This window comes from Chionomys nivalis, chromosome 7 (genome assembly GCF_950005125.1).
Source record: "Chionomys nivalis chromosome 7, mChiNiv1.1, whole genome shotgun sequence".
Classification (NCBI taxonomy): Eukaryota; Metazoa; Chordata; class Mammalia; order Rodentia; family Cricetidae; genus Chionomys; species Chionomys nivalis.
In genome coordinates this window covers 12,649,261-12,769,682 of record NC_080092.1, presented here as the reverse complement: position 1 = coordinate 12,769,682, position 120,422 = coordinate 12,649,261, and the positions used below count along the sequence as shown (strand labels likewise).

Below are 120,422 nucleotides of genomic sequence, written 5' to 3'. Positions count from 1 at the left end.
GCTAGTGTCGGAGGGTGGGACGAGCTGTGGTCCAATGCCTACGCCTAAAGCCGTGAGAGGCGGATGCTGGGGCCAATCGGCTGTAAGCCCGATGCGGTACTCTCCAAGCCTGCCTCTCATTGGAGCAGGGGGAGGGGCGGGGTATGACTCTGCGATAGGCTGCAGAAGTGTGATTGGCGCGGGAGGCGTCCAACGGGCTTGGGCGGGTCAGGGTACCTGCGCGGGACCAAGCGGGAATCGCCGCGCGGCGGCTAGAGAGACGCGGGGCGGCGGCCGACATGTTCCAGGGCGCGGACGGCCAGCCTGGCGAGTCGGGCTCCAGGTGCGCAGGCCGGTGCTGGGGTCCGGGTGGGCGCGGAACTGCAGCCACGTGGCGGGCGGGAGACCCTACAGATGCGGTGGGTGTGGCTCGTGGCTCCCCTGAGGGTGCTGAGCGAGCTCTCCCGGGTTGCCTGAAGCCGGGCCTCGCAGGAAGGCTCGGGGTCGAGCGAGCGGAGTGGAGACCGGGCGGCGGGACGAAAACACGTGGCTCTCCTGAAGCGCTTGCCTATGCTAGACGCTAGTCGGGCACTGCCGAGCTCCATTTGCCGGCTCCTGAGTCTTTCCCGCGTCCACCAGCTTGCTTTGGTTGGTTACGACGACCCTTGAATGTAGCTGAGTGGCGGAAGCAATCTCTGACCCAACCCACGACCAGGTGTCCATCGGGTGCACGTCCTGGTCCTCCCTGGCCGGGGACCTTCCCAACGTAGTTCCATCTGGACTTTCCTTCTGTCTGATCTGCTTTGAGTGACAAAATGAAACTGGTGTTCATGACTTCCCGAGCTCCGGAAGTTAGTGGTGAAGTAGGCGTCCATGGATAGGATTTTAGCAAAAGGAAGAATTCTCCATATGATATTGGAGTGAGGGCCAAGGGAAGGAAACTGCCGAACTTGGATGATGAAGTCTCAGTTTGGGCCATGTTCAGTAGAAACAGTGCTTTGGGTGGCATTTGACCCCGGTTGGGAGGAAGCTAGCGCCTAGTCAGACTGATTGCTTCAAAGTCTTTGATTTTTGCCTGCAGCTACTGTAAGGTCTCCATTTCAGTTTTTCCTCTCTTCTAACCCTGTCTTTTGTCTCTTTGCTGAAGGATTTTCTTGTGCTGGGGATTTTTGAGCTGTAAAAGCATTATGCTATTGCCGTCATTCATCCATTAAATGGATAATGGTGAAGAATGTGCCCACATTTGTTTCTCGTGGCATTATCCCACACCTGACCAGTTTCTAAAAGTTTTTCTGAAGTTCAGCGTTGCGGGATGGTTCGGGGTCATTGACACTGTTGAGGCGTTTTCTCGTGCCATAGTCCACTTGAAGTGTGGCTTTTCATCTTAGTCTATATCTCTTTTATTCTCTTGTATAATTTGAATATTTATACTGAAAAAGTAATTGGAATGTACCCCCACATTGTGAGTTTGGCCCTAAAATCTGAGCTGGCTAATCTCTTGCTAGCCCCTTCCATTCCATTGGTGTTACTGTGATAATGGCTGCTAGGAGCTTCCAGAAGGCCACACTGTGCCATTGTTCTGAGCCCTGTTTATTGAAAGGCCTATTGAACTCTCAGTCCCATTTGTGAGACCCTGCTGGGGCAGCCTTAAGACTTGCATTGCTGTTGTAGGCTGTGCAACTTGTGCTTGCCATTGTCTTGGGGATGGAGGTGGACACTGCTTCGGCCCAACTGGCCCGTTATCTTTGTCAAAACTTTGTATAGCATCACTTTACCTTGCTTGTTGTCAGATTGAAATCCCGACAAGTAGACAAAGCGATACTAAATCCTTAGTTTCTAGACCCATATTAGCATTAATTTCAATAACTGCCTTTGTCTCCTGCATTCCCGCCGTGGACTCAGTTTGTCTCCTCCCGAGATGGCTTTGAGGTTCCAGGAACACGGTCCTTCTGTTGCATCATGCACATGGGACACAAGCCATTGACGCAGACCTGGCTATACTGTTAGCTCTAGAGGTCCAGGCCATACACTTGGTCACCCCGTGTTTTGCGTCTGGAAGTGGGTGCAGAATAACCACAGAGAGACTGGGAAGGTGAGAGTGTAGAGCCGAAGACAAACACACGACAGAACATTAGTGGCTTGGAAAACAACTGTCTTCAAATACACAGATATGAATAAAATAAAGCTAGGAATATTCATGCCTGCTATCCCAGCTCGTGGGACCTGGAGAAAAAGTCAGCATGAGTTCAGGGTTGGCGTCAGCTTTGTAGTGAATTTGAGGCCAGCGCGATTATGATCCTGACTCAGCTCTTTTCAACCCCCAAAAGAAAATGATGTAGGAATTTTAACTCATGCTCACATGCAACTTTATACTGAGTTTAGTTCGGTTTCAAAAGAGCTGACCATAGACCCAAAAGTATTAAAACTGACAATCCAAGAAAAGCCTGGGATGGTCACAACTGGTTTGTGTCAGTGGGCACTGGTGGCAGGCAGTCTAACTTACCCCTCAACGTGCATGGTCTAAATCTTTTTTTTTATTGCGCTATATATTTTTCTCCTCTCCCCTCCCCTTCAGCCCTCTCCCAAGGTCCCCATGCTCCCAATTTACTCAGGGGATCTTGTCTTTTCCTACTTCCTATGTAGATTAGATCCATGTAAGTCTTTTTTAGGGTCCTCATTGTTGTCTAGGTTCTCTGGGATTGTGATTTGTAGGCTGGTTTTCTTTGCTTTATGTTTAAAAGTCACTTAAGAGTGAGTACCTGTGATAATTGTCTTTCTGGGTCTGGGTTACCTCACTCAATATGTTTTCTAGCTCCATCCATTTGCCTGCAAATTTCAAGGTATCATTTTTTTCTGCTGTGTAGTACTCCGCTGTGTAAATGTAGCATGGTCTAAATCTTGTTGAGTCTTTTCTAATAGGCTTTTAGTTAAACTTTTCTTCCCCCTTTTCAGATGAACTTTTCGATCCTTTCCTAAGGCCCCACAAGAAATGCTAACTGTTGACGGGGCAGGTTTGGCACATCCTCTTTCCCTTTCCTCCCCAAGAAGACAGTGACCTGGCACTGGTTCAGAGTCCTGTCGGTACATGCCTGGCATCTGCGGCGTTGAGTGTCCAGCCTTGATTTTCTGTTGAAGCATGACTGGCACATTTTGTCAACCTGAGATCCTCACTTATACTACTCTGCCTTAGAGCAGGCAATCTGAGAACTTTGTTCACATTCCGCAGAAGTGGACCAACTGCCTTTTTACCTCTCTGGATGAAACAAACACATTTTAGATACTTTTGCTGTTGTTGTTAACTAACTCTAGAGTAGTTTCTGTTTGCATAGCTTTTCAGTCAGCCCTAACCTCTATTCTTGTCTTTTATGTGGCAACCATTCTTTGATTTTAAGTATTTTTCTAAATGTCTGAGGTCATCAATCTCAATGCTCAGAGCTAGTGGAAGAGGGTGGAACCCGGTGTGGTGCACACCTGTGCACAGCTGTGGGAGGCAGAGGCAAAAGGATATCTGGGAGTTTGGAGCTCTTACACAGAGTTCCAAGACAGCCACCACTGCATAGATAACCTGTCTTAAAACCAGAGAGATGTGGACCATTCGCTGGATTAAAATTTACTTCCAAGCGGCTGTGTATTGTTTTTAATTTTGAGATGGTCTTGGGTAGCCTTGGGTGGCATTACATTCTCTATATAGTGGAGGATAACTTATTTTGGTTTTGAGACAGGGTCTCTTTATGTAGGGTTCCCTGTCTGTCCTGGAACTTGCTATGTCACAGAGATCCACCTGCCTCTGCCTCCTGAGTGCTGGGATTAAAGGTGTACCCCCACTATGCCAGACTAAGGATGACTTGAATACTGATCTTTCTACCAAGTGCTGAGATTCCAGGTATTGGCTACCATGCCTGACTAAAAGGCATTTTAATAAGTCTAACCAGGTGTTTGAAATAGGCATACAAGAGGGCTGGAGAGATGGCTCAGTGGTTAAGAGCATTGCCTGCTCTTCCAAAGGTCATGAGTTCAATTCCCGGCAACCACATGGTGGCTCACAACCATCTGTAGCGAGGTCTGCTGCCCTCTTCTGGTCTGCAAATACACACAGACAGAATATTGTATACATAATAAATAAATATTTAAAAAAGAAAAAAAATATAAAAAAAAAGAAGTAGGCATACAAAATCTTCCACGTTGCAGTTGTGTATCTGCACTCTGGACTCGAGGGCCAAGCTTTACGGTAATTTCATAGGTTGTCAGCTGACAGTAAAAATTATCCACTTTCTAACTTCCCTGTAGTCCCTGAAGTTTCCTTCCCAAAGGTTGGGGCCTAAGGTAGGTGTTGCCGTTGGAAGCCACATTCTTTATGAGAGTTTGATTAAAGGCTGTGCTCGTAGAATATCAGTAGAGTTTAGAGGGGTGCTTGGTGTGCATGCCCTGAGCAGAAGTAGGTAATGCTGCCAGTGCGGTGGTTCTTTTCTAGTCTAGGCACTTCACTGCTTACACCAAACATCCTAGTATAGCAAGTCTTTACGTCAGGAATTATCAGAGATGATGAACCCAAGAAAAAGAGAAACATGGAACTTGTTAAAATAAGAAGGGGTGCCGGGCGGTGGTGGCGCACGCCTTTAATCCCAGCACTTGGGAGGCAGAGGCAGGCGGATCTCTGTGAGTTCGAGACCAGCCTGGTCTACAAGAGCTAGTTCCAGGACAGGCTCCAAAACCACAGAGAAACCCTGTCTCGAAAAACCATAAATAAATAAATAAATAAATAAATAAATAAATAAATAAATAAGAAGGGGTCTGTATTAAAACCCAGCAAAGGATCTAGGGTATAGGCTACACCCTAATGCCTTCCTAAAGGTGTCTGGGAAAAAGGGAAGAATACCTTTATCATATACTTATGGTCGGGCCAGACCCCAGATTAATACTTCTGAGTTCTAGCAGGGGAGTCCCTGGCTACCTTGGCTACTAAGCAGAAGGTTGGTAAAGATAGGGACGTGCTTACATGTAAACTATGTAGCAGAGTTGAGACAACATGGAAAAGAAAGCAAAATAGAACCCTTTTAATCATGACTTTTATCCTGATCAGAATCTAAAATGATATTGGCAGAGTATTAAAACTAATTTCTGGCTTGGCAGTGGTGGCCTTTAATCCCAGCACTCAGGGAGGCAGAGGCAGGTGAATCTCTGAGTTCCTGGCCAGCCTGGTCTACAAGAGCTAGTTCCAGGACAGCTAGGGCTGTTACACAGAGAAACCCTGACTTGAAAAAGCAAAAACAAAAAAGCTAATTTCTGATCCTCATTTCTGTATAATATGACTCTTAAAAAATGTAAAGTTCCATGTGTGGTTCACCTTACTCTACCCCTGTGTATGTGTCTTTCTGTGTAACCCAGCCTGAACTCTAAATCCTGCCTTCATCTCTCCCGAGTGCCGTCATACTGTCAGACCTTGTGATGAGCCTGCTTCTGTTCACATCATTGCCATAGGAAAGCGGCCATCGACGCCAATCCTAGTGAGGCCTGGGAGCCTGTGGGTCGGCTGTCATTCACTTGTGTTCTCTCTGTTCATAGATCCATGAAGCCCCCAGGAGGAGAATCGAGCAATCTTTTTGGAAGTCCAGAAGAAGGTGTTCCTTCAAGCAAACCTAATAGGATGGCATCTAATATTTTTGGACCAACTGAAGAACCTAAAAACATACCAAAGCGGACAAACCCTCCAGGTGTGGTCTCTGCACTTAGATCCCTTGGCCTTTGTTTTCTTCTGTTCTTCTAAAATACTGTCTTAGGGCTTCTGCTGCTGTGGTGAAACACCAGGACCAAAGCAAGTTGGGGAGGAAAGGGTTTATTTGGCTCACAGAATGCCTGATGGCTTGCCTGCAGCTCACTCTTAGCAAGCATTTTCTTAATTGAGGTTCCCCCCTTCCGAAGACTACAGCTTGTGTCAAGATGACATAAAGCATCGTTTTGTTTTGTCTTTTAAGACAGGGTCTCACTCTGTAGACCAGGCTGGCCTTGAACTTACAGACACCTGCCTGCCTCTGCCTCCCTCCTACTGTGACTAGAGACATGCCCTGCCATGCCCAGCTTGTTCTGGGTTTTTGTTTGCTTGCTTTTTGTTGTTTTGTTGTTATTTGAAGACAGAGTCTGTCTGTATAGCCCAGATTGTGAACTCAAAACCTTTCTGTTGTCTCCTGTGTGGACTACGTGCCTTGCTTTTTTGTTTGTTTGTTTTGTTTTGTTTTTTCGAGACAGGGTTTCTCTGTGTAACAGTCCTTGCTGTCCTAGAACTAGCTCTTGTAGACCAGGCTGGCCTCGAACTCACAGAGATCCACCTGCCTCAGCCTCCTTTAAGTGCTGGGATTAAAGGTGTGCTCCACCACTGCCTGGCTTGTTTGGTTTTCAACATTTTACCTTGAATTCTTAGTTTTCTGAGTTCTGTTCTTCGAGTTTGACCAAGCCAAATTTCCATAGCAAATAAAGTGAGCCTCTATGGACAGCACCAGGAATGAGCCTCCTAGTTTGATTTCCCTCATCACCACATGTATCGTTTATTTCCGTCTTACAGCTCAGAAGGTAGAGACGACACAGTTGATGACTAACTCGGCAGGGACTCTCTGACAGCTCTGCTATGGAGCCCTTTACTCACATTGTGTTGCCTTCTCCAGGCAAGAGTGCTCAGCACAGGACTGGTCCTCAGGAGGTGTATGGGCGAGGTTCATTCTACAGTTTTAGAAAGATGCAGCCCTTATATATCCACCCCTAAGTGTGTTATTTCTCCCTTAAAAAGACAGGCCCTCTTTCAGTCTCCACTTTGTTTGTTTATTTGGTTTTGGTTTTTCTAGACAGGGTTTCTTGTGTAACAGCCCTAGCTGTCCTGGAACTAGCTCTTCTAGACCATGCTGTCCTTGAACTCACAGAGATCGCCTTGAACTCACAGAGATCCACCTGCCTCCCCCCCTCCCCCCCATGCTGGGATTAAAGGTGTGCACCACCACCTGGCTCCAGGGACATATTTTTATGTAAATAAAGATTCAAAATAATCTTTATAGGACACAACTTTAATGTAAAAAGAGGGGGAAGTCTCATTCGTTTGAATATGGATAAAGAAAGTGACCACTTCACTCTCGGGTCCCTCTACACCAAGCAGTTATCTGAGAGCAAACAGAAGCAGAAGAAATCTAACACCTTCTTCTCCTTCTTCTCCTTCTTCTCCTTCTTCTCCTTCTTCTCCTTCTTCTCCTTCTTCTCCTTCTTCTTCTTCTTCTTCTTCCTCTTCTTTATTATTTTTTTTTTCGAGACAGGGTTTCTCTGTAGCTTTTGGTTCCTGTCCTGGAACTAGCTCTTGTAGACCAGGCTGGCCTCGAACTCCCAGAGATCCGCCTGCCTCTGCCTCCCGAGTGCTGGGATTAAAGGCGTGCGCCACCACCGCCCGGCCTTAACAAATTCTTTTAAAGAGTTTTGACCTTTTGTGTGCCCCCTGGGTAGCTACTGCACAGTTATTTCTTAACTGCCATAACCACATTGCCATCACATAACTCTCAAGAGCAACCTAAAGGAAAAGCAGGAATGCCAAAATCTTTTTTGAGGATTTTTTCCGCTAGCTAACACACCTAGGTGGATCTCTGAGTTCAAGGCCAACCTAATCCACAGAGGAGTTCCAGGATAGCAGAACTACACAGAGAAACCCTGTCTTGAAACCCCACCCCCACCCCCAAAAATGTCTGTGGAATGCTTTTTTAGTTTATGGTGGTTTGGCTTTTCCTGGGGAGATGTAAACAGACTTCTGTTCACCTTAGATAGCCCATCAGTAACAGACCAAATAAACAGTCCATCCAAGTCCAGCTGGTCAGCCGCTGAGTTTACTGGGGTTGTTTATGGAGCGTCAGGAAGGGTTACTTAGGGACTAGTGCCTCCAAAACAGCTGCAGCACTGAAAAGGCCTTTTTCAGCATGGATGGTGACCTCCTAAAGCATAGGTTTAATCCTCTCTTGAGGTCTGTACATTCTAACATTTCCTGAGGCCATGTGTATCTGGGTCATACAGCTAGATACAGTGGGGAGGGAGTGGCTAGAATTCCAGGTGAGGGTGTAGCGACCCATCACCTGTGAGAGCAGAAGTCCATAGGTCTCATGCAGATAGTCACAGCTACTCTGATTATGGCAATGGATGTTGTGCCTGGAAGACAGTGCTCCAAATCATATGGGAAGCATAGTTGGCATGTATTGATAATTCGCACTATAGATGTTGTCTCGAGCATTTATCCAAGGAGCTACAGCAACTTACAAAGTCCTCATACAACCCATTTGTTGTCCTTATCATTAAGTTGAGGGATTGGAGGCCTCAAGGCAAGGTATCTTAGAGCAACACGGGTAGTCATTGGGGTGTTTCTTCTATTATAGATTATAGCTCCTGCTGGTGTACTAAAGCCATGATTTGTCTGCCTCCATCTGGCGTAATGCTGTGGGGAAGGGGGTGCTTGGTATATACTAAGTGAAGACATCAGTTGGTGTTTTGTACCTTTCTGCCTAACGTAGGCATCTTTGTATAATGTCTAGGCCTCAGGCCATGAGATCCTTTTGAGATGCACTGTTTCTATCATAGCCTCGTAAACTCAAGGTGGGCAGCCAGGAGCACATCTCCCAACTTGTTGACATCTAGTCGTCATCCTACAAGTTCTGGCCAGGAGGAGGTCAATGACTAACCTTATTTTCCAGACTATAGATTCACCATGAATAGCAGTGAATTAAACATCCAGTTATTGCTTTTAATCTGCTAAGAACTCTTGCTGATTAACAAAGGAGACTTTCCACTGGAAAACTTGCCTTGTTCAGCATTAAGGGAACTCTGGGGAGAGGTGGTGTTTTATTCCTTCTGCCTCTTGGAGTCCAGCCCAAGGGCGGCCTGGCTGTGCACACGGAGGCTGCAGGCTGCGGCAGACCAGGTTAAGGATTAGTTGGGATGTAAGCCTTCAGGGACTTAAAGTAATTATTCCTCCCCTTTTGCCCTGGAATGCAGGAAGGCATTAAGTCTACTGATAGGCTGTCTCTCGAGGTAACACAGTTGGGTAAGGTCAGATGGTGTTCTGACGTTCACTGCTCTGTGATTGTTTCTGCAGGGGGCAAAGGAAGTGGTATCTTTGATGCATCAACTCCTGTGCAGACTCGACAGCGACTGAACCCACCTGGTGGGAAGACTAGTGACATATTTGGGTCCCCAGTCACTGCCACTGCACCCCTGGCACACCCAAACAAGCCCAAGGTATGGACAGCATTCAAATAGCAGACAGAAGAGGAAAAAGTTGTGCCAACTTAACTTTTCTAAAAGTGCCAACGCAGCTGTGACATATCGTTAGGAAGAGCCAGGCAGTATTGGTTTCCCAGCATGGCCATTCATCATTAGGTTTGGAGTCACCCAGAAAACATGTTTCAACCTCCTAACCCTGGGAGAAGTCATGTCCATCTCTCCGCACAGTAGCTGCCAAGCACCTGTCTGTGCTACCCGACTTTGTATACACAAGGTCTGGTGACTGAGCACATTGCGTGAGGGTTTGACTCTCATTGATTTTTGAAAGGAAAGATGTTGGGTTTGTTCTTTCTATAGTACTAGAGATTAAATCTGGGGCTTCATACACTCTAGACAAATGTTTTACCCGTGAACTCTCTCCGCAGCTTGACCTTGTATTATCTTTGAGGGTTTATGGTCCTTGGCAAACAGGGTTGCAGGCCTCTAAGCCAGTGAAGGCTCCCTTGATAACGTGAACTCTTGCCTGTACTCCAACTCAGGAGCTGCTGGGAAAACACTACCAGAGCAATGTGACTTTGGACTTGACATTTGGATGTACTGGTTAGATCTCTGAACACCCTGACCTGGGGCCTCTAGAGGCTTGGCCAAGGCCAGTCTTAGCTTCCCTGTGTCCCAGAGCTTATTGGAAATGAAACCCTGAACTATATTATTGTTATAATTGTTAGCAATATCTTTGTTTTAGTTACTATTTTTTATTTAAAATTTTCTTAGATTTTTAGATTTTGTGTGTACGAGTATTTTGCCTATGTGCATATTTGTGTGCATGTGTGCACCTGGTGTCTAATGAGGTCAGAGGGCATCAGATCCCCTTGTGGAGGCAAGGGTGACAGTGAGCTAACATCACTGTTGCAGTTCAGCAGGGTCCATGGGTCTCAGTCACAAATCTCTGTCTTGCAGTGTTGGAGATCAAACCCAGAGACGCTCTTGCATGCTAGAAACGCACCTAACCACTGAGCAGCACTCTAGCCTACAAAAAGTTTATTTATTGTAAAATTGTGTTATTTTTAATTAGTAGGTGTGGCAGCAAGAGGGTGTGTGCATGTGAGTATAGGTACCCTCGGAGGCATCTTATTCCCCTGGAACAGTAGTTACAGACAACTCTAGCTGGGAACCGATCTCAGATCCTGTGGAAGAACAGCAAGAGGTCTTAACCACTGAGCCATCTCTCTAGCCCATGTTTCAAAAGTTAAAAATAAAGCAGACCTAGCCTGATGGTGGGACACTTTAATCCTAGCAATCGGGAGACAGAGGCAGGCAGATCTCTGTGAGTTTGAGGCCAGTTTGGTCTACAGAGCAAGTTCCAGGACAGCCAGGGTTACACAGAGAAACCCTGTCTCAAAAAAGCAAATGAATGAATGAAGCAGACCCTATAGTGCAGGTCTATAACCCTAGCTGTTCAGGAACCTGGGGATCAATACCTGCCTACCTTCAGGGTGAGTTCAAGCCTAGACTGTGGAAATTTTAAATTTTAATGAGAGCCTGTCTCAAAAAGTTTAAAAAAAAAAAAAAAAAACTTGAGGATGTAGGCCTGGTGGTAGAATGCTTATCTAGCAGGCATGAGGTCCTAGGTTCAAGCCTTAGGTGGGTAGAAAGGTCATCCTCAGGTCTTTATTGTCTACCTGAATGAGCACTAACCTGATGACTCGTCTTGTTGTAGGATCATGTTTTGCTATGTGAAGGTGAAGACTCTAAATCAGACCTGAAAGGTGAGTATATTTCCTGCCTGTTATGATGGGAGAACTCCTAGTGGATTTGACAGACAAAAGGATAGCATCTCTGTGCTTTCCAAGACAGCTGACCAAAGTAAGCATAAGGCCGGGCGGTGGTGGCGCACGCCTTTAATCCCAGCACTTGGGAGGCAGAGGCATGCGGATCTCTGTGAGTTCGAGACCAGCCTGGTCTACAAGAGCTAGTTCCAGGACAGGCTCCAAAACCACAGAGAAACCTGTCTCGAAAAACCAAAAAAAAAAAAGTAAGCATAAGGCAACGGCTAGGGGCTGGCGAGATGGCTCAGTGGCTATTCTTCCAGAGGACCCAGGTTCAATTCTCAACCCCCACATGGCAGTTCATAGCTATCTATAACAAAGGTTTCAGGGGATCTGGCACCCTCACACGGACATACATGTAGGCAAAACACCAGTGCACATTAGATAGACAGATATATAGACAGACAGACAGAGTGGATAAGGGGTTTAGTGTTTAAAAAGGCTGGGGTCAGGGCTGGAGAGATGGCTCAGAAATTAAGAGCACCGACTGCTCTTTCAGAGGACCTGACTTCAGTTCCTAGCATGGTGGCTCACAGCCTTCTAAAATGAGATCTGGTGCCCTCTTCTGGCGTGCAGGCAAAACACTGTATACATAAATAACTCTTTAAAAATTAAAAAAAGAAAGCTGGGGTCATGAGCATAGTTACTTCTGTAATACTTTTAGGTTTTCTTTTCTGGAGCAGTGGTTCTCAGCCTTCCTAATGCTGCAACCTTTATAACACTTTACTACCAGTTCCTCATGTTGTGATGGCCCCACCATCAAGTTATTTTCATTGCTACTTCGTGATTGTAATTTTACTACTGTTAAGAATCATATTGTAAAAATCTGTGTTTTCTATTAGCCTTAAGTGACCCCGTGAAAGGGTCATTCAGCTCCCAAAGGAGTCGTGACTCACAGGTGGAGACAGGTGGAGAGCCACTGGTCCAGAAGCTCGTTGTGCCAGCAGGAAGGGTAGGGATCCAGAGTGCTTCATGAACTTGAGACCAAGTAGGAGCTAGTAGAATTGAGAGCTTACCTCTGTGCTGTGACACTTTCAGTTAGTATAATTGCTGCCTCTCACAGACAGATACTGGCTTTGTCCTACAGATACAACAAACTCACCCCGAGGAGAGCAGAGCGAGAAGGGAAGCTCAAAAGAAGCAGACCATGCCAAGATACCAGAGCCCACACCTACAGTTGACAGTCATGAGCCCAGACTGGGACCGCGGCCTCGGTCCCACAACAAGGTCCTGAACCCACCAGGAGGCAAATCCAGTATCTCCTTCTATTGAGAGGCTCCTCCTCTGCCTGTACTCAGACCGGAAACTCAGAGATAGGGTATTGAAATGTTAGTGCTTCCTTTGACCCAAATGAGTCGGGGTGGGAGAGGGGTTGTCATGCGTGTGGGGTTGCCTGCTCATAGGCCTGATGCCTTTGGAGGAGCTGCAGAAGGACTGTGCCTTCCAGACTGCCAAGATACACATCTGTGGGGATAAAGTGGGGCGCTCTTAAGCCTCCTCTGTAGTTGTTCTGTGTGGAACAGTAAGGTTCTGGGAAGGGCGAAAGAGATGGCACCCATTAGCAAAAGGCTCATTAGGGTCTGTCTCGTCCTTGTATCAACAGTCTGCTGGCTGTTGGGCATCTAAGAATGTTGGTTTGACTGGGAAAAAAAGAAAAGAAAAAGAAAGGAAAAAAAAACTACCTATCCCTCACTGTGGGATGGAGGAGAAACACATAGACAAAAGCTCTTAAAGACAGAATGAGGTCTACATAGCCTTTCCTTTCAGGGAATGCTTATCACCAAAATGTTTCCACCTCCGAGGTTACCTCTGAGCCGTAGTGTCTCCTTTTCCTTTTGTTCCCCTCAGTACGTCACCCTGTAGTGTTGGAATGTGACTGCTCTTTTTGGTAGCAGTCAACAGAAAATCAGTTATTCTCAGTCTTGTCCTGAGTGGAAGGTTTGGATACCCTGATCCTCTGAATTGTAGTCTCCTTCCTGCACCTAAAACCGTGGCCAGGTCTAGGTAGCAGCCTGTCTTCCTTTATGGTTGGTTTGGTTCCTGCCATGCCAGGTTTGCATATTGGTTGTTCCTTTTGTTTCTCTCATCAGCCTTGAGTCTAGCCTTAGTTCCTCACTGTGAGGGCTCTTGCTATCTGTGGTTCTTCCTGTACATAAGGCCTCAACCTCTGCAGGGTTTTAAAGACTACTCAAATATGTCCAGGTATTGGGTGAATTTTTGGTTTTCCCGTCTCTCTGTTCCTGTAGTTGGGAGGAAGACCTGCTGAAGAACACTGGGTTGGGCGGGTTTCTGTAGCCATCACAGAGGTGTTATTAGGATCAGCAGCTTATGAATACCCACAGACTGTGCTTCTAACACCTAGAAAACATCACTGTGTACACCAAAGCAGAGAGCGGCCTAAGCCACCTTTAGAAAGCTTCAGACTTCTTAACCTTGTTCATGAACAGTGCCCCTCAGGCCTGGATAGTAAGTATTTTGGCAATAAGGTTACGACTGTCATTTGACAGCAGAGATCCTGGGCTCCACAGCCATGCTGCCTGTTGCCCGGTATTTCATGTCAGGCACATCTCTGTCCTGTTCAGTCTTTAAGGGCTGCAGCCTTAGTTCCTTGGTTCCCGCTTGTGGTGGGTGTCTGTGAAAGGGCTCCTGAGTGGTGCTACAGAGCTTCATAGCAGATGCCAGAAATGTCCTCGTCAGAGTTTGGGGAAGCAACAGTTCTGCAGTCACGCTCATTGACCTAGATGCTCAAGTGCCTGCAGGAGCCCCTGCCGTGTTCTGCTTCCAGCACCTGGTTCATTGAGGGCTTTGACCATGGCTTTGTCAACCAAAGAGTTTATACCTTTCAGCTGCCCTGTTTCCTGAAGCCAAGAAACATGTATTACATGTATGTAATTCTGTAACAACTCAAATGGGTTGTGATTAAGTCATGAGGATGTCATTTGGAATTCAGAGTATTTTTTCCATTTAAGAAAATGTCATAAATGTTTGCTTTATTTAGCCCAGACTCTAACATCTTTAACTTATAAGGAAATGATACAATGATAGAAATAAACCTCCTTTTGTAACTGCTTTCTTAAGTAGAAAATGACTTGTGAATTCCAAATTGAACTGTCAAGAAAAAAATCTGACATCGCTGTGCTGGCCCTGCTGCTGGTCCAGCGAGAGAAGAGCTCCAAGACCACTTGCTGGCCTGGATGGGAACCTGAGGCAGTGACCCACAGCAGCTGCCTTACTCGACTCCCCTATCTTTCTCTGAAACTGGGCCCAGAACATGGCCAGTCTGCCGCCCAGGAAGAGGCCCTGCCCAGCTAAATCCAGTGGTATACAGTTCTCACACCTGCAGTAAGCCTTAACACTTTGTTTAAGTGCATTTGGTGCCAACATTTTTCTAGCGCTATGTCAGAGCAAGAAACCTGTCCTTGCATCATAATGCGATTTTATAGGAATGTTTTGTTATTTTTATGAGACAAAACTGGGTATAATGGTTGAATTAAACTTAGTAACCACATACTTAAAGCCTGTGTGTATTTGTGTAAACACGCTCCTCCATTTTGTGTGTGTGTGTGTGTGTGTTTGAGAGGGAACAATGCCTAAACTATGATCCTTTTTCATGGTTTTCTGCTTACAAAGATGACTCCTCCATTCCTTGGTCTTGATCCAGAAATGCCCAAGATAATCATCTCTAAGATTTGGGCAGAATTAATGGGCAATATGCTGTAATGTACTATCTAGTTTTCTGTAGTTGAAATGTATTCTTTAGGACAAATGATGTGGGCAAACTTAACCTGCTCCAGCTTGACTTTGAAATAACCCAGTAACAAGTCTTGCTATGACAAGGTGGGGTGTCCAACTATTGAGCTTTGTTGAGAAAATACTGGTTGGATGTCTTTCCTTTGTGTGTATCATCTGTTTTCATATGGTCGCCCAAACTCCATGTCCTTGTGTAAATTTTATGGATCATGGCAGAGTGACTGTCTGCTTGGTGAGTCTCTGAAGTTTCACATCATTCTGAATGAGGGATCAGTGTTTAAGATATGAACCAATGCTTCACAAGCCAGGAGTGATGGCACGCATCTTTATCCCAGCTCTTGGGAGGCAGAAGCACGCAGATCTTTGAGTTCAAGGACAGCCAGGGCTACACAGAGAAACCGTGTTTTAGGTAGGTAGGTAGTGTTAGGAATAATTTCAATCAGACCAAATAAAAAAATGCCCACGTTTAATAAATGCAATGCTCCCGGGTGGCCGGGAGCATTAGCTTGGGGTGGCGACCATCCAAAACCCGAAGACCACCCGTGGGCCATGATACCACAAGCAGGCCACGAAGGCAACCAGTCTCAGGCAGTGAGCCCCCAAAGTGGCCCATGGGCCATGAGGGCTAGCTGGTCTTAGGCAAGGAGCCATGTGGCAGGTGAGAGACTTAGATGGATAGGCATGCCATGCAGAGTGTGGTTGGATATTTAGTGGGTTAGGGAGGGAGAAAGGGGATGAGGAAAGAAACGGGAGGGGCATGGCAGCAGATACATCTTTGGGAGAGAGACAGAAAAGGAAAGGGGCTCAGGCTGCAAGCAGGGAGGATCTGCCTGCCTAGGTGGTGGGCAGGGGAGAGAGTGGGCGGGGCTTGTCTCCTAAAGGGACAGGACCTACCATTACAGGTAGACTGTCACTTCACAACGAAAATCAATGTGTGTTATCTGAAACAACTTGCTTGTCCACACATAATTAGAAATGTAGTGAGTTCCATGAACTAGGTTAGAAACGAGATACAGTATTGTGTTAGCAACTGTTCCATCCCTGGGCAGGCACTAAAAGATGTCAGTATTTGTCCAGAGGCTAGATAGCTGATTCCCCTTGGTTCTCCCTGTGCTGAATTAGGAAGTGAAAGTATCACAGTTGCCATCTCAAGTCTCGTTCTTAAGTAGAAATAGTACTGGAATCACATGGGTTTTGTGTTAACTCCTAAACTATATTCCTAATTTTTAGCATTCTGGTAGATCAATCATGAAATAGTATTTTCTTAGTTATAACCATGTAGTGCTATCTGAAATCCAATTCATGAAAGGGAGGCCAGGCAGTGGTAGTGTGTGCCATTAATCCCAACACTCAGGAGGCAGAGGCAGACAGGTCTCTGAATTCAAGGCCAGCCTGGTGTACAAAGTGAGTTCCATAGCTATTGTCTCAAAAAAAAAAAAAAAGTGAAAGGAACATAACAGAGATATTTGGGCTTTGGCAGACATTGGGTACAAGATTAAAGTAGGGTTTTTAGCCGGGCGGTGGTGGCGCACGCCTTTAATCCCAGCACTTGGGAGGCAGAGGCAGGCGGATCTCTGTGAGTTCGAGACCAGCCTGGTCTACAAGAGCTAGTTCCAGGACAGGCTCCAAAACCACAGAGAAACCCTGTCTCGAAAAAACAAAAAAAAAAAAAAAAAAAAAAAGAAAAGAAAAGAAAAGAAAGCTTACCCCACAGAGGAGATATAACTCCTCTCTACCTTGTTGTAACGGGGATGGAGATGAGTTCCAAACATGTTTGTATTATGCTGATTAAACCTTGCTTATTACAGTCTGGGCCTCTCTGGTGGTCTCTTTCTGGGGGTCGTGATCTGGGCACAATAGTTAGCCAAGGAGACCTAGAGCAGAAGACTGGTTATTTCCCCAACCATGGCAAGATTTTCTCTAATTACTCCTGATCAGTCCGCATTGAAACAACAGGTTTCTTCCAAAGCCACACACAGGCTTTTGGTGGTTCGTTTCTGTTTTTGTTTTTTTAATCACATGAGAGGTCTAAGCCTGTCCAATTTTGCAGGATCATTTATTTCTGCACGGGAATCTCACTGCTGTTTTAATGCCTCTAGGTTCTTGATCAACCTGTCTATTTAGTTTTGAGATCATCAGAAGAGGCATATTTATATTTAGTCAAACCATTGGTATATGCCTGCACAGTAGTCCTTGGGTCTCGGTAATGTTGCTGTTACCCAGATGAATTAACCCATAAGGCAGAAGAGCAGGCATCAGAATAAGGCAGAGCGCTAGATTAAAGTTTGGGATATTAGTTTCAGCCCCTCATAATCTCTAACCCTAATTTGGGCTTCCCCAGTCACAATGAGTTTTGTCAGTCAGCGGGCTGACAGTCTGCTTAGTTCCTATCCTATGTAGTACAGGGCCTGGGTGTCTAAGCATAACCGGCAGTCCTGGCAGATTTCTGGCTGAGAATGACTAACTCTAACTCCCTTCCTGTGACATAGAGTCTGATTCCCCTGTTTTTCCTGTTTTCTAAAGGCCAGAATCTTTTAAAGGAACTTTTCAAGAAGCCTCAGTTTTACAATCCCAGTTTTTGTAATGGAAACTCCCTTGTTTTTGGCAACTAAGGGACCCACCTGTAGGCCGTGTCTTAGTATAGTGATACTTTATATTTTAATAAAAGCTTGCCTGAAGATCAGAGGGTAAAATTAAACCACTACAGGCCAGGCAGTGGTGTCACACACCTTTAATCCCAGGATTTGGGAGATAGAGGCAGATGGATCTCTGTGAGTTCAAGGCCACCCTAGGGTACACAAGATCTGTGTAGAGGGCTGGAGAGATGGCTCAGTGGTTAAGAGCATTGCCTGCTCTTCCAGAGGTCCTGAGTTCAATTCCCAGCAACCACATGGTGGCTCACAACCATCTGTAATGAGATCTGGTGCCCTCTTCTGGCCTGCAGACATACACACAGACAGAATATTGTACACACAATAAATAAATAAATATTAAAAAAAAAAAAAGATCAGTGTAGAAACAGATCCAGGTGATGGTGGCTCACACCTTTAATTTCAGTACTAAGGGAGTCACAAGCCTTTAATCCCAGCACTTGAGAGAATATAAAATGGGAGGAGACAGGCTCAGTCTGCAGTCGCCAGGCCTTGGTAGAGGTAAGATTTTTCTAGTGGCTTGGCTGTCACGAAAAACCAAATAAATCAAAGTTCAAAATTCAAAGTCTCTTCTGAGATTCATGCACTTTCTTAACTATAATCTCCTGTAAAATCAAAAAGCAGATCACATACTTCCAACATATAATGGCATAGGACATAAATTACCATTCCAAAACGTAGGGATGAGAGCACAGTGAGGAAATATTGGACCAAAGCAAGACTGAAAACCAGTTGGGCAAACAACCGAATTCTGCATCTCCATGTCTGGTGTCAAAATGCTCTTCGGATCTCCAACTCCTTTCATCTTTGTTGACAGCAACACACTTCTTTCTCTTGGGCTGGTTCCACTCCCTGTTAGCAGTTTTCTGCAGCAGGTGTTCCACAGCTCCGGCACAGGGCGTTTCCATGCCCTAGGTTTGGGTTAAAACCCTTTTTATCATGCCTGTTGTGGACAAATAGCTGAAAAGGTTTTGAGATATCTGGAAATGTTAGGGCTGGAGCTGAAGTCAGCTGTTTTTAAAACATCAAATCCCTTTTGCTCAGTCAGTCCAGATTTGTGCTGATTGTATAGAAGCCTTGCTATTTCCACAAGCTAGTAACGATGCCTGGCTGCACCTAGGAACTCTCAAACCTGTCTCTTAGTCTTTGGAGTTTGGAATCCGAAGGATGGCAACAATCTTACTCAGAGAAAGGTTCTTTTTGCTTCCCCTCAGCTGGTAGCCAAGGTAGCCTCTGATATACAAAGTTGGTTTTCTTAGTGAACATTCTGTAGCCCAGGATCTGTAACTTTTGCAGTCATCCCTTAGTGGCCCCTTTACATCTGTTTCCCTGGGAGACCTGACAGCTCCTAGTGTCTCCTTAAATAGGGTTGGAGAATTTTTTTTAAATCCTTGGGATAACCCATACCCACTGTAACTTCATTCTGGGTCTGTCCATTTATAAGCAAAGATGGATTGACTCACTTCTGCCAGTGTGTGGCTGAAGAATGCCATATTTCAGGTCCAAGATAGTGTACACATGTTCCTTAAAAGAGTCGGAGATCTCAGATTTCTTCATAGGCATGAAAGGTGTATTCCAGGGTGATTGGCAGGGCACCAGGATGCCTCTCTCTCTCTAAGCTAGGCACTATGCACTGCAATTTCCCTTTCTTTCCGGGGTCATTGGGCACTGTTTAATCTGGAAGGGTTTAGCTGAACTGGTAGGAACTTGGTGTTGTGTTCCAATCGTGGGGGGGGGGGGGATGGTTCTGCCAGCAATTGCAACTCCAGTCATCGCCCTGCTTCTCTGGCAGTGGTCGGGGCCACTCGGACCACCTGGCAGAAATTCTGTTCCCTCAGGCACCGGCTTTGCTGCTGGCACTAAAGGTAGCTTTAACTAAATCTCAATCACTCTCTAAGACTTGAGATTCAAAGGCTGGAATGAAAATCTGCTAACTCAGAGAGGTTGGGTAGCAACTAACTAACCTCTCCTTTATCCACCAAACAAAAAAGCCGTGCCACTCTCTCCCTAGTCCTGGTGTGTCTGTCTCTTCCAGATGCCTTCTGATGCTCCATGGTTACTTTATGTCAACTAGTTGCTAACTCAGCATCCTGATCCAGGGTTAATTTTATTTAATTAATGCAAATGCAAAGTTTAGTTTCACAGTGTGATTGAATATTGCCTTTCTCACTGAGCCTTTCTCAGGATGAGCTTTTAAGCACAAAAACCATGTTCTGGGTTGACACACTTCAGTTAACAAGATCAGTTAGCCAGAAGCGGAGCTACAGAAGCCAGAGAGCAAGGTTAGTACATTTAGAGACTCTCCCAGACTATAGATTTTATGGACTAGCTCTTCGCTTTCATTTTTGGCAGGTGGTGCTGTCTACATTCTTAATTTTACAGCCTGAATGGCACTTCCATCATGCCGTCAGTTGTGCTAAGTTTTGGGGGCCCTATTACAAAACAGTTAATCTCTTAGGGTAGATATTTGTCTATATAGCAAATTATGTTGCCAAGTGTTGGTGGTGTAAGGCTTTAATCCCAGCACTGGGGAGGCAGAGGTCGGTGGATCTCTGAGTTCAAGATCAGTCTGTTCTACAAAGTGGGTTCCAGGACAGCATAGAGAAACCCTGTTATCGAAGAAACCAAAAGAAAAAAACAAAACAAAACCAAATTATGTTTCAAACGGGATTTATAGCTCCAGTGATGGTATGTGCACTTAATCCCAGCTAAATGGCAGAATCAGGCAGATCTATAAAAGTTTGAGGCCAGACATTGCAAGTTGTAGGTCAGCCAGTGCTACACAGTACACACGTGCGAAATTCTGAGCAATGCTTTACGTGTTCTGGATGTCAGCTACGGGACTCGTTGGCGTAGTTAAGAATAAGATCTGGTGGCTGAGAGATGGCTCAGCAGTCCAGAGCACTAGCTTTTACAGAGGTGGTCCTCTGTTCAATTCTAGAGCCATCCATATGGCTGCTCACAAAGGACTGTAACTCCAATTCAGACACCCTCTTCTGGGAGGAGGGAAATCTCCGTTAGCAGAAAGCAGTCAGTCTCCACGCGGCGCACAGTTCAAAGTCAGGCTCACGGTGTCCCCAGCAAATGAACACAGTTCGACCGGCTTCAAAGTTCTGCTACACATAAGGACCCTAGAGCCCCGGCGGGCGGTGCAGATGGATCACTGCTTGGAACTGAGCAACAGCAGAGTGTGAAACAGCCAGAAACAGGACACGCGACACACGTCGCATGGACGTCGAGGTCGGCTAGAGTGTATTACAAAAATCTGAAGACAAAGCGGACAGAGACACAGTACCAGCCAGGTCTCCCCAGCCTCAACAATCCCGCCTCGTCAAACACCACCCGCGACGCCCCGGAAACTTCCCAGCCGCGTTTCCTCTAGCGTCAGGGCGCACGACTCAGGGCGGGGCAGGATGGGGCTCCACCTCCGCGACTAGGCGGGACTTCCGTCAAGGGAGTGACGGGCGCGGCCTGGGCGGCGGCGGCGGAGCATCCTAAGGTGGCGGCTGTCTGAGGTGCTAGCTGCCCGTGGACTCGGGCACCGGAACGAGCCGCGCTGGCGGCGGCGGCGATAGCCGCGATGATGGAGATCCAGATGGACGAGGGCGGAGGTGTGGTGGTGTACCAAGACGACTACTGCTCGGGCTCGGTTATGTCGGAGCGTGTGTCGGGCCTGGCGGGCTCCATCTACCGCGAGTTCGAGCGCCTCATCCACTGCTATGACGAGGAGGTGGTCAAGGAGCTCATGCCGCTGGTGGTGAACGTGCTGGAGAACCTGGACTCGGTTTTGAGCGAGAACCAGGAGCACGAGGTGGAGCTGGAGCTCCTGCGTGAGGACAACGAGCAGCTGCTCACGCAATACGAGCGCGAGAAGGCGCTGCGCAAACAGGCCGAGGAGGTGCGTGGGCCCCGGCCGCCGCGGAGGGGGACGGGGTGGGGAGCGTGGTGCAGCCAGTCCGGGGCGGCTGGCAGAATCCTGCCGCTGCAAGTGCCGCTGTCTCCATCAATTTGGACGCAGAGTCCGGGAGACGAGGGCCCCGTTCCTGCTCTCCTCTGACCTTGGCTGCCGCCTGCTGGCTCCGGATTTTTCTTCCTTCAGTGCTTTGAGCAAGTTTTGTGATCTTCTAGCGCTAGATGATCGCAGAGCCCAGAGAGTCTACTATTCTGGAAGTCAGTGCTCTTCGGTTTATGATGGGAAGTGGCTCTTTATAAATTCCATTTCAGTGAAGTTGATACAGTCTCAGAGATTGAAAGCCCTTTTTGATATTTTGGCTTCTTAAATTAGTGGCCCCGTGCCCGGGTTAGGCTAAAGCTTGTTTATATTGAATCAGTTCTCCTTACTGTGACTTGCTTTGCTTTTGGCAGTTGAGATGCTGCTGTTCTGAATTGGGATGTACAGGCCCCACTCGACTGGCTTCCCCAAGTTCTCAGCGTAGGGGCATGCAAACGTTCTTAGGATGTGAGGAGGGCTCAGGGTGACCTCGGACCTTTTACTGAGGAGGGAACTGGCTCCAGAAAGTGTCGGGCTAGACCAAGGTCACACACTGACTACTGACAAAAGGACAGGCCAAAATAAAGGGTAGACCTTGGCACCAGCCTGAGCTTTATCTTTGGGGTCATTTTGCTGCATAGTGGGGCAGTTCCCCAGAAGCCTGCAGCTTTGATCCTTGCAGCCCAACCCTGGAGCTGTGACTTGTGCCTGATATCACTCTCCATTGTCTTGAACTCTCTGGGGACTTTTGCTACTTTGACAGAGAATTCGGGTATTTTTTTTTTTTCTCCCTTGCCTCTGTACCTACATAGTCGAGATCACTGATGTGGAGGAAAAGGAGAACATGAAGGTGAACAGCCTTAAGACTGATAAAAAACCTTTTAAGTTAAAAATGGGCTCCGCCTGGACCAGGCACCTGCCCTATGTGGTGTTGACACCGCTGCCAGGGAAGATGCCTCTGCCTTCCAGTTTAACCGCACGTTGATAAGCGGGGAGCGTACATGCGGCTTGCCTGGTAGCACTACCAGGACCAGCTCTTTAGAGAAGCTGATCAAAGCGCGAAGTGAACAGTTGCTCTGCCAGCGAGGTGGAAGCTGTTGTCAAATGCTGGTATAGTGTCCTTGGGGGACCTCCAATAAGGTTAACACCAAAGAGCGACTATATGCTGTGAACAGTTGGCATCCTAGCTATTTTGAGGTGCGTGATTATCTTCAGTTCTGTTAGAAACAAACAAACCTATACTACTGTGTGCTGCTGGCCAGCTTCGTCTAGACAGGGACTTGTGATCAGATGGGTGTGATAAACCCGGAGCTGTGCATCACTAGATGCCACTTTTCGTGGCGCAGAAGAGTGCTGTCCCGTCTTAGTCAGTGAATAGATAACCTGAGCTGCTAGCAGCCTTTGGAGAAGAATCTTCCAGGATTTTTGTTTGTTTGTATGTTTGTTTTTCTTTTTTTCCTTTCTTTCTTTTTTTTTTTTTTCTTTTTTTTTTTTTGATTTTCGAGACAGGGTTTCTCCGTAGCTTTTTGGTTCCTGTCCTGGAACTAGCTCTTGTAGACCAGGCTGGCCTCGAACTCCCAGAGATCTGCCTGCCTCTGCCTCCCGAGTGCTGGGATTACAGGTGTGTTCTACCATCGCCCTATAGGCTTTTAAAAATTCTTAAACAGAATAAACGTCTTAGTCCTCCACTTCTTACTCGATACCAGGTGGTTCATTCTCTAGAGCTCAGAACCTGGGAGGAGGGACTCATCTGTAGAGTTTGCAGATTCTAGTCTGGCCATCCCACCCTTAGGAAGCACTCACTTTCTCCAGCCTCTCTCAGACCTCCAGTTACAATTGTCTTTGCCAGCAGTAGTGAATCATTCCACTACAGTTCCACTGTTGGCCATTGGTGTCCCAGAAAGAAAACTGTGGCAAGGTGAATTTAGCAGTGAGGACAGAGTCCCTAATATAGTTTCACATCAGCCTTGAATGTCCTGGCTTGGGCCTTTTGATCTATCGAGTTGTTACTGATTAGTAAGATTCTAATAGAAAGTATTTTTTATTCCTCAGCCCTTTCCCACTGGAAGAGTAAAGGATTAGAAAGGTGCGGCTAACTGTGCCAGCCTTTTTCCTTGCAGTGGGCAAGCACTTCAATCATAGGAAGAAAATTATGTTAGTGTTCTTACTGCCTGTAAGTCGTCTTCACCCTAAAGAATGTGCTGGGGAGCACTCTTTAGCTCATCTCAAGCACCTGAGGTGGGCTCTTTGGACATTTACTGATAATGTGGCTGTGGTTGCTACAAAAAGAAAGACTCCAAATGGAAGAGTTTGAGCCAAGATTTATTCAAGTTAAACAAGAATAGCCACTATTAGAAAAACATTTGTATGAGGTTAAGTGGAGACTGGGGGATACCTTAACACCGAGCCTACTCAATGAATAGAACTTTTCATAAGTGAATTTGTGTTTTTATTTTTATATTACATGTAGTAAATTTACCACTGCTTGGATAAGATGTGTTTTCTTTTTTTCAAATATTTGATTTATTTTTATGTGCATTGGTGTTTTGTCTGCTTGTATGTCAGTATGAGGGTACCAGATTCCCTGGAACTGGAGTTACAGGCGTTTGTGAGCTGCCATGTGGATGCTAGGAATTGAACCCAGGTCCTTTGAAAGAGCAGCCAATGCTCTTAACTATTGAGCCTTCTTTTCAGCCCCAGAAACTGAAGTGGTTTCTTCAGTTACATTAAGAGCAGTTGTTTCCTAATGTACTAAAAGATTAAGCCCAGGTTCCCTTGAATGCCAAGCTACACTCCCAGCTCCTAGCATTGATTTTTATAAATGAAGCCGTGAAGCTTTGGTAGTCAGAGCTGCCTTTTCTTTTTGCCTCCATGAGTTGTTCCAGTATAGCAGTACTGGAGTCCAGGAGGAAAGCAGTCCTTTCCTCCCTGTGGGGCCCAGACGCTTGTACATGCTAGGCAAGGGCTCTTTCCCCTAAGTGACACCTTGTTCCGAGAAACTCTAAAAGGTGATAACAAATAGGTACAGAAACTCTGTGTAGCAAGCGAGAACACAGGACTGGCCAACTAGAGCCTTGAGCTCCTAGATGGACAGCTCTGTTATGTATTGTAATATCTTGCTGTGTCAGAAATCCAAGGTGCCTCCAGACCACTGTGGCAGCACAGATTACAGGGCTGAGGACCTACAATAGAGGTCAGTTCTTCCAAATTCTAGATTTAAGTAATCAGCTATTTAAAACTTTGTTTTGAAATAATGCACAGAAAACATGCAGAAATAATATTCTTCACCAGAGTCCCAAACATGAGCTTTCTTCCAGGTTGCCTTTTTTTCCGCTCTGTCAGCCTTCTAAGGCTCCTCCAAGGCTCCTGCAATGTCCCTGCAGTCTCCTGGGTCCTCATTTTCTGCTGTTTGCAACCTTGATATATGATGAACATGTAGATCTGTCACTTTTTAGGGGGTGCCTTGGTCTAGCTTTCATGTGACCTGGTAATCAGACCCGTCCTCAAGAAAGAAAGCCAGAGCTACTGCAGTTGCAGCATCCTGGTCATGTGAAAGATGGTGCCTTGAAGGGGAAGACCCAGGAGAACACCTTTCCTCAGATCACTTCTTTTTTTTTTTTTTTTTTTGTTTTGTTTTTTTGTTTTTTTGTTTTTCGAGACAGGGTTTCTCTGTGGTTTTGGAGCCTGTCCTGGAACTAGCTCTTGTAGACCAGGCTGGTCTCGAACTCACAGAGATCCGCCTGCCTCTGCCTCCCGAGTGCTGGGATTAAAGGCGTGCGCCACCACCGCCCGGCCTCAGATCACTTCTTGAAGTGGGAAGAGGCCTGTTCTTCTACCCTCATATGCCTTCCCACCTTCCCAAGTGCTGCTTCTACCACTCTACCCTGGGGAAGTTTATCAGGCCACTTCTGCCTCCCCTGCCCCTGATTTCTAGCATCTCACAGTGTACTGAAGAACATGAATATTCCCCATCATGTACCAGCTCAGAAGAGTTTAGTATTGTTTGGCTTGTTCCCCGGAGTTAATCTCTTTTCCCTAGCTGTACCCTCAGAGGGATACTAGTCCTGTGTGAAGGGAAAGAAAGCTAGTTTTTTGTTTCTGTGCATTTCTCTCCACACTGATCACTGATGGCTCATACTACTTCCTGTGACAGTGGCCTGCCCAGTTCTATACTATCCAGCTCAGGACCTACTGGGTATAGTGGCCTTTGAGCATTTTTACTGTGACCCATGGAGCTGTGAAGGTGGGCTTTATTTTCCTTTTTCTTTCTCTAGTGCTGAGAATGGAAAACAGGACCTCAGAGCATGGTAAGCAAGTTCTTTACCACTGAGCCACACACTCAGCCTCTGCTTTTCATTCCTTTTTTTTTTTTTTTTTTTTTTTTTTTGGTTTTTCAAGACAGGGTTTCTCTGTGGTTTTGGAGCCTGTCCTGGAACTAGCTCTGTAGACCAGGCTGGTCTCGAACTCACAGAGATCCGCCTGCCTCTGCCTCCCGAGTGCTGGGATTAAAGGCGTGCGCCACCACCGCCCGGCTTTTTTTTTTTTTTTTTGGTTTTTCGAGACAGGGTTTCTCTGTGGTTTTGGAGCCTGTCCTGGAACTAGCTCTTATAGACCAGGCTGGTCTCGAACTGCTTTTCATTCCTTTTAACTTGAATTGAGACAAACACATGTAGTCAGGACAAACATACCAGTATATCTATCTGTGTGAGTAGTCTGGCTGAATACTTCATATAAGAGCAGATGACCAGGGCTGGAGAGATGGCTCAGAGGTTAAGAGCATTGCCTGCTCTTCCAAAGGTCCTGAGTTCAATTCCCAGCAACCACATGGTGGCTCACAACCATCTGTAATGAGGTCTCATGCCCTCTTCTGGCCTGCAGACATACACACAGGCAGAATATTGTATACATAATAAATAAATAAATATTTAAAAAAAAAAAAAAGAGCAGGTGACCAATATTTTTAAGTTAACATCAGGCAAGAAAGGAAAGTGCTTAAAACATAGGTTTGTGGGGCTGGAGAGATGGCCCAGCAGTTAAGAGTACTGACTGATCTTCCACATTGTGGCTCACAACCATCTGTACTGAGATTTGGCGCCCTCCTCTGGCGTGTGGGCATACATCGAGGCAGAATGTTGTGTATACATAATAAATAAATCTTTAAAAAACAAAACAAACAAACAAAAAACAACATAGGTTTGTACCAGGCATGGTGACACACACCTCAAATACCAGCACTAGGGAGGCAGAGGTAGGCAGATTTCTGTGAGTTCGAGGCCAGCCTGGTCTGTAAAGTGAGTTCAAGGACAGCCAGTACTGTTTCACAGATTAAACCCTGTCTTGAAAAACAAAAAACAAACAAACAAAAAACGTAGGTTGATATTTTTCCGTGGACATTTTCCAGTTAGAGGACTCTATCTAAATCAGTTGTATAGGAGATCAGGTAGGAGAAAATACTGTGTTATGGTGGGGTGAGGGGTGCCAGCTGTCTAGGAAACAGCACAGGAGGTGATGAATTCTCACTGGGCTGGGAAGAGGACTGCTAAGGAAATCCCTAGTGCCCAGAAATAGCTGTGCTACTGGAAACAGGATTGAATCTCTGATACTGAGCTTCACTGTCCTTTAGTCTTTGGGGGTAGAGGTTAACTCACTTATCGAGGTCTCATTGACATATACTGACTGCATATGCTTAGTGTCGGTGTGACTCGTAACACTCATGTAAGCCTCTAAAGTCTTGGCCACTGTTCTAGTTCTCCCAGATCTCCTTCTCTGCTTTTCTCTGCCTCCTCACCCACAGGTGACTGATTGATTACCTGCTTTCTTTAACTTTCATCTTTACTCCAGTTAAAGTAGAACTTTAAGTGAACTTATGCAGGGTATACTCTTGCCTGGCTTTTCACTGAGCTTCATGATTTTGAGATTTGTTGAAGTTGTTGCCTGTGACACACTGAGTACCCTTCATAGACAGGGGGCATGATAACAAGTTAAATGTGACATAGCTCCATCCTTAAGGATGTTCCTCCATTTGGTGATGTTTCTTTGACAGATTCCTGAAATCAGTAGGGACAGATTCAAAGCTGTGCCTGTTATGAAAATGTTTGGAGCACCCTTTCTCAATAAACCTCTTAGGTCTCCTATGGATTTTAAGTGTCACTCCTTCCATTCTCTGCCTCATTTGGGCTCCTGTTCCATTTTGTCTTACCTAGCCTTTTTCTGACCCTTCTCTCTTTCAGCAAATACCCAGAAAAGCACACATTCCTGCAGACACACACTTAGCCGTAACTCTGTCTGGCTCAAATTTAGAATGCTGCCGTTTTTTAAAGTGTGTGTCTGTGTGTGTCTGTGTGTGAATGAGGCTTGTATGGAAGTAAGCAAGTGCATGCTACAAGCATGCATGTGGAGATCAGAGACAATTTTTCCAGAGATGCTTCTCTCTGTCTACCTTGTTGAGGAAGGGTCCCTCTTATTTCTGCTGCTGTCCTCCATATACAAGGCAGATTTTCCTGTCTTTGTCTCACATCTCGCCTAAGATGCATACCACAATATCCAACTTATTTGTGGATTACAGGGATCAAACTCAGGTTGTCAGGCTTTTGTGCCTAGAGGTTTTACCTTTGGAGCCATCTCCCTGGCGTTAAAATGCTTGTTTCTTGAAAGCAAGGACCTATCAACTGAGGCATTACAACATCTCCTTATTAGTCATCACAACAGATCGTGGGTAAAGCTGGGCCAGATTAGGAAGCCCAAACCAGCTGAAGAGACTGTAGAGATGGCTCAGTAGTTAAGACCATCTATTGGTTTTGCTTCGGACCCAAGTTCAATTCCCAGCACCCATATTGAATGGCTTACAACCACCTATAACTCTAGCTCCAGGTGCACTCTGTGGGCACCTGCCACATAAGTGCATGCATGCATATACTATACTAAACATAAAGGTTTTTGCCGGGCAGTGGTGCTCGCCTTTAATCCCAATACTTGGGAGGCTGAGGCAGGCAGATCTCAGTGAGTTCAAGGCCAGCCTGCTCTACAGAGCTAGTTCTAGGACAGCCAGGGCTGTTACACAGAGAAATCCTGATTTGAAAAAAATAAGTAAAAAAAATTTGGAAGAAACAAACCAGCTCAAACTGGGGCAGGGGCCACAGAAGATAAAAATTTCCTGAAAAAGGCACTCCCCCCAAACCTGACCTCGAGGAAGATTTTCATGAAGTAAAGACACTGAGATTTTAATTTTGTCTTCATTTTTCTTACCTCTCTTGAATCACCCTTTCTCCTCCCCGCCTCCTTTCTCTTTTGTTGTTATTAATTTGGTTGGTTTTTGGAGACAGGGTTTCACTGTTCGGCTCTGGCTGGGTTAGTATGCACTGGTTGACCTAGAACTCATTAGGTAGGCCAGGTTTGCCTGGAACTTAACAGAGATCTTCTTTCCTTTACCTCTAAAGTATTGAGTTTAGAGGCATGAGACACCACACTTAGCCCTCTTTCCCAGTGTTTTGAGACAGAGTCTTATTCTCTAGCCTAGTCTGACTTTGAATTTGCAGTAGTACTTACTGTCTTTGACATCCAAAGGCCTAGATTATAGGCATGAGCTGCCACACACATTTTTTTCTTGTTATTGTGGTGGGTTGGTTGGTTTGTTAAATTTATTCATTTTATGTGTCTTAGTGTTTCATCTGCATATGTGTCTGTGTAACTGTCAGTGTGCCTGGTAACCAGGGAGGCCAAAAAAGGACAAAGAATCCCCTGGGACTAGAGTTACAGATAGTTGTAAGCCATGGTGGTGCTGGGAATTGAACCCCAGATACTCTGCAAGAGTAACCAGTGTTTTAACCACCAAGCCATCTCTCTAACTCTGAGACAAGAGCTCATGTAGTCTAGGCTAGTCTCAAGGTTACTGTTTTGCTGAGGCTGGCCTCAAGCACCAGGTGTGATTATATTCTTTTTTCTTTTCCCTTCCAGTTTTTTGAGACAGGGTTTCTCTCTGTGTCCCTATCTGTCCTGGAACTCTGTAGACCAGGCTGGCCTTGAACTCAAAGATCCACCTATCTCTGCCTCCCAAGTGCTAGGATTAAAGGCATTTGCCACCACTTCTGTGCTGTGATTTTACTCTTTTCTTTGATTACTTGTCCTAAAAATCAGAGTGCATTAAATCAGTTGTTGTGGTGTTTCAGATGGATACTGGATGGATTTTTAGCATGAATATGAGAAACACTTGCTGCATTCCTGAACTATGGCCATACTACTAGCCCACATCTAATATTGAATGTAGAAATATCACTGTTCTTCCTCGTGTTGCCTAGTAGTTCTTGAAGATTGTGTCTGTAACTCCAGCCTCCCAGCTCAGGATCTGCACTCTTGTGTTTCAGACCTAGGTAGTTCTACAGTGTAGAAGATGTAAAGTTGGCCCTGAAGGAACATGTAATGTTAGTGTTGCTATCCCAATTGTCCCTGAATAAGTACTTGATGGATATAGGTGCCACTATTGGTACCAGAAAGTAGCTAGAGGTGATGGCACAGGCGCACCAGCCCATGTTGCCCAGAGCTCCTTGTCTGTGTGCTTCCTTAAGACAGAAGATCAATAAGGCACATTTTTTCTTTTGGAAATTAACTCCCTTTCTTTCCCCCTATGTAAAAGAACCTGATTTTTGATTCCTCTTGGCATTCACTTCTAACATGCTAGATGAGTTCCTATGGGTGTTCCTGGGCTACAGAACTGTGAGAGAGAAGAGGTTGACCTTCCCAGGAAAGCATGCACGGTTTAGGAAAGCTGTAACAGCTGCATGAGTCCCATTGTAAGAGATTGCATAGCCAGCACTCTACATCCTGAGAGTCCTGAATACTGACTCTTGTTGTCTCCTTTTATGTTTGACAGGGATATAAAGTTGATGTCTTCCTTTTATATTTTACATGTAAAATGAGAGCAATCCCATTTCATGGAATTCTTTTTTTAAAAAAGGCTGACTAGTATATGTGTGTTCTTCATATGGTAATTGTATCCAGTTGATTCACAGTCACTTGTTTTCATTGTTTGTATATCTGCATATACACACAAAGACACTTGCATTTTGCTGGCTATGGGGTATTCTTCCTTCAGCTTACTTGAGTGCAATGTCCCTAATCCTGAGTTGACTTCCTTCTGGCTGCATGCAGTCTCTTCCCTCCCAGCTCCTTCCTCCCCTCCTCTGGGGTTTTCCACTCTCACTGGCTATACAGGATGAGTCATCCTCCCATCCTTCCCTGGAGCTCAGTGCTCCTGTGCAGAGACCTTGGTCAGGTTGCAGCAGGAGAGACATCTGACTGATCAGACAGACAGTTGTGCAGTGGGCGTAGGTGGGTTATTACATGAAACTTGACCCTAGGCAGAAACCAACACCTGAAATTCAAGGTTCGCTTTATATTCATGTCCTTTGAGAAGCTTTTTATGCCTTTAAAGCCCACCAGGTATTTATGCTTCCTACAGATGGAATTTCTTGGACACATTACAGTTTTCTGTTCAGTACTTACACACACTTCCTTCTTCAATCCTTACTGCTGTAGGAGTCACACCAGGTATCCATCAGTGTTAGTTCCTTAGCTTGGCCCTCTGCAGAGGCAATGTCCATACCAAGGATCCATGCCATGGGTGGTGACTTCTCTTTGAGCCTGATTAGGTATCTTTTGTTTTGCAGAGTGGTTTCTTTTCACTTGGTTGATGATGGTCATTAGACTCAGAAACTCAACAGGATAAGCTTTTTCAAAGACTGAGTGAGTGGTGCTTTTTGTTTGTAGTTCAGAAATGATTGATCTTCAGCTAAGGGGTGATTAATGGGGTTGGAGAGATGGCTCAGGGGTTAAAAACACTGGCTACTCTTCCAGAGGAACCATGTTCTATTCCCAGCACCCATATGTCAGCTCACAACTGTCTGTAACTTCAGTTCTGGGGAATCTGATTCCCTAGGAGCCTGCCTGCATGTGGGACACATAACTCACACAACCACACACATATACTCATAAAAATAAGAGGTAAATAAATAATGATTGGAGATGAAAAGTTGCCTTTTCTTCATTTAGAAGTTTTGGGTTTTGTTTGTTTGTTGTTGTTGGGGTTTTATTTTGTTTGATTGGTTGATTTTTCATTCAAGAGAGAGTTTCTCTGTGTAGCCCTGACGATCTTGGACCAGGCTGGCTTCATTCATAGAGATTCACCTGTCTCTACCTTTTGAGTGCTGGGATTAAAGGTGTGTGCCACCACCACCCAGCCATTGAGAAGTTTAATACTGACAAGAATAATCTATTTGCCAGGTAGTTATGGCATACGCCTTTAATCCCAGGATTCAGGAGGCAGAGACAGGATCTATCTCTGTGAGTTCGAGGCCAGCCTGGTCTGCAAAGTGAGTTTCAGGACAGCTAGGGCTATTAGACAGAGAAACCGTCTCGAAAAACCAAAACAAACCAAAACAAAAAAAAACTATTCGATTGCAGACCAAGATGGGCCACATCATTTGTAGAGCCCAGTGTTCAGAACTTACTGAAAACTTCTGAACATTAGCTGATCATGGGCCTTACTACTGCTCATGCGGCCCTGGAAAGGTCTTTGAAAGCAGAAGTCATCAGGAATGGTATTAGCTGGCTATAGATTCTAGTCATTCTTTTTTTTTTTTTTTTTTTTTTTTTTAATTTTTCGAGACAGGGTTTCTCTGTAGCTTTGGAACCTGTCCTGGAACTCCCTTTGTAGACCAGGCTGGCCTCGAACTCACAGAGATCCGCCTGCCTCTGCCTCCCGAGTGCTGGGATTAAAGGCGTGCGCCACCACCGCCCGGCGTCACTCATTCTTGAAGTGTTCTCTTGCTTCTTGTCAGGGTTTATCTGTGATGTCTCTACAGATGGGGAAAGGCAGCATGAAGGGGTAGGGAACAGAAGCTAGTGGAAACCCACCACTGGTTAGCTGTGACCTCAAACTGTTTCTAGATTCTTGGGTTCTTGAACTTGGACTTTTTCATGTAAAGGGCGGCTGTCACCTTCTGATCTTTTGTCTTTCCCATGCATAGAAATTCATTGAATTTGAAGATGCCTTGGAGCAGGAGAAGAAAGAACTACAGATCCAGGTAGAACATTATGAGTTTCAGACACGTCAGCTGGAGCTAAAGGCCAAAAACTATGCAGATCAGAGTAAGTAGCTAGCAGGAGCCATTAGTTGGGACTGCATGTATATTCTAAGACTGATTGATCGTGGGAGGAATACACAAATTGTTGATTAAAGGGGGTGGGTGCCTAAGGTGAGTGGTTGGCTTTATTTTCATTTCACCCTGATTTTCAGCTATTTGCTCTGTCTCATCACACAACTGTATTTCCATAATCAGCCTCAATCCTTTGTGGAAATAAAGTCTTTGTGGCATAACACACTTGTTTTACTGTGTAATCTTACTATAAATAACAAAACACTCATACCCTAGGTCCTCCTGTGGTTCTGAGGAACAAAGCACTCTGGCCTTGGGCCCTGACTGCTGTTTGTAAAGCTAAAGATTAGTGTACTGATGGAGGCACTGTTTTAGTGACAATCACTACAGACCTTTAGCTTTGCTTCTTGTTTGCAAGTACTAGCCGCCTGCCTGCTGCTCTCCTCAAACCTCAGCCCCAGAGTAGGTCAGGATTAGCCTAGCTAGGTTTTCCCCCTCCCCAAATTCTGGCCAAAGGTATCTGTAGGAAAGGTGAAAAGGTGCTTTTAAAAATTAAAAAAATAGGGGGCTGGAGAGATGGCTCAGTGGTTAAGAGCATTGCCTACCCTTCCAAAGGTCTTGAGTTCAATTCCGGCAACCACATGGTGGCTCACAACCATCTGTAAAGAGGTCTGGTGCCCTCTTCTGGCCTGCAGACATACACACAGACAGAATATTATATACATAATATATAAATAAATATTTAAAAAAAAATTAAAAAAATACTGTAAAAACAATTATTTTAATTTCTAAAGCTGTACTTAAGGGGCTGGAGATCAGTTACTAAGGTTGTGTACTGCTGGGGGAAGGTGGAGGGAGCAGGAGTGGGGAGGGAATGGAAAATGGATTTGACATGTAAAAGATAGTTTTGTTTTGTTTTTAAATAAATTAAAATTAAAAAAAAAAGATTATGTGCTAGTCTTCCAGAGGACCTATAACTCCAGTTCCAGGAGGTTCCGCTGTCCCTACCCTCCTCAGACACCTGCACTAATGAGCACAACCCTCCTACCCCACTCCTACATATACATGGTTTAAGATAATAGGAAATCTTTAAAATTATACTTAAGGGCTGGAGAGATGGCTTAGAACTTAAGAGCACTGACTGCTCTTCCAGAGGTCTTAAGTTCAACTCCCAGCAACCACACGGTTGTTCACAATCATCTGTAATGAGATCTGGTGCCCTCTTCTGGCCTGCAGGCATACACATGGGCAGAATACTCTACACATAATAAATAAATCTTAAAAAAAAAAAAGAATATCTATTTATGACCAATAAATATTTTTTAAAAAAACTATACTTAAACGATAAGGTTACTGTTACAGCCATCTCTTCAGTCTTTTTTTGTTTTTTGGCATTTTGGAGACAGGATTTTTCTGCATAGCCCTGACTGTCTTGGAACTTGCTCTGTAGACCAGGCTGGCCTCGAACTCACAGAGATCTACCTACTTCAGCCTCCCAAGTGCTGGTATTAAAGGTGTGTGCCACCATACCTGGCTTCAATATTTTTTATAATTCAAAATTTCAGTGATTAAAATGCATTTGCCACTTTATTTGGTTACTTTGAGAAACAACTACCTTCATTTCTCTGTGAAATTACAATTGAATTGGGGAGGAAAGAAAAACTGACCTAATAGGGTAGGTTTGACCTATTTCAAGGCTGAGTCTCAGAGGTACTGTGCTAGACTAGCACCCTGCTAAGCATGAATCTGCGGGTAAGCGGTGGGCAGGCCCTTTCTACACATGCTAGTGTTTGCAAACAGGAAGTAAATCTAAAGGCCTATTTTGGTCGTGTACAATAAATTTATTTACACAGGTGCTGTGATTTTCCTTTTGATTAGAGTGTTTCACATATGAAAACATACTCTTTTCTTTAAAAGGAAAAAATGCCAACTGAGATTAGTACGTGGTGATTCTCTAGGCTAGCATGAGACCTGAGAGCCAAATGGAAACTGCCAACCAGACACTAGCTGCACAGACATCCAACAAGGGCCTGCAGGGAGGTCCTGAGGTCTAATACTTGTTCCTTCCAGAAACACATATAAACAGGCAGGGGTAGGGGCAGAGACAGAGACAGACTGTGTTTGAACACACCTGACATGGGTAGACTTTTTGCATCTTGGGCAGCTATTTAAGTGTATGCTGTATTAGTTTGTGTAAGTCATGTATATGGTGCATCAATGTCTGTAAGTAGTGTATATAAGTCACATGTGTTCTGTGCCAGTGTATGAGTCATGCGTAGATTGGGTACTAGTATCTATAAGTCACATGTGTGCTAGGTACTAGAGAATTCTAAGTTATGGGCTTTGGATGTTGGTGTCTGTGTTGGGTGCTGGTGTCCCTAGGTCATATGTATTGGGTTCTGATGTCCTGGGCCCCATATGCATTGGTTGCTGGTGTTCTTGGACTCCATGTGTGGTGTGTAGGTGTCTCTGGTTTTCTGTACATTGGATACTAGTGTCTATGGTCTAGTGTGTGTTGGATTCTGGTATCCCTAGATTCTATTTGTTGTTGGGTGCTGGTGTTCATGCTTTGGACTTCTTCAAGAAAAAATGGAGTTGACTTTGCCTTGAACTGATTACCTATGCTGAACTTCAGAAAGGGGTCCCCACACTACAACTGATTTGCAGATGCAGGATGAGCAGCAGTAGCCTCCACAGATACCACCTGGCAGCTCATTCCCAGGCCATAGAACACAGCTAAGCACAGATGGTCTAAAATGAGGTGTAGAACCATATACTTTGTTTTTTTTTTTTTTGTTTTTTTTTTTTGTTTTTTGTTTTTTTTTTCCAAGACAGGGTTTCTCTGTGGCTTTGGAGCATGTCCTGGGACTAGCTCTGTAGACCAGGCTGGTCTCGAACTCACAGAGATCCGCCTGCCTCTACCTCCCGAGTGCTGGGATTAAAGGCGTACGCCAAGAACCATATACTTTGTTAAGTCAATTTAGAAAAGCCATCAGGAGGCCAGGAGAAAGTGAGGTAATGATGAAAGCCAGCGAAGGACCTTATCACCCAAGGTCCAGGACACGTAAGTTTCACATGTCCTGCTTTGTTTAATCATCTCCATCACTTAGTGGGCTACAGAGACAGAGGTACAGAGCAAGGCACACAAGGGTAGTGGCATGCTGACTACATTAGTAAGACCCAGCGATAGGTTTTTTGGCCAATATTTCCAATTAGCTTATTAGTTAGTTGTATTTTCTAGATGGGTACATGGCACAGCAGAGGGGACCATTCTGGGTGTCACCAGTTTTTGTTAGCAACCTAGAGGAAGCAAGTTCAGCACTGATGTGTGTAAGGAATGCTGCTGTTCATTTCATCATTCACTTCTGAGTTCTTTCAGGCTTTAACATGACTCTGATGATTCCCTTGAATTTTGTCTCTTTTCATGAGCTTCTCACTTCTTTTCTTTTTTAAAAAAAGATTTATTCACTTATTTTAGAGGCATTGGGGGTGGAACCCAGGGTCTTGTTCATCATACTAGGCAAGTAGTCCGCCCCTGTGTTCTCACTTCCACCTACCCATGGCACATATTATGGGTTTTGCCTATGTTTTGGAAACATCTGACTGCCCTGAGCAGTTAAGTTCCACCCATCATGGTTTCCTTTACAGTGGGATTGAACATTCTTATACGTGTGGCACATTCTACATGCCATTTATATTGACCAGCCAATCATATTCTACTTCTGGTACTCTTTTTTTTTTTTTTTTTGGTTTTTTCGAGACAGGGTTTCTCTGTGGCTTTGGAGCCTGTCCTGGAACTAGCTCTGTAGACCAGGCTGGTCTCGAACTCACAGAGATCCGCCTGCCTCTGCCTCCCAAGTGCTGGGATTAAAGGCGTGCGCCACCATCGCCCGGCTACTTCTGGTACTCTTAACAAGAACAAACCAGTCTTTCTCCGCACAAAGTGCTGCCCTGCTGTGCCATGTGCCAGGGTTTGGTTACAGTCCAGAGGATATGTACTGAGCTATGAAGGCTGGACTGTGCAGCTGACACTGTGGTTGTGTTTTCCAGTTTCCAGATTGGAGGAACGGGAATCGGAGATGAAGAAGGAGTACAATGCCCTACACCAGCGGCACACAGAGGTAGTGCGAGTGGGCAGCCTTCTGGGCTGAGAGCGGGTATTAACTGCTGCGGCCGCACTTAGCATTTATTACTGATTTATTATTTGATCCCTTCTTCTAATGCCTTCATTGTTTGGTAGAAAGCTGTCTACTCTTGTTCCTTAGATTCTTGTTCCCTAAATAAGCTGTTTTATCTAAGCACAGCACTTCTAAGCTTTAGCATTGGGGGTTCCGTGACACTAACTGGGAGCCCCTCTTGACAGATGATCCAGACCTACGTGGAACACATTGAAAGATCCAAGATGCAGCAAGTTGGGAGTAGTGGCCAGACAGAGAGCAGCCTGCCAGGGCGGAGGTAGGTGAACTGGTTGGGCGTGTCCTGGTGGGCGGGAATGTGCATAAAGGTACAGGTATGGCTTCTGCTGTCACTACAGGCTTTACCTTCTGCTGAGTCCCAGATCTGTGTCTGAAGCTCAGGAAGACTGTATGCAGTCTCTCTTTTGATCTTTATCGATTCTGATTTTGCAAATTTTCCTACTTACTAAAATGTATTTGAAAACTTGCCATTCAGTGCTTTCATAGCTATTTGCATCCTGTGGGGTGTGGGGTTTGAGCCAAAAGGTAGGCTCTTGACCAAGATTTAACTCAGTGGTGCTCTAATCCCCCATCTGAACCCCTGCCTAGAAACCAGTGGAAGGGACCAGGAGGATCTGCACAGCATCCTTTCAGAAGTGCTGGAGACCTTGACCTGATAGTGTGGCTTTGAAGTATGGGGTCTTTAAGCGGTCACCCAATACTCTCTACCTTATTTTCTTATTTATCCTGATATATACATCATCTGGTAGAGTCAATCCAGATGAGTTGTGGAATCTAAAACTAAGATCATAAAATATGGACATAGTCCCCTTGGGGTGGTAGCTTAGTGTTGTTCTTCATCTGTGTTCTAAAACAGGCATGTCTAGCCTTTGGCCCATAGACCACATGGGTTCTAAGATAGCTACAAATGCAGCCCAGCACATTTGTAGGTGACAGCATCATGTAGCAAATTCAAAGTTGGACACCTCTGCTCTAGAATGTACTATTATTAATCAACTATTAGGAGAATGATGGGCCACCTAGCTCAGCCCCTGTCCTTGTACCTCATGCAGGGTAGAATAATGTCCACAGATCTCCCACCCCCAGGTCCTTGTTGGGCCCAAGTTCAGGATTTGGTGCTGGGTTATTTGTTTTGTTTTATTTTGTTTGTTTGTTTGTTTGTTTGGGACAGGGTTTTTCTCTCTGTCTGTAACTTTGGAGCCTGCCCTGAAACTCACTTTGTAGATCAGGCTGGCCTCGAACTCACAGAGATCTGCCTGTCTCTGCCTCCCAAGTGCTGGGATTAAAGGTGTGTGCCACCACTGCCTGGCTTGGTGCTGGTTTTACTCAAACGTTAGGGAGAACCCTGCTAAGTGTGGGTTCTTTACTACTTTTTATGTCTTGAGTCTGGAGATCTAGAGAGCAAGTACCAGAGGTTTCATCCAGGGTGTCACCAGCTTGAGAGTTGAGTGATGGGAGATGACATTAGTTGAGTGTGGGAGGTGCTAGAACCATCACGCATCACGCATCACCCTTGCTCTGTTGTTCCAGGTTTCTACAACTGAACCTTTTGAAACCAGGTCTGGACCAGAGAAAGCCTCTAGTCACTTCACAATAAGACTGCACTTTCCTCTTGCTTGCATGTTCTTTGCATTATATCTGCAAATGAGAAGGTTCAGAATATAGAGTTCTGGGCTTCATCAACCACTGTCTGAGTGACTGGCAAGGCTGTCCTCTTCAGCATGCCAGAATCTCTGACATGAAAACAAAACTGCACTTATTCATATCTTGTCGGCCTGAGGAAGGGAGGGAGGGGCTGGGTGTGTGTTCTCTGACACAGTGCTGCTACTTCTAGCAGGAAGTAGAGTGCAGTATTTATAGTCAGTTCTGGTCTATAGACAGGTATAAGCAGTTTGATCCCAATCTCTAAGAATTAGACAATATGGATGAAATTTGATGAGATATAATCCTGGCAGTTTATTGTTGCTGAAAAGTATAAGTGTTGAACTTCACACTGTCAGTTGCTGGCCCAGGAAGACTCTCCTTCTTTACAAACTGTGACATCTTAACACTGTGCCCTCAGAAAATTCCAAGTTACGAGACTGATCTTGTAATCAGTGATCTTTAAGGGAGCAGAGATGGTATCTGAGTTTAGTGTAGGGATTGGAAGGTTTGGCATCTTTGTGTAGAACTGCAACATTCCAGAACCTTGTGGTAGTCTCTTATCAGTATGTTCTTCAGGAAAACACCTTGGAGCCAGCCATGATGGCTCAAGTCTGTAATCTGAGCACTTGGGAATGGTGGCAATAGGAAAACCCATGTTAAAGGCCAGCTAAAATTACATAGTAAGTTCCTGGGTAGCTTAGGCCACAGAGTAAAACACTGTCTTAAAAAACAAAACAAAAAAAAAAGAGAGAGAGAAAAGAGAATTGCTTTGCAGTTTTATGATTGAAAATGTGGGGGAAACATGCCCAATATATCACAAAGAAGCTGGGCAACATGACTTAACCTAGGAGAGCAGACTGAATGTACATAGTATCTTGTGTCAAGGTCCTGTGGCTCTGCAGAAATAGATACCTAGGATCCTGTGAGCTCAGCCAAAACCAAAGCTGGACTGTGTTGAAAGCCTTGTAGGTAGTGAGACTGACCTCTGAAGACTCTGATCATCACCATGGGCCAGGCTAGGTTACCTGTTTTTCTTTGGAAAAGAAAGCCCCCAGCTTCAGGCAGTTGTGCTTTGCAATGGGTGTCTGCTGGGTGAAGGAATGGAGGCCTGTCCAGGAACTTGTCCAGGTGTTCTGTGGGAGCCACAGCTCTACACAGTCTACACAGCTGGGTATCCAGAGCCTCTACTTCTATCGCTGGTTTCTCCCTTCATCTCCAGGCAACCAGGCTGTAGCAAGCATGTTTCCTACCTGAGAGGAGTTTAGGGCGCTTGAACTGGTGCTGTTTCCTGTCCTTTCTTCCCTAAGAGAACCAGAATGCTTTTGACATGTTTTATGAGACGTGGATCTGTAAATCTCCTCTGTCTGTGGCCATTTTGTTCTCTGGGCAGCACAGGACCTCTGGTGTCAAGAATAAGAATGACACCCATAGTAGGTGGCTGCCTAGGAGGGCCTTCTTTTCTATGCCTTCTAGAAACCCCAAAAAGCCTTCATGGCCTTTTCTGTTGTTTGACAAATGGGATTCTCCAGTCTGACCAGGAAGTCTTGTTTTACTTCAAGATCAAACTCTTGGGCACTTGATCTGATCTGCCCGTGGAATTCCCCAAGACCCAAGGTATAGGCATCCTTGTTGCCTTTGTCTCCTGACCCCATTGTTAGTCTTCTATACTAGTCTCCACAGGAGAATGGACCTGTTATCAGGTTTGTGTAGACTGGGGTGGGTAGACTGTGCTGATGCTCATCCTAGTCTCTAACCATCACCCTGGACAGTGCCACTAAAGTTTCTCAACCCAAAGACTCCCTTCTGTCTATTGTTAGCAAGTAATTAAAGAAACTAATCTGTCTCCCATGGTCTAAACCCCACCAGGGAGGGAACAAGGCAGTGCAGGGCCCCAGACATGGACAGCAGCTATCTTGACCCAGACTAATGGGCTAGTTGAGGTGAAGAAAGAACTCTTCCCAAGTGTGTGCACTGTAACAGAGGGGAATGTACTTCAATATTGCCAAAGCTCTGCCCTTGGGTTGAGGTGGGAGGATGCTTTGTGTCCTTTGGGTCAAATATTTAAGTTGATCCCCTCTGAGCTCAGACTCTTCCAACTCGCCACAGGGACTGTATAACGTCTTTATTCCTCCTGAGTCTGAGGTGCTGGTCACTTATGGTACATGTGGCCTTTTCCTGCACTCCTGGCGTGGTTTTCAGAATCTTGTATGTGTGGAACGAACTCAGTGGAATCTCAAAACACTGGCTGGGCTGGTCTTGAAACATTGCTGCAGATGTGGGTGGAGCCTGTGTGTCTCTGTGCTCTCATCCTGTGTGCACATGTGTGCTAGGTATTTGTGATAAGCCCTGTGCTTGCCCACCTGCTGCTACCTATTTGGTAGGTCACATCCTATGGTCTTTTGTCAAAACCATAAAGATCCGTATCCCGTGTGTCTATTCCTGTAGATACTGTGTATAACTGTTTGTGTATAGGGGAACACATGATGGGGTCCAGTTATCTCACCATCATCATGTTCATGCTTTCCCTATGAATACATGCATAGTTATTGCCAGTCTGACCTTCATTCTCTAATGTGGTCTTCTTGTCCTGCCCTCTGTGCTGTTGCTGCCGTGCTGTGTGCTGGCCATTGTCTGTTGCTGCTTGCAGTCCTCGCCAGTCGTGGAGGAAAAGGTAAAGCCTGCTGGTCTTTGCCCACTGCAGTGCTAGGGTCACTGTGAGGATTGGGGTTGTCTGAGGGAAGAATTAGGACAGTGATTAGGTTGATTGAAGTCACAGGTGTTTTTGATGACCTGCAGCTGTATATTCACAAGACTCAAGAAGTACAGACTTAGTGGATACCTCAGCATAGCCACACATTGTTGGCAGAGCAAGAGTTCCCTGAGTTTTCTAGGTTTCAGGTTCTACCCAACACTCAAGAAATATCTACAGATGAAATATCACAGATGAAATCATGCTATAGACTCCAGCCTCTGAGAGCAGTGTGTGGCTGAAGTTTCAACTTGCCCTGTTTTGGGAGGTGGCAGACCAGTAGAAACATCTTAAGCTGGGGATTTAATCATCTGCAATGTATGAGTTTTCTGTCCTCTGAGACAAGAGCCACATCACCTGTTCTCATCCTGTAGCCTCTAAAGGAGAGGAGCGGAACAGGCATCATTAGCTTAAGGACAAGGACTAGGAACACGTTATGTTCTTCTCACCCAGGATCAAGAGTAAGAGTACTTAATGGGGTCAGAGGTAGGCCCAAGGGTCTTCCCCATGGGGGCACAATATAGTTAGGGAGGCTGGGAGCCTGCTGGAACAGGCAGGACTAATGAGTTCCTGCTCCGGTCCCTGGCTATGCTGCCTTTTCAGTGGCCCAGAGGCTTGGCACTTGTGAGATCTTGTCAGTAGGGCTGAGGTAGGGAAGTTCAAGTAAATAAACTCTCCAACTCTCTTGGGGCTCAGCATCTGAATTCTTTCCACTTAATGCTAATCAGCCCAGCATGCCCTGTGTGGAGGAATCACACAAGCTAGGTATTGGAGAGTGCCTTCCAGAGACACTTTAGCCCTGAGCATTCCTTTACTACCCCAACCCGTAGTCCCCACATGTAACACTCAGTCAGCCTCTTTGGTTCTATCCTTTCCATGACAAGCAAACAAAACTGCAAAGTCCAGTCCCAGCAAGTGCTAGGGTCTCCTTACTACAGGAGACAGTGTTGTTTGGGGCAGGGCAAACTAACTGCCCAGTCTCTACCAAGAGACCCCTGCCCAGACTCATACTTTCTCAAGCTGAAGGGCCAGCCACAGGCAGTTCCTGAGCGTGCTACTGCTCTCAGCCCTCCCCATCCTCTGGCATTCTTCATGCAGTAAGGAAAGGATACATTTCTTGCCTTTAGAGTATGTGTTGGTAACCTCTGAATATGGCTCCTCTCATGTCTCTAGGTGCTGAACACCCAGTGTTAGTTGTTTTGGCATGACAAGACTAATGCTTGACATGAATAGCTTTGAACAGTCAGTTTAGACAGAGCCCTGAGAGTGTGGTATTGCCTAGACCGGTGTATGGCCAAACCTGCTTGATTGGCAGCCTCTGACAGGATGGCTTTGGAATCTGTCCCCACTATTTACTATTTATGGCTCGTGGAGAATCTTGGGGATGAGCTTGAGCTTTGCTCTTTACCTTCAGTTTACCAGATTCTCTAGATTTGGACCTGTTTTCTGTGAGCTCTGATGGCTGGGGGTCAGCACATAGAAACCATGTCCTCCACCACAGTCTAGCAGTCACCGCAGCAGTGCTCTGACCATGTCCTGTTAAGGCACTCACAATGAGAAGCCCTGTGAGGAAATGGACCAGTGGGGGCTCAGATCCCCAAAGCTTGCTGGCTGATAGGCTAGTAAGTGGGTGAGTTCAGTAGAAGACCCTGTCTCAAAATACAAGGTGGAGGGGCTGGAGAGATGGCTCAGTGGTTAAGAGCATTGACTGCTCTTCCAGAGGACTCAGGTTCAATTCCCAGCTCACACTGTCTATAACTCCAGGATCCAACACCCTCACATGAACATACATACAGGCAAAACACCAATAAAATAAAAAATACAAGGTGGAGACTTACACACAAAAGTTGGTTAAGGGAGAGTAAAGGTAATGTGGTGGGGCTGGAGAGACTGCTCTTCCAAAGGACCTGAATTCAATTCCCAGCACATGTACCAGGCAGCTCACAACTGCCTATACCTTTAGCTGTATGGAGTCTGACACTCCCTTGAGGACTCATCTGACACCTGGACTCACATGCATATAGCCACACACAACACCTATATACAGAATTTTAAAATAATAAATATTAAAAAAGCTCTTGCTGGTATTGCTTTAGGATTGTTAGCTCTGACACTATTTCTGTTTAAAATTTAAATAGGGGCCGGGCGGTGGTGGCGCACGCCTTTAATCCCAGCACTCGGGAGGCAGAGGCAGGCGGATCTCTGTGAGTTCGAGACCAGCCTGGTCTACAAGAGCTAGTTCCAGGATAGGCTCCAAAACCACAGAGAAACCCTGTCTCGAAAAACCAAAAAAAAAAAAAAATTTAAATAGGGGAGCTGGAGAGGTGGCTGATAGGTTAAGAGCACTGACTGTTCTAGAGGACCTAGGTTTGATTCCCAGCATCCACATGGTAGTTCACAACCATCTGTAACTCCAGTTCCAGGGAATCCAATGCCTTCTTCTGGCCTCCATTGTACTAGGCATGCATGTGCACAGATGTACATGCAGGCAAAACCACCATACACATAAAACATTTTTTAAAAAAATTAAATAAAAAATGATGGAAGTGAAAAACACCTGAGTCCTAGTTAAGAAACAGTTTTCAAGTGTGTAGAATGATACTCAGTGGTTGAGTATGGAATGCCACTTTAAACATTGCCGTCTACCAGACATTATCTCTGTGCCAAGAAATGAACTTTGTTTCTCTCATAGCGCCCTCTAACCGTCTACTCCTGTGCTTATCTCCTTCCTACTGCAGCAGGAAGGAGCGTCCCACCTCTCTGAATGTCTTCCCCCTGGCTGACGGCATGGTACGTGCACAGATGGGGGGCAAGTTCGTGCCTGCGGGGGACCACTGGCACCTGAGTGACCTCGGCCAGCTGCAGTCCGGCTCCAGCTACCAGGTTTTGTAGCCATGGGTGTAGCGAGGGTCCCCAAACTACTGATATCCCATGTCCATTCAGGGGACTCCAGTCCTTGCCCTTTTCCCTGAGTTGGCTCATGCCATCCTGACATAAGACAAGGACAAAGAAACAGAGCTGGGGTGTCAGGAGGCATGAGCTTCCTGCTCTGTTTGACCTCACACTAGCACCTGTGAGTCCAGGCTAGCCCCTTTGTTTCTCAGGCCACTCTGCAGCTAAGGGTGCCATGTTTATTAAGGCTGAACTTAGCTACAACAGAACATATCCCCAAATATACGCCTTTCTCTGACTAGATGTACCTGGATACATGGTACTCTCAAGGCTTTTACAGGCATTCAGTGTCTAGAATCGGAAGCTTCTGCTAGAAGGAGGCATAAATATTGAGATAGCTTTTGGCCTGGGCTCTTTTCTACTTGACTCTGGTCATAGTTCTTCAGCTACAAGTTGAGAAGGCAGATACTACCACTTGCAGGTATGTATCCCAAACATGGAGCCCAGAAAAGGCCAAGTTATTTATTCAGGGCCCCAGGTCACTTTCTGTACAAGGGGTCTGTGTGCTTAGACTCTCTGGAAAGTAGCTACAGCATTGCCAGGTAAGGGAGACTGCCTTCCTGGGGTGGAGGAGGTGCCCCTGGGTCTGGTGGAAAGTTCCCCACAGAGGGAACTGGGGACATACACTCTTGGGCCTCTGAACTTGGTGGATGTGGAATCTAGACCTTCTGAAATTTCCTGCTGTTCTTGGCTGACTATTCTGCCTGTGTCCAACTTGCCTGCAGGGGCTGCTGTATGCTGATGGCTCTGTCAGAAAGTGACTCCCTGCTTCTGTTCTTGTTTTAGGCAATGAGTATATCTTTTTTTTTTTTTTTTTTTTTTTTTTTTTTGGTTTTTCGAGACAGGGTTTCTCTGTGGCTTTGGAGCCTGTTCTGGAACTAGCTCTTGTAGACCAGGCTGGTCTCGAACGCAATGAGTATATCTTTGAGACAGGTACCGGTGCTCTGTCTCACTGTCCTGTCAGTGTATGTGCCCTGAGGAGAAGGCAGCAAGATCCATAAGCATTTTGCTATCCCTGGTCATCTAGACATGTCCTTGCCGTTATGCCAGCTTTTCACGCTTAGTCGCTTGCTCATTCACTCTCCCTCACAGCAGACCTGTGGGAAGGCTTCCCTTAAGCATTGCAGAAACTACAGGAAGGCCATGGGCACTTATGCCTGGCCCAACCTGGCTCCAGGAACCCACTCAAGCCCATGCTTTACCGGCTTTTCTTCTTACCTTGTCTTTTCTGTCTCTACTACGTTGTGTTGTTTTTCTCTCTTAAACCACAAATGTTTTATGTTTTAGTTTGTTGTGTGTTTTATTTGATTTTTCTTATTTTTTTAAAAGTAATTACATTAAGTTCTTCTTATTTCGTGCTCCAAATTTTAAGATTTTTCTAATTTCTTAATTTTTGTTTGTTTTTTGTTTTGTTTTTTGTTTTTATATACTATAGTGTTTTAACCAAACAGTTGTGGCTACTCATGGTGAGGAATGATCGCTAAGAGTGTGGGTTCTTTGCAATACATTTGGAGGTCACTGCTCCCCGTTGATGTTTAGGAGGTTGAGAGGTTTGCCCTAGGTAAGTGGTGGCCAGGAGGGTATATCCCCTGGGTAAGTGTGACCCTGTAGGATAACAGAGTGGGGACACTGGGGGGGGGGCACAACCCAGGGGCAAAATGCCCTCATTTTACAATAGGCAGAGGAAATGGACTTTGAGAAAGGAGGTCTGGAAATGAGTGGGACTCACGCCCTGGCTCCTTCCTGGCCTGCTTGGATTTTCTTTTTCCTTGGTGGCGGCAGCAGTTGTCTGCATCTGGAAGGCACCTGGATGCTGCTGAAAAGGGGCAGGCACAAGTCTGGAGAACTACATCTCAGGATCCATGTGAACCATGCTCACCTCTTGGCATTCACAAGGATGTGAAGAAGAAAAATGTTTCTTCCTTATCATATTGGACAGAAGCTGGATCCAGATACAGAGCTAGAATTTTGTTACAAAGCCATTTTAAAGATGGCTGGACTGCATGCTGGCGTTAGGTTCCTTGCCTCAGCACTGCTGGCTAGGACTGAATTGTGTTTGGCTGTGGGCCATCAGCCATTGTAGGATACAGAGCGGCATCCTTGGCCTTCACGCACTTGATGCCGGGAGCGCCAGTGAATTCTGACAAGAGAGTAGTCTTTTGCCAAGCATCCCCACACAATTGCTTGTATGGAAATAAAGACGCTTGGTAGATAAAGCTAGAACCTTGTCATTTGGAGAAACGACTGTATCCAGTACTGAGAGACTCATGCTCGGGCCTGACACTGACCCAGTGAGTTGAGCAGAGGCACCCACAAAAGGGCACCAGCTCTGACCTATGAGACTCAGGCGTACACTATTTAGTTCATATCTCTGCATTTACCCTGTTTTGTCCAGAGCCATATACTTCTATTTCCTCATTACACCCTGGTGAACATCCTCCCCAACAGAACACTCTTCTGAAGACTTGCCTACTCTCTGGAAGACAAAACTCTAGAAGCCAGTACAATCCTTACCTGTGATGTTTAGTCATTTTCCTTGGCCTTCCCAACAGAGAAGCAAAGGGCTCTGAAGGCCAGTTGCTTCCTGGAATGACCCGAGCATCTACTCAGGTCCATGTCATATGTATTCATCAATATTAGTTAATAGAGGAATGTTTGGGGACAATTTTTTATTGAAATTCTCTAATAAGAGCATAAAAAATGTTTGCTTCCTTTTTTAGTAGAAGTGCCTTTGCACTTCAATGAGTGCTTTATTTTTCCCTCACAAGATGTATAAGGTTAGCAGCGGGCTTCTATAAGAGCCTGGTTCCTTCCAGAACAATGCTCTTTTTATTAAAGCAAAATTTGCATTGCTGTTCAGGGCTAAACTTTGGTTCAACTGATGTGTGAAAGAAGTACTCAGGATCTGTTTATGGAAGTCCCAGCCACAGTCAGAGGAACACTGTGGTTCTCTCTACCCCTGTCCTCAGCCAGGACTGAGCATTCATGTCCTAGAGGTGGTGAAAGGCAGTAGTCATGAGGTAGCTTAGTGTACAGCACAACCTGTTCACCCAGTGCCAGATAGCAACTTTCTTATCCCTAGGTACAGCCTTTTTGCCCCACGCTAGTCTGCCATTGGTTTCCGACCAACCTACAACTGCAGAGGTCACCTTCACCTACTGTGTCTTCCGCCATGTCCTCTGTGTGGCATCACTCATGATTGTGCTGGACTGTCCTATGGCAGATGTTGTACTCTGTGAACTTGTGGCTGCTTCTGGAAAATCAGAGGCAGATATGAGTGAGCATCATTGTTCAGGAGTAATTAGGCCAAAAGGACACCCCTGCCTCTGCAGGTGGACACAGTGTTGTTTGGTCATAGCCATGTAACAGAGAAGCAGAGCCATGGGGTCTCAGCAGCCACTCTAACCATAGCACAATGGCCTACTGTGATGTTCTTCCTCCTTTCTCTGTTTGGCTCTAGTGTCCAAATGATGAGATGTCTGAGTCAGGCCAGTCCTCAGCAGCTGCTACTCCCAGTACCACAGGTACCAAGTCCAACACACCCACGTCCTCCGTGCCCTCAGCAGCAGTTACACCACTCAATGAGAGCCTACAGCCCCTGGGGGATTATGGCAGTGTCACAAAGAACAACAAGCGGGCCCGAGAGAAGCGCAACAGCCGCAACATGGAGGTCCAGGTTACCCAGGAGATGCGGAACGTAAGCATTGGTATGTAGTCTGTCCAGTGCACTACCTGTTCAATGCAAAACCAGCCATCCCATTACTGGGGAAGGTCATATATCTGCTGCCCACACCTGGGAGGTGTTTCTTCCTCTTTGGGTTTTAGCCTGAGCAAATATAATAATAGCTAAGGCTTTCATAATAAATACCACAGGTAGGCAGTTTAAATAGCTGTCCTAGAAGTAGGATGACCAGGAAGGTGCAGACAGGCCTACTGTGTGCAGAGGTCCTCCTTTCTGGGCTTACAGAGCGCCACCTCCTTGTGTCTTTAGGGTGTCTGTCCTTTGATCTCATAGGGACCCCCGTGGAGTAAGGTGAGCCAAGTGGCCTCCTTTTACCTTGGTCACAACCTTAAGGACCAGACTCCAAGCTGAGCATGGTGGCATACACGTGTAATCCTAGCTCTTGGGAGGTTGAGGTGGGAGGATCAGAAGTTTAAGACTATCCTAGGGCATATCAGACTCTTATCTCAAAAATAAAATAAAGTAAATATTAAACGACCCAGTTTTCACCAGGTGGTAGTGGTGCACTCCTTTGATGCCAACACTCAGGAGAGTTCAAGGCCAGCCTGGCCTTCAAATCAAGTTGTAGGATGGCCAGGGCAACCCAGAGAAACCCTGTCTGGAAGAACAAAACAAACAAACAAACAAAAATACCCAGTTTCTAAATGCTGTCACACAGGGCAGGGAGTGGAATCTGCCCTCAGTAGTGTGTATCTATTTTGGGTCTTCCTCCCTAGACTCCCATAGTCCTGGAGTCTCCTACCTGACCAGTATGAGGAGAACTCTTTTTTGGCAATCCTATGTAGTGGAAACTAGTGTGGATTCTAAAGATACAGACCAGGTAGCCTTTATGAATAGGGCAGAGGCTTCAGGTTGTCCCCTGACACCAGGTCTCCTGTGTTCTGTGCTAGGTATGGGCAGCAGTGATGAGTGGTCTGATGTTCAAGACATTATCGACTCTACCCCAGAGCTGGATGTCTGTCCGGAAACCCGTCTGGACCGCACAGGAAGCAGGTGCTCACTCAGCCAGGCCCTGGATGAGATTCAGAGTGCCTTTGGGGGAGGGTTGTCATTGTATATCAGTCAGCTTCCTAGCCCTGCGGCAAAATAGTGAGTTCTGGAACAGCCAGGACTGTCTCAGAGGACCCTTGTCCCCCAAAAAACAAATCAAAAAGTTGATTTTTGACTTACACCTTCAAGTTTCAGGGCTTGGCCTTTGGGCCTGTGGTAACAAGTGTTTGTAAAGGAAGCATGAGGTGAGAAGGTTGCCTACTTTGTGGAGCCTAGGGCATGGAGGAAGGGCTGAGGTCCTACTAGGACCTTGAAATGCATACCCTCTGTAATCTCATTTCCTCCCACTAAGCCCCGCTTCCTAAGTTTATCTGGGCTTTTGGAGACATTTCCTTTGCAGACTCTAACACAGGCTTGGATGGTTGCTGCCAGGTGGTTCTGCAATGCTGTTCCTAACTGCTCTTTCTGTGTATCCCAGCAGCCCAACCCAGGGAATCGTAAACAAAGCTTTTGGCATCAACACTGACTCCCTGTATCATGAACTATCTACAGCAGGGTCTGAGGTCATCGGGGATGTGGATGAGGGAGCCGACCTCCTAGGTAAACACAGCCTATCACCTATGACTCTTTGACACTTGGACTCTGTTAATTTTGTTGTTGTTGTTGTTGTTTTTTTTTAAACTTATGATGAAGGGCGTTTTGCTCCTTTGGACTGAGGACTTTTATTTCATAATCTTACTAAGGTAAATCTTTATTCTATGAATATCCCCTAAAGTCTCTGTTTATAGTTTTTAATTTATTCAAGAGTTATACTGCTGCCTGAATGTGGGCAGCTGAGTGTTAGGAGCAGTGCCACACTGGGAAAAGCTCTAGATCTTGGGTAGCAGTTCTAGCACACACCATGGCAGCCATTCCTGGGTGACTCCAGGGCCACCCCTCTATGTGCTAGGAAAAGGGACAGGCTTCTCCCACAGATCTCCACATCCAGTTCTAAGCAGATTAGGACCCTGCTACAGCTTCTCATTGCTCTACAGGGAGCAGCAGCTCTGGCTAGGACTGCCACCTTACAGTCAGGTAGTGAAGGGTGGAAGTTCACATACATGGAGCACAGGGAATGGTCTTTGAGGTGCCTGTGACAGCCAGGTTATGAACTTATGTAGTTGACACTGTGGCCACAGACAGCCAGGGTGATGGTGTTTGTTCTAGGAAGTGGGCATCAGCGTACTATTCCGCCACAGCAAAGACATATTTCCCTGTGTTTTGCTGTGCATCTCTAACTCTCCTGTCATTTCTATGGGACAGTGGTCACCCTGAGCTGAGGTTGCCATGAGACCTACTTTCGGTGGTTTAGAGCCTTTTTATGTAGGTATGCAGAAGTCAGATGGGTCATAAGGAGCTCAGGCAGGATTCACTACTGCAGTCTGAGTACCATACCCAGTGACTTACTATGGTGACCAAGTTCTGGAGGAATGAGCTAGAGGCTGTCTCCTCTACTTAGACAAGGGCCCTTCTGGCTTTTGGCCACAGCCACTCACATATGGTTTTAAAAATGGTATGGCACAGATAGGATCCAGTGAGTAAGCACATCTGAGCAACATATGTAGCTATACAGACACATCTCGTCAGCTCTCTGAGCATCTCATAGGCAGGAGAGGGAGAGATGCCATATTCTCACAAACACAGCCTTAGGTCATGAGATAAATGCTTTGGATCATCAGCTGGGATAACAGTGGTGAGCTCTCTGCCCAGGAATCCTGGCTTCCAGCTGTGTATCTCATCTCAGCAGTGAAGGTGGTAAAAGTGACTGCCTGGCATACACTGTATCTATCAAACAGAAGTTATAACATACACTATTTTCAAAAGCTCAGTTTACAAAAAAAAAAAAGCTGCAAGTTAACCTATAACGTGCCAGTTACTGTTTACGTGCACACATGCAAGGCTTCAGAAATGCCAAGGAAAATACATACAGAATGGATGTTTTAAGAGTAGAAAGTATCGCACTTGGGAGGCAGAGGCAGGCGGATCTCTGTGAGTTCGAGACCAGCCTGGTCTACAAGAGCTAGTTCCAGGATAGGCTCCAAAACCACAGAGAAACCCTGTCTCGAAAAACCAAAAAAAAAAAAAAAAAAAGAGTAGAAAGTATCATGGTAGCCTCTGCTCACACTGTCTGCTGGGGATGTCACACTGTGCACCTTAAGGGGATTATGTTTCTCATGTACAAATAAGGAAACTGATGCTCAGAAAAGCCAAGCAGTTCCCCTGCATCACTTAGAGCAATCTGAATTGTGACATGCAGACCCAATCTGTGTCATTCTGGTGTACAGTGATCGGATTCATTCCTTCTATAGCAGACTGTCCCATATAGTAACCACTTCTAGATGTCTAGAAACAGCTCTCCTTGAGAAGTAGACAAGCTTGTGTAAGAGGATGTTTGGACTAACGCGAACTCCATTCCATATGGTAATAAAATGTTTGATCTTAAACCATAAAACAGAAATAAATTCTAGGTTGCTCAAATATTTAAACAAAAATACAAGGACAGCAGAGTTAAGAAAGGATATTGGAGAGTATTTCCATGTCTCTACAAAACCACCAGAGAAAATGTCCACACATCTGACTGTGATAAGAGTATGTGTGTGCACTTGGAATGCAGTTCAGTGGTAGAACACATGCTTAGCAGGAGCCAGTTTGATCTGCAGTGCTCAGAACAAAAGAAAAGGGCAGGAAAGTATGTGAGTGTTCTTTACTATTAAAGCAAATCAGGCTCAGTAGAAAACTGGCAGAGAATAAATTAGAAAATCACAGGTGATATAAAAACAACTCAGCTTCAGGATTAATGAAAGTGAAAATTAATCAAAGTTGTAGAGCATGGCAGGGAGCTGGTGCTGCCCTGCTCCCTGTATGAAGCTCTGCAAGAGGTGTGAACCAGTACCTGTGGAACAACAGGTAGATGGGCCACAAGTTCTCTGGTGATCTATACCAACGTGTCCTGGAGAATAATGGGCATGCAGAATGATGAAGGCCTTTTGCGTGACAGGAAAAGATGGTGATGAGCAGTGATGCAGACACCCAGCGTGCTCTGAGTCCCCTGCCTGGGAGAATGGATAGTGTGGGATGTTTGTCTCGAGAGGTGTGAGGAAAGGGTTGCTGCTTCTGAACTGGTCCTCTGCTTTATTTAGATTTCTATGATAAACATTTTTGTTTTGTTTTGTTTTGTTTTTTTCGAGACAGGGTTTCTCTGTGGTTTTGGAGCCTGTCCTGGAACTAGCTCTTGTAGACCAGGCTGGTCTCGAACTCACAGAGATCCGCCTGCCTCTGCCTCCCAAGTGCTGGGATTAAAGGCGTGCGCCACCACTGCCCGGCTATGATAAACATTTTGATATTTAAATCAAGTAGGTTTTCATGCTGCTTTTGTTCCCTGTGTAGTACATGAGCAGAACAGAATTCTTTCCTTAAATTTATTTATTTATTTATTTATTTATTTATTTATTTATTTATTTTTTGGTTTTTCGAGACAGGGTTTCTCTGTGGCTTTGGAGCCTGTCCTGGAACTAGCTCTGTAGACCAGGCTGGTCTCGAACTCACAGAGATCCGCCTGCCTCTGCCTCCCGAGTGCTGGGATTAAAGGCGTGCGCCACCACCGCCCGGCTTTTCCTTAAATTTATTAAGAAAAAAAAAAGTGTTTCCCTACTTCAGTCCCATTTTTTCCTGGCGGTCTGTACTGAAGTGGTCTGTACTTAGTGAGGTCTGTTCAGACCACTCCATGCTCCCCAGTCCCCTACTACTCTTTGGTTTATTTTCTCTTAACAGTGGGGTAATTTCTCCCTTATCCTCGTCTTGTCCCTCACTCAAGGTCATGTTCTCCCTCCCTTTAGTCCTGTAAGAACTGGGCTGAACAGGAGACCCCTAAATCCAGCCCCAGGTGCACATCTGTGACGTGTCACGGCCCCATGTACACCAACAGCACAGCTTGTTCACTCTGGAGGGCTTCCTTGGTATCCTTTGCTCACCAACACACACATCCTTCCCTTTACAGGCCATGATTGTTGAGGTCTGCTGGGTGCTAGCTTACCACTGGGTGGCTACAAATTTCTGGCAGAGCTGAACAAGAACTGGGTTCTCTAGGTCCCTTGGAGAGGGAGGAATGTCCATTTTGGTCTGTCCCTTTAGGGTTTCTGTATCCATGGAATGTGTTGACCTGGACCTGCTGAAGTGTTTTGTTTTTCATGTCCATCAACATAGGAATGGCTGAATCATTGTTGCTTTTTTTTTCTTTTAAGTAAGAATTTCTTTGTTGGTTCTAGTTACCAATTGACCTTTGTTGCTTCCTTCCCTGTCTCTCTGCTTCACTGGATGCGGCCCAGGGGAGTTCTCAGGTGTGTATCTCTCCCATCTGTCTCCCTGTGGTCCCCTCTTTCCACTGTGGAGAGCAGCTGGAGCAGGGGGTTGGGCATACACGTGGGACTCTCCCCTGCCGCTGACCATCACTAAGGGCTGTGCACACTGACCTCTTATTTCTGTCTGGCTGCTCCAAGCCACTTAGCCCCTATAGCCATGCGCTTTGCTCCCAGCCTGCTATTGCCCAAAATGCCCAGATGGGATTGCTCTACTGACTACTGACAGATTCTTAATATATGACCCCCATTTCAAGCCTGAAAAGGCTTGAGGGCCTGAAGGCCATTTCTGAGGGATCTACAGAGCCACTAGGAGCATAAGACAGTATACCCCAGAAGTCAAGGGTGCCATGAGACCCCTGTGCAATCCACCTGGGTAGCCAAGTTGAACTGCTGTGCACAAGAGGCCCACATACTCCTATAATTATGGCCCTTTAGTGTGTTCAATGGCAGCCAAGCCCCTGGGCACAGCTTCTCATTGTGTGGTTTCCTCTGGCCGTCTGCTCTATTGTTCACAGATAAAGTTTCAAAGGAGTCTCTGGCTTCATCCAGCCTCCAGCCTCCTGCCCTCCTGTCCCCTCTGCTGCCAACTCTAACCCAACCAGAAGTGTTCCCCAACACCCCCCACCTTGCTGTCTACATAGGCTTAACGCGCTTCTTTTCTCTCCCTCCTCCCGCCCTGTTGCCCGTCTCCTGTGGGACTGGGATGCTCCCGTAGTGCGCGATGATTTTTTTGGTAAGGCCAAGGCCCTGCTTAAGTGTCTGTTTTCCTCTTTCTGGCCTCCTTTTTCTATCTAACATCTTCTCATGCTTCATGAGCCATTTGCTTTGTTCTTCATGGTGGGCCAGTGGCAATGAGTGTGGCTTCAGGATTTCCAGGGACCTCAGACCTGGGGTGCCATCTTTCCATTCTGTTTCAGCTGGGGTGGGAAGTGACCCTCCCTCCAAGCTGCTAGTGGACCATGGACAAACCACTATCAGTCTCTGAGAGGCTCTGTAGGCCCAGGACAGACCTTGTGCCTGGTGTTCTCTCTCAGGCTGCCAGGGAGGTCGGAATGGACATCGTGCTGACCTATAACCAGCACTTCACTGTGCCTTTGCTGTTTTAGACAAGAATACGGGGGAAGGCTAACCTGAGGATTAAATTTGGTTCTTTGGGCATTATAGGATATATATTTGGAGAACTCAGTCTGTTGGCAGAAGGGCTGGGTCAGTTTCCCACAAAAAGTCCTGTCCCTCCCCATGCTTCCTGACCCCACTGCTAAGGGCCAGGTCCTACCAGACTTACATGTAATCTCATGGTGGGCTGCAACTGCAATCCTTGGGGCAAAAGTTTTCTCTGAGTACTGTGCTGTCATCTCTGTCCTTTGTCACAATGCCAACATTTGTTCACCAGTGGATGGCATTGAAAGGCCTTGGTTCATTGTGGGTATACTATAGAGCTGGAATATGGACATGGCTAAGGGCAGGGAGTTAAGTGGTATGACAGGGGCTATTCCAGGGCCTTCTGCAAGACTGAATTTCTGATGGGAGCTAGCTAGAAGGATTATCTAGCTCAGTGTGAGCTCAGGGAAGAGCAGGGCTTTCTCTTGGTTGTAGATGAGGCCAGGGATCTGTCTACGTCTGACTGCCTCTTCTTTTGAAGCCCAACTATCCTGCAGGTTGGAATGTTAAGTCCTCATTTCTTTTAACCTGAAGCCACAGGGCCAGGAAAGTTGTTACTCTGGGGCAGAGGCAGGTGCAATAGGGCAAAGTCCACTTGGAGAGGCTCAAGGCAAACCTCACCACTTTTCATTTCAGGAATGGGCAAAGAAGTGGGGAACTTGCTGCTGGAGAACTCACAACTTCTAGAGACAAAGTAAGAATCTTCTATACTATCCGGGTCTGACCCAGGGTTGGGTGGCCCCTGAAACGTGACTGTTACCATCACCTCTGGTGGGAACAACCCACAGGACTCCTGAGTGGTTCCTTCAGAAAGCTGGCTGTAAGGAGCCTTTAGCAAGAATGACTGCTACATTCAATGCTTAGGTCAAAAAGGTGTTCCCATTCTAGACCAGGATCTACCTGCTAGGATGTGTCAAAGGCCTGACTCCTGATAATCAAAAGACTGAGTGTGAGTTTGAAACTAGCCTGAGCTAGTTCTGTCTCAAAACAAATAGAAGTCCTTGTCACAACAGTATGCAAATGTGTTCTCATTAAGCCCTCATCTTTCTGCCATTTAAAGAAATGCTTTGAATGTGGTGAAGAATGACCTCATTGCCAAGGTTGACCAACTGTCAGGAGAGCAGGAAGTGCTGAAGGGTGAGCTGGAAGCTGCCAAACAAGCCAAAGTCAAGCTGGAAAACCGAATCAAAGAACTTGAAGAAGAGCTGAAAAGGTGAGAACAACAGAAACTTGGGTTTCCAAGCTGCCCCCTCTCTATGTCCTTAATAAAGCCATCTTCCACTGGTGACATCTCAGAGCCCCCTGCTGCCCCTAGCTTTGTGATCTCTGCTCAAGGTCCAGCCACTAGGTAGGTCATTGTCTGCCCACCCCCTTGTCTCCTCTCAAGTCCTCTGTGCCTTCACCAGGTACAGAGTCCTGCTTCATGTGCCTTTCTGGGAATGGTAGTGCCATCCTTAGTTACAGCTTTCCCCCGATTCCTTGTTCAGGAATGAAGGGCTGATCAGGCATCAGTGGCTACTTAAGTAACCACACTTCCGCTCCACAGCCAAGGTCAAATCCACATGGTCTTTGGAAACCCTGTGCCCTCTGGTTGTAGGCCCTCTGAGATGGGAGGGGCAGTGTAGGGAGGGCTTGTGGACACTTACCTACTCCGGACTTGCCTGCCCACCAAGTACCTTGATTCACTCCTTCTTGGGCTTGGATCACCCCAATTTTGGGTAGAGCAGCCAAATATCTGGGCTGTGGAGCACATTTGGCAGAGCTCTTACCCTGCCTGCTTCTTCCCACATCCTGTAGAGTCAAGTCAGAGGCAGTAATCGCACGCCGTGAGCCCAGAGAAGAGGTGGAGGATGTAAGCAGCTATCTCTGTACAGAATTGGTATATCCACTATTAACCTGTGGGCACGGGTGGGCTGGGAATGGCAGCGCTTCCTAGGCTTCCTGATTCTTCTGGGCCCTTCTAACCTCTCACTTGTGACCTCGGAACCCTGTTCATGTCTTCCCACTCCACTGAGTGATTTGATGTCCTCAGCCCCTCCCTACAGTGAGGCAGAGTCACCTTTCTACCCTTTCCCTTTGATGTTTTCTACAGTCTCAGCAGGTTTTACTGTTACCAAAGAGGCTGCAGAAGCAATGCCAGCCATTTGCTATGCATCTGCAACCTGGGCAGTGCAACCAAGTCCCGAGCCTGCACCTTCTCCCACACCCAAAATTGGTCCGAGCTAGCATAGTTTGCCCTCCTGTACCACAGCACCTTGAGGAGAACAGGCTGGGTACCTTGTAACAGAGCAACACCCACCACCAGTCACTCATCTGCTCAGTCATTGGGGGCATGTGATGCTCTCTCCCCCTTGCTCTACAACTTCCATCTCAGGAGAGTCTAGGAGAGGCTGAGGACATGGACTGTGGCCACTTGCATAAGAAAGAGTAACTAGTTCAGACCTCAGACCTCTTTATTGTGCATTAACAAAAGCAGATTCTGAGTGGATGGAGCCATGTGCAGAGAGATGACCTGCCTCCTGTGCACTTTCCCCCAACTCCCTGAAGTTCATCCTGCTCAAGCTCAGGGTGCAGCTTGGGAGGGGGGAAGAGTGGCAAAACCCATCTGGCCTGCCCTGACTGTCTCCCCACATGCCCTTGCCACCCCCAGCCCCCATCTAGGTGGTAGACATCTCAGAAGGAAGCTGTATATGCTTGACTGTCTTGTTGTCCCTCATTGGTGGAACCATCTTCTCCCCTCTGCAGGACAAAATCCCTATGGCCCAGCGCCGACGCTTCACAAGGGTAGAGATGGCCCGAGTGCTCATGGAACGGAACCAGTATAAAGAACGACTAATGGAGCTGCAGGAGGCTGTGCGGTGGACTGAAATGATCAGGTGGTCCCTCTGTATTTTTTGTGACATTTCCTGAGCCAGCTCATCGCTCTGGTTGGAGCTATGGCTCCTGAGCTGGGATTATAGAATTATAGCATATCATGGGGTTGGCTATCCTCCAACACACCTCCTTTCCCCCAGAGGGTTGGGACAGTCTGGAGGGCCCCAGCGTCAACTGGTTCAGCTCCTCCTTTATCCTTCCTTACAGAGCATCCAGGGAACACCCATCTGTCCAAGAAAAGAAGAAGTCCACTATCTGGCAGTTGTGAGTATGGCACTCTAGGGAGGGAGAAGCTTCTCTCAATCTGCTGTTACTCCACCCGCGGCTCAACTATCTGTGTCTCCATGGCAGTTTCAGCCGCCTCTTCAGCTCGTCATCCAGCCCCCCTCCAGCCAAACGGTCCTACCCGTCTGTGAACATTCACTACAAGTCACCTACAGCAGCCGGTTTCAGCCAGCGTCGCAGCCATGCCATGTGCCAGATTTCAGCCGGCAGCCGACCCCTGGAGTTCTTCCCTGATGAGTGGGTATCCCCAGCCCCTTGCCCCTCCTGGGAGAGGGCCAGGTGTTCTAAGCCCATTCCACTCCATACTTGAAGTTGGAGAACAGAACTTTAATTTGCTGCCCTGTGGGGCAGGCATTATCAAGGGCAGGAAAGGTGACGTCTTCTCTCTAGGCCCACTACCTCCAGCAAGAACTAGTGCAGGTTTTGTCTGAATCCCTTTTGGCAGGGATTGCAGTTCTTAGGGACCATTTTTGTAGACCCTGAAGACTGTGCTGGGTCCAAGAATACCCTACCTCCTCTGTGTGACCTTAGGGTTGAACACTGCCCCCGAAACATGGTGGTGTATCTTGCTGCCACAGGAACTGGAGCAGGCCACCTTTATGAGTGACCACTGGTAATCTTACCTAGGTTACATTGCAGTTGCTGCCATCTGAGCCCCAGTGCCCATGGAGAGAGCAGGCCCCAAAACAGCTGGAAATGACCTCTTAAGCCCAGGTTCACACCTCTTACGGGGGGATGTTACCCTATGTCAGATGAGTATGCCATATCCTAGATGTCATTATTCGGTTTTGGGTTGTGAGCCTAGCCTTTAATGGCTGAGCCATCCCTCCAGGCCTACCCTATCCCAGAAAAGTCAAGGGAGGATTCAGGCGGATTCTGAGGAATGAATGGCACACTGCCAGGAAGATCAGTGGGACTGTGGGTGGCCCAGCCTGACACAGACTGCTCATGTAACCTTCATTCAGTGAACATAAATAACATTGAACACACGTAACCTGTTATTCCTCTCACCCAGTGACTGTACTTCTTCTGCCCGGCGGGAACAGAAGCGGGAACAATATCGCCAGGTTCGTGAACATGTGCGCAATGATGACGGAAGGCTGCAGGCCTGTGGGTGGAGCCTGCCTGCCAAGTACAAGCAGGTAATTGGGACAGAGGGTGGTGTCCAGGTACAGAGAGGGTATGGGGGAGGGCATCACCACGGCCCAGCACAGTGGTGGTGCAATGCCAGGAGGCACAGTGTATATAAGAAGTCAGGAGGGTACCCACCTCCTGCCTGATATTAGTGGATCTGTAACTCTGAGAGTATTCTAGTTTTTTGTTGCTATGATAAAATTGCTTTTTGTTGCTATGATAAAATACTGCCAGAGCAGCTTGGGTGAAGAATGGGCTTATTAGACTTATACTTCCATGAAGGAAAACTGAAGCAGAAATCACGGAGGAACATTGTTTACTGGCTTGTTTTCCATTGCATACTCAACTTGCTTTCTTATATAACCCAGGACCATCTGCCCAAGGTGGCACCTCTGACACACATGCCTACCATCTAGTCTGATGGGGTCTGAGGTTTCCTATGCCCACATGATTCTAGCTTGTGTCAAGTTGACAAAATCTAGCCAGCACAGAAGGCCAGAAGAGCCAGATCCAATGCATTGTACACCAAAAACCAATGACAATGACAGTAGGCAAATGACTCAGGCTTCTAAAGACCAGTGTGTTTCCCTTGGCTGCATACCACAGTACCTCCTGCTCTGTTGCAGCTGAGCCCCAATGGAGGCCAGGAAGACAACCGTATGAAAAATGTGCCTGTCCCTGTGTATTGCCGCCCTCTGGTAGAGAAGGACCCCACAATGAAGGTGAGCACTGAGGACCCTGTTCACAGGCCCCAAAGGGCAAAGTGTAGTCTTTATTGCTTTAGCCCCTGGAGGGCCAGCAGAGGAGCCTTGTGCCTAGACCCCAGAGCCCTGTCCTCACAGCTTTGGTGTGCTGCTGGTGTCAACCTGACTGGGTGGAAACCAAATGAAGAGGACTCTAGCAGTGGAGGCAAGCCCACACCAGGGAGAGACCCTCTGACTTGCGACCGGGAAGTTGAAGGCGAGCCCAAGAGCAGCCACCCATCACCTGAGAAGAAGAAGGTCAGTGTATTGGTCAAGAATGTGATTTTACTCTATATAAAGTTTCTGGATAATTCTCTGTAGGTTCAGGCTGAAAGTGACCACACCTTGGTGACAATGTTTCCCTTTTCTTCCGTGAGTCTGGGAGAGGAAGCAGGTACCAGCATTCAAGATGCCATTGCTGCCTCTCTGTAGTCAGGTGCCTCCTGGCCTGTGGAGCAGTATGTCTGCCACCCTTGGTCAACAGAAGTCAGGCTTGCAAGAGCCAGGAGAGCCAGGCACATCTTGTGTCATCTGGAAAAATAGGTAGCAGGAAGGACTGCTCACAGGAGAGGCCCAGTGATCTTCAGGGAAGCCCAGAACACAGTCACAGCTTGACTTAGGGGCTGTAAGAGTAGCTCCTCCAAGTTCATAGCTGCTTCTTGGAAATGAATCAAGATATGGTTCTGTAGGTTATAGGGGAAGATAACTTTATCTATTGATTTCATATTTAAGGCTAGATCTTAGGAAGCCCCGTGACTTAACACCCAGTTCAGACAACAGCTTTGATCTCCCTCTAATGTGTTCTGAAACAGGCAAAGGAGGTCCCTGAGGCGGATGCTACCTCCAGTCGGGTATGGATACTCACCAGCACCCTGACCACCAGCAAAGTGGTGATCATTGATGCCAACCAACCAGGCACTGTTGTGGATCAATTCACAGTTTGCAATGCCCACGTCCTATGTATCTCCAGCATCCCTGGTGAGTTAGGGCTCCCACTGCCCACTGCCAGGTGCTGTCCAACAGCAGGTACTTGCTGCCTGTGGACTGCCCTGCAAAGCTGGTGTTTGAGGCGGGTGGCTCTTCCTTTTCAGCCAGGTAGGACTGGGATACAGAATAAATAGGAATTAGAGACCTGGGCATGTGAATAGATGTTTTCAGAATAGATGGGTGTCGAGTTACCTTTCTTTCTGCATGTGTCCAGGAGGAAGCTGTCCAGGGTACAGGCAAAGGTCCTAGCTTCACCCCTCAGCAGCAGTCCCATGACTGCTTAGCCCAGCCCCAGGATAGTGCTGAGGGCCCCACGGATCTTTGCTTTGAAACCTTAGCTATTTACTGAGATGGCCTCTACTCCTTGGAGTTCTTCAGGATCTTTTCGTATGATGGGGCAGAGCATTATTTTTCAGTTCCTTTTGACCTGTAAGCTTGACACTAGGCCTGAGAATAGATGTTCCCAGAGGGCCAGGTGTTGTGTGGAGACTAGGCTACCTGAGAGCAGAGCCAGCCAAGCAGACAGTTCCCATTCTCCCCTGCCTCCACTGAGATGGAACTCTGGGGTGGCTTTGTGATGTTGGACTGATGGGCTGGGAATTTCTCCCCAGCGGCCAGCGACAGTGACTATCCCCCTGGGGAGATGTTCCTAGACAGTGATGTGAATCCTGAAGACTCAGGTGCTGATGGTGTGCTGGCTGGCATCACTCTGGTGGGGTGTGCTACCCGCTGCAATGTACCACGTAGCAACTGTTCCTCCCGAGGAGACACTCCAGTACTGGACAAGGGGCAGGGTGAGTCCCGGGTAGTCTTCTCCCTATCCACACATTCTCTTTCTCTGCCTTGCCTAGCTTACTTCTCTCTCCACAGGGGATGTGGCAGCCACCGCCAATGGGAAAGTAAACCCATCCCAATCCACAGAAGAAGCCACAGAAGCCACAGAGGTGCCAGACCCTGGTCCTAGCGAGCCAGAAGCAACCACAGTTCGGCCCGGGCCCCTCACAGAGCATGTCTTCACTGACCTGGCATCTACCCCACCCTCCAGCACCCAGCCTGCCAGGTAGGTTGTATCAGATAAGAGGGGGGATGACAGAGTTCGGCAGGGAACAAGCATATACTTCTATGACCCACTGTGTTACAGCTACCGTTCTTCTTGCAGTGAGAATGGGCCAGAGCCCAATGGCAGCATTGTACAGCCTCAGGTGGAGCCCAGTGGGGAGCCCTCTGCAACCACCAGTAGTGCTGCACCCACCATGTGGCTAGGAGCCCAGAATGGCTGGTAGGCAAAGACATAAGACATGGGACGTGGTGGGGTGGGGGAGCTCAATGAACCATGTAAGCTCTGCCTACCTACCTTACCCTGCAGGCTCTACGTGCATTCAGCAGTAGCCAACTGGAAGAAGTGTCTGCACTCCATCAAGCTAAAAGACTCTGTGCTGAGCCTAGTGTATGTGACCCCCACTACGGGATGGGGTTAGGGACTCAAGGACCCAGCAACCTCAGCCTACCTCACTGACTTACCATTCCAGGCATGTCAAAGGCCGAGTGCTGGTAGCTCTTGCAGATGGGACCCTGGCTATCTTCCATCGTGGCGAGGGTAAGGCCTGGTGGCCCTTGCAGAGGCAAGCCTAGGGGTTCCTGGGTTCCTTGGTTCCTGGGTCCATTGGTCAATCCTGAGCCTGGTGGTAGGTTCTCCACACTAATCATGTGATCAGAGATAGACCCTAGCCAAACTTGAGCAGGTGTTCTGGGCTCTTTCTAGATGGCCAATGGGACCTGAGCAACTATCACCTGATGGACCTGGGCCACCCACACCACTCCATCCGTTGCATGGCTGTTGTGGACGACCGAGTCTGGTGTGGCTACAAGAACAAGGTGCATGTCATCCAGCCCAAGACAATGCAGATCGAGGCAAGTGTTAGCCAATGGCCTCTAGTGTGGGGAGAGGCTTCTGCCAGATTGGAGGTTGGGACAGGCAGTGTGTCATTAAGGTGGACCCTGCATCACATCACAGCAAGCCCAGATCCCTTACCTCTCCATTACCCACCCCTGTTGACTGGCTGCCATTAACCAACAGAAATCATTTGATGCCCATCCAAGGCGGGAAAGCCAGGTGCGACAGCTTGCCTGGATCGGTGATGGAGTATGGGTTTCTATTCGCTTGGATTCCACCCTTCGACTCTACCATGCTCACACCCACCAGCATCTGCAGGATGTGGACATCGAGCCGTATGTTAGCAAGATGCTGGGTGAGCAGGCATAGTGGGCATATGCCTATAGTCCCAGCACTTGGGAGGTGGAAACAGGAGGATCAGAAATTCAAGGTCGTTTTTAGTTATATAGTCAAGTTTCAGGCCATCCTGGGCTACATGAGGACCTGCCTCAATATAGATCAAATGAAGATGCAATGTTAGGGGAAACACCTGGGGCACCCATACTGGCTATACTGACCGCTCTTCCTGTTCTCTCCCAGGTACCGGCAAGCTGGGCTTCTCCTTCGTCCGCATCACAGCCCTACTCATTGCGGGCAACCGTCTGTGGGTGGGCACTGGCAATGGGGTTGTCATCTCCATCCCCCTGACTGAGAGTAAGTTCCTAACCCTAGAGGACACCTATCCAGAAAGCAGCAGCTATGCTAAAGAGTTTCCCGAGTAGGTGGAACCGGGAGCCATCTCTCCAACTCAGCCTTCCTTCCTCTCTCTTCCCCAGCTGTGGTCCTACATCGAGGCCAGCTTTTGGGGCTCCGAGGTAAGTCCTCAGCACTTGCCCCCATGTGACTTGGGGCATTTGCTCTGCCCCTAGCACTCATCCTCTCCAGCTGCCTGCCCAAGATAAGGTGGTCCTATTCTCCTGGCCGTTTTCTAGCCAACAAGACATCTCCAACATCTGGGGAGGGGACCCGCCCAGGGGGTGTCATCCATGTGTATGGGGACGACAGCAGTGACAAGGCAGCCAGCAGCTTCATCCCCTACTGCTCCATGGCTCAGGCTCAGCTCTGCTTCCATGGACACCGTGATGCTGTCAAATTTTTTGTCTCTGTGCCAGGTACATAGATGATCTTTAGCCTCTTTGCCCACTGTACTACCATAGCACAGCTGTGACCGTTTCAGGAGGCTATAGCCCTAAGATTTCTCTGCCCACCGCAGGAAATGTACTTGCCACTCTGAATGGCAGTGTGCTAGACAGCCCATCGGAGGGTCCTGGGCCTGCTGCGCCTGCTGCAGATTCTGAGGGCCAGAAGTTGAAGAATGCGCTGGTGCTGAGTGGTGGTGAAGGTTACATTGACTTCCGCATTGGTAAGTCAGCACAAGCTAGAGGTAGGGCTTGGTGTGGGTGTGTGGGGGAGTCCTCATGACTGCCAATCCTCCAGGGGACGGCGAGGATGATGAAACAGAGGAAGTTGCCGGGGATGTGAACCAGGTGAAGCCCGTGTTGTCCAAGGCTGAGCGCAGCCACATCATCGTGTGGCAGGTTTCCTACACCCCTGAGTGAGAACCTGCCCTGCCTGATGCCAACTGTACATAGGACCCTACCTGCCTGCCCTCCCGCCTGTTCCCTGGGGCAGTCAGGTTCGTCCATCCCCTTTTAACCTCTCAACTTGCAGCTTTTGCCTGAGGTCCAGCCCCCAGCTGTTAGAGAGGGGTGAAGCAAGTCTGGGGAGTGAGACAGGAAGGAGAACCTCTGGGACACCCTCTCTCCAGCAGCTCCTGGCCCTGGCCAACACCCAGCCCCAGTGAAGTCCCAGGGGCCCCTCAGGGCAAGTCAGGACCAAGATTGCTATGGGCAGCTCCCACAGGTGGCCCTGGCAGGAGCGGGAGCCGCATACTGCCGAGTCTTCCCCAAGTCTACTTGCTTTGCATGCAGCCCTGAGGGACCCAGGCCTAGCCACTGTCCTCTGCCCAGAAGCAAGGCTAGAACTGTCTGTATTCCGGGACCTCAGCCAGCCTTCTCTGGAATTTTCCCTATCTCCAAACTTACATTCCCTTGGCCCCAGCCTGGGTCTTACCTGGGAACCTGGCATGAAAGCTCAGGGCCATCCTCCCTGGGAAGCTGCTTCAGAAGATGACAAATACCCATTAACCCAAGGGATCCCAAGATTGTCTAGCCCCTCATAGACCAGTGTCCCCTAGGCTCTTCATGGGCACAAGATTAACCTTGGAGGAGCAAGACCCTAGTGCCCTACCCCTCTCAGAAGCCCCAAGGGTAGAATTTCTCAGGCTGCCAGGGCAGGCACAGGCCTCAGGAAGAAGGATGGCCCTGGTGTCCCCAGAGTCAGTCCTAGAATGCAGGCTCGGCCTCAGGTTAATGGAGGATGGTGTGCTCCCAGGGCCTGCCTCCTGCACAGGGCTCGAAGGAGCCCAGCTCGCGGACACGTACTAAGTGCCTAGGGCTGCCAGCTGTGGCCTGCTCCCTTGGAGAGCAACTAACAGAGGCTGCCAGGCAGAGAGGCCAGACAAGCTGAGGACTGGCCAGGATGGGCAGTTATAAGCAAGTGTGTGGAGGCAGGTGCTGCCCTGGCCCTGGTCTTAACTCTTCCAGGGGCATTGATCAGAGTCAGCTGGCCTCTACTGCCCTCTCACCACCAGAGAAGCACAGATCCAGGGGCACTGCCCCCTGAGCCCACCTGGCCACAAGCTGCAGCATTGTGCAGCTGTAGGCTTCTCCCCACCATCCTGCCACCTCTCCACTGTGATGTATGTCCCTTGTCTGTTCCCACAGGAGTGTGAAGTGACTGGGGTTAGCTGGGTGGGTGCAGCTGGAGGAAGGGGCCAGTGCAGCTCTCCTCAGGCTTTGGCCTTGCAAGTGAACTCACATATCTGCTCTGTATGTAATAAATGTCTTAACAGTACTTTTGTCTTGAAACTACACCAGTGCACAAGGGTTTTCTGCAGTTTATTATGAAAAGAAATACAGGGAGGGATGTGGGAGTGGCTGTCCCTGGACAGACTGGGTCAGGTGGACCTGCACCCAAAGCACTATTCCTGCTGCCGAGCTCTGTGAGGATGGTGAAGACCAGCAACCTCCAGGTTGGTAACGCTGACTTTAGTAGCATCTACTCATACAGCCAGTGCCCAGCGCTGTCCTCCCAACACAGAAGCTCTTCCTCGTGGAACCAAAGCGCAATCTCTCTGTGAGCGCTTTCCACCGAGTCACTGCCATGAATCACATTCCTGTGCGGGAATGGCAAATGAGCCGGAGAGGAGGGGCGAGGGGTGGCCAGGGAGTTTGGTAGGACTTACTTGCCAACTTCCACGCAGAAATCCCCACGGATGGTGCCAGGCATGGCGTCCCCTGGGTCAGTGGCCCCTATGAGGGCCCGCGAAGCACGCACAACGTCCATCCCTTGCCACACCTGCAGGGGTTACTGTCAGTGTAATAAGCGCTCCCAAGGCCTCGCCCTCCCCTTGCAGGTCATTGGAAACTCACCATGGCCACCACGGGACCAGAGCTCATGTATTTAACTAGTCGGCTGTAGAAAGGTCTCTCGCGCAGCTCGGCATAATGCTCCCGCAACAGCTCTTCGGAGGCCTAGGGGAGGGACAGCTACCAGTACCAGGGCCCCGGCCCTAGACCCGCCCTGGGCCCACTAGCTTCTTTGCCCGCCCATACCTGCACTAGCTTTAGTGCCACCAGCTTGAAGCCCTTTCTCTCAAAGCGACGCACGATCTCGCCCACCAGCCGCCGCTGCACGCCGTCGGGCTTCACTGCCAAGAACGTGCGCTCGTTCACGCCGCTGTAGGCTGCGAGAATACTGACTTCAGGCATGCCCCACCACGCACCCAGACCGGCCCCAGTCTGCCCTGGTGCTCACCTGCGGGAAAGAGGTTAGCGAGGATGGTCAGCACCAGGCAGATCATGGCGGCGGATGGGGCGGACCAGGCGGCGAGGGGGCGTGGCCTCCCTTAAAGGACCTCCAGGCGCGGGCTCCGCAGTCCCAGCACATTTCAGCCCTGGGCACAGCCTGAGCCTGAGTGTGCCAGAGCACCAGGCACCCTGCTGCGAACCGCCGCCTTCCCTTCCCCGTCCTGCGGTACCCACGTAATGAAACCACAACAGGGGCCACTTCGTGCCTTTATTTGCAGACCAAAGTGCGAGTAAGAGGCCGCCTGAAACCGACAGCTTATCAACTGCCCCACCATTCACTGGGAGGTCTGTCAGGGCTGTAGGGGCTAACTCTCCACCAAAAGGGAGACCTGGCACAGTCAAAGACACTTGCCCATCAAACGACTTCTCTGCCCGTCCTGGCAGTTAGACTGGAGTTCCCTTGGCCTTCCCTTTGGTCTCCTGTTTTGCAGGGTAGTCCCAGGGATGCACCCGAGTCCTCTCCAGGTTCAGGAGCGGCTCCTGGACACTGGTATCCCCGTTTTTCTGTCGTTCAGCAAGGATCATGGCCCGCAGCAGAGGTGGGTAGGGGACAGGGTTCAACCTGTCCTCTGGTTTCACAGTGAACGCAGTGAAGGCCTCCTCTTCATGCTTGGGTACCAACCGCCAATCGTGGTACATGACATGCTCGATTTCCCGAGCCTCATCCTCACTCTTCCCTGGGGAAAGAAGACAAGCTGACTGCCTGCTGGTTGGATAACCTGCGAACCATAACAGGCTCCAACTAGTACCCAGCCTTACCTTTGAAGGTCAGGATGCCCCAGGCCCTCCCGTGGTCCAAGTTCTGCAGAACAAGAGGGGGAATTATCAACACAGACCCACTGCCACTAAGTTACGTAGGTAAGGGAGGCATACAGGCCCAGGTGGTTAAGGGTGGGTAGAACCAGCCGGTGTGGTCCAGGGTGGGCAAGATGAAGAAAGTGTAGACAAGAACGGGCAGCACAGGGAGAGAGCGCACCTGCGCCGTGTAGTCGGGCCTCACTCGCGTGAGGCGCCAGTAGCACGGCTCGTCGTGCTGCCATAGCCAGGACTTGCGGGTGACCAGACGGCCCAGGCCAAACAACGGGAGGCGAGCGAGCAGCTGTAGGAGGCGGCTCTCACGGCGCACGTCGGCCCAGGCGCGCACCGGCAGCCGGCGACCCGAGTGTGGCCGGGTCAGAGTCTCGTAGTCTAGGGCGTAGAGCTGCGAGTCTCGCGGCTGGTTCCGCTGCTCGCGCAAGGCGCGTATGCGGCGGGCCAGCTCAGCGATCAGCCGGGGTCTCACTCTCTTCCGCGCCATGCCTGTGTCCTTACACCGCCGGAAACTTGTGCTTCTGGAGCTCTCCCGATCCGGAAGCGGTCGGTGTCCTATACAAAAGCATCCGGGTACATCCGGAAGCTGTAGGAAGGGTGGACTATGGCAGAGGGAGAACCCAGGAGAGCTACGGGCCAGCGTCGCGGCCGGGGTCGGGGCCTGGGTCAGCGGCGACCTCAAACCTGGGAGATCTCCGACTCAGACGACGAAGGCGCCGCCGCTAGTAAGGGGGGCACGCAAGCCTCTAGTACAGTAAGCGAGCGCCGGACTGCGGCCAAGGCATTACGGGCGGATCAGGTCCTGAGTCGCCTGGCGGTGTGCGTGGATCCAGGTGCGGGGCCGAGGGTGGAGAGGCTGGGAACTTGGGGCTGGCTCCACGTCAGGGTGGCAGCGTCATCCACAAGCCCTCACGGGAGAGGGTGAAATGACCGAGCTGTCGCCTACCGGGCCCAGCTATCCTGGAAGATGCAGGTTCCGATATCCTGATGGAGGCGTTGGGCACGCTAGGCTGTGAATGCCGCATCGAGCCGCAGCTCCTGTCCCGCAGCCTGCAGTGGAGCGTCGTGAGGACCGACCCAGCCCCCAGCAGTGTGAGTGTCTCACTATCACCACCCTAGTGCCAGTCTTATTTCAGGTTTCACTTCGGCCTCTGGCTAGCGAAGTCTCTGCATCTATTTTTCTTGCCTCGCACAGGAGTAACCTAAAAGCTGAAGGATGCCCAGTCGCATTTCTTAACACAAGAAACCTGAACCCAACTGCTGCCAGAACCTCCTGTTGGCAATGAGGATGGGTTGTTCATTGAGTGGGTTAGTTTTGTAGTCTGGGAACTTCGAGGGAGCAGTCCTGGCAGGCCTGAACATCACTGTGTGGAGAGCTGGAGAGTTATTGACAGTGTTTGGTGGCTGGGCAGTAGGGGGAAAACCCTTGGGCCCACACAGGTGGTTAGTAGGGCTGGCGATGTCCCCTACAGGTGCCGCTGGAGGTGTGGCCTGAGGATGAGCGGGAACAGCTGCTGCTGCTAGAACCCCAGGAGTTTCTTCAGAGTGCTGTGCAGCTGACCCAGGTATCTGGGGAAGATCTGTCATTTGTCTTGTAGGGCTGGAGCTACCATAGAGGTGTTGAGGGAAATACAAGGAAACCTGCTGAGCGCTCTAGACACAAGAGGATTGAAGGTCCTCTGGGAGAACTGAGAATGGTGACCTGGACTGCAAACTGATCGGGGGTGGGGGAGGAGCCTAGAATTCTGGCTGGTAGTACCCATATGCGCTGGCTGTGGGGTCTGCCTACAACGACTGATAATCCCTCACTTGGCTGCTCATGTTCCTTGAACTCAAGGGGAACAATGCCTAGCTGATATTTGCCTGGAGTACAGTTCTGCTGATCTCTTAGTGGGTGCTAGTGTCCAGGGGTCAGCATTTGTCAAGCACCTGCTGGGTGGCCAGCCAATGGCCAGCCTGGGTGTAAAGTGAACCAGAAGCAAGGGGACCGGCTCACTTCTGCACCGTAGCTGGAATATGCCTGGGTACTCCTGGGCCTTAAGGAGGCCGAGCAAATCCCCAGAGAACAGACAAGACCCGGGAGATTCCCCCAGTTCCCTCTTGCCTCTGGAAACGCCACACTGGTGGCTATGGCGCGCTGCCGTGGCCCATCTGAGAGCAGATGTGTGATGGTTCTTCTTTCAGACCACAGGTCCACCTTACTCCACGCCCTGGCTGCCTCCCAACAGTCCAGCCCACCTCCACCTGGCTGTCATTGGACTGGATGCATACGTGTGGTACTGCTCTCCCTGAACCAGTAGGGCTGGCTCGGGTGGTGTTCCAGTAAAATGGGATTGCCTCTAGGGGCTGCTGTGTTCCAGCCGGCCCTACTTGCCCTGGGTGGACCCTGCAGAGGCAGGAGACTTGGAAGCCCAAAGGTTCCCTCTGTTCAGGTCTCAGCAGCCCAGTTCTCAGAGGACATGGCAGCTAAATAAGTCAAAGGAAGCCCACGGCAAGGTGGCCGTCAGCTGGCCTGAGGTGGAGGAGGTAAGGGCTGCCACTGAGTTGCGTTAGATGACTGGCCTCAGTTTCTGTACTTGGGTTGCTGTATGGCGCCTGTCAGAGCTAGACTTTGTCCCCAGCATAATTGGGTTGGCACTCCTCAGAGGACATCCAGCTCATACCCACTGTCATGCTCCCCAGGCCCTGGTGCTGCTTCAGCTCCATGCAGACCTGGATGTGCTGCTGGTGGCCTCATGGCAGGAGCTGAGTCAGTATGTGTGTGCCTTCACCAAGGCTCTCTCCCAGCGCCCCTCCAAGTATGCATCCCCGCAGGGACGGAGTGAGGTGGGACAGGGCTGGAGGGCCGCACAGATGAAGGTTCTCAAGGTTCTGTCTGGGTTTCCCTCTCATTTCAGGCAGTACCGGGACTCCCAGGCCTTTTCCTTCTGCACAGCAGGGCACTGGGCCTCAGGTCAGCAAGTGGCCAAAGATGGCTCTGGGCTCCGAGGAGTATGGTGGCGGCAAATCAGACAGTTCAACCGGGTCAGCCCAGCTGTGGCTGATGCTGTTGTCACCGCCTTCCCCTCACCCCGCCTTCTGCAACAGGTGAATCCCCAAGTCCCCTTCCCAAGACTAGGACCTAAAGCCTGCATACTCACACCTGTGCCCATTCTAGGCTCTACTGGACTGCGGCACAGAGCAGGAGCGCCTGAATCTCCTAACTGACCTCCCCGTGAAGGTCCACAGAGGCAGGCAGCCCCGGAGGGTGGGACCTGACATTTCACGCCGAATCTGTATCTTCTTGACCACCACCAACCCCCACCTCCTGCTGGACCTGAGCTCTTGATCACACCTGTGACATCCTTGGGCTGCTGCTTGCCCAAGAGACTGACTAGTCACTCTGAGAGGCAGGCAAGGAATGGGCCCGACCAGCATACTTTTTCAGTCTGGGGTAGACCGTTGTTCTCTGGTCAAATGGAAGCATCTTGAGAAGCTGGGCAAGTAGGTAGCAGGGATGACTGGGGCTTCAACATGCCCTTGGCCTGGATCCTGGGTGCAGGAAGCCTGGTGGCAGAAGGTGGGCAATTCCCAGTCCCATTGCTATCTGGAAGTTTAGGGTACATCCTCAGGAAGTAGTAAGAGACCCTTGGGAGAAGAGATCCAAGCTGCTGGACAGACACAGTGAAAGGTAAACCATAGGCACGGACAGCTCAGGCCTTATTAGGGACTGTTTTAATGTTATATAGCCTATGGGAACGAGACAAAACCCTTCACAGGGCACCCACTGACATCTTTGTAATGGGCAGGAGCTGACAACATGCAGTTGCAAGTCAGGAAAACCCCAAGGCCCTGTGGGTTGGGACAGCCCATCTCCTTTTTCCTGGGCTGTGAGTGTTTGAGTAAGCTAGCATCCCAGGTTTATAATCCAGGTCCTGAAATGTTTGGGCTGCTGTTCCCAAGATACATGGCAACTCAGAGCACAAACAGAGTGCTGCTCCTCCAGCACATGCAGTAGAATGGCCTCCACGCTCCATGGCCATCAGAAGACTGTCCTGGCTTCAGGGAGACGGGGACAAGCCTGGACCTCAGTTCTTCCTCTCCTGCTGCCCTGGAAGGGACAGAATAAGGGAGCCGTGCTTCAGCTGGAGAAGTCAGCTTCTTTTGCAGCGCTTCCTCTGACAGGGCCTGGTCTCGGTGCTCTCAACACCAGCTGTGGCTGTGCCAGGAGGGGGTCCAGGGGACTTCCAGTGGTTGCAGTTCATGCTCAGGACCCAGCCCAGCTTGTTACGTAGCACTTGCTTGAGGCCAGGTGGCAAGGGCAGGCCCTCGAGGGTATCCCCTGAGTTTGGCCGCAGCTGGCGCAGGCGATAGCAGCACAGGTATTGCAGGGAGGTGGAGCTGGCACAGGAGCGAATGACTTTCATGCTGCTCTTGGCAGCTGTGGAGCACACCATTGGGTAGAACCTTCTGTTTTGCAGCCGGGTGGCAGCCACTCCTGGAAGGAAGACTCAACTTGAGTGTATGTAGGTCAGGAGCCAAGAAGCTCCTCCCATAATACACCCAGGTAAACAGCTCATGCCACTCTGAACACAGAAGACAGACTCAGCTTGGTTTCACCTGTCTACCCTGGAGAGCCTCAGATCAGCTACCTGACTGCACCCTATGCTCCATCTTTGGTCTCCAGCACCTGACTGAGACCTGGTCAGGAAGGCACCCTCACCTATGCACTTCCTGTTCTTGAAGAAGGTCAGCGTCCCATGCCAGGTGTCCAAGTGTACGCCGATGATAGAGCCCTGGCCGAAGCGTGAAGAGAAAGTCATCTTGTCGCCTTTGTGATGGAGGAGCCCTGGGAGAGCAGATGGGTAAGCCTGGGAGGCCTGTGGCACTGCCGGCCCCGCCCACAACCCAGGCAATACCCACCAGTGTAGGAGAGGCCCCAGCTGTCCTCGTCCCTGCCAAGCAGGCTGCAGAATGTGTGATGGTACTTGTCCAGGTCTACATCTGAGGTCCCGATGCCCACCATCTGAAACAGTGGGGCTGGGCTAGTTAGGTGCCTAGGGGCTGGGCCCATGGCAGCTACCCTCTTGGCTGGCCATTTACCATGTCAGTGCCATACACAGGAGAGGTCATCTTGATTTCCCAGAAATGCTGGCCATCCCCTAGCTCCTTGGTGCCCCGGATGGCCGCAGTGCCACAGCTGTACTCCATATGAAAGCTGACCTTGCGGTTATCACAGCTCAGCAAGGTGGCTGAGGACTTGTTCAGGTCATCCCAGACCCAATCAAAATCTGTAAGACAGAGGCCCCAAACTAGGCAGAGCTGGGGCAAAGCAGCCTTACTCTGGTGCTAGAGAACCTGCCCAGCTCCCCCCACCCCAGGCTCCAGTGACGGGCACTCACCCTCATCCTCCTCACCACACCGGCAGTCCTTGCCGCGGTGTGCTGTGTGTAGGCTGTTGCAGAAGGTAGCCTCGTTCTGACCCTCACAGTCACAGAAGGACTCCCCTGTCACAGGCACAGCACTGGGGATGGATGGTGGCAGGGAAGAGTACTCAGGGTCGGAGTCAGAGTCGCTGTGCTGGGAGGAAAGTGACAGATTATTCTAATTATGGCAGCTTTCCCATTGCCAGGCTACCTGACCCTTTTCTCACATCCTCCAGAAGAATCCAGACACCTCCTGGGGTTCTCCAGTGTCCAGCATAAGCAGCCTCAGTGCTAAAATTTGACTTGTATGCCTGAGAGTACAGTGGAATGGGGAGGTGTTCCCAGGGGACAGTGTCTCACTTGACTTCTAAATGGACTCTGAAATTCAATATACAGCCGCCAGCACCATTTCCGCACAGCCAGAAGCCTGGCCACCACAACCACATGAGATGGGGGCCCTCCAGTGCCCACCTCCTGCCGTTTCCAGGTAGCTCAAGGTTTCCTAAACCACAGGACTGGTACTGTCAGCAAGGTCTAGCATCTGGCTCCTCACAGCCTAAGTAAGACCTAAGCCTTAGGATGTGTGCTCCCATCCCATGCAGGGTTACCGGAAGCAAAAGGAACATACGCAGTGAATCCTAATGGGCTAATGTAGCTGCTTCAAACTCCTCCAGAGATGCAGTCCATGTGGCTGGAGCTCAGTCCTTGGAGGCTGACAGAGGTATAGACAAAGCAGGGCTGGCCAGGTTCCAGCTACTGACACTACTCCCATTCAGCTGCTTGGCAGTCTCCCTGGAGCTTTGGCTTCTGCCTCCTTGGCCTGCCATGCCCTACACAGTTCATGACCCCTCTATAACCTGAGCAGACCGCGACCATATCAGTTCTGTCATCCACCCTGGAGTCACATCTATTGCCAGCCAAATATCCAGCCCTGTGACGCTGGGAAGCATTCAGCCACCAACGGAAGCTTGGACCCGATCTTTCACCCCCGTATTCTCACAATATTCAGGGCTCTCCACTGTCCTGTTCTCTGCTTCTTTTGCAATACTGCCAGCTCCTCGGGCAAGGCCCCAAACCACACACCGATCTCAAGAACCATCATGGTGGCTGTTCAGTACCGTGAGGAAGTAGCCAGCAGCAGACAGCTAAGGGAGACTGGAAACTGACCTTCAACTCCAGGCCTGTATGCTGGAATAGGGGAGTAGTAACTCCACAGGAAGCCAGACACAGGATGTAGTAACCGAGGTGAACCTAGATCCCTCAGCAGCCAACCAGAACAGCTATCCTGTCTGAAGGAAAGGCTTATAGGGCAGACCTTGCACCCACTGGCAAAGATGGGCTCCTCTAAAGCCAAGGCAAACCCAGTGAATCAGGAGTCAGGGTATACAGTCAATCTACCTTAGGACAGGAAGGAGGGAGGATGCGGCTCAACCCAGCAAAGGGCCCAGGGACACCAGGAACTGACAACTACATGATAGGCATGTGTGTGTCACTGCTGCCATCCCTCAGTGATGACTCTGAGGCAGTAGCAGGCAGGCATACAGGCTGCTCCAGGGTACACTGTCATTGGGCATGGCTGAAAATTTGGGCTGACCTCTCAAGTTCAGAAGACCCCACTGACCAAGTCAGAAAACCTATGGCTTCCAAGTTTCCTCACACCCATGGAGGCTTCTAGAAGGGACTCTGTTGTAGGAAGCTATGACATCAGAGTAGAGGCGACACAGGGCGGGCCAGAATACCAGTCCAGTAAAGCAAGACTGATGAAGAGCAACCCCAAGGGCCTGCCTTGTCAGGTGTATCAAGCTGGTATGTACCCTGGGCCCTGCATTCCTGGGCCTCCCTGTGCCTGGAGTCAGCAACAAAGGATGTCTTTGAAATCTGAACTCAAGAACTAAAGATTTAAGAACAAAAACAGAAGCATTTGTCGATGGCCTGAGTTTGACCCATGGGTACCATATGGTAGAAGCATCCTGACTTGACATGCTGATCATGGGGCATGTGTGCCCACACAGTAAATAAACTGCCTCAAGGCCAGCCTGTGTTACAGTGTGAGACTATTTCTAAAAAAAGAAGCTGGTGGTGGCACATGCCTTTCATCCCAACACTTGGGAAGCAGAGGCAGGCGAATCTCTGAGTTCAAGTCTAGCTTGCCAAGGCTACACAGAAACCCAGTCTCAAAAAAAGAAAAAATAAAGACCACAGATCCTTTTATACACATGAATGTAAAGTGAATATTTGTGTAGCAGAAGAAACATACAGGGTGATCAAGATGGTCCAGCCTGTGTGTGCTTGCTACAATAAAGGACAACCTAAGCTTGATTCCCAGGTCCCAAATAAAGGTGGAAGGAGAGGACAAGCCCACAAAGGAAAACAAAAATTGTCTCCTGACATCCACCCATTAACTGTGTCACACAACAGTAAACAAAACAAAAATATCCAGAAGGTGGGTACCAAGTTGGCAACAGTTATTCCAGAAACTGGTAGGGCTGATGAACAGGCATCTGTTGTGCACTGACCAGCACTGTCGAGGACTTACATTCCCTGGGCAGGGATCCCTGTCCGCCTTGATTCTCTGTCACTCTCAAGCTACATAGTCTTTACCAGGCCAAAGAGCCCCCCTTCCAAGCATGACATACCAGGAGACAGTCCACCCTCAGCGACTTTGTCACTCTCCATCCATACATTGGTCAACTCCACCTTGTCAGTGAGACCTACCTGCCCATCAGAGTCATAGCCCCAGTTAGTGGTGCCTGCCAAAGCCACAGCTCGGGCATCTGTGTCTCGGCGGGCTGCACTCAGAACAAAGTGCCATGCTCTGCTACTCCGCGGACGCCGGGCCATTGTGGAAAGGACCTAGAGGAAAACTTAATTGTTAAGTCTTAAAGACACATGTGTCAGAATACCGAAACAAGACCAATACCTAGACTCTGCCCCCTGGTATTTCTGGGCCACCTGGCAGGTTAGGCCACAGACCCACCACAGGATGGGGACTACGTGGCCCTGGACACTCAGCCTGGGCTCCAGAAACTCCCACAAGCTCATACCTGGCTCCAGTATCTGAGCATCTCAATCAAGCCCAGGGCGATGGTGTGAAACGCAACCCAGACACCCATAACTCTGGAGGTGCCCCAGCCCATCTCTGCGTTCCGTTCAGGAGCTGCTGCCCCTCGGGTATATGACACTTAACTTGCTCCTCCTCCGCTGTCCACTTTGGCAAATGGCATCCCCAGCATCCAGTTCCTCATGCCAGAAACACAGCTGTCACCCACTCCTGAACCCCTTCTTCCAGCACACCTGAAGTGGTTCCAACTTGTCGCTGGAAACCCACCGCTTCCTGCACCACACAACTCCCTCTGACCCATCCCGCTCCACACACTACAAACCCAGCTCAGTCTCGGAAACAACCTTAAACTCCACTCAGGCCTTGACGTCGTTCCTGGGACAAAATGCAAGGCTCTGGGAGGGCTAGATCTCCTCACCCGAGTGGTCTGTCTGGGTCTAATAGTCGACTCCGTCCGAGTTGCCTCCTGTCCCCCGCAGATCCACTGCACTACCCTACCTCGCCCCAGTCACCCACAAAGGGGCCAAGCGCGGCCGCGCCCAGCACTCCGCAGCAGTTGGGCTGGCTGAGCGCCGGACAGGAGTACACGGTAGGGACCCAATGAATGAACCTCAGACGTCCCGGGACGCGGCCGCGCTCGGCCTCCGCGGGGCCAGAGGCTCGCGGATCTCGCTACGACGAAGCGGCTGGCACCTGGCTCCGAGGTCCCCGCCCAGAAACCCGAGCGCCACCGCCGGGGAACAAAGGGTGGCCGGTTTGACCGCCTGCAAGGTCAGCGCGCCGCCCGCCGGGCCTGGCCGGGCTGGGCCGGCGCGGCTCACCTGCGGCCAAGCGCTCCGCCGGCGCTGACCCACTTTCCGTTCCGGCCGCGACGCAAACAATCCCCGCCCCCGCGCTGCATTGGCCGGGCAGCCGAAGGCGGGCTCTCCTGCGGCTTCGCGCGGGGGCGGGTCTCGCGAGACAGGGCTGCTGTCGAGAGGCTTGCTCGACCTGTCAATCCTGAACCAAAGTTCCTACTGGTCCTCAGTAGAGCTGTCAAAAAGATTCTCGCATCACTATTGGAGAAGCATGCGGAAGTATCTCTGTGTCCGTGGCGTCATCATCAGTTGCCAGGATCGGGTTCTCCTCAGGTGATTGGCTGACGATTGCGAGACTAGGCCTCTCAAAATGAGCCAGGGGCGGACTCTTGTTGCCATTGGTTCAAAGACTCAGCGAGTTTGGAGAGAAAGCGGAAGGGAGCCGCGAAGAGCAGCTGGCGGCGGGATGGAGGCGGCAGCTGGTGAGCGTGCGGGCCGGCCAGGAGTGAGGGGTCGGGGAAGTCCGAAGGCGGACCGAGTGCAAGTCACCGGTGGCCTGCACACAGAGTGGCCTGAGACGCCAATGCATGGCATGTCCCCTTGTTTACCTAGCCAGCCGGGTGACACGGATGCACTTGGAGGCGGTTACGGCTGCTCTAGGTCCTCAGCCTTGCTCCTCCGAGAGAGCTGGGAGTCCGCTGCAGTCTGTAATGTGGAGTCTGTGCATTCGGGCACAGGTGCCGCGTAGCTGTATTAAACTAGCCTCTATGTTTTCTCTGTCTCTGCTGTGAAAGACCCCCCGAAGGATGTCTTTCTTCTGGGGAGACCCCCTACCCAAGGATCAGTCGAGACCACTCGTGCGGATGCAAACAGCAAGAGGATTTTTTATTCTGTCATGACAGGGTCCTTCAGGTTCGGGATATGAAGGACATCCACAGCTGTTACAGCCCATCTTTTAAAGCAAAAAGCCACAGAGACGGGGGTGGGGGACGACACCTGTAGGTTGTTTTTTAACTTATTGGATTGGCTTATTCAAAAAGGCTATTACCAATAATTAGCTGGAGAGTGATTGCCAGATCAGATGAGGTAAAGGGAAACTTCTGAAGGTCACTTTGCCCCTTCCCAGGGACTAAGTCAAAACATCAGTAACTGAGTCAACACCTAAGGGTTATCATGCCCCTATTCAGGGAGATGGAAAGTTTCCAACATCTCAGTACGTGCATGCATAGCTGTTATGTCCTTGGTTTTAAGGGGAGGTGGGGAAGTACTGAGAGTCATCAGAAATGACTTTAGATTTTTCTACATTTTCTTAGGGTTGAGGGGGCTTGCAAATGCATTTAGAGTCTTTCATGCTGAAGTTAGCTGGCATTTAAGGATTATCACAGGTGGAGCGTTCGCACACGGTGTCACGTGTGCACGTGACTTCAGTTTCTCCATCTCAGGCAGAAGTGAGACCGAGACAGGTCTGGGACTTCTAGAAGACCTTCTACCAGAGTACCTTTGTCTTTGTCGCTCTCCCGGACACCCTTTTCTCACCAACTCCTTTTTCTCACCAGAGCCCGGGAATCTGGCCGGAGTGCGAAATATCATCCTTGTCCTCTCTGGAAAGGGGGGCGTTGGGAAAAGTACCATCTCCACGGAGTTGGCCCTGGCGCTGCGCCACCAGGGCAAGAAGGTGAGGCCTCGACCCGGGCTGACACCTGCTGCACTTAGTTTCCAGCTCCCAGCAATCCTGGAGGGCTTCTCTCCACCCTCAGCCTCCGCTTTCTTTTAGGTGGGGATCCTAGACGTAGACCTGTGCGGGCCCAGCATCCCACGCATGCTCCGTGCACAAGGCAAGGCAGTGCACCAGTGTGACCAAGGCTGGGTGCCTGTCTTTGTGGATCAGGAGCAGAGCATCTCCCTCATGTCTGTGGGCTTCCTGCTGGAGAACCCTAACGAGGCCGTGGTGTGGAGAGGTCCCAAGAAACATGGTAAGAACTCAGTGGGCGGGAGGTCCTCCAGCTGACCCTTCAGTACCGCTTTATTGCGGCTACTTTCCCTCCTATCATAGTAGCTAGGTATTTGGTAAAGTAGGGATCTAGCCCTGGCCTCTTGGTATTGGAGACTCTGTGCCAATGGACCGCTTCCACGGCTCATGCATGCCCACCCAGCTGGATATACACACCCCTGTGTCCCTGAGAAGCCTCTTCCAGCTTCTGTGACAGCCATATCAGCCTCTGAATGGAGAGAGCGACATGGGACCCACACAGGGGAGTGTTGGGACCAATTAAGTCCTGACCTTCATTTGGATGTTGGGATTAATGAGTCCTGGCTTTCAGATGCTCTACCCTGCTAGAACCTTCTAATTGGAGTTACTAGAAGCTATGCCTAGTTAGAGGATCAGAGGAATTTTCACCTGTTGGCCATTGACTGCAGTGTATTTAAGCCTACATGGTGTTAATTAAAGTGGGGCTTTTGGTATCAGTGTTAAAAGGTCGGTGTGTCTCTGCGTCTGTATTCTCAACCTCCAGCCCGAAGCTCGCGAACTGGGTTCTAGCGCACAGAGCTCAGACACGGGGGCGTGGTGCGCGGCAGGGGAGAAGAGATGTGTTGTCCATCTCTTAGGAAGGGAGGTCTCCTGAGAGCCTGGCCCTCTCTCAGCACACGGGTCTGCAGCGCAACAGTGTGTAGTGGGCCAAGCGCTGAGCTCCAAGGAGGTAACGTTAGGCCATCCAGGCTGTAGTGAGGGGCTGCCCGGAAGAAGAGCACACTTAGAAGGAATGGCTTGCTGCTCCATGCCGGCAAGGACTTTCATGCCAGACCATTCTCTGGCCTAGAGGACCAGAGGCCCTTTGGGGAGACTCAAGGTTCCATCCTCATCCGGCGCTGTACGGGGTAGAGCCGGGTCGGATGGAGTGTGTGGAGGCAGTTCAGTGCTGGCGGTAACACGGCTGCTGGGAAGCATGGAGTGCTGTGGGGCCCCCGAGCTCTGCCTCCCCAGTCACCTCACAGATCAAGGACCCTTGCTGCTTTGTGTGTCAGGTGTTCCCATTGTCCCCTGAGAGTTGCCCAGTAGCTGCTGGTACATCTGAGGCTGGGGGCTGGACAAGATGGGCCTCCCCAGCCTAACCCCCCCCCCCCCCGGTTACTGTTGGTCTCTGGGGTCTCGGCAGCACTGATAAAACAGTTCGTGTCTGACGTGGCCTGGGGAGAGCTGGACTATCTGGTTGTGGACACGCCACCAGGGACTTCTGATGAGCACATGGCCACCGTGGAAGCCCTGCGCCCCTACAGGCCCCTGGGGGCCCTTGTGGTCACCACACCACAGGTACTACGGCATCTCCAACGTCACCTGGGGCGTGTGTCTGTCTGTGTCCTGTTGGGCTGGGCTGTGGTGGGCCATGTTCCCTGCTAATTACGTGGTTCTCGGCTGACATGTGGCTGACTGGCCTCTACTCTGATCTACAGGCAGTGTCTGTTGGGGATGTGAGGCGGGAGTTGACTTTCTGTAGGAAGACTGGGCTGCAGGTCATAGGGGTCGTGGAGAACATGAGTGGCTTCGCCTGCCCACACTGCGCTGTGAGTCTCTGAAGATGGGCGGGCTTAATTCAAGGTCTGAGGGAGTGCAAGACAGGGCAAGCAGTCAGAGGCTTCCAGTAAGAAAGTCCCCTGTCCATCAGTCCATAAGTGACTTCCTGGCCAATGAAGACACTGTTCCTACCTGGGTATTCTCCCTGGAGCAGCTGGAGGTCTCACCTTGGCCGTGGGTCTGCAGACCGGACCCTCACAGCTTTTGTTTCCTAGGAGTGCACCAATGTCTTCTCCAGGGGTGGAGGGGAGGAGCTGGCCCAGCTGGCTGGAGTCCCCTTTTTAGGTAAGTGTCAAGAGCAAGCCAGCAAGGGTCCCAGATTGCACCTACCATGCTTCTGAGTGGGCCTGACTTCAGTGAGTGTCGAGTTTGGTTTATGTGGGCCGCCCGCCGCCCAGCAGTCTTCTGGGAGTGCATGTGGCAGGGGTACCAGGCTCTGCCACTTGCCCCAGTTATTGTCAGAGAGGTCAGCAGCCTGAGTTTCTGGTGAGTGTGTGGTGGTTGACACTCCTCACCTGCTGAGCCTTGTTAGGCCTCCTCTTATTTTTGTTTGTTTCTTGGGGAGGGGGTTGTGGCACTTGCCACAAGGAACATGAGGAAGCCAGGTGACAGTTTGGGGTGGGGGGGCCAGTAGGTCCCGGAGACTGAACGTGGGTTGTCAGACTCAGCAACAGCACTTCCACCACTGAGCCCTCTGTCAGCCCTTCCCTGGCCTTTGCTGTTGCAGGCTCGGTTCCCCTGGACCCCCAGCTCACCAGGAGCCTGGAGGAGGGCCGTGACTTCATCCAGGAGTTCCCCAAGAGCACTGCCTACGCCGCGCTCACTTCCATCGCCCAGAAAGTTCTGCACAGGATGCCCGCTCTGCACTCCTGACAGCCTCCCAGCCTCTGTCCACAGCCTACAGGAGCAGGGGGAGCAGGTGTCCTCAGGACTGGCCTGAGCAATGGCTGGTCTGTGCGATGACCTCCATGCAGACATCTCCCTGCAGGCCCCAGTGACATTCCCAGGAATGTTCGGGCAGAATTTTCTTTACCGTCAGCGGCCTCGCCAGACTAGTTTGTAGCTGAGGGGACGGTTTGGGTCCTAGTTTCTTGAGATGGTCGCAGCCAAAACCTCCACCCTATGGGCTTTGTCCAGCCGTAGTTCCCTCCGCCCCAGATCCACAGGCTGCTCAGACAGCACACTATACACGAACTGACCAGTACGTTCTCCTCTTGACTGACCCTGAGTGCCCACAAGGACTGTGTTGTGGAGCCTTCCGTGATGTACTGTGTGGTTTACTTGGTAACTTACGGGAGTCTACCATTAAACTATCTCCCTACCTTGTGGAGAACCCAGCATCCAGACCCTTCTGTCCTCAGTGAGATGGCTTTTGCTGTGTTCTAGGTCTGGAACAGGCAGTATTAGTAAAGATATAACAGGGCCTGAAGAGATGGTGAGGATGTCTGTCTTGTCTTGGGGATAGGTGTCAGCACATTGTGTTTTCAGAGACCCCATGGGCCTGGGGCAGCTGGAGGCCATAGGATGAGCTGAGGAGTGACCTGAGGCACAGAGCCCTTCCTCCTTCCTGGAAAGGTCAGGAAGGAAAGCTCTGGAAAGCAGATGATGACCTGTTATGTCTTCCTGGGGCAAAGCTGAGGTCTCCAGGGCACAGTGGGGGCCTGGGGAGCAGTCAGATGGGAAGGTGCTGTCCTCACATCCCACCTGCCTCCGCCCCAGCACCACTGTTCAGGCCCAGCAGTGAGCGATGTGGTGACCTCCACAGCTGGGCTCTGACCACCTGGGATCCGGACAGCTGTGAGAAGCCCACCTGGTCCCAGTGTCGTGCCCTGAGGGAAGGCTGCAATGCCAGGATTTGGGAAGATATAGGTGCCTGTAATTCCTTGTGTTGGAGGAGAGGGTCCCAGGAAACCCAAGAGGGCATGGACGCAGCAGGGTGAAGTGGAATGCATGTTCCCAACACCAGCAAGGCACAGATGGGCTCAGGTAAAGCTAGGACAGGGTAGAAGAGGTGGGGACAAAGGACGGAGACCACAGGTCACCTTCCCCAAGGGCACACTCAACAAGCCGTGCTTAGTGCTCGCTTTTAATTGTTGCCAGCAGGGAGTGCTGCTGAGTGCTTCGCCTCCTGGTTGGGTCCTTGGGCACCTGGCCTGTGCCCACCTTTCTGAGTTTAGGCCACATGGCTGCCAGTACTGCCCTGCTTCTAGGAAGTGAGCGGCCTAGGACCTGTCCCCTAGAGATGGGTAGGTATTCTCCGCCCCTCCCCCCACTGGCTTCGAGGGCTGGCGATTCTGGTAACAGAACTGTCCTGACCACAAGGCAGCATTAGGCCAATCCAGGCCAGTGGTAGCCAGAGTCAGCAGTGTGCAAAATGTGTTTCACTGATGTCTCGGAGGTCGAGGCCTGAGACGTCGGCAGGGCTAGCACAGGTGATGTTGTTGTAGGTGTGCACCGGTTGGCAGTCATCCCCCTCACAGACAGTCTGAACAAAGCGGGGGACAACGCCAGGGCTCTGCAGGGCAAAGTCACGCAGTGCCTTGAGGGAACAGTGGCAGTCCCATGGGTTGGCATCAAGCCACAGGCGCTCCAGGCCAGGCTGTGGCGAGAAGGTGTGCAAAGAGTTGTTCCTGAGGCTGAGGTAGCGCAGCCGCCCTAGTCGTGAGAAAAGGCCTTCCGACAGCCCCTCCAGGTGGTTGTGGGAGATGTCCAGCCAGAAGGCCCGCTGCAAGGGGCTCAGGACATCCTCAGACAGCGCCGACAGCCGGTTATACGAGAGAAGCAGGTATTCGAGCTGACCAAGTCCCTGGAAAAGCTGGCGGGGCAGATGTGTGAGCTGGTTATCAGTAAGATCAAGCTCAAGGAGTTCAGAGAGCCCCGCCAGGCTATGTTCCTCGATGCTGGAGATGCTGTTGCCCCTGAGGAAGAGCCTGCGCAGCCCCGAGAGGCCGGCGAAAGTGTGCAGGCGGATGCGGCCCAGGCAGCTGTGCTCCAGGTGCATGCTGTGCAGCTTGCCCAGGCCCTGGAACACTCGCTCTGGGAGGCTCTTCAGACAGTTGCCGGAGAGATTCATAACGGCCACATTGAAGAGACCAAAGAAGGCACCCACCTTGACCTCGTGGATCTGATTGTCATTGAGCGTGAGCACCTCCAGCTGCCCAAGGCCCTCAAATGTCTTCTCTCCTAACTGCCGGATGCGATTGTGGCCAAGCTGCAGTTCCTCCAGGAAATGTAAGTCTTTGAAAGTACGGGGCCGCAAGATAGTGATGGCGTTGTGTGCCAGGCGCAGGACATGCAGACCCAGCAGGCCTGGGAAGGTGTCCTCCAGGAGGCCTGCCACGCGGTTATGGGACAGGTCCAGCCAGCGCAGTGCCTTCATGCCTAGGAAGGCACCGGGGGCCACAGCTGTGACAAAGTTGCGGTCCAGGTACAGCTTCTGCAGCCTGGGCAGGTGTATGAAGACGTTGGCTTTGACGCTGCGCAGTGCGTTCCTGCTCAGGTCCAGCTCTCGCAGCTCACCCAAGCCACAGAAGAGCGAAGGCTGCAGGTAAGCCAGTTTGTTGCCAGCCAGCACCAGCTCCCGGAGGTTACCCAGGCCCTGGAACACTGTATCGGGCAGTACCACTAGACTGTTCCAGCCCAGGTTGAGGTCCCAGAGGTGACCGAGGCCCCGGAACAGCCCCTCTTCCAGCCGGCCCAGGAGGTTGTTGCTCAGGCTGAGTGAAGCCAGGCTGGGCGTGTGCGTGAACAAGCCAGCAGCGAGGCCCCGGAGCAGGTTCCGCTCCAGGTGCAAGTGGTAGAGGTTCTGCAGGCCCAGCAGCGCCTGGGGCTCTAGACTGCTCAGCCAGCTGCCCTGCAGGTTGAGGAAGTCCAAGCTGGACAGGTTTTGGAAAGCCGCGGAGGGGATGGAGGAGAGGTTGTTGCCATCGAGCCACAGGGCCCTGGTGCTCGCTGGGATGCCATCAGGCAGCTGTGTGAGGTTCCTTGAACTGCAGAAGACGCTGAGCTCCTCTGTGTGGTCGTCATAGCTGCAGGTGCAGGTGACAGGGCACGGGGGGCCCTCGGCATCTGTGGATGCTCCAGGATCTGCCCCTTGCAGGTCACAGGAGCCCAGTGCCACCCAGAAAGCCAGAAGTACCACCAGGGCTGGGCCTCCTGTGGGGAGAAGGGCTTGGCAAGGAGGTGCTCAGAGGACTGTGACCCAGGATATGAGCCAACCCCTGGGCTTCCCTAGGCCTCAGCCACTGTAAGAGAAGGGTGTTGTTTGAGGTCTGAGACCTGTGATCAACCGTCTTTGATATGATCCTATCCTTGGAAGTAACTTCACTTTTCCAGTTCACGGGACCAGTGAGTGGTGGTCCCCATCTCATTGCACCCAGGGCTTAGAGGCTTCCATTTCAACCTGGCTCCACAGGCAACCCTGGCCCTGGCCACTAGGCCATGTGGCAGTCCGTGCCCTCTGGGGTATACACAGTCAGGCTGAAAAGCAGAGCCGAGCTGTTGGCCAAGACCTGGCTGTTCCAGAATATTCTGGAACAGACCCGGGCAGCATATTCATTTGTGGTCCCCAGTGACTGAACGGCAAGCTGGGCACTCCCTGCCTGCTGGGCCCTTAGCTGGGAGAGGCACACCCTACTTGCTCCCCAGTTATGCAGCCTATACCACCTGCTGACAGAAGAATGGGGTCTAAAAAACCCTGACTCCACTCACACGGCTCCACCAGCACCTTAGGTCTACCCCGAGAGCGCCAGCTCAGGCTGGGCAGCACCATTCCGCACCACACAGCCTGCATCCGGCGTGACTGCACAACGGTTCTGGAGTGAGACTTCATGGGGCAGCTCCTGGCATTGTGGTAGCACGCCAAAGGCAGGCAAGGATAAGACTCTGGCTTCGTACTCACCCGGGGCCGGGCCCCTGAGAGGAGCAGTAGCTAGAAGGGTCACAGGCTGTGCCTAGCACACCGTCGCGGCAAGCTGTGAGGTAGAGCTGTGGGGAGCTTCTTTCTGCACCTCGACATGCCCAGGGGTTCGGTACTTGTTCCTGCCTGCCCTGCCTTCGTTCGGCCCTCCCCCCAGTGCCACCACCAAGGGAGAGCATAACAGACCCCTTGGGGTCATGATTAGCAGAATCCAAGACCCAATCCAGAATTCCCACCAGCCCACCCTGAGCTGAGCTAACTGCAACTTTTCCCAGTGTGCTCAGGGCTGAGGGCCAGCTACCCTCAGAGCAAGTGGCAGGGATACGGGGTCCTCACCTGTCCTCGGGGCCATTGCGCCTCACACAGAACTGGCTGCAGGCAGGCAGTGAGCGAGGGCTGCCTAAGTGCAGGCTGCTGCCCTCTGGATTTCCTCACTGCCAGTAGCTGGCAGCCTTAAGCTGGCCCTGCCCCACACTCGGTCTCCTTTAACCCTCTCGTGCTGGGCAGCTAGTCTCAACCGCAAGTCTCCTGGGTGCAGATGGTGCAGGGGAGACGTAGGGCTCTGAAGACTGCCCATGCAGGTGTTGAAGGTAGAGGCTTGTTGGAGTAGCCTTACAGGATCTGGTGCTCAAGATAGAGAGGGCCCTCTTTCCAAGTAGGTTCAGCCAAGGTGAGAATACCCTAAGGGAGCTCGCAGATCCTGGGGAACCCCCCACTCACTCCCATTCTGAGCAGATGGCTGTATCGGGTTAAGCAGTTGCTGCCAGTTTCTTACAGACCTTCCTGTATTTCTAGCATGTTGCCTGAGCTGGGGTTTCTTTTTTCTTTTTCTTTTTTTTTTGGGTTTTTCAAGACAGGGTTTCTTTGTGTAGCCCTGGTTATCCTGAACTCACTCTGTAGACCAGGCTGGCCCCAAACTCATAGAGATCCACCTGCCTCTGCTTCCCAAGTGCTGGGATTTAAAAGTGTGCACCACCACCGCCTAGCTTAGCTGGGGTTTAACAGGCTAAGTGGGTCCCACCGTTTGGGCTTCCCAGCCCAGGGGTTTGTCCAGGGCTCTGTCTCAGCCTTCCAGTGACCTCTGGGTCAGCTGATGTCTGGCCACTGCCCCTCCCCCAGGGCCTCTTCTAGGAACACCTGGCAGGGCCACCAGCTACCTCATGTTTGCCTTCAGTAGCACAGCCCTCCTGGGGAAGCCTGGCAAGAGGACAGTGGGACACCCAGGCCCTAAGGGCCAGGGCCAGCAGCCTTCCACGGGCTCTGACTGTCCTCAGCGGCAACAAGGGCCTAACTACCACAGTTCCTTGTGTGTAGAGCCCCCGGGTAAACGTGCTGCCTCTGGGGGAGGTTAGGGGACTGCTCATGGGGCCCTCAACTTGGCCCTGGCTCCACTCACCCTGCCGGAGCCCCATCTCAGCTTCCTCCTCCAGGGCCTGAGAGCTGTGACCTGGCAGACGGACGCTCAGCTCAGCGAACCCTGCCTTGAGCTCTGTCCCTTTGCCCTGCCGGGGTGGTGGGAATGCACACGGGAGGGGCCAGGTTTCAGGGGGAGCACTTCTCGGGGAGGGGGGGCTGGGGGACATCAGGACCTATCTCCAGGCAGACAGAGGAAGTAGACAGGTCTGGGAGGGTCAGGGGGCTGTGGCTTCCACTCTGCTGCCTCATCTCTAGGGCATTTTCCAGGTTATTCCTCAGCCTCTTTTCTGAGAAATTATAGATCAGCAGGGGCAGGCTCCGCCCAGAGCCACAGAGCAGTTTACACAGGAAAAGTGCAGGCTCAGCAGGGCTGTGGGGCCAGTGGCCTGCCTCAGTCTCTGTTGGGAAAGGGGGCCGGGCAGCAGTGCCTGGGAGTCCCTGCGCGGCCCTGCTTTACTCTGGGCTGGGATGGATCTTTCTGTCCACTGCAAACACCTCTGGATGTGGAGTGGAGGCCTTAGCAGGCTTTTGACAGCTTGGTTAGAGCCAAGTCAGCCTCCTGGGTCCTGAGTCACACAGCACAGTAACATAACCAGAGTTCTCTACTCCCCAACAACCCAGCTATCCTGTCAAGGTTTCCTTCCCAGGGCCATGCTCGGGGCCCATGGGGCCTGTGTCTAGCCCTGAATATACCATCAGATGCAGAGTGCACCAAGTCAGCCTCTGGACATCATCTGAGTGAGACAGCCATGTGGTACATCTGTCAGAGCTGGGCGCTCAGCTCCTCTCTCCAGGACCACTCACTGAAGCTGTGGTGGTGGCTCTGAGGCCTGAGGGAATGTGGGTGCTTCTGTGAGCGCAGGACTTGGGGTCCATATGGCTTCCCTAGCCCTCTCCGCGTGTGAGCTACTGGTAGATGGCTGTCCTAATGGTCTGTGTTTTCTGGGTCTCTGCTTAGGCCGAGCACACTGAAGCTATTGGCACATTTCTGTTTGAGACTCTTGTCAGTTTCTCTCAGATCACCCGTCAGTCTTGAGATTTCTTGTCAGGAGCTTTGGGTTTTTCGTTCTGTGTGTGCAGGCACATGGTTCTAGGCTGGATACAGGCCAGGGCCTGTGTGCGAGGCTCGAGCGTACTCCCTTACTCCCCCAGCCAGAGTTAGTAATTTCATGTTTTAATTTTTTTTTTTTTTTGAGACAGCCTAATGTGACGAACTTGATATGTAGCAGGTGAGGCTTTAAACTCCTGGTTCTTCTGCCTCTACCTCCCAAGTGCTGGGGTTACAGCTGGAATTACGTCACCACTTCAAGGCTGACAGAACCTTACTACATAGTCCAGACTGGTGCTCAAATTCACAGTGGCCCCTTGCCTCAGCCTCCAGCGTGCTGGGCTTATCGAAATGCAGCATGCCCAACTAATCCTTCATAATTTTTTATGTAATTTGATTTATCAGACAAGAATTTTGAATCCTGATTACATTTGTACCTAAACATGTTCCCTTCGGCACCTCGCGTCCCTTTTATAATCTCTTCCATTGCTATCAGCAGCTAGCCTTGCATCATTCTCTTGCTGTCTTGGTCAGTCTGGGGTAGCCCAGAGTGTTGTCAATAACCTAATAACCTGCAATGCTTGAGGGAAGGCGGGTCTGCAGGATCTTTTTTTTTTTCCCTGAGACAGGGTCTCTCTATGCAGCTCTGGCTGTCCTAGAACTCACTATGTAGACCAAGCTGGGCTTGAACTCACAGAGATGCTGCTGGGATTAAAGGTGTGAGCCACCACCACTCAGCATGACAATGTCTTTCTGTTCAGAAACATTTTAGTTTCATGTGGTTCCTTTGTCTGCTGTTGGTATCGATGCCCGTGCTACCAGGGACCTGTTCTAACCCTTTGCTGCGCCTGGAAGCTGAAGCTCATTCCCTGATTTGGGGAACTGGTCGTATGCTGAGGTCCTTGACCCATTCAGAGTTGAGTTTTGTATGGAATACGAAGACTCATGTTTCATGTAACTATCCAATTTTATCATCATTTGTTGATGCTTTTCTCAAGTGTGTATTAAAAAAGAATCAGGCCAGGTGGTGGTGGCGCACGCCTTTAATCCCAGCACTCGGGAGGCAGAGGCAGGCGGATCTCTGTGAATTTGAGGCCAGCCTGGTCTACAAGAGCTAGTTCCAGGACAGCTAGGGATGTTACACAGAGAAACTGTCTTGAAAAACCAACAAAACAAAACAAAACAAAAGACTCAGGCCCGGCAGCAGCCTGGTCCAGGTGTGTGGCTGAGCACCATCACGGCACTGACGGTTTCCCTCTCGAGTCACGCTTGGCTCTATTCCAGGTCTCTGCCCTATCCAGGCTGTGTCAGGCGGGCTTACTCTCCTGGCGTGGGCTTTAAGATGTTGACTACTTCCCCAATCTCTAGGCAGACCCACAGCTGAATATTAGGCGGAGTTTGGGGAATCCTGTGACAGAGTTAGGAGGATTGTAGGAGCCAGAGAGGTCAAGGACACAAGAAAACCCACAGAATCAACTAACAGGGGCTCCTAGGGGCTCACAGAGACTGAGCCTGTGTAGGACTGACCTAGGCACTCTGCATATATGTGACAGTGTGTAGCTTGGTCCTCTTGTGGGACTCCTAACAGTGGCTTTTGGGACCCTACTCCACATAATGGGTCACCTTGCCAGCCTTAATACATGGGGAGGTGCTTAGTCTTACTGCAGCTTGATATGCCATGTTTTGTTGATACTCATGGGAGACCTGCCCTTTCCTAAACAGAAACGGAGGAGGTGGATCTTGGGGTGGGAACAGAGGGGGAGTGGGGAAGGGATGGAAAGGAGGAAGGGGAAACTGTGACCAGGATATAAAATTATTTTTAAAAAATCAGGTGAGCATAGGATCTAGTCTATCGATCAGTTGTCGGTTTTTATTCCAGCATCATGCCATTGTTAGAACTCTGTAATATAACTTAAAATCAGGATGGTCCGTATTTAGCTTTGTGTGCTGTGTATTCATACATGTGGAGGCCTCGGACATCCAGTGTCTTCCTCAGTCACTTTTCTGACATTTTTTGAGGCAAGACTCAAACTGAAACAGCAGCTCACTGATTGGCCAGACTGGCTGGCCAGAAGGCCCGAGAGATTGGTGTGTCTCCGCCACCATGTCACAGAGCTGGGGCAGCAGATGTGCCCACAGCCAGCTCTGTGGGGGAGGGGTCTTCACGCAGGCCGTGTTTTCAGAGCAGGCAGCTGCACTGACTGCCATCTCCCCTTTCGTGTGTTTTCTTGGCCATTCTTTCATCACTTGTGAAAAAGTGTAGTCTTTTTGCCCTTTTTGTGTTAAGAATATTTTTATGGCCGGGCGGTGGTGGCGCACGCCTTTAATCCCAGCACTCGGGAGGCAGAGGCAGGCGGATCTCTGTGAGTTCGAGGCCAGCCTGGTCTACAAGAGCTAGTTCCAGGACAGGCTCCAAAGCTACAGAGAAACCCTGTCTCGAAAAACCAAAAAAAAAAAAAAAAGAATATTTTTATGAGTGTTTGCCCGCATGTATGTACTGCATGCAAACCTGGGGCCTACAGAGGCCAAAGGAGGGCACTGGATCCCCTAGAACCGGAGGCAGACAATTGTGTGGCCCCGTGTGGGTGTCTTGACTGTTGAGAAGACTGTTCATGGCACCCAACAAAAACAATGGCCACCAGCACCATAGTTCATTCTTGATTCTGCCTCGCGTCCTGGTGCCTAACCTTGTCCTTGTACCCCACTCTCGTGGTACCCACTTCAGGTAGTCAGTGGTCGCCAAACCTTCTTTGTCAGAGTTGTTTTGGCTCACGTAGCTTCTTTGAATCACTGTATAATTTTAAAACCTGCTTGTTACTTTCTTAAACACATCCTAGGATCCTGCTGGGGTTGTGCTTTTTAAATCTGCACATCAGTTTGTGGGGAACCAGTATCTTAGCAGCGCTTGTCCCATTGGTGAGCATTGGTTTAGCTCCTTCATTTCTCTTAGAAACATTTTGCCATTTTCCCTATGTAAACCTTACATTTTGATAAAAATGGTTATTAGTTTTGCTGCTACTGAGAATGAAATGGCTTTGATTTCACTTTTGGGTTACTATGTAGAGATTGGGTTACTACTATGTAGAGATACAATGAATCTACCGTTAATTCTAGTGTGAAGCAGTACTCCTTGGGGTTTGCTGTGCAGGGCTGTGTCATCAATTTACCTTCTCCATGTCCTGGCATGCTTTTATGTTTACTGCAGTGCCCTTTGGAGTAGCAAGGGTGGATGACTTTGCCTTGCCCCTAGGTAGGAAGAATTAAGTCATGTGTCATTGTGACCTGGCTGTATAATTCTCACAGAGAGAGGCGGTGTATGTTTGCCAGAGATGCCCATTTCCCAACCCCTGGAATCTGTGACCATTACAGGACAGAGGGACCATACTAAGATCCCAGATGAGGACAAAGTAAACACAGGGTCCTAGCTTTGGAAGGTGATGTGGGAGGCCGAGTCGGGAGGGCTCAGCCACGGTCTCCGGCCTTGCAGGGGGAGAAAAGGCTGTGAGCTGGGGTCGGAGGTGGCTTTTAAGAAGCTGGACAGACCAAGGACACATTTCTTGAGCCCTCAAGAGTGAGCTCTGAGGACACCTGATGAGTCAACTTCCAGCCTCCAAACTGCAAGATGGTGTACCTGTGTATTGTGTCTCTAGGGCTGTAGACTCTCATAGCAACAGGTGAAGGCACACACGGGTACTCTTTCAGGCCACGAAAGCTCCAGTGTTTGTGGAGAGATTTTGTGAATGAATGTTGGACACTGCCAAACACTCTTGTGAGCAGATCCTATAGGCTTTGCTCTCTATTCATACGGCCAGCTAACGTTCAGTCTTACATTTCCTGAAGTCAGTCCCACATGGTCACAGTATATGTTGCTGAAGTTGAGTTAGCAATATTAGGGATTTTTGAGTTTTTTATATGTTGGTATCTTTCTTGGGCTTTAGTATCAGAAAAACATTAGTCTGGAAACTGAGTTGGGAGCACCCCCTCGGTGTGATAGAACACACCGGCAAAGCCATGTGACCTCTGCCAGACTTCAGTTTGGTATAGGTGTGTTCACAGGCCACTTCCAAGAGACTTTCCCTCTCAGGCTGATGCGAGAGGACCATGAGTTGGAGACCAGTCTCAGCTACAGAGACCCGGGGTCTCTGAAACAGACCCACACATGCACATTAGTCTGTGTTGCCTAAGGTGGTCTCAAACGATTTGCATGTAGCTGACAGGCACAGCTAATTATCCTTCAGCTGGGTGGCTGTGTCTGTCTGGGGATCGGTGGGTTTCATTTGTTTCTCCTATGCCCTACATCAACCCTGGGAACGTTAGGAGCAGCAGTAATTTCTTCCTTCATGATTTTTGTGATATAGCTTTAATTTTGATCAGTGTGAAATGTTTTATCTCTTCAAAGAACTTCTGGTTCATGCTTTGCCAGTCTCATCCATCCTTCCCGAGGGACAGGTGCACTTTTGAGGCAGGTCTTGCTTGTAGCCAGTGTGTCCTAGAACTCATTTGCTCTGAACCCAAGGCTGGTCTCAAACCCAAGCAATTTTTTGCCAATGATGGGATTACAGGTGTGGGCCATCATGGTGACTTTAATGTCTCACTCACTCCGGGGTGGACGGGTGTTGCACGTGCTCTGTCTCAGCTTTGCCTCTGATCCTTTTGAGTTTCATTTGTTTTCTTGTTTAATATAAAACCTGCATTTTGAGACCTTTTAGTCTAAGGACAGAACTCAGGGTAAAATCCCTGCTATGTTTGCGACTCTACGTTCAATCGAGCACTGCACCACACCCACACAGGCACACATACCTACACATACATACACACATACCTACACACACATACACACATACCTACACATACACACACACATACCTACACACACATATACACATACCTACACATACACACACACATACCTACACATACACACACACATACCTACACATACACACACATACCTACACATACACACACATACCTACACATACATACACACACATACCCACACACATACCTACACATACATACACACATACCTACACACACATACACACATACCTACACATACACACACACATACCTACACACACATACACATATACCTACACATACACACACATACCTACACATACACACACACATACACACACACATACCTACACATACACACACACATACCTACACATACACACACACATACCTATACACACATACCTACACACACATACACACATACCTACACATACACACACACATACCTACACACCTACACATACATACACACACATACCTACACATACATACACACATACCTACACACACACACATACCTACACACACATACACACATACCTACACACACACACACACGTGCACATATAAATATATATCCCCCAGCACTGTTCTGCCACTCTAGTAAACTTTCCAGTTTTACTTCTTGACTCGTATTTAGAAATGTTTACTGGGGTTCTCTGAAGATATTGGGGAAAGAGCACACTGTATGCTTTAGCCTTTGTGGCTGGCCTATGGCCTGAGACGTGGTCTGTCCCAGAGACGCATGGGCGTCTAAGAAAAGCGGGCGCTCGGGTTCATTGGCTAACATCGGCACCCCAGCCACTGTGGATGAGAACTGGGCCCTGCGTTCTACCCACTCGCTGCAGTCGGGAGACTGCAGGAAACTAAGGACTGGGTGACAATGACATCACTGCAGAGCTAGGCAGCCAGGTTACTGACAGCAGCTGGGTTCTGTGAGCTCCAGTGTTGAGCAAGAGACGGAAGACATGTCTGCCTCCACACACCGCCGCTGCCAGGAAAACTACCGGACACAGAGGTGCTCCCCTGCCTCGGAGGCTCACACTGAGGGGTATGACATTAGGACAGGAAGAGCCAGCCATGCCTGAGCTCTAGGTCAGGTGCTAGTGCTGCACCCACCCCAGCCCACTGCTGCCCCACCTAATCCCCCCCCCCCGAGACAAGGGTTCTCTGTGTAGTTTTGAAGCCTGTCCTGGGACGCTCTCTGTAGACCAGGCTGACCTCAAACAGATCCGCCTGCCTCTGCCTCCAGAGTGCTGAGATTGAAGGTGTGCACCACCACTGCCCAGCCAAATTCTCTATTCTTGCCCTGGCCTTTGCCACCCCTGAAGACACACGTCCACAGTGGTGGGTAGGCCAGGAGAAGTCTGCTTCTCCTCGCTGGACAGACAATGATTAGAAGTGTAGATCATGAGGGGAAGGGACACAGAACACTGAGTACCAGCTGTGGGGGTGTGTGGTGGGATGGAGCGAGGGCCCCACTGTAATTTAAATGGTTACCTGTATGATTCTCACCTTAATTAAAAGTAATTTTGTTAGGGGCAGGGGGATCTCTGTGAGTTCGAGGCCAACTGGGTCAACATAGTGAATTCCAGAGCTACACAGAGAAACCCTGCCTCAAAAAAAAAAAAATTTTTTTTTTGAGTAGTCTTTTTTTGTAGACCAGGCTGGCCTTGAACTCAGAGAAACATCTGGCTCTACTTCCCGAGTGCCACTACCTGGCTTATATATGCTTTTTTTTGGGGGGGGGGTTCAAGACAGGGTTCCCATTGTAGCCCTGGCTGTCCTGGAACTCGGGACCACCACCCTCACCCCCAGATAATATGCACTCTACTCCTCTCACCTTAAGCTTTCACCTCCCTAAGCCCCTTTCCCACCTTTTACACAAATGTAAGATGTGAGGCCTCTCCTGGCCAGCACATCTGGAAAGGTAACGAGCACACCGTCTGTGTCCCCTGCTCCTCTGAAGCACTGTCCCCCTGATGCTCTATCACACTCTCCCGCATCCCTGGACAGTAAGGCTTGTCTACTACCTGCTAAGATCTCAGTATCTGTTACCCCTCAGGTCAGGTGCCTAGGTCACCAAAGTCAGTGGCTGGGGTGGGCAGAGAGGGACAGCATCTGGACATGCAAACCGTCTTATTTAGGACTTGATCTTTCAGAGGGGGCATGCCAAATGTCCCCTGGACTGGCCACATGGAGCTGGGTGGTACAGAACGTTTACACACTATGCACGGCAGCATGGCACACACGTTCTGCAGCAGGCATCTGGGCTCTGAGATCTCTGCACACTGAGGCTCACAGAGAGATACTGCATTTATTTGGAGGCTGGTGGGAAGCATGATGTCTATCAGAGCTATGGCAGGACTTGCCGAGCACACATGGTTCTAACACTTATCACATGCACAACTCATGGGGACAATCTGCAAGTTCCATTCCATGCCACCTCTGGGGGAGAAATCGGGCAGGACTAGCAGCTCTACCCTACGCCATCTCTAAAGAGGACCTGTGTGCCAGTAATGCAGTTTAGAACACCTGCACCCTGACCACAGCGGGCAGCTGCAAGGACACGAGCCCCAGCAGACCCAAGGGAAGCAGGAACTACAGGCCAGCAATGCAGACAGCGGGACAGGATACACAGCTCTGACAGGTTGAGGGATGCTGACCTTAACACAGATCAAAGCATGATCCACACTGGCAGGGCAAACTGTCCCCTGGGGGGTCAGACTAGGCACCCCGGTCTCAAATTCTTCCTTCACCTGTCTTGGACCTTGGTGTCACGGGGCATCTGCGTCTGTTGTCTTCATTCGGCCCACTCAGACCTGAGTACCCAGAGGCTGGGTCTGGATGGACCACAGAGGCTGGCGGAAGGGGGAGGGAAAGTCAAGGCGAGTGCCAGACATCCTTCTCCCTGAAGAGCCAGGAAGCCAAGGTGGGAAGCCCGACTCAGCCTCTCCCAGAGCCAGCACCACTCTGAGAGACTAGGTGCAAACTACACGCCTGATGACCACAGGAGCCTGGGGCTCTATACATCTAAAGCCAGAGATAATGCAGAGTCAGTCCATAAGCAGGGGTATGGGAATAAATACTTTTAACTTTTTCTCTTATAAATATGCATTAGAACATTTGATAACACAAGCTACGGGCTCTGGATTAACTTAAAATAAAAGCAGACTAGATCCTGCAAGAGCAGCAGGACAGTCACTTAAAAGTCCCTGTTCTTGTGTGCCTCAGTCCCGTGGCACCTTGAACTGGTCCTTCTCCCTGCGGATGGCCCTCATGGTGGTCACAGGGTCCGTCTCCCCAGCATGCTGTTGCACAGTCTTCTCCCTGCATAGGCAAGAGATAGCAGGGTGTGGGCAGAGCCCAGACACCCTCCTGCAGAAGAACAGCTAGGGCTAAGCCAAGCAGGTCCTTCCAGCAATATGCAAATGGGAGGCCACCAACTCCATGCTGCCCACCCAGCCCAAAGTCCCAGAGCTTCAGGGATCTTTGAAGAAGCTCTCCAAAGGCTCTCCCCATAGGTCAAGGGTCCCCCACATCCTTGGCAAGATGTCAAGAAAAGCATATCCTCACCTTTACGGGACAAAACCTGCCCTCTTGGGCACACTTTAAATAAAGCTAGGGTATGAGGGTCAGGCTCATTCACCTCAGGATAGGTTAGCTCTGGTCCATCTCTTTGATGGGAGTGAACTTGGACAAAATTATGAAGTCTGAGCTACCACAGGAAGGTAAGGCCAAGAGAGGACCCCGCAACCATCTTACTTCACTCTCATGAAGGGGTTATAGGTGAACTCCTCTGCCAGAGTGGATGGCACCGTAGGCTCCCCGATGGCATATTTCTCCTATAAAAGATGACACTGTCACATAGGGATCAATGGGTCCCTACTTCCAAATATCTTAGTGAGCTTTCAACACAAGTCATCCCGGGAGGCAGAGCAGAGAACAGTCAGTGGACAGGTGGGCGTCTGGTTGTGGAGGGAGGCCGGGCTCACAGGAGGGACTAGAGTTGTTTCCCACTGCGTCCCTGAGAGTAAACAACTGCAACAAGTATATCACTTCTGCCTGTGCTGTCTCTGAAGGGAGGACGTCCTGTCTCCATTATGTGAGCTTTATATTTCACACAATCAAAACACACACCCTCCCCTCAAGAAAACTAGCATGAGGAGCAGTGAGTGACTTGGGCTCCCAGCACAGGGTATGGGGCTTACTCTCCTGTCAGGAGCTCCCACCAAGTGCCTGCAGAGTGGCCAAGCAGTAGAGTACTGGACGGCACTGGCCACTACCTTGTATGGATAGCCTTGCTCCTGAGCACCATAGACCATGGCAGAGACAGTGCTAACACAACTGAGCAGAAGCTGTGTTTATAAGCCAAGGGGTCTCCATGCAGCTCTTGCCCAACTCTTGCCTGGCTAACATGGAGGCCTCAGGGATAGAGCTGGGACAGCAACTGCAGACACCCACATGGCCCCTCCATCACCAGGACACACAGCCAAGGGTTAGGAAAGAGACCAGTAGCACTGATGCATGCAAAGTATCAGGAACTACGGGGGTTAAGAGGAGAACATAAAACAACAGGACCCAATTTTTTTTGAGGATCAGTTTAAGAGTTAATGCATTTGGCTATTCAATCCAGCAGTTCCACTATTAACCATATAGCCAAGAGCAGAAGAGAGAAAAAAAAGCAGGAACAGAACGCCAGCCACAGCGCTCACAGCCTGTAAACCAGGAAAACACACGAGGCCACACCCACAGATGGATGAGCTCCCATAGTGAGCCACGTAATACAGGATGTACTCAGAAACAAAACCAGCAGGAATGGGCCTCAAAATGAGGCTGAGCAAGAGCAGGGGAGGGCCGAGGAAGGTCATATGATTGTTATACAAGCCTCTAGATAAGGTCATGGACAGTGCTAGACAACAGAACAGCTTCAGATGGCAAGGCACTGAGAGGGTCAAAGTGCCTTGGGGGAGGGGAGCTGGAGAGATGGCTCCGCAGCTGCTGCTCTAGCGAAAGATCTAGGTTCAGTTCCCAGCACCCACAGGGAACCTAGAACCACCTGTCCCTCCACTTCCAGGGGTTCTGATGCCCTCTTCTGGCCTCCACAGGCTTCAGGCATGCACGTGATGCACACAGGTCCCGGCAGGTAAGACACTCATATACAACATCAAAATCAACTTTGTTAAAAAGTGCCTGGCAGAGCAGAGCCGCGGTGTCTAGCTTGACTGGGGCCGGGCCCATGTGGATGTGCACTGTCAAAGCTCAGCTAACTACGGACTTCATTCAAGACATTCGCATGCATGTAAATTACCCTTAAAGTTCGGTTTGTCTGGCATTGTGAGGCTTTGGGTTTGATCCCCAGAGGAAATAAGGAAACAAAGTAAGTTGCAGAGTGGTATTACGGTATGGACAGTGTGCATACAGTATGATCTCTAGGTGAGTATTAAACGCATACTCTGAGAACCAGGTATGAATATAACGGGGGCTTGAAAAATTTTTGAGGTGATGGTTTTTTTTTTTTGTTGTTGTTGTTGTTGTTGTTGTTTTTTCAAGTATCTTTATTTGACTTTGGGTTTCAGCAATTTGATCACAGAGTGTGTGGGGGTCTGGGTTCCTTTCTGTTCATTATGTTTTGGATTTGCTCAGCAGAGGTGATGATTTTGATATACTGCCCAGGAGGCCTTGAACATGGGGCGCTTCAGTCTCGTAAGCGGGATTAGACACGTGCCCCCACACCTGACGCAGCACTGGGTTCCGTGTTGTGGTGGTCGCCTCACGGAGCCCAGGCTTGCTAAGAACACACACTGTGGCTGAGACTGGCCTTGAACTCCTGACTCATTTACCTTGCTTAGACTCCCAAGTACTTCCAACTAAGTACATGCCACCATTCCAGGTTGAACTTTTCTGGTTTTGTTTGTTTTTGAGACAGGGTCTTACTGTGTAGTCCTGGCTGGCATGGTGCTCAGAATGTATGTAGCCTTAATCTGGCCTCAAACTTGTAATTCTCCTGCCTCTCTCCTGGATTACAGGTAAACTGAATTTTCTAATATTACTTTGTAAACCCCTTGCTGATCTGGAAGGGACGCTGGACAGGCTCCTATCATAGACAATACAACGGACTTATATAATGAAGCACCGCACATGAAGGGGCCGCACATGAAGCTCCCAGGTCCACACAGCTCTGATGGTATTCACAGTGAGCGACAGGTGTCGAACAAAGCCCTCGGCCCACTGCCTGGGGCTAGGATGTAGTAGCTCACTGGTGCCATCGTGGAGATCAACCCCTTCAGATGAGATCCCTACTGTCTGGGTGACAGCAGAAGCAGGCTCCTCACAGAGGATTCAACTTACTGCTTAGTATGTGGGGAATAAGGCTGAACCCTGGAGCCTGAGTCTCTCTCTCTCTCTGTCTCTCTGTCTCTCTCTGTCTCTCTGAGACAGGGTTTCTCTGTAGCTTTGGAGCCTGTCCTGGAACTAGCTCTTGTAGACCAGGCTGGCCTCAAACACAGAGAGATCTGCCTGCCTCTGCCTCCCAAGTGCTGGGGTTAAAGGCATGTGCCACCACTGTCTGGTGAGCCGAGTCTCTTATGCTAAGATGTAGTGAGTATCCACAGCCTGCGCTGGGCCCTGTAGTCAGATGGACTCTACTGCAGTAACCAGCACTGAGCTTGTGACACCAGGCTTCCACCCACTCTGCAGATAGTGCTGTGTCTGCATCCAGGCCCTTGGAAAGTCACTGCACCACGATGCACCCCAGGACATGCTCCAGAACTGGCCCACTCACCTTGGCCCAGGCCAGTTTCTCCTGAACGGCAGCATTGTTGGGTTCCACGTGGCGTGCAAACTTCAGGTTGTTTATGGTGTATTCATGGCCACAGTAGACTTTCTGAAGAAAGAGCCAACACATGGGCTTTGACTTCCACCTTGGAAACCCTGAGGGTTCAAGACTGCCTCATGTCTCAGCCGGACATAGCACCCCATTTAATGTGTGCAACTAGAGATACTGCAGGGCCACACATAGATGAAGTACTAATGAAAACTGTTTAGGTGACGGCTCTGCCCACTTCTCTCCTCGGCTCAGAGGTGAGGCCAGCTGTGAAAGCAGGGACAGGTTCCTGGGCCTACAACAGGTCTGCCTCCTGAGCACGTGGGGCCTTAGAGAAAGGGAAGCACCACCTACTGTGTCTGCTGGGAGCCGGCCCAAGACCTCGAGCAGAGCCTTGTACATCTCATCTGCAGTTCCTTCATAGAACTTCCCACAGCCAGCAACAAACAGCGTGTCACCTGGAAAACACAGCGGCGCTCCTCAGGGCTAGCTCACACCCTGGCCGCCTGCACCAAACTTACCAACAGGCACCAGGACATGACTCAAAGCCACCCGCCACCATGGCCACCATTAGGCATCTTCACCCAACGTGGTGCAAGGCCACCCACAGTTCTCCACTCTGCCAGCCTCCAGGTTCAACTGCAGCCATAACTCACTGTTGGGGCTTAAAAGCCAAGGCACCCTGACCCGCTGTCAGTGCCCCAGTCCCACCCTAGCTGAGATCATCACAAACCTAGTCCACTTCCTGGCTCTCAGCAGCCCTCCTGGGTCTCTTCCTCCAACACTGGATGACCCCTTTCTCCTGCACCCTTCCCCCTTTGCTGCTGGAATACCTGAGGCACCCACTTCATGACCCCAGGCTAGCACTGCTCTTGGCCTCATCTTAGCATGGGCAGGACAACCTGGCTGCTTCTGTTCCCTACACACCCTAGACTTCCACTGTGGCCAGCCCACATCAGTGGGTACTCCTGGTGCCATTTATACCTTGACTGCCCCTGCCCAGAGAACCTGGCTCTGCTCCTGGGCCTCCATACCTGAAGTCCTACCCTCATCCCTGCTGCACACTTTCTGCACAGTCTGTCCCCATCTCTGCACTGTTGTCTCCCAGTGCCCAGCCTGCCTATCTCAGTTTAAACAGGCCTTATCGCACACTCCAGCTGTACAAGATGCCTGACCCCCTACCACGCCCTCCTCTCAGCTACGCCTGTCCCCTCAGGTCAGCTGGAGTGGCGGCTGACTACTGTACACGTTCTGTACTGGCCCTCACTGTGATGCCCCAGAAAACACCGTGCGGTTATAAAATGACCTGAAGACACCTCGCGCCCCTCATGCCAGGTGCTGCCCAGGACAGTCATAGAAAGTACAGGGTGTCGTGGGGCCTCCTCCATGCTACACAGCACCTTCTACCTCTCAGGACAGAGAGTCCTCAGAGATCCAGCCTCAGGCTCAGCTGGGGCTCAGTGCTACAGCATCTGCCTAACACACACAAGGCCTTGGCTTCTGTCCACAGCACTGTCAAACAGAACAGGGCTGAGGAGACTGGTTAGTCGGCAAGTGCTTGCCTTACGAGCATCAGAACCCGAGCCTGATGCCCAGAACTCATGTGAAAACCCAGGTAGCCTACTTGGCAAAGCTCTAAGACAGAAGTGTTTTCCTGTCTGCTTTTCTGTTGCTCTGAAAACCAAGTTAGAGAGGAAAGGGCTTACTTCGTCTTATAACGTCCATGGAGGGAAGTTACGCAGGAAGCTGGAGGCGGAACTGAGGCAGACATATGGAGGAGCTGTTCACTGGCTTACTCAGTTTGCATTTATTTATTTGTTTGTTTTTGAGGCAGGCTTTCTCTGTGTAACAGCCCTGGTTGTCCTGGAATTCACTTTATAGACCAGGCTGGTCTCGAACTCACAGAGATCCGCCTACCTCTGCCTCCCAAGTGCTGGGATTGGGATTAAAGGCGTGCGCCACCACCACCTGACTTAGCTTGCTTTCTTAAAGCACCCAGGACACACCTGCCCAGGGGTAGCAATGCCCACAGTAGACTGGGTCCTCCCATAATTACTAATCAAGAAAATGCACTATAGACTTGACAATCAGATGATGACATTTTTCTCTATTGAGGCTTTTTTCTTTTTTATATCCCCAGAAGACTAATTTGTGTCAAGCGGACAGAAAATTAACCAGCACAGGTGTTCCTCTTCTCTCACCCACACCCTTCTCTCACCTCAAAGCTGGCATGTCCTGACTATCGGTCCATGATAACATGACATCTGCTCTTACAGACACCAACACAGACCTTTGCAGGGCACACAGCCATGCCAACGGGGGAGGGCCAGCTATGTCTACACCTCAGTTAACCTGGACAGTCATAAGCTGAGGACCACGTGATTATCACCATCTCACCACAGCATACTGCGGTTCAGAAAAGCCTTACCAAACCACCAGTCCCAGAGACAACACGGACACAGCAGAGCTGCCATGTTCCATGTCACAGCTCCGCTCTCAGCTCAGAGTTCAGAGGGCAGAGGTGAGCCCCAACACAAAAAGGGTCCAAGGTCTGTGCATAAACCACGCAATGCCATGAGGAAGACAAGGAACTCAAGTCAGGAGTACAGGCTCACACCTGCAACCCCACACTCGGGAGGCTGAGGCAGGAGGACTGCCACAAGTTCCAGGCCAGCCTGGGCAACAGAGACCTCTCTGAAAACAAAACAAGACAAAACCCTGGCATTCTGTAACGTGTTTTTAAAAAGCTCGGGTTCCTGGGCAATTGCATATTTACAGAACAGAGATCCAGCCAGTTCCCCCTCAGTGTCTCTCCAGGGTTCCTCCCATCTGAACCGTGCTGCTGTGACCTCATTAGAATATGCTGGCATGTCCCCCAGTCCAGGCTTGCACAGCCCCAGTGGCATCATCACTCACATCACAACTCTGAGAGGCAGGAGCCTGGCCTCCTGCCCCACCCCAGCCCGTGCCGCTTGAGCACTGTGGTCACAGGCTGCTCTGTTTCACAGGCTCCAATTATCACCTGCACTGTTCTGATTTTACTCATAAGGAGAAAATTCCTGATTTTTGGACAAACCTACTTGCGCTGAGTGTGAACTGCACACATTGCTCCAGGGGCTGGCTCGGCCTCAGCATGTGAACCACCCACTTTCAAGTCAGGCTTCTGGCTCTGCAGGGTCACTAGGTGCGCATCACCCAAATCAGATAACAGGGCTCTCTGCAAGCCTGCAGGAAGGATACTGGGATCCCCTGGGGCCTTCCTCAGCCAGCCTCCCCTCCATTTGTTGGCTACTAGAGGGTAAGGGTTGAGGTTGCAAGATGGTGAACCTCAACCATGTGATGCAGCAGCAGCCCAGCCTCAACTCAGAGCACCTCTGCACTCAGTAGTTTGAACAAATCCCAGGCTCCATCCTGGGCTGTGGCTTCTTTATATGAGATGCAGGGCTGGAGAAGGTGCAGCCCCTGCTAGAAGGTGTGTCAGGAAACACTTTGCTTCTCTCACAGGAGTTTTTCCTCACACAGCCAATGCCAAACAGAGTCTTTACATAGATGTCCCTCCCCAACTCACCTGTGAACACAGCAGAGGGCTCTGAGCTACCAGGCTTGCTCACAAAGTAACAGATGTGTCCCGAAGTATGGCAGGGTGTTGACAGACATTTGACACTGAGAGACCCCACCTGAAATAGAGGTGCTGGGATGAGCTCCGACCACCAGTAGTCTTTTTGGAACGTCACAAGTGGCAGCACTATGACCCTCCTGTTCCTGACACGCTTATTTCAGGATCCACTGCACTCGAGACACCTACAGAGCATCCCAGGGCTTGGACAGCCCACAGGCAGGGCCCAAGGATCCTGGCTAAGGTGTGGCTCAGGTGCAGATGCTCCAGATGTGTTTGTTCAAGGACAAAACCACAAGAAGCTTATTTTGTTTTAGTCTCCAGAACTGAGCCAAATCTAAACCAGGCATTTTCCCATTAAAGATACTTCTGTTCTGACCACCTCCCCAGCTCTTCAAGTGGTCAACCCTCAAGCCGACCCAGCAATGCAAACACCTCAAGACAGAGTCAACAAGAATATCTGCACAGCCTCTCTGCTCAAGTTGTCTCATTCTGACCCATTTCCCAAGCAGTGCAGCTGCGTGTCCTAGCAAAGGCCTCCATCTCCACACAGCTCTACTGTCATGTCACAGAAGTCAAAAGGACCCCAGAGGCCCCATTCAAATTCTCCAGTTGACTCGGAGACCCACTCTGAGGTCTTCCCCAGTGTCCAGGCACATTTTGCAGTTGATTTTCTCACTATGCTCTTATTTTTTGTTTTGTTTGTAGAGAGCCGTGTGGAGTCACACCTGATGGCAATGTGTAGAGAGCTGCGTGGAGCCGCACCTGATGGTGCTGGCTTCCGCCCTCCGCGATCCCAAAAGCGAGTGCTCTCTGTGATAATCAACTCCTAATATCAACTTGGCCTGACTTATGCTATTATCACGCAATGATTGTCAGCTGCTTGCATATGCGTGGACCTATGGGCAGTGCCCACCTGGCAATCTGGGGTTAGCGGCCCAGGCCTTTTTAAGGGCTGGGAGAGGTTTGCCCAGAGAGGGAGAGAGAACGCATTGTCAAAAGGTCCTGAATAAACTGCTCAGCGACAAGCAAGCAAGCAAGAAGGACGCAACACCGGAGCTCTTCCTGCTGAGCAGTTTATTGAGAGAACACATTGTCAAAAGGTCCTGAATAAACTGCTCAGCGATAAGCAAGCAAGCAAGAAGGACGCAACACGGGAGCTCTTCCTGCTGAGCAGTCTATTCAGGACCTTTTGACAATGCGTTCTCTCTCCCTCTTTCTCTCTTCCTCTCTGGGCAAACCTCTCCCAGCCCTTAAAAAGGCCTGGGCCGCTAACCCCAGACTGCCAGGTGGGCACTGCCCATAGGTCCACGCATATGCAAGCAGCTGACAATCATTGCGTGATAATAGCATAAGTCAGGCCTAGTTGATATTAGGAGTTGATTATCACAGAGAGCACTCGCTTTTGGGATCGCGGAGGGCGGAAGCCAGCACCATCAGGTGCGGCTCCACGCAGCTCTACACATTGCCATCAGGTGTGACTCCACGCGGCTCTCTACATTTGTTTTTGGTTTTTTTGAGACAGAATATCTCTGTACAGCTCTAGTTGTCCTGTAACTCACTTTGTAGACCAGGCTGGCCTTGAACTCAGAGATCTACCTGCCTCTGCCTCCTGAGTGCTGGGACTAAAGGTGTGCACCACCACAGCTCGACTTCACTATGCTCTTGAAGGGAGGACTGTTCAAGCAATGCTGAGACAGGTCCAGGGAGCCCCTTGCCTGATCAGCCCCCTTTCCAAATGATGCCTGTGGCCCCAGCATCCTGGCAGGGCTTCCTGTGTACCTGCAGTGTGGTAAGGTGTGTGACTTTGTGCGTCAAGGCCCCAATGCGGTCGTCACCTCCGTAAACCTTCAGCCCAGGCTCCAGTTTCACCAGCTTCTCATTGCCACCAGCATGGTCCCTAGAAGTCAAACAGGAGGCCCGGGGTAACCTGACGAGATGGAGGGCTGCTTGCTTGCCTTTAAGCCCCGACCAAATGGAGTTTTCACTTTGCCTATACATTTTTCAGTAGAAACAGGCAACCCTGAACCACTTTTTGCCTGCCATTTGGCAACACCAAAAACAAGTGTCTCAGGGTGTCCAGCATGCCCCTGAACAGAGAAAGCAGGTCACATAGACCTAGGGTCCCAGGCATGGCTCCCACACCTCGGGGCACAGGAAGTTACCTGGAGTGCTCCCACTAGCCAGAAGCCTCACTCTGACCGCACCTCTGAGCTCAGGGACTGGGCACTAAGGTGGGCGTGCGGGTTGGAAGGTTCACCAAGGTAATCCTAATGCATCCCAGTTTGGGCCAGCACTGGCAAAGGCTATGCCGGGAACTCAAGAACCTAGATCCTGCCCACCTGCAGGAGGTCTGCATGCAGAGCACAGGACAGCCAGGTGCTGGCACCTCCTAGGGCCAGGGACTCACACAGTTCCTCAGAGTAGCAGAGGGCAAGGCCATGGTAAAGGCACAGACAGGAGAATCCCCACACTGTGGGCATCCTTAGCTCCAAGATGGGGATGGGAAACACCTTCCCCTGTCAGTCCCTTGGCTACTCCACTCCATAGCCAAACGATCCAAGGAACAGCAGGGCTCTCAGTTAACAGGAACAAGTGACCCAGCTCTCTGCTCCATGGCCTCCAGGACAAGGATCATACACAGGCCAGGTAGGCACCATCACTTCATCGCTTACCTTTGAAAATATCACTACCAATGAGCAATAACACAACTTGATCTGCCTGTGAGCTACAGGCCAGACCCTTAGCTCAGCCTTAGGCTTGACGAGGACATAAGCGTGAGATGTTGATAGAAAAAGCCAGACTCCGCCAGTTTCAGGAAAAAGGCATCTGAAGTAGTAGCTACTAAGGTGGAACAGAAAACACAGAATGTGCACAGTGTTTGTTTGATGGCTGTGAGGCATATGCCATCAGATCCCAAAGGTAGAAGTGCCAGCAGCTGGAAGCCCAGGGAAGGAGCCTTACAAAGTAGAGCAGCCATAATGTGCAGTCCAGGCCAAGACTAAGGTCAAACTCCCTGTCCCAGGTGCTGAAGTCGCACCCAGTACCTCAGGGGCCTGGCTAAAGCAGCCACAAAGACAGAGTGACTGAGAGGCACGGGGCCCCAAGCTTCCTCCCAGCTCTGACATACCCAGGGCGGGGTCAAAGACAGAGGCTCTGGCTCTCTTCACAGAGTCATTTAGGAAAGAAGATTAGGAGCCAACAAACATTTCTTCTACTTTTGAAGAGCCTTAAAAGATCCAAAAGCAAATTCTAGGCCAGCCAGAGACCCTGGCTCAAAAACAGAAAGCAAAAGAATAATAAAAGCCAGGAATGGGGCTTTGCGCAGCACTATCCCAAAGCCCCAAGTTCAAGGCCAGCCTGTGCCACACAGAGTGGAATCCCATCTCAAAACACCGAAACCAACCATACAACAAAAGTCAATCAACACTTCTGGAAACATAAGACTTTTCCCTCCAAAAAAGTGAGGGTCTCACAGCCTGGTGCTCACTAGAGATCAGGGGAGCTCTAAATTCAGAGCTCCGCCCACCTCCACCTCCCATTTTGTTGGTTTCGTTTGTTTAAGAAAAAACTGATGTCTACCTTCTCCTCTTTCTCTCTGACATGGGTGGATGCCAACAGCACGTTTCATGAACCTAAGATATGTGAAGGCAGCCACTGGGGTCCTTCTGTGACCAGAGAAGCCTAGCTTTAAGGGGACAGCAGAGGACACTTGTGCCTGAGAGTGCTGGCCCTATCCTGCTCCTCCACAGGCCACAAATACCTCACCTGGAAATTACTGCATTCGTGGAACCCGGAGGTCAGTGGCCCAGGAGGAACAAGGCGGAGCCTTGGTGTTTTCTTAGACCCCTTCCCTGCTCTATGGACAGTAACTTCCCAGGTGAATAGCTGACCCCACCCCAGGTCCATCCACAGCCTAAGCACTTACCAGTGGTGATGAGTGGTGAGCACTGTGGTCAGCTTTACACGGTGCTTTTTCACGGTTTCTATAACCTACAGGCACGGGGAGGCAGAATCAAGGTCCAGTCACACTTCTGGTCCTGGTTTACCTGCCTGCAGAGCGGGTGCCCGGCCCTCTCCCCACCCACAATGACTGACTACAGGTAGTAGCTTTTCTTTTTCCTACTCCGTCCACCCATAACTGCTCCGAGCCGGGGCAGCTCTGACTGCGGGCATCCACAGCACTGGAGCAGAAGCATGGAAGATGAGGAGAATCTCAGGGTTCACACGTGTCTAGGCGCGGAGGGTTAAAAGTATGTGTCAGGCTTGCCACAGAGGCCTGTGGTTAGACATAACTGTTCTGAATGAACCGATTTCCACCTAGCTTCCACAAAACCGCAAAGACCCTGTGGCTATAATCCCTGGGGATGAAGGCAGGGTGCTGGGTGTATGGTACAGGGAGCTAAGAAGAGCCACACACACCTTACCTTCTGGGGTTGCACCGGGTCCACGATGGCAGCCTCCTTGGTGTCCTCATCAATGATCAGGTACATGTAGTTGTCAGTCAGGGCGGGCAGTAGCTCAACCTTCATCATGTCTTGCTCCACAGTCAGACTCTTCCTGAAATCTGTGTGATACAGAAGGGCTCCCGGCAGGACCTGACCTGAAGAGACACAGCGGAGGAACCTCACCCAGACTTCAGAGCAGCCATACCCTTGCACTCAGGGCTCTGATAGTTGGCTTTCCCAAGCTCCTCTGAGGAAATTTCCTATTCATTACATCCTTCAGGAAAGTGGGGACTAAGTAAGCCAGCCCATCTCAGGTACAGAATTATTGTTTTGGTTTGCGGGGGGGGGATGCTTTTTAGGTTCTTGGGGGTTTTGTTTGGTTCTTTGCTTTTTTTTTTCTTTTTAAGAATTCCTCTCCTTTATTCTCCAAACAGCTTTTATACCAAAACATAAATTGAGTGGGAAATACACCAGCATTCTGTCTCAGGATTCTTTAAAAAAAAAAAAAAAAAGATCCCCTTCTATATCCCTGTCTATCCCAAAACTCATTATGTAGCCCAGGCCGGCCTTAAATTCAGCAATCCTTCTGTCTCAGTCTCTTTCAGTTTCACTTGTCTTTTGCAGTGGAAGGGACAGAACCCTGGGCTCACATGCAAGGCAAGTTAGCTACACCTTGTACTAGACGTGGAATCTTGACATTTCTTTTCAGAGTTCTTACAGGCCTTCCCAGCTGCCTGTGGTGTGACTCAAAGCTGAGGCAGACAGAACAAGGCACCACAGCATGGCTGCTCGCCCTCCAGTCATGGCCTCTGCACTAACAAGAGCTCAGTCCTCTGAACCGACAGCCCTTCTCAGGCCTCTACCCAGATGAGAAAACAGCACTTTACACTAAATGGCCAGCACAATTAAAAATGCACATAGTGCCAGCTCCCGAAAATAAGGCACTGGCTGTCTGAGACTCAGGCATGAACGGCACAGAACAATTATCCAAGCAAGGACAGGCCTGGGTGCACCAAGGAGGCAGCGAGGGACTGGGGGACAAAGGTATACGCTACTCCACTCATTCCGATGTCAAAACAGTTTTCAGCAGTAAAACTCGCATTCAACCTGAAAACATGGGGCCTCCAAAAAGGTTTTCTGCCTTGGCTTTAAAGAGGGGAAAGCCACACAAGGTGGTAGAGACAGTGGTATTCCGACTCTCAGGAATCCAGAAAACAACAGCTTTGACCCTGTGATAGCTAGTACTATCAACTAATAACCATGATGTGATAGCTAGTATTATCAACTAATAACCATGATGTGATAGCTAGTACTATCAACTAATAACCATGATGTGATAGCTAGTACTATCAACTAATAACCATGATGTGATAGCTAGTATTATCAACTAATAACCGTGACAAGTGAAGCCAACCAAATGGAACTGTTTGTTTTGTGGTGCCCCAGGGCCCCAAGACTACTACACTAGGGAAGTGCTCTCTTGTTGCGTAAAGCCCCAGATTCCCATTTCTCCTTTTTGGCACAACAGTTGGGCATGTTCAGCAAAATAAATATTTCTGTAATATCAGGTTTCTGTAATATTTGAGCTCCCTAAGCCCTGGCACTGCCCAAGCCCATGGAGGGCAGAAGGGTGAAGAGAGGTGAATATGAGACCTGTTCATGTATTTCCTGGCAGAACAGTGCATGGCTAAATAACATATTATTACTAGTGCTCAACCCACTCTAGGTCTCAAAAGAAGTTAAGTAACCTGGAGAAGACATGATAACCCCTAAAGAAGGGGTTCACCAACTGAGGGCACCTCCAGGACCCTCTTTCCCAACCACACTAGCCTGACACTGCCCAGAAGATGCTCCCAGCTCTCCAGCTTGCAACTAGAGACATTTTGCTTGAGTTGGGACCTGCAGCCTGTGTTCAAGACCAAATCCCAGACACGTTTTATTTTGCTCATAACATTGTTTAAAAATTGAAGACTTCCAGAGAGTCCCATCTTCTCATCCAGCGGGGCTTCTAGGGCACCAAATGCTGAGCTGCGGACTCGCATAAGCGGCGCTGACCAGCAGTAACTGCGCTCGACTAGCTCTTCAGCAGCGACACTAAAGGCTAGTTCTTAACTGGAGAGACCTGTACTTCTGGGGTTCTCAACGAGAGGGCTTCTTGCTTAGTAAAGATGGACCACGCACTTTCGATCACGATTGCTTCCAAATTCCCGGCTAGCTGGACTCAGGCCGGCCAGCTCCGGAGCGCTGGCAACCCACTGTTGCCCCACTAGTTGGACACCAGGAGGAAAAGCAGCTGGCTTAGAAACCGAGGTTGCGACCCCGGCACTGGAGTCCGACTCCGGCCGTGTGGGAGCAGGTGCCCGCCCTCTGTCCCCGGCCACGGACCCTGTCAGCGCCGCTGGTCTAAGCTGAAGACGCCCGGCCCCGCTTCTCGCCCGCCCGGCAGCGCACAGCACCTGCGCCCGGAGGCGGCGAGGGCTCGCCCAACCGACGTCCGGTCTGCCGGCGCCGCGCCGCGTCAGCGCCCAGACACACTTACCCAGACCGCGGCGCGCGCAGGCGGCTCCCAGCACTGACAAGCTCCGGAGGCACCGCGGCCCGCGACCCAGCACCATGACCCACGGGGTGCACAGCCGGGTCGCGGAGCCGCAACACCAATGTCGTGGGCATCAACACTAGCGTTGGCGACAGCAGCCAATCAGTGTCCTCCTCGCACTGCTCCCAACCAACCAGCTCCTGCTCTTTACCGAAACGCCACGCCCTCAATCCGACAGTGCCCGCCCATAGAGCGCACGGCCAACCAGTGTCTGTCTCGCGGGTGCCGCCCCCAGCCAATCAGCAGCTCCTGCCCAAAAATGTTCCCTACCCTGCCCTAGGAGCCTTGGCCCGGAGACCCGGTCTGGACGAAGGTGTGGGCGGCGGAGGGAGGCTGAGCGTACGCCTCCTCGTCTCTTCCGGGCCGCTGACCCCAGCGTCCAGCTGCTGCGCCAGGAAGGGCGGGCCGCTTCGGCCTGAACAGCGTCCTAAGGCAGCTGTCCCCTCGAGGCCCCCGTAGTCCCGGGATTCAACGGTCACGTGACACAAGGTTTTACCATGGCTTCCTCCAAGCCTCTGTCTCGCTTCTGGGAATGGGGCAAGAATATCGTGTGTGTGGGGAGGAACTACGCAGACCACGTCAAGGAGATGCGCAGCGCGGTGCTAAGCGAGCCTGTGCTTTTCTTGAAGCCGTCCACCGCGTACGCTCCCGAGGGCTCACCGGTGTTAATGCCCTCCTACTGCCAGAACCTGCACCACGAGGTGGAGTTGGGTGTGCTCTTGGGCAGGCGTGCTCAAGCCGTCCCCGAGGCCGCCGCCATGGACTATGTGGCCGGCTACGCTCTGTGCCTGGACATGACTGCCAGAGATGTGCAGGAAGAGTGCAAGAAGAAGGGACTGCCCTGGACCCTGGCCAAGAGCTTCACGGCCTCCTGTCCTGTCAGCGCCTTCGTGCCCAAGGAGAAGGTCCCTGACCCTCACGCCCTAAGACTGTGGCTCAAGGTCAACGGTGAACTCAGGCAGGAGGGCAAAACGTCGTCTATGATCTTTTCCATCCCCTACATCATTAGTTACGTTTCCAAGATAGTAACCTTGGAAGAAGGAGATCTTATCTTGACCGGGACTCCAAAGGGAGTTGGGCCAGTTAAAGAAAATGATGAGATCGAGGCTGGAATAGATGGGGTGGTTAGTATGAAGTTCAAGGTGAAAAAGTCAGAATACTGAGTTGTTCTTAACGAGTGTCAAAGGAGAAAGGAGACATAAGCAAGTGAAGTAACTAAATGTCAATCTTAATGAAAATCTAAAATGGGTCCTTAGAAATAAATAACGTGATTTTAAAAGTTGGGGCAGAAATGAAAATGGGAATAACCACACTAAAGAATATTTAATGCTTCCCAAGAGGAGATGTGTTAAACTAAGCTCGGAAAAGTTATAATTTTCTTCTCTGAAACTGAACTGAGTAAGACTTCTGAAAATCGTCTATAGCTCTATTAATGATGTTACCCTTTAGGAAAGCTGTTTATACACTCCAGTTGGTTCTTACTAGGGAAGGCTCTTCATCCCAAAATCAGATAAAAGTTTTGTTAAGCGAGCAATTGGTGAAGACCTGCCTTGTTTACTTGGAGTGTATATATTGGGCTGTGACTTCTGAGTTTGGGAGGTAATTTTGAAATTGTTTTCCAAATAAACACGTTTCTTGTGTGACCTGACAGTGTACTTTCTTTCCCTGTGGGGGAGGGGTACTTCTTTCTCTGGGGCGTCAGACTTTGGTCTTGGGCTCCTGAGCACTGTGCTTCGACTTACTAATAAAGTGAACCAGTCCCTCCCCATCAATCGGAGAAAGAGGCGCTAGGAAACCGACAGCCTAGAAATGCTGCATTTGCTCTTGCCTGCACCGCTTCCTGATAGAAGAGCCCTCAAGAGCACAGCTTTCGGGGCCCAATGGAGGCTTCTGCTGCCCCCTTTCAGTAATTTATCAGTACTGCTAGGCATTATGCCAACTATAGTTCATTCCATGTTCCTGTGTGTTGTGTTTTTAACAGAGCTGTGAGGTTTGTTAGCCCCATCATCCTGATGACAATGTAGACCTAGAGGCTAGCAGCTGTGGCAGGACCAATTTGTAAGGAAATTGTCACAAACTCAGAGTCTGAAGTTTTAACCAAAGTGTAGGTAGTGCCATATAAGTAAATATATAAGAAAATTTAAATATATGGGTATTCTGTGAGACCAAGGCTTAATTATGATTTATTATGAAGTCCCATAATGGTATTGGTTTAATATGACTTTTAAACAGAATCTTATTATAACTCAGGATGACCCTGAATTCATGATCCACCTGACCTAAGTTTTCAATTATTTTATCTTTAGTAGTTTATTTAATTACTTAGCTGTCAATGTTTAATACAAATGAATTAGGAATTTTATTTTATTTTTTATTTTTGGTTTTTCAAGACAGGGTTTCTCTGTAGCTTTTAGTGCCTGTCCTGGAACAAGCTCTTGTAGACCAGGCTGGCCTCGAACTCACAGAGATCCGTCTGCCTCTGCCTCCTGAGTGCTGGGATTAAAGTCATGTGCCACCACTGCCCGGCAAGTTAGGAATTTTAAATAAGAAAAAGGAACAAAAGAAAAAAATCTTAAGATTTCATCTACCCAGAGACCACCAAAGTTGGACATTTAGTATAAATTCTTCCAAATCTGAATATGGATATTATTTTAAGTGGAATTTTTGTACAGGGACTCACTATGTAGCTCAGGCTTGCCTGTACCTCATGATCCTCTTTCCCTAGTCGCCTGAGTGCTGCTGAAATAACAGGTATATGCCACTACCATAGTTTTCCAACCTGGGTTTTATACTGGCTATTGTGATTTCCACATCAGTCCGCACCGTTCTGCAATTTGATTTTCATCGATTATGAAAGACTCTAGGTCAGTCAGTTCTTTGGTTTTAGACATTAGGGTGTGCTGGTGAAATCAGAACATTGATAATTCCTGATTCGTGTGGCTGGGTTCCCAAAGTCAAACAGTGAGCCCAAAGGGCATGCCGCCCATTTGAAGCTGTACTTTAATCTAGCTAGCAAGTACAAGGTTCAACTGAGAAACATCTACTAAGTTGACAGAGCAATTAAGCAAGCTGAAGGTACAAGCTAGTGCCCAGAAAGTACAGTGCCCATGGGGCCAATGTCCACCAAGCAATGGAATGAGCTTTGTAACAAACGTCTGACAACAGCATTACAGTTGTAGCACACAAAGTCTTTGGAAGTAGGAATCAAAAACTGAACCCAACTCCCACAATTTCTCAGCTGCTAAAATCACAGTATACCTCACACCCAGGAGATAAATACTCTTTCAACTTATTTTAAATAAATATAATCTATGAAAAAGTTGAAAGATTCATCCAATGAAGTCAAATTACCCTTCAGAAGATTTAACAACTGTAACTTTCAGATATGGAGAGATAGTTCAGAGGTTAAGAACACTGCTCTTCCAGAAGATTCAAGTTCGACCCCCAGCATCCACATGACTACTTAACAACTGTCTGTAACTCCAGTCCAAGAGAATCGATACCCTGTGATCTCCATGAGCACTGGATGCACATGGTGCATGGACATACAGGCAGCCCAAACACCCATACACATACAAATTTAAAACAACACAGAACATTGTTTACCAGACATAGTGGTGCATACCTTTAATCACAGCACTGGGGAGACAGTGTGGTCTACATTGTGTGTTTCAGGACAGCCAAGAATACATAGACTGTTTCAAAGTACAAAAAAATTATTTGCTAATTACACATAAAATAATTTCATTATACATTAGTCTATGCAGAATATGTCTTGACTTCTGTTACAGTGATTTTTTTTTAATGTATTGGAGCACATGCCTTTAATTCCAACATTAAAGAGGCAGAGGTAGGTGAATCTCTGGGAGTTCAAGGCCTGGACCTTCCTATGTAGACCAGGCTGTCTCAAAAAACAATAAAAATTTAAACTGGTTGGTGGTGGTGCGTGCCTTTAACCCCAGCACTCCAGAGGCAGAGACAGGTGGATCTCTGTGAGCTCGAGGCCAGCCTGGTCTACAGAGTTGATGCCAGGACAGGCTCTAAAACTACACAGAGAAACCCTGTCTCAATAAACCAAAAATAAATAGATAAATAAAAATTAAAAAATAAAATAAAAATCCACTGGTTATCTATAAAAAGTGAACATTAGGCCAGGCCCAGCTACTCATGAGTCTAAGACAGGAGGATAGCAAATTCTGTCTGAGCTACAGAGTATACAGCTAGTCTGTGCAATTTAGTGAGGTTCAGTCTCAAATACAAAGTAAAGAAGAAAAAGTAGAAAGTGGGGAAGAGGACTGCTGAGAATTTACTTAGTGATGAGATGCTTGCCTCATATTCATGAGGTCATGGGTTCAATCCTAGCATCCTATTGACAGCACATGCCTAGCACTCGGGAGATGGAGGCAGGAAAATCAGGAGGAGTTCAAGTATAGGAAGATAGGACCTACAAGGCCAGGCAGGAGAAGAGCCAGCCTGGAGTCTGCCCGAGGATCTATCAACAGGTGCTGTCAGAGGTCCTGACCATGCCTAGCTAATAAGGCAATGTCAACTGATGGGAACGCAGCCTGGGTGCTGGAAGAGGGCATATAAGGCTCTCACCACAGCTGAATAAAGGAGTCTGCTGTTTATCTTTCACCTGACCTCCAGCGCCTTCTCACCTCTCCCCTGCCACATTCAAGTTCATCCTTCGCTACATATGAAATTCAAGGCCAGACTACATAGATCTGTGTCACAAAAAAGAAGAGGGTGTATATATAGAATCAATGATAAAGTACTTGCCTACCACCACCACGTGTAAAACTCTAGGTTCCATCCACAGTACCGAAGGGGAAAGTATTATCCACTCACTTGAACACCTTTTCAGGCTAGTGAACACTCATCTGATTATTTTTAATTGTTATATCTTCTTAGATCATATGTCCCAGAAGCAGATCATAAGATGGGTGCTCTCAGGAAGATAAATGAAGGAACAAGGAAATGCAAAGCAAGTGGAGAGGACGGGAATGAAACTCAGTGGGCAGATGACTCCGGTTGGAGAGAGCAGTAGTCTGCAGACATGGTGCACTTTGTCTCCCTCAGAGCCGCATCAGGCATCCCTGCTCCTCACAGAAGCAGGGAAATCTCTGAAAACTTGGAGTTAATGGGGTGAGGTGTGGGGCAACATTCTCCACAGGTTTAGTTTCTGGTGTTTAAACAGACACAATAAGGCAAGAACTGTTCTCAAACACAACATTGAATGCTTATTCTTTAGGGGAAAAAAGGCTATGCAACTGATTATCTGGTTTACACTTAAAGATTTAGGTGCATTTTGTCAAAATGTGTAGGAAAGAGAATATACAAATTTGTACTTGACAAGTGTTATGTAGCTATTTCTTCCAGGATAAAACTTTCCATTTTATGGAAGCCCCTTAAGATAGGATCTTCTGAAGTGAAGTGAAACATGCAGTCCTTCAGAGAAGCTACTTAAAGCCTCAGGAAATAAACATCTCAATAGTTTCAGGAAGTCCCTGAAACTGACCAGAAGTCTAGAACCCTCCTTTCCCAAGCTTATGTAAACAGAACTGTTCTGAGATGTTCTGAGACATGCTAAGCTGCCCAGAAGAGTTTCAGACATGCTGAACTTCCTGGAAGAGGCAGAGTTCAGCCAATTTGCCTGGAAGAGAGAGACTCCTCTAGTTCCAGTAGATCCAACTTTGAAGGGGTCTTTTAGCTTTTGGAGGGGCAGTGCTGCTTGAGAAGGTCCTGAAGAAGGCGGTTGAACTGCCTGGAAGAGGCTCAGACAAATTGAGCTGCCTGTCAAACTATCTGCAAATTCTGCAGTGAACTCTGAGATTCCAGCTTTTGTGCAACTTTATCCATGGTGGAACGTGCTTTGGTGATACAACTGTCTGACTCGTTTCTGCTCCAGTAAGTACTCTCACACCTACACTCCTGATATATATAAGTAACCACACAAAACTCATTGGCTTATCAAGTTGGACTTTGGTAGTATTCCTATTTTGGTCTGTCATTGGTTCCCTGTCTGGGGTGAGTAGACGTTTGAGTAGTGTAACAGCATGTAAGTTTCAGAATGCCTCTCCCAACCCTACAAACTCTAACCAGGGGCCGAGTACCATGACTAGGTGATAATTTGCATCTCTTTAAATACCTCCTTGCTGGATCTCTACAAATGTAATCATAGTAACTCCACTATCAGGTTGGTTTTCCATTTCCTTTCACTATGAACACTAAGCAAATATGCTAAGACTTTTGTGTGGTTTTTTGCTTTGTTTTGTTTTTTTGAGACAGGGTTTCTATGTGTAGACCCTGCTGTCCTAGAACTTTGTAGAACTTTGTAGACCAGGCTGGCCTCAAACTCACTGAGATCCACCTGTCTCTGCCTCCCAAGTGCTGGGATTAAGGGTGTGCGCCACCACCACACAGCCAACTTTTGTCTGCTTAAAGGGAAATGGGAATGTAATTTTAAGTGTCTCACAGGCCTTGGGGAGCTAGCGATACAGAAGAGGAGGTAGAAAGACGGTAAAAGTCAGAGGGAATGGATGACACCAAGGAAACAGTGAGGACTGACGCAAATGTCACCTCAGTGTGTGCCAGAATGCACAGGCCTTTCCAGGTTCAGGTCAGACAGTGTCCCAGCGCTAAGAGGGAAAGTGGACACAGGCGCACGCGCCTAACCAAGGACCTCTCTCCAGTTGACATCTGCTTGTAAAGGAAAAATTATTTTCTCCAATGGAGTCTCTTGAGTCTATTAACCACACTTAAGGGAGGCCTCATGCCCAGCAGTTGATAAAGAACACAAATGAACTCAATGGTAATTTTTATATACTTTCTGTATCATATTGCTTTGTTTGGGTATTTTTTTTCTTACTTGTCTTCTGCTTATATATATGGCTTTTGATTTTCTGGGGGTTTTTTGTTTTATGGGTTTGTTTTTTTTTTTTGGTTTTTGGTTTTTCGAGACAGGTTTTGCTGTAGTTTTAGAAACTGTTCTGGAACTAGCTCTTGTAGACCAGGCTTGCCTCGAACTCACAGAGATCCACCTGCCTCTGCCTCCCGTGTGCTGGGATTAAAGGTGTGCGCCACCACCGCCCAGCCAACAAAATCTTACTAAGTGATAAAGACAACAATAACTGGCATTTGCTGTCCAAAGGCTAAGTACATAAGGCTAAGTGCTTTGCAAGAGTTAACCCGAGTTTTCCCGATTGCCATGAGAATTTGTGAGTAAGAATCACAAAAGTAGAAACTTTGAATGGGCGGCCTGAGAGCAGCAGATGGAGCTTGACCCACAGCCGCAGAGTCTGCCCGCTCAGCTATCTTTGTTTCTACCTCTGTTTGAGTTTTATAACCCATCTGGGAAATAATTCCCCTGACACATATAAGGTGATACCAGTAAAGTGCCATTTCTAAGTTATACAAGAAAGACTCAGAGCTAGGCGGTGGTAACACACACCTTTGATCCCAGCACTGGGAGGCAGAGGCAGGTGGTTCTCTGTGTATTCGAGGCCAGCCAGGTATACAAAGCAAGTTCTAGGGTAGCCCGGGCTATCTTAAAGGAAAAAAAAGAATTCAGTAATGTTAGCTAGTTATTAATATTATAGCAGTTTATGGGACTTAAAACATGACTCGATGGTTAACAGCACTGACTGCTCATTGCAGAAGACTCAAGTTCGGTTCCCAGAACTCATGTGTCAGCCCACAACTGTCTATAAGTCCAGTTCCAGGGGCTCTGATACCCTCTTCTGCCCTCTGCAGGCACTAGGCATGTGGTACACACACATGCATGCAGGTAAAACATCCATACGCATAAACAATAAAATATTAAAAATAAAAAATATATTAGCAGTTTATGAACCAGTCATGATGGCGCATGCCTAGAGCCCTGGTGTGTGGGAAGTGACAGCAGAAGGGTCAGGATCAAGGCCAGCCTAAGACGCACAGCGAATTTGAAGCCAGCTTGATCTACAAAACAAGATACATAAGCACACACACAGAAAAAGTAGCAATTCAATATCTAGAAATGTAGCCGGGCGGTGTGGTACATGCCTTTAATCCCAGCACTCGGGAGGCAGAAGAAGGTGGATCTCTGTGCCTGGTCTACAAGAGCTAGTTCCAGGACAGGCTCCAAAGCCACAGAGAAACCCAGTCTCAAAAGACCAACCACAACAAAAAATAATGAAGATTAAAAATTAAAATTTTATTAATTGATTAATTAATTATTTTTTCCCAGTCAGATCACAGTTTCCCTTCCCTTCCTTCTGTCCTCCCAGTCCCTGCTCCTCACCTCCCTCATCCACTCTCTCTCCCCTCCCTTCAGAAATGTACAGCCCTCCCAGCCATGGCATATCAAGTTGCAGGAAGACTAGGCACCTCCTCTCCTATTAAGGATGGACAAGGCAACCCAGCAAGAGGAAAGGGTCCCAAGAGCAGGCAACAGAGTCAGAAACAGCCCCCACTCTGTCTGCCAGGAGTCCCACAAGAGGACCAAGTCTTATATTTTTAATGGTTATATTTCATTATATGAGTATAGGACAGTGAATATAATCAATCTAATACCATTGCATACTTAAGATGATTCCTAATATGGGTTTGGAGTACATGCCTTCAATCTCAGGACTGGGAAGAAAGAGGCAGGCATATTTCCAAAAATTATATGCTTATATCTATAATATAATTTATAAATGATATACTTTAATATGGATGGAGAGAAGACAAAGATGCAAGAAAGACATACAAAAGTGTTGTATGTCTGCACGGGCGTGTTTAGTGCAGCAAAGTTCCTAATAGCCCAAAGGTTAAAAAAAACTCAAATGTCACCAGCAAATGAACAGATAAGTAAAATATAGCATATCCAGCTAAAGCAGTATTTCTCAGCTATACAAAAGAATGACACATATTACATAATGGGTGAACTTAAAGATCATTATACTAAGTAAAGGCAGCCAGTCACAAGGACAAATACTGTGGGATCCATTCAGGTGAGGTCCAGAACCACCTAATTCAGAGATGAGATGTAGATCAGAGGTTACCTGAGCTGTAGGGAGGGGAGAATGTGTGAAGTATGGAAGGAGGTAAACCAGTCTGGAAAGGTAATGAGCACACAACATTATAAACATACTAATGCCACTGATTCATATAAGTAAAAATGGTTAAGATTATTAATTTTATGCTATATATGTTTTATCAGAATATTAAAAAGTACATTTAAAAACATGAATCACAAGCTAAAAATGTGAGATTATAATTATCCTGTTCTGTTATCTATTATTTTCTATGAAAAATATAAAACTTGATTAAAAGTAGTTGTGAAATAGCCCAGGACTCCTCAGGATGAAGAATGCGCACATACACAAATGGTGTTTCTGTCATGTATTGTGAATGAGACCAATAAACTCACTACAGCATAGTCTACAAAGGAAAAGCTGTCTAATCGCCTGGCATGAGCCCTGTATCTGGCAGAAAGCAGTTCCTGGGGAAGCAGATAGGAGCACGGAAGAGTGGTGGTGTTTGGTACTGAGGTGGAGCACCTCTACTTCTTTGCATGCCTGCATTTTAGCTAGTCTACAAATTAAATTTCAGATATTGATTTTGCTTTTTTTTTTTTTTTTTTTTTGGTTTTTCGAGACAGGGTTTCTCTGTGGTTTTGGAGCCTGTCCTGGAACTAGCTCTTGTAGACCAGGCTGGTCTCGAACTCACAGAGATCCGCCTGCCTCTGCCTCCCAAGTGCTGGGATTAAAGGCGTGCGCCACCACCGCCCGGCTTTGATTTTGCTTTTGATCGTAGTTAAAAAGCATTTTTTGACTGCTTTTGTAACCTTAATCACATAAAAGTGTAAGTTAAACCTGACACACACCTTTGATTTGGTGCGGCTTGTCAATAGGTCAGGCAGATTCCTGCCACCGGCAAAGTCCTGCACCTCGGTGACAGTTCAGATCCAAGACTGAGAGATAAGGTCACCTTGGTTGTGAGCACGGAATTTAGAGCCCTCTGCTGGCTACACTGTTACTCAGCTGTGCTAGAGAACAGCATTGCCAGGGCACCCAGGAGAATGTCTCTATTCTATGGCTGGAAACTAGTGGTGAGACAGCCAGCATAGTTGAAGACATTGGCACAGGAACCAAGCTGTTGCTTACAGGCCTGCATAGCCCAGAAGCCTCTGACATGCCAGAGTGGAATCCAGTGAGGGACACCATTATGGTTTGGGTCAAAAATGTTTGGTTGTCCCTATTGGACGTCTGTGAAATGACTGGCTCAAGAGAGCTCTGATATGGTCAATGGATTAGTTCATTGCTTGGTTGTTGGGAGACATGGGAAACTGAGGACACAGCCAGGCATGGTACACACCTTTCTAATCCTAGCACCTGGGAGGCAGAGACAGGAGCATCAAGGAACCTTCAGTATACAGTAAGTTCAACACTATCCCTATAATCTTAGTACTTAGGAGTCTGGCATAAAAGGATTGTAAATTCAAGGCCAGCCTGCCATAAGAAAACCCCATTGAAGAATACAAGTGGGGGGGAACTAGGAGGTGAGACCTGGCAGAAGGAAGGGATCCTGGCGGGGGATATGTTCTTGGGGACCTATCCTCCCTCTGCTTCCCAGTCTCTACAAGGAGAGCAGTTTTGCTCTGATACATGCCACCACTTATGGTATTCAGCCTCAAGCAAAAGCAATGGGTGAAGGGATAATGTCTGATATCATGAGCCAAAGCTAATCTCTCCCCCTTCAAGTGTAATTTTTTTGGAACTTTATTATAGCTAACAAGCACATAGCCACTCTCAGCCACTAGCAGATGTGAATCCTGCTA

The 120,422-nt window shown here is 49.2% G+C and overlaps 10 protein-coding genes across 36 annotated transcripts; 5 read left to right on the top strand and 5 right to left on the bottom strand.

Moving 5' to 3' along the window:
* The first annotated feature begins 217 nt into the window (after positions 1 to 217).
* On the top strand, positions 218 to 14,547 carry Jpt2 (Jupiter microtubule associated homolog 2). Its single transcript, XM_057775164.1, has 5 exons — positions 218 to 322; positions 5,542 to 5,690; positions 9,086 to 9,228; positions 10,931 to 10,979; positions 12,127 to 14,547. Exons 1-5 carry the CDS (start codon positions 279 to 281, stop codon positions 12,309 to 12,311), a joined length of 570 nt encoding a protein of 189 aa, XP_057631147.1. The 5' UTR covers positions 218 to 278; the 3' UTR covers positions 12,312 to 14,547.
* Positions 14,548 to 20,892: 6,345 nt separating this feature from the next.
* On the top strand, positions 20,893 to 65,301 carry Mapk8ip3 (mitogen-activated protein kinase 8 interacting protein 3). 22 transcript variants are annotated; one of them, XM_057773714.1, is made up of 33 exons: positions 20,893 to 21,338; positions 32,453 to 32,573; positions 36,632 to 36,702; positions 36,945 to 37,036; positions 41,069 to 41,092; positions 43,912 to 43,960; positions 47,583 to 47,829; positions 48,755 to 48,857; positions 49,333 to 49,454; positions 53,219 to 53,230; positions 53,967 to 53,984; positions 55,049 to 55,106; positions 55,473 to 55,625; positions 56,210 to 56,291; positions 57,158 to 57,288; positions 57,494 to 57,550; positions 57,638 to 57,808; positions 58,587 to 58,713; positions 59,332 to 59,427; positions 59,548 to 59,706; positions 60,261 to 60,426; positions 61,047 to 61,229; positions 61,306 to 61,495; positions 61,595 to 61,714; positions 61,802 to 61,882; positions 61,965 to 62,032; positions 62,198 to 62,346; positions 62,513 to 62,684; positions 62,909 to 63,022; positions 63,145 to 63,183; positions 63,301 to 63,480; positions 63,582 to 63,731; positions 63,806 to 65,301. In XM_057773714.1, the coding sequence occupies exons 1-33, from the start codon at positions 21,021 to 21,023 to the stop codon at positions 63,925 to 63,927; spliced, it is 3,945 nt and encodes a 1,314-aa protein (XP_057629697.1). In that variant the 5' UTR covers positions 20,893 to 21,020; the 3' UTR covers positions 63,928 to 65,301. The 22 variants fall into 22 exon arrangements, with proteins under 22 accessions (XP_057629697.1, XP_057629684.1, XP_057629696.1 ...); XM_057773701.1 differs by having other exon boundaries at positions 43,912 to 44,053; XM_057773713.1 differs by having other exon boundaries at positions 43,909 to 43,960; positions 49,336 to 49,454.
* An 8-nt stretch (positions 65,302 to 65,309) lies between these two features.
* Positions 65,310 to 66,436, bottom strand: Nme3 (NME/NM23 nucleoside diphosphate kinase 3). Of its 2 annotated transcripts, none has more exons than XM_057773729.1 (5): positions 66,248 to 66,436; positions 66,046 to 66,176; positions 65,863 to 65,964; positions 65,676 to 65,788; positions 65,310 to 65,606 (listed from the first exon to the last, which is right to left on the bottom strand). In XM_057773729.1, the coding sequence occupies exons 1-5, from the start codon at positions 66,291 to 66,293 to the stop codon at positions 65,489 to 65,491; spliced, it is 510 nt and encodes a 169-aa protein (XP_057629712.1). In that variant the 5' UTR covers positions 66,294 to 66,436; the 3' UTR covers positions 65,310 to 65,488. The 2 variants fall into 2 exon arrangements, with proteins under 2 accessions (XP_057629712.1, XP_057629713.1); XM_057773730.1 differs by having other exon boundaries at positions 66,046 to 66,140.
* A 70-nt stretch (positions 66,437 to 66,506) lies between these two features.
* Positions 66,507 to 67,623, bottom strand: Mrps34 (mitochondrial ribosomal protein S34). The gene is made up of 3 exons (XM_057773728.1): positions 67,277 to 67,623; positions 67,060 to 67,102; positions 66,507 to 66,977 (listed from the first exon to the last, which is right to left on the bottom strand). Exons 1-3 carry the CDS (start codon positions 67,595 to 67,597, stop codon positions 66,685 to 66,687), a joined length of 657 nt encoding a protein of 218 aa, XP_057629711.1. The 5' UTR covers positions 67,598 to 67,623; the 3' UTR covers positions 66,507 to 66,684.
* Positions 67,624 to 67,631: 8 nt separating this feature from the next.
* Positions 67,632 to 70,836, top strand: Eme2 (essential meiotic structure-specific endonuclease subunit 2). 2 transcript variants are annotated; one of them, XM_057773722.1, is made up of 8 exons: positions 67,632 to 67,943; positions 68,066 to 68,202; positions 68,583 to 68,675; positions 69,295 to 69,386; positions 69,543 to 69,636; positions 69,793 to 69,908; positions 70,008 to 70,197; positions 70,268 to 70,836. In XM_057773722.1, exons 1-8 carry the CDS (start codon positions 67,715 to 67,717, stop codon positions 70,436 to 70,438), a joined length of 1,122 nt encoding a protein of 373 aa, XP_057629705.1. In that variant the 5' UTR covers positions 67,632 to 67,714; the 3' UTR covers positions 70,439 to 70,836. The 2 variants fall into 2 exon arrangements, with proteins under 2 accessions (XP_057629705.1, XP_057629706.1); XM_057773723.1 differs by lacking the exons at positions 69,543 to 69,636; positions 69,793 to 69,908.
* Positions 70,808 to 76,499, bottom strand: Spsb3 (splA/ryanodine receptor domain and SOCS box containing 3). 3 transcript variants are annotated; one of them, XM_057773727.1, is made up of 7 exons: positions 76,398 to 76,499; positions 75,231 to 75,368; positions 72,492 to 72,669; positions 72,193 to 72,380; positions 72,013 to 72,115; positions 71,813 to 71,938; positions 70,808 to 71,587 (listed from the first exon to the last, which is right to left on the bottom strand). In XM_057773727.1, exons 2-7 carry the CDS (start codon positions 75,354 to 75,356, stop codon positions 71,244 to 71,246), a joined length of 1,065 nt encoding a protein of 354 aa, XP_057629710.1. In that variant the 5' UTR covers positions 75,357 to 75,368; positions 76,398 to 76,499; the 3' UTR covers positions 70,808 to 71,243. The 3 variants fall into 3 exon arrangements, with proteins under 3 accessions (XP_057629710.1, XP_057629707.1, XP_057629708.1); XM_057773724.1 differs by lacking the exon at positions 76,398 to 76,499 and adding an exon at positions 75,995 to 76,393; XM_057773725.1 differs by lacking the exon at positions 76,398 to 76,499 and adding an exon at positions 76,075 to 76,393.
* Positions 76,500 to 76,760: 261 nt separating this feature from the next.
* On the top strand, positions 76,761 to 81,277 carry Nubp2 (NUBP iron-sulfur cluster assembly factor 2, cytosolic). 2 transcript variants are annotated; one of them, XM_057774899.1, is made up of 7 exons: positions 76,761 to 76,855; positions 77,930 to 78,048; positions 78,148 to 78,346; positions 79,529 to 79,683; positions 79,824 to 79,934; positions 80,160 to 80,229; positions 80,672 to 81,277. In XM_057774899.1, the coding sequence occupies exons 1-7, from the start codon at positions 76,840 to 76,842 to the stop codon at positions 80,815 to 80,817; spliced, it is 816 nt and encodes a 271-aa protein (XP_057630882.1). In that variant the 5' UTR covers positions 76,761 to 76,839; the 3' UTR covers positions 80,818 to 81,277. The 2 variants fall into 2 exon arrangements, with proteins under 2 accessions (XP_057630882.1, XP_057630883.1); XM_057774900.1 differs by having other exon boundaries at positions 76,833 to 76,855; positions 78,131 to 78,346.
* A 751-nt stretch (positions 81,278 to 82,028) lies between these two features.
* Positions 82,029 to 85,262, bottom strand: Igfals (insulin like growth factor binding protein acid labile subunit). The gene is made up of 2 exons (XM_057775821.1): positions 85,199 to 85,262; positions 82,029 to 84,099 (listed from the first exon to the last, which is right to left on the bottom strand). Exons 1-2 carry the CDS (start codon positions 85,212 to 85,214, stop codon positions 82,304 to 82,306), a joined length of 1,812 nt encoding a protein of 603 aa, XP_057631804.1. The 5' UTR covers positions 85,215 to 85,262; the 3' UTR covers positions 82,029 to 82,303.
* Positions 85,263 to 94,424: 9,162 nt separating this feature from the next.
* On the bottom strand, positions 94,425 to 109,717 carry Hagh (hydroxyacylglutathione hydrolase). Its single transcript, XM_057776617.1, has 9 exons — positions 109,562 to 109,717; positions 107,002 to 107,177; positions 106,503 to 106,567; positions 104,357 to 104,474; positions 102,527 to 102,635; positions 99,313 to 99,416; positions 98,917 to 99,018; positions 95,898 to 95,977; positions 94,425 to 95,462 (listed from the first exon to the last, which is right to left on the bottom strand). The coding sequence occupies exons 1-9, from the start codon at positions 109,635 to 109,637 to the stop codon at positions 95,363 to 95,365; spliced, it is 930 nt and encodes a 309-aa protein (XP_057632600.1). The 5' UTR covers positions 109,638 to 109,717; the 3' UTR covers positions 94,425 to 95,362.
* A 160-nt stretch (positions 109,718 to 109,877) lies between these two features.
* On the top strand, positions 109,878 to 111,261 carry Fahd1 (fumarylacetoacetate hydrolase domain containing 1). Its single transcript, XM_057775745.1, has one exon. The coding sequence runs from the start codon at positions 110,116 to 110,118 to the stop codon at positions 110,779 to 110,781; it is 666 nt and encodes a 221-aa protein (XP_057631728.1). The 5' UTR covers positions 109,878 to 110,115; the 3' UTR covers positions 110,782 to 111,261.
* Positions 111,262 to 120,422: the final 9,161 nt, after the last annotated feature.

Excerpts from the sequence above, each read along its gene's own strand:
- Jpt2 (XM_057775164.1), top strand. The coding sequence starts at position 279 with ATGTTCCAGGGCGCGGACGGCCAGCCTGGCGAGTCGGGCTCCAG. Across the intron at positions 5,691-9,085 it reads AAAGCGGACAAACCCTCCAG|GGGGCAAAGGAAGTGGTATC; the intron begins GTGTGGTCTCTG and ends TTGTTTCTGCAG. Across the intron at positions 10,980-12,126 it reads CTCTAAATCAGACCTGAAAG|ATACAACAAACTCACCCCGA; the intron begins GTGAGTATATTT and ends TTTGTCCTACAG.
- Mapk8ip3 (XM_057773699.1), top strand. The coding sequence starts at position 21,021 with ATGATGGAGATCCAGATGGACGAGGGCGGAGGTGTGGTGGTGTACCAA. Across the intron at positions 55,626-56,209 it reads CTTGAAGAAGAGCTGAAAAG|AGTCAAGTCAGAGGCAGTAA; the intron begins GTGAGAACAACA and ends CACATCCTGTAG. Across the intron at positions 63,481-63,581 it reads ATTTTTTGTCTCTGTGCCAG|GAAATGTACTTGCCACTCTG; the intron begins GTACATAGATGA and ends TGCCCACCGCAG.
- Nme3 (XM_057773729.1), bottom strand. The coding sequence starts at position 66,293 with ATGATCTGCCTGGTGCTGACCATCCTCGCTAACCTCTTTCCCGCAG. Across the intron at positions 66,177-66,247 it reads CGCTAACCTCTTTCCCGCAG|CCTACAGCGGCGTGAACGAG; the intron begins GTGAGCACCAGG and ends GTATTCTCGCAG. Across the intron at positions 65,607-65,675 it reads TTCTGCGTGGAAGTTGGCAA|GAATGTGATTCATGGCAGTG; the intron begins GTAAGTCCTACC and ends ATTCCCGCACAG.
- Mrps34 (XM_057773728.1), bottom strand. The coding sequence starts at position 67,597 with ATGGCGCGGAAGAGAGTGAGACCCCGGCTGATCGCTGAGCTGGCCCGC. Across the intron at positions 67,103-67,276 it reads GGCCCGACTACACGGCGCAG|AACTTGGACCACGGGAGGGC; the intron begins GTGCGCTCTCTC and ends CTTGTTCTGCAG. Across the intron at positions 66,978-67,059 it reads GGGCATCCTGACCTTCAAAG|GGAAGAGTGAGGATGAGGCT; the intron begins GTAAGGCTGGGT and ends TTCTTTCCCCAG.
- Eme2 (XM_057773722.1), top strand. The coding sequence starts at position 67,715 with ATGGCAGAGGGAGAACCCAGGAGAGCTACGGGCCAGCGTCGCGGCCGG. Across the intron at positions 67,944-68,065 it reads GGCGGTGTGCGTGGATCCAG|CTATCCTGGAAGATGCAGGT; the intron begins GTGCGGGGCCGA and ends TACCGGGCCCAG. Across the intron at positions 69,637-69,792 it reads GCTGGCCTGAGGTGGAGGAG|GCCCTGGTGCTGCTTCAGCT; the intron begins GTAAGGGCTGCC and ends CATGCTCCCCAG.
- Spsb3 (XM_057773727.1), bottom strand. The coding sequence starts at position 75,356 with ATGGCCCGGCGTCCGCGGAGTAGCAGAGCATGGCACTTTGTTCTGAGT. Across the intron at positions 72,670-75,230 it reads GCTATGACTCTGATGGGCAG|CACAGCGACTCTGACTCCGA; the intron begins GTAGGTCTCACT and ends CTTTCCTCCCAG. Across the intron at positions 72,381-72,491 it reads GTGTGGTGAGGAGGATGAGG|ATTTTGATTGGGTCTGGGAT; the intron begins GTGAGTGCCCGT and ends TCTGTCTTACAG.
- Nubp2 (XM_057774899.1), top strand. Across the intron at positions 79,684-79,823 it reads TTGTGGTCACCACACCACAG|GCAGTGTCTGTTGGGGATGT; the intron begins GTACTACGGCAT and ends TCTGATCTACAG. Across the intron at positions 80,230-80,671 it reads GGCTGGAGTCCCCTTTTTAG|GCTCGGTTCCCCTGGACCCC; the intron begins GTAAGTGTCAAG and ends TTGCTGTTGCAG.
- Hagh (XM_057776617.1), bottom strand. The coding sequence starts at position 109,637 with ATGGTGCTGGGTCGCGGGCCGCGGTGCCTCCGGAGCTTGTCAGTGCTG. Across the intron at positions 106,568-107,001 it reads ACCCGGTGCAACCCCAGAAG|GTTATAGAAACCGTGAAAAA; the intron begins GTAAGGTGTGTG and ends CCGTGCCTGTAG. Across the intron at positions 104,475-106,502 it reads CTCACCACTCATCACCACTG|GGACCATGCTGGTGGCAATG; the intron begins GTAAGTGCTTAG and ends TTTGACTTCTAG.
- Fahd1 (XM_057775745.1), top strand. The coding sequence starts at position 110,116 with ATGGCTTCCTCCAAGCCTCTGTCTCGCTTCTGGGAATGGGGCAAGAAT.